The following is a 139,032-nucleotide window of genomic DNA, read 5'->3' on the forward strand; positions in this document are numbered from 1 at the left end:
AATCTTCATCTACTATCATATTTCTCACGTAGCAATCCCCTTATGCCGGCCGTGACATGAACGGAATCTCAAACCTTATCATTATACACCTACTCTATCCATTGTACCTCCTCATAGATCAAGATAGGTGTTCCACCAAGGCATGCACCACCAACTTGTGGTGCAATTGCATGTGATAGACTTTGGAAGCTCAAAATTTATATATTAATAGTTTGGCCTTTAGCAGCAATAATTATTTTTGTAAAAAGTTGCTCTTTTGATCAAATTTGTTTGTGAAAAATTCATACTGCCCTTCATTAATCAGAAAGGGGGCAAAAAACGCAGTAACGCCCTAATGAAACCCAACGACACTCTCATTTTCAATGTTAAACCACCACTTAGATAACAGCACCACAACTCCACAACTACAATCCAATGATTTTATAAACAACCAAAAACTCATTTCAAAGAACCCCAATTAACGAAAAATGACTTACATTTCAACCAAAATTATTACGGTTTTGAACCACCACAACAACAACAACAATCTGATGACGCCACAACGACACTTGAACTATACTTCCCTTTTATGATTTTGAACCAACACAAACATAACAATAATCCGATGATGCCTCAACGACACTCCAACAATGCCCCCTTTTTAGGATTTTAAACCAGCATAACCACAATAAGAATTTGATGACACCCCAACGATACTTCAACGATACACCCCCATTTTTAGATTTCAAACCACCATAACCACAATAATTCATTCGAACCCTTCTCCATTCCACAACACCACAACCAACTTTCAAATTGGAAAAGTTGAATAATTAAGCTAAAGCAAGATGAGAGAGAGAGAGAGAGAGAGAGAGAGAGAGAGAGAGAGAGAGAGAGAGAAGAAGAAGAAGAAGAAGAAGAATAAGAAGAAGAAGAAGAAGAAGGGACCTGAGGGGTGGAGCAATTAGAAGCTTAGGCCATCTCCAACCAATCCGGCCAGGGAGGCCGAAAATAGTCCGAAATGACACGAAAACCGTCTCTAACCGAAGGCTAGGCCAAATGGCTTGTGGGCCCCACCGGGTCATAATTGTAGCATCGAGCTAACCGGTTGGCCCAATCCAGCTAGCCAGCCAGCCCAGGACGGTTCAGAAATTTAAAGCCTAACGACTACTAGCTAACGTTATGCTGACGCCAACTAGTCGTTAAATTTGATTTTTTTTTTCTTACAAAATTTAAAAAATATTAAATATTAAAAATTTAATTTTTTCCTATAACTATCTAAGCCATTAAACAACATTAAATAACATTAAGTAACATTAACAATATTAAACAACATTAAAAAAACATTTAACAACATAAAACTTAAATGCCTACTCTATGCTTCTTTTGGGCCAAAGATGTGTAACAAGATCCTGTTATAGGTACTTGTTTGTGGCACGTGAATGTATCATCCTATTGTGCCTAGATATTACCAGTTCTTGGATCGAAAGGTAAATTAGGCCCATCATATATTTTTGTACGAGCCCTCCTTGACCTATTTGGATCATCTTGGTCGTCATCAGATACTCCATTAATATAGCCATCGCGCTCATCCTTCACAATCATGTTGTGTAATATGATGCATGATATCATGATGGAGTTCAATTTACTTCGACTTCACCCTATTGCCGGTTCCTTGATGATATTCCACCGTGTTTGTAGGATATCGAAAGCTCTCTTAACATCTTTCCGGTGTGTCTCTTGGTGTAAGGTAAACCATCCTTGGGCGTCATCCACAGGGTTTGGAATTGCTTGGACAAGTGTCGCCCACTTTGGGTAGATGCCATCTACCAAGTAATACCCCATATTGTATTGACGACCGTTGATGTAATAGTCAAGTTGAGGTGATTTACTCTCCGTTAGGTTATTGAAGAGGGGTGAACGCCCAACATTTTGGGATTTAGGGACTCCAAATAAAGCATGTCAGATCCATGTGTCAAATGAGGCAACTGCCTTTAACACAATAGTTGACTTTCTTGACCTTCTGCTAAAGCCTCCTTGCCATTCGATGGGACAGTTCTTCCACTGCCAATGCATGCAATCTAATGACCCTATCATGCTCGAAAAGCCACGGTATTTAGCTTTGCAAATGAGCCGATCCAAATCTTCTTGATTTGGTTCACAGAGGTACTCCTCTTTGTAAAGGTGAACAATTGTGTCATAGAATTCAACAAGAGTATCAAGGCATGTAGACTTAGACATAACATATGTATCATCCATCGCATCAGCTAAGGAGGCATAGGCTAGCATTCAGAGTGCAATAATAACCTTCCTTATTGACAAAAAATCTGCTAAGTTACTCACTTATCAACATGTGTCACTCGAAATCTCAGATGTAAAATTATTGAGATTCCATATCGACAAGAAATCTGCAAAGTTACTCACTTATCGACACGTGTCACTTGAAATCCTATCCAAAAAATTATTGAGGTAGTATAATTTAAGTAACCATATTAATTCAATTAAAATAATTAAATTATATTTAGCCTATGGCCCCTTGGCCCTTTGGCCCCCTTGGTTGGAGATGGTTTTTTGTCACAGGGCTATTTTGGCCTATGGCTCTTTGGCCCCTCGATTGGAGATGGTAAAAAATATGGTCTAGAACTATTCATTAAAATATTAAATTCTTGGAGGGCTATAGGGCTAAAACGAGCCCTTTGACCCTCATTCGGTTGGAGATGGCCTTAGTAGCTACTTCCATGATGTCTCAGATGTTTTTATTTACCTCTCCAAATTTGATTAGTCAAGGCGGAGCAACCAAGGGAATGGATATAAGAATGGATCTAAAAATTGATTTGAGAGTGACGTTGGGTGTCGTTAGAGTGTTGCTGCTTTTTTGGTAGTTTTTTTTATTAATGAAGGACATGTTGACCAACAAAACGATGAATAAAGGGCAATATGGACTTTTAACACGAAAATTTGATCAACAGAACAATTGTTTAAAAGCGGGATTAAAAGTGCAACCATTGTCCAAAAAGGAATTATTGCTGCTAAAAGCCCTTATAATTTTATGTGATGAGCATTGATCAAACCTTATCACTTCAGCTAGTTTCAATGGATCATTTTCCTATTGTTTGGCCGAAATGAAGTTATCAATCTCAGTGACTCTCAATATACCCTACAGTAGATCCTCAAATTTATAACAAAGAGTTCGACTTTTTTTTTTCCATAAAAGTGTTTCAACTAACCCGTAAAAAAAAGAGGGAAATTTAAAAAAATAACTAAATTTTGGATTTCATATAGAATTATAGTCATCACTTTAATTTTATGATAATTATAACCAAAACTTAATGTAAATATAGTAATGTACCTTTAATATCAGGATTTCTCATAACCACCAAAACACAACCTATAATACTACAGATATGAATATAGATGGAGAGAGTTTTCTGAATTCCCACATTACATTTGGCAAATTGGCGCCAATTTGAGAATTAGTGTCACATCTCAGCCCAGACCCCATCACATCCAGGACTCGACTTCACCGTAGCACGATAATGTTCGCTTTGGGCCCCGACCATGCACTTACGGTTTTGTTTCTGGAAACTCACGAGTAACTTTCCAGTGGGTCACCCATTCTGGGATTTCTCCAGCCCAAACTTGCTTAACGTCGGAGTTCCTACAGAACCCGAAGCCAGTGAGCTCCCAAAATAACTCGTGCTAGGTAGAGATAGGAATATACATATAAGGCTTACATGATCCACTCTCTTGGGCGATGTGGGATGTTACAATTAGTTTATATTAATTTTTGTTTTCATTATTGTATGTAACCTTTAAACTACTTTCAAATGTCTACAACCTGTAACTACACCCTTGAATGTCTGCAACCTTTAAACTAGAATAAAAGCACGAATTAAAAACAAAAACAAAAAATAAAAAACAAAACCTTCGAGATTAAATTGTTAAGCATCTTGGTACTTCTAATAAAATTCTGAAATTGATATGTGATTGAACAATGGAAGTGCAGCCAAAGGTAAAAATACGACTATTGTATCCTCTTGGAAAAATCCAGAAGGTTGCAAAAAGTAGTTCAAAAGTTACAGAGAATAATGAAAACAAAAAAGTGATGGAGATTAATTCATCATTTTGAGGTGGTTTAAAGGTTGTGTTTTGGTTATTGTGAGAAACCCTAATTAATATTAAGGGTATGTTAGTACATTTACATTAAGTTTTGGTTAAGTTTACCATAAACTTAAAATGATGGCTTTAATTCTATATAGGATCTAAAGTTTATTTATTTTTTCAAATTTCTCCAAAAAAAATCCAAATTAGATATAATTTTTGGTGACTTTAGATGTGGTTCCTATTTATCAATGTTCTTTAACTAAAACCTTGTGGATTTTCAGTTTTTAATTGAAGCCCTTGAAATTAATGTAATAATGCACTTTTCTATGTAGGTTGTTATAATTTTTTAAATTAAAATTTGATATTTGTATTTATTTATATTAATGAGATTTTAAATAAAATTCATGATTTGTGGGAATGAAAATATTAAAAAAATTATACTTAAATAAAACCCATGAGTTGGAATTACTTATATTAATGACATTTTACATACAAAAAATTGGTAATTTTTATACGGTACATTTTACATACAAAAAGTTAGTACATTTTATACAAAAATGATGATATGTTTTATATTAAAAAAATGGGTACATTTTATATAAAAGGTACATTTTACATAAAAAAACAATGGGTATTTTGGATTAAAAAAATAAATACGTCTTACATTTTACATAAATGGGTCTTACAAAAAACAAATCGGTACATTTTACATATAACAAAGTGGTACATTTTTAAAGACAAATGGGTACATTATTAATAAATTATGGGTACAAATAAAAGGTTAAAAAAATATGAGTACAAATAAAAGTTTGAAAAATATGGACACAACCAGAAATTAATATATGGGTACAAACTAAAACTGAAAATAAAATTGGTACAATTTAAAAAAAAAGGGGGTTGCAAATTAAAATGGGTACAAACTAAAAATAAAAATATATGATACACAATTTAGCCATAAATATAAATATATCAAATATAACATTTCTAACACTAAATGAATATATTTAAAAATAAAATTTAATTATCTTGACATGTAAACTATTAATTTTAATATTGAAATAATTAATGACGTTTATTAAAACCAAGGGACCTTGATAAAAAATTAAAAAGGTATAAGATTTCAATCAATGGAGTTGAAACAAAAGAGATGTGAACCTAATTTCTCCTATAATTTTTGCATAGTTGTTGCATCTTGAGCCTAGACCTCTATCTCGGAAGAAATCCTAGCCACTCATGCCTTCTCTCTCGCACAGACTTCATCTTGTCGCCAACCCTTTTTTTTTTGGTTTTTCTTGCTTTTTGATACGCTTCTCCTCCTTTCTAGTAGCTTAACTTTGTTTTCTCGGCCTTCTTTGTCTTATTTTCGACGTTGTATGCTGAAAAATCGAGCTAAGCGTACTGCGACTTTGCTCAAAGCGAGGGTGTTTTAGATGGCCCCGTAGCCTCATCCCCGTCCCATTTTTTGTTTTGTTTTTGGTTGTACGTGCAGGGGCATGTGATGGTGGCTTAGACCCGTTGGCTCTCTTCCAGTATGGTGATTTTAGTGCCAAAATTTGGTTGGGCGTTCTTCCTTATTGCGGGTTCATAATTTTTGTGCTGCGATCCTTCCGTTGAATTCAAAGTGGAGTTAGTTTTCTTAGTGCTGCTACCCTTGTGGCTGCTGGCGAGGTGGTAGCGGTGGCGGCTACAACTCCTTTATGTGTTTGTAGGATAAAGATTAGGGTTTTTCATTTTTATTTTTTATATTTATGCTGAATGGGCTTTTGGCTATCGCCAATTTTTATTGAACTTGCTAGTTGTAACTTGTATTGAGTCTTTAATTCGAAAAGGTCAAAAAAAAAAAAAAAAAAAAAAAAAAACCCTTGAAAAATGTTATCCCTTAATCTCAATTTTTTTTCCCGACAAACGATATTATCTTCACTAAGGGGGTGGGGAGTGAGCTAAGCCTCATAATAGACTAGCAATAATGCGGTTCAAATTCGCCTTTGATGAAAATCGAACCTAAAAATCTCTCACTTACAAGTGAAGAGGAATACAAGCACACCTTAGTACTGTTAATCTCAAAATTAATGTAACCTTCTCTTACGTACTGTCTCCCCCCCCCCCCCCCCACCCGCGCGCCCGCCCTGCCGCAAAAAAAAATACCCTACCCAAAAAAATACCAAAAAAAAGTTAAACCCTCGTCTCTAACTTAATGGAAGCAGAGGTCTTAGGTTTGAATCTTATGGATGACGAATTCGATATCAAATTAGGCTGCCCATTGTGTAGCTTAGCCGAACTCTCCCTCCCCTTAGTGTAAAAATATCGATGTACTAAAAAAAATAAAAAATAAAAATTAATGCAAGCAGAAGATCAAGATAAGAAAAGAAATGGATAATTTTGGTCACATTTTTTTTATGTTAGTCTGGTGTGTACATCCTTGCCCACCATTTTCTTTTTGTTCATGTATACGTTCAAACTTCAAACTCGACAGCCACCATATTAATTAGTTGATTAATTTACTTTTAACTTTTGGCATGGATGATGGAACTTGCCAACTAAATGGGATTTCATGACTGCATAGCATGATTAGTTTTAGTAAAGTAGTAGGGTTTTGTGGATTATAAAAATACGTGAAGTACAGAATATATTATACAATGATGGGGAATTTTCTTGAGCTTGAAAGGAATACATGTGAGGAAAGGGAAGGGAAGAAGAGCCGACGGCACACACCCACATTGCTTTATTAGGAGGCAATGTTTGTTTAGTGTATTAGCTTAATCTTACTTTTGCTCTGTTCTCTACACACACACATTCTCTCTTTATCCCTATCCTTTGATAAATTATTCAAATCTCATCTAACTAGCTTTGGTGTTTCAAGCTTCGTTATTCGTTTTGGTATTTTAGATCTCTATCTCGAGCTCACCACTTTGGCCAAAAGGAGCCACGAGTGCAATCATTGTGCAAATAAACATCCACTAATAACTCTCTCTCTCTCTCTCTCTCTCTCTCTCTCTCTCTCTCTACAGTTAAAACGCATGCAGCTAGACACAGGTTTTAACGACTTAAGTGAAGGCTCCACTCAAAATTCCATTCTTTGTAAATTAGATCTATATGACATGAATATATTGCAACAAGTTTCATGGATTCACACACGAATATTGGCAACCATAGTTTTATCCCCAGTTGTCCCTTTTTTTAAAGAAAAAAACAGAGAAGGTTCAATTAACATCAGATTTCAACAAATCATATTTCAAGTTTCACGTAATATATTATCTTTACAACATAATACCCAAGTCAGAATTGATTGATCGATGAGACATCTAATTGTAACCAAAAGAACTACTGAACATAGTACTCTAAGAAATATTAAAAGTTCACGATGAGAATTAAATGGCTGGGTAATAGTTTCTGATTGAAATGAATTTTCAAAGATTATACATGATGAGAATAGTTGGGTAAATAATTTTATTTGAGAGAACCTTCTGAGGTCCGTCTTGAATTTTAATTCAATGATCCAAAACTATTTTAGTTCTTCATTTAAATTATACTAGCAAAAAATGAGACAAATTCAAAACTACTAAAAATATGTACTTGCAATCAAAAAAGTAGAATAGCGTTGTACTTTAAAGAACACACCAAGAAGATAAGAACAAGGGGACATTAACGTATGTGGTAGGTTTTTTAAGTGCAAATAGAGAAGGATTAGGGGCAACGCTAACCGTTCCCATCCCCCCGGCGGCGGGAAGAAAAAGTAAAAGCCAAAACCCGCTAAAAAACAGTTCACGAAAATGATATCTAGTGCAACAAGAAAGATTTCGACCATTCATCTGACGAAGACGCCATAAGTAATTATTCCAATCAATCAACAAAACCAAGGCACAAGGCAGTGAGTGGAGATTCCCCTGCGGAGAGCCGAACGAGGGGGAGACCTCCACGTCCAGACTCGCGGATAGCGTTCAAAAGTGGAAACTGTTCCAATGCAAAAGGTGTTTTCAGTCATGAATCAAAGCCACCCGAACTGCCTCAATAACAACTAAATTTTTTGTAGGAACTGAACTCACAAGAACCTTTAATATTTACTTCAATAAAAGCTCTCCAAAACCAGCTCGTCCATTGTTACAAGAGCCATTAACATTAACTTTAATGTACCCTGTTTGCGAAAGCTGTCAGTAAACTGGAATTAAGAAGGTGCCGTAGCCAGAAGTGGAGAAATTTCTAGCAACAAATAAATAGGTAAGGAAGCCGAGATAGATCACTTGCCAGTTCACCTGATATCCAACATGGTCGTGTTCTAATATATAAGTTTGCGTGGTTTGAATACACACACAAAAATTATTGTGATATGCATGGCTAGCTGGTTTCGATGGTAGTTGAGGAGTAATTTACCTGCATGCATGCATACAAAATATAAGGTTAACCCTTACATATCATTTTGTTGGTAAGTATGCGTTTATGTTTTGTGATTTTTCCAGTTTGGAATTGGATTGAGGATGGCCAGACCATCTTGGCTTAATGACGAACTTATTTCCAGTATAAACTACGAAATCCTAATTGAATAAAAATATTCATCAATTTATATAAAAAATACAACAGCTTTGATAAAATTAAATGGTTTAATTGTTTATCAAAAAAAGTAAAGAAATTTGTTAACTATTATGTTCTTGGAAGTTTATATAGTTGTCGGAGAGCCGCATTAGTTGACTGTTGAAGGCCAAGCATGCAAAACAGCTAGGGCACGGCAATATTAATACTCTCTCGTACTACTCTACTGCTTAGTGCTTGATGATATTCCTGTTCACGCCCAATTCCACCTTCCAAACCCTCATCATCTTCCTCCAAGCACACAACTCCCAACCCCAGCCACCTGTGTGTTTTCACTCGACACTAAATTAGTAAGTTTAAAGATAAATGTGGCAATTATAGTTTTTTAAAACGAGCCCTTAGTGTACAGATAGTATTCATTCTAATGTCGGAATATGATACAAGTTCGAATCTCCTGTCTTTACAGTTTCAAATTTGAGAAAAGGTAATTTATTTCTTAAGCTATATTTGCTTCGTGTGGATTTTGGTAGAAAAAAATTGTATATTGATCATGTGAGTAAGATTTTACAATGGACAAGAATATATAGATGGAAAGTAAGAGAGATAATCAACTACAACAATCCTCTCCATACTTTAAGCAATACTTAACATCACTATGAGTGATTGAAAGAAAAACAGCTATTGGTAACCACAACCCTAACAACTAGGTAATAAGATAGCAACTACAACCATACGTAATCATCCAAATCTCCAGTTGGATCAAGGATATATATCAATTGATCCAAGCTTGAAAAGTAGATGTTGAAACTGAGGAAATGCTAAGGCCTTAGAAAAGATGTCAACGATCTGATCATGGCTACAAGAGTAAGTCATTTAAATCATCTTGGATTGAACTTGCTCACAAACATAATGACAGTCCACTTCAATGTGCTTTGTTCTTTCATGAAACATTGGAATGGAGGCAATGTGTATAACTACTTCATTGTCACAAAAAAGAGACATAGGTTGGCTGCTTGGAAACCTTTAGTTCGAGAAGAGAACCTTGGCCCTATACTCAACTTCTGCACTAGAACGAGCAATTACATTTTGCTTTCTGCTCTTCCAAGTCACTAAATTTCCTCCAACAAATGTGATTTCCTATCAAGAGCATTGTTTACCCAATCAACATCTATTATCCTATGATCTGTGTAATACCTTTGTTCTTCATAAGAATTCCTTGACCAATAAAAACCCTTGAGATACCGAAGAATTCTTTTGACAACATCTAAATGTGTCACAGTTGGAGCATGCATGGATTGACTCACTAAGTAGACTACATAAGTGATCTCATGTCTTGTGATAGTAGCTATATTTTTTAGTTGTTCTCATTCCACATCCAACTTCAATTTGCTGTCAAGAGAAGAACGTACTTTCTTTGATTTAAAAATAGCCCATTGTGAAAGGTAGTCATTTCAATGCCAAGAAAATATTTTAACACTCCTAAGTCTTTAGTTGCAAATTTTTGACGAAAAGAATGCTTAAGAGTGTTAATCTCATCAATGTTATCACATGTGACGATAATATAATGAACATAGATGAGAATTATTAACCTTCCAATTGATTCAATTCGAACAAAAAGAGATGAATCAACATAACTTTTCTTGAATCTAACAACTTCAAGTATTGAGCTCAAATTGGCATACCAGACATGAGAAGATTGCTTCAATTCATAAATGACTTGCGAAGTTTGCAAACCATATTAAAAACATGAGCTTGTGGTTAACTAGGAGGCAATTGTATGTAAACTTCATCTTCAAGGTCTCCATGCAAGAATGTATTTTTCACATCCATTTGTTATAATGGCCACTCATGATTAATTGCAACGAATAATAAAATCCTTGCATCATGAGCAAAAGTTTCTTTATAATCAACTCCAGTTTGAGTAAAATTACCTCAAACCTCCAATCTGGCATTGTGCCCTTCACTGGAAACATTAGAAAAAAATTCTTATAATTCACCTGCTGACTATGAACTTTTTTTCCTTAGGAAGTTAAACAACACTCCATGTTTTATTATTATTTAAATCTTGCAATTCTTCTTTCATCACTTGCCTCCACACAGCTTGAAGATTAGCCTTTTGAAAAATTCTTGGTTCATTCTCACTAGATATCTTACTGAGAAAAGCAACATGAACAAATAAGACCTTGTGATAATTGATGAAGTTGTGGACCAGATACCTTACAATATAAGTATCATAGTCATGTACTCTTGGTGGTGGATGACTATACCGAGAGGTATTTCTCCTAGGTGACATTGAAGTCAACAATATAAAATGAGATATTGGTGTTCATTGGAACCTCAAAAAATTCAACTTCATCTTCAATAATTGTCATTTTCAATAACTAACATATCGATACTAAAGGAGTACAATCAGTGCTTGTAGAGGGATTTAGCAAGGAAAAGAAATCAAGTAAATTCTCCCCCTGACTAGATCTCTTTGACGACTTGCTAAAATAGAGTTTTGTTTCATCAAACTTAATATATCTAGACACAAGATGTTTCTTAGTGCTAGGATGATAACATTTGTATTATTTTTTTAGTAGAAAAGTACCCCAAGAAAACAAATTTCACAACCCTTGGACCTAGCTTATCTTGATGAAGTGATTGTGTTGACTGACACATGTTACATCCAAACACTGTCAAGTGTGACAAACCAATTTTCGACCTTTCATAACTTCATAAGGTGATTTTAAGTCTAAAACCCCACTAGCCAACCTGTTCAACAAGCACCCTTGGGACCAAAATTTCTTGATTTTTGGTCCTAATGCTCTTGTTTTTCAAGTAAATCTTGATTTTTGCCTTCACCTAGCTACCATTTTTTGTTGAGGTGCACCGACACAACTTGTTTGATGCATAACGTCATGTGTGCTCAAGTATTGTGAGTTCTTAGTGCCGTTATCTAATAGTAGTATTTGAATTTGTGAGAAAAACTGATTTATAACAAGATTATGGAAGCCTTTGAAAGCATTCACAACTTTACTTTTAAATTTCAAAAGATAGTAAGTGATTATGGAGAAATAAAAAAAAAGTAACAAAATATTTATAACCATCAAAATATTCAAGGAAAGCTAGACTTCAAACATCAAAGTGCACAATTTCAAAAAGTTTAATAGCTCTAGACTTGGAGGAATTTGAAGGCAATCTAGAAAATTCTGAGATGTGACAAGTTTCATTGATAGGTGTTTCACATAAACTAGAAAACAAGGTGGACAAATCAAATTTTGAGGGATGGGCTAGATGTTGATCCCACAAATAATGGTCTTGAGCTAGGCTAGAGCTAGCTTGGAATCCCTTTGAAATTTTAAAATCCTTTGACATATAATACAATCCATTGAAGTATAGCCCTTCATCCATCGACTTCTTGGTAACTAGATCCTGAAAAATAACATTTTGAGGGGGGAGATTGCAAGGCAGTTTAGACAGTCGATAATTTTTACAACAGACAACAGTTGGAAAGGAAAGGATGGAATGTATAAATCTATGGACTAAACATTGTCTAAGATTGATTTTATCTTCCTTCAATCCATAACTACATAAGCTTTACCATTTGAAACATACACTTGAGAAGGTTTGGACAATTTCTCAAAATCATACAAATTTTTAGTTTGACATGTCATGTGAACAATGACACCTGAATCTATTATCCAAAAAGCATGTACAAGACAAACATTTAAAATAGTTCAGAAAACATTTAAGGTACTTGAATTTCTTCATGAGATAAACCATCAGCAAGAAATCCAGGAAAGTTACCAAGTAGTGCAATTGGACTCTCATTCTCAGCACCTAATATGCCATCACTTATGATGCCATCACTCTCACCACTCATTTTCCTATTGAAGATAATCTGCAAATTCATTAATAGTAGGGCAGCTGGATTTGTAGTGAAATTCAACAACCCTTTAGTAGAGGCAGTAGCTGCATTGTTTGCAGCAGCTATATAGTTTGATTTGTGATAAGGATTCTATGGATCTTTCTGAAAAATCTTGTGCTATTTCGAAAAATTTGGTTTCAATTTAGGATGTAAGATTTAGCAACGAACTCTAAAATGCCACAAATTGTTGCAATAAGTGCATTTCATTTTCTGATGTATGTTTTCTCTCTAGCCTACTTATGGTTGGACACATAAGCTCTTAGATTTAGACATACTTGCCTTTGTCTCCAGATTTATTGCCTTTGTAAGAACTTCTTCTCGTTGAATAGTGGCACAAACATTTGTAAAACAGGGAAGCTTTGTATTCATTATGATGTGATTGCGTAGATCTTCATATTCTAAACCTAGGCTTGCCAACAACTGAAAAAATCTTGTCTTCTTCAACTATTTTTTACAGCATGGGAACATCAATACGTGGGATATACAGCTAGCTCATCCCATATACTTTTCATGCTACCTAGATGTTGAACAAAATGCTTACCTTCTTGTTGTAGACCAACAATATCTTTCTTGAGTTGAAAGATACGAGCAACATTATTTTGGTTGCCATATATTGCTTTGATTGCATTTGATAGAGACAAGGAAGACTTAGAGAAGCTAAAGATTTTAGCAATATTCTACTCCATATAATTGAATAGCCATGACATAACCAGTAGATCCTTGCGCATTCAAACTTCATATATAGGAGAAGAGATTTCAGGAGCTTGTATGCTCCCATTGATATATCCAAGGTTGGATTTCCTCTAAAACCAAGTGTAACAACTCTTGGCCAAGGAAGATAATTGAGTTCATTCAACAATACAAAACAAAGCTATTAATTTGGATTTACATCAACCTTGGAAAAACTTGAAGAAAGAGAAGCAAGTGAGCTCTCAGCCTCCAAACCAAAAGGATTGTCTTCTGCCATTCTTGTATAGAATGTAAGATGACAAAGATGAAAAAATACAGAGACATGACAATTAAGGTTTCACTCTGATACCCGTGTGGATTTTGGTAAGATAAAGTTGTATGTTGATCTTGTGAGTAAGATTTACGGAGTACGGTTGTCTCCCCTTCTATTCTCATCCCCTTCCCTCCCCTCCTGTCACACTTTGTTTTTTGTCTCATTGTCTCTTTAAAAAAAATCAGCATAAGATATTGACATGGCTTGTTTGTAACCATTCAAGTAGGAAGGAAGGGAAAGGGAGAGAGATTAGGAGGGAAGACAATCCTCCTCCAAGATTTACAATGGGCAAGAATATATAGATGAAAGAAAGTACGAGAGAAAACAACGGCAACAACCCCTTCCATACTTTAAGTCATATCTAGCATCATTATGAGTGATTGAAAGGTAAAACAACTATTACAATCTTTAGGTAAGGTCGTAACCACAACCCTAACAACTAGGCAAGGTGGTAGCTACAACCATATGTAATCTTCCAATACTTCGGCATGCACCTTTGAATTGAGAATGAGTTTGCTGAAAATTTGATTTTGAGCATTGTGCAGGGGGATTGCAACTCCTGCGATAGTAGGTCTTTAGTTGCATACCTTCCGTCAAAGTTTGAATCTCCTTTCTCATTTCTTTTCATTTGATACTCTCCCAGAAAGAGAGAAAACCTTTTCTTATGAATTTACATAATATTGCTTGGAAGACCTCATATGGATTAAAATAATTATGAAACGAATACACAACAACCTTAAAACACGACATAAAATAATTGGCATGAAGTAATCTATTAGTATTGTATTGCGTCATATAAGTTATTCTTTCTCAATTATGACAAACTTAAAATGTCTTCGAGAAAATAATAAAAAACCTTGTAGTATGGTATCAATTAAAGTTAATTAGGATCAACATTCTTTTGTTTTTAAATTTTTTATGGATGAATTAAAAGCAAATGTTGGGGTCACCTTTAACTGAATTCGGCAGCTTCTGGCAAACTGTGTGCATGTCTATGTAGCCGCAGCACCCAAATCCAATCATGTCAAAAATTATAAGAGTTCTTCAAATTAATAATTAATTTTAATTAACAATATTCCAGGTCATCATTGTCAAGGTGGCCCCCATTCCAGCTTGGACTTTGCATGCACGCGCTATCCTTCCCTCCCCTTGTCCCTTATAAGACTGTGAAAAAAGGGTATGGACTCACTCACTCACTCTCTCTCCTCTCTCTCTCTCTCTCTCTTCTCATCTTTTTGCTTTGTTTTGTGCTCTGTGTTTTTTCTGTTTCTAGCAGCAGGCGTGGCCTCTGGTTTTCATTACTCTCTCTCTCTCTCTCTCTCTCTGTAAAATCCATCAAGAACCCATCAAAACTCATGCTTTGTTTCTTTCTTCTTTAATCCTTACACATACACAGACACAGAGACACAGTGATCATCACCATCATGAGAGAGCAAAAGCAGACCGAAGCTCGACTCTTTGTCTTCTAATTCTCCTCCCATTGATCATATCAATTCTCTCTCTCTCTCTCTCTCTCTCTCTCGACCCAGCAGACAGAACAGAGAGATCTCCATAATTGAACATCATTGAAAACCCAGTACAACTGTTTCCCAATTTCGTACTTTGAACCACTACAAAACCAGACAAAAATGGAGAGGTGGGATATCAAATCACTCCAAAAAAACCGAGGACCCAGCTCCAACCGACAGAGCAGAGACAACCCATCTTTCTCCTCCTCCCTCCTCGACTCCATTTACCGTTCCATCGACGAGACCACTGCCGGCGGCGAAGGAGTAGCTTCGAGGAGCGAACAACACCAACGCCTCATCTTCTACAAAGAAACCATGAAGAAAAAACAGAGCACCGCCGCCGCCGTCACTACCAGCGGCCGACATGGCCATGCACGCTCTAAAGAAGACCAGGAGCACGAAATCATGAGTCTCCGACGAGCCTGCTTGGTGGAGAAGTGGATGGAGAAGAAGGACGCTGAGAAGTCCGTACCTGTTCGACGAAATTCCATTGCGGATTTCGAGACGAAAAAGTCTAGATACAGTCACCAGAACGAGTTCCTGACGAATTCTAGTTCCAGTTCTTCAGATTCGAGTGGTGGGTTTTCTTCCTCGGAGTCGGACTCCATGTACGGAACAAAGTCGAGGTCCTCATCGTCATGCTACAGCATGCACAGGCCAAAGCCAATTCGAACCAGCATTTCGTCTGAAAAGGTTCTGTTTGATGATCACCAGAGAAATCACCATCACAATTCACAGAAGAAGAAGCACGAGAATGGCTTCATGAAGACGAAATCGAAAGCGCTGAAGATTTACGGCGATTTGAAGAAGGTGAAGCAGCCGATTTCGCCAGGTGGTCGACTGGCCAGTTTTCTCAACTCTCTGTTCAATGCAGGGCACGTGAAGAAGTCCAAAATTGATGATTTGGGTGCGGAGAGAAAATCGTCATCAAAGTCTGGACAAATGGGGTACTCAAACCCGAGTAGTACTTGTTCGTCAGCCTCTTCGTTTTCGAGGTCTTGCTTGCGAAAAGCGCCTCTTTCGAGAAGTGAGTTGAGTGGCATCAGTAGCAATATTGATGCCGCGAAGAGGTCAGTGAGGTTTTGTCCTGTGAGTGTGATTGTGGATGAGGATTGCCGCCCGTGCGGACAAAAGACTCTGCTTAAAGAGGAGTTGGATTTAATGGCCTGTGGCTAGAGCTGCCGCGGCCATTAAACCTCCAACAAATGAAGACGTTGGAGTTGAGCGTTGTGTGATGGATGTTGATGAGGATGATGATCATCGACGTCGAATTGAGGAAGTTGCCAGAGATTACTTGATGAAGAATTATCAGAAGAAGCACGACGAAGATGATGATGCAGAGAGCTATGCAAGTTCTGATCTCTTTGAGTTGGATACTGCTGGGGTTGAAGAAAGGTACCGTGAAGAACTGCCTGTGTATGAGACTACCTTTTTCGACAGAAATCGAGCCATTGCTAATGGTTTGATTTTGTAATTTCCATGGGGGGAATAGTTTGGAGGAAATTTTATTAGGTTTTTAAAGTATATGGTTTGGGGGTTTACATGAGAAAATAATATAAATCAATTTCTCTCTTTCTTGTGGTAATTCTTTTATTGATCTCTTGGCTTTTTTCGTTTTTCATTTTGTTTCATGTTTTCCGATGAACGGTAGAAAGTATATGATTAATAGTGTATGAGCGCAATCAAGAAATTTGGTTACAGCTTATAGTTTCAGTAACAGAACACCTTGTTAGTTCAACTTGAAATACTAATGAAGATTGAAAGATGTTGATCGTTCATACCATAAACTTTAAAATAAATAAAGAGATTTAGATGAGGTACTTAAAGGTGAGGGCAGATTTTCTACCCATTTAACATGTGGACCTCCCTTGTATACTTCAACGTAACACTATCTTTCATGCACTACATAGATATACGATATGATCTATGAAGGACTAATAGTCAAAAAGCTTGATCTTGTTAATCACCTTTTTATCATTTATTCTACATTTTATATAAATAAAACATGATTCTAATTTATTTAGCTATAATTTTGAATAAAGTTACCGATCGGAGAGTGGTTCTCATAGGCGGCGTGGATTTACCGGCAGTAAAAAATAGGTGAATGATGAGTTTAAGGGAAAGAAAAAAGAGAGATAAATGTATGGTCTCCAAAGCTGTGGACAAAGGATCTAAGTTTTCTTATCTGGCTGATCTCTATCCCTTGATGTCAAACTCGGTTGCCTTCGAACCTAAGCGATTTTCTTTATATCTGAAACGCTGCTCATAAACTTCACTGTCAAACCAACTTGAAATATATCAGCCTAAAGTCATATATTTTGTGTGGTATCTCTCGAAATTTGCTTTTTAGTTTTCGCAAAAAATATATGAAAACAAAGGCAAGAGTTCAAACCTACATGGCTTTTGTGATTTTGAAGACAATCATGTAGCATAATCAATTTATGCACGTACATATCAAATAATTACTAATATTATAACATATGAATTTATTGTGTTGCATACATGATCGTGTTCTAATACCACTAAGTAATTAATCATATTTACAAACTTTTAAGATGAATACCCTCACACAACATAGATTGAGGTTATAAAAACAGAAACTATCCTTCTTATACAAGAAGTAATTATATATAGCCATTAGGGTTAATGAGTTTGCCATGTACAAGATTTGGTATGTTCGTATTTTAGATTAACACATGATGTATTATTTTGGTTTTAGTGAATACAATGTATTGAAATTGAAAAGCGTTATTTTAGTTTCGACAGATGATGTTTTGTCCAATGGTGGGTCATATGATTGCTTCCAAAAAAAAAATTGGTGGGTCATATGATCACATCAAAATAATGACGCAGTACGATATATAACCAAGGTTTTTTCTCTTTGCTTTCAGCATTTTCAGAGCACGCTATAGAAGCTTAATTTGATTTTAGTTTAGTGAGGTGAGGAAAGGGAAAATGATGTTTTTATGTTAATTTGGTAAGAAGAAAAGATTGAAGAATTTGAGGTTTTATCATAAGATTAATTGTCAATTTGGGGAGCAATTCCATTACTTGTAAGTACATGTAAGGTCCTTCATTTCACTGATGTGGTACTAATACTCTCAACATGCCTCTTCACCTATGACAAATCTTCAAGCCTAGCATGTGAACAATACAAATTGGGTGATGTAGAGCACGTGTAGCCGTTAGGCTCACAAATGAGACAACTTGCTATAATACCATGAAGATTTTGAGGTTCCACCATAAAATTAATTGGCAATATGAGAAGTAGCCTAATTACTTATAAACACATGCAAGGTCTTTCCTTTTACTGATGTGTGATTAATAATCTCAACACAAGACACGCATATTGCTTGATTTTATTTCATTTTTGTGTTAGTTTTATATATACAGTAGTTGGCATATTGTCTCTCCATGATTGGCGCTTAGAAGCGCGGCAAGTGCTTCAGATCAAAATGCAAATTGTCCAAAGACACACAAGCTTTAACAGTTGTGTTTCGAACCAGTTACTTCATTTGAACACAAGGTGTGGTTTGAGGAAAAAGTTTGGAGAGGGAGGAAAAAGTTTGGAGAGGGACACATCTTTAGAGGTTGCCACAACTTTGTTTGAATTGAATATCCACACACATGGGAAATTTTTTGGGAGATGTGAGAATTTGGTTGCTGAGAGTTTTTGGGAAGGAATTAACAATTAAATTAACATATAGTTTTATTTTATGCATATATTCTAAGAGACTTGCGAGGACCACAAAATCATAACAGTGTGATATGCTAAATAAATTATCATGGCATCATTCTTAACTAAATTGTTTAAGTTTAAAACTAGCTTGGACTGTAGGAAAAGAAAAGGCTAATCTCTGGTCAAAAGCGGCATAGGATGAAATGGCTATAAATAGATTGGAAAATTGGCTAGGTGGGAATATAATTTTTTTCTTTTTTTTATAATTGATATTATAAATTGTGTTAGTGCTTGTTGATACAAGTGTATGGAATATAAATTTAAAATTATTGTATACTTGCTTATAATTCAATTGGTTAAGAATATCGAAATTTGTATTGTTTGCGATCTCAAATTTATCAATGATTACGTGAACAACAAACGCTTCTAATTAAGATAATTAATTTTGTAAATAGGGTAATATAATTTAAGCTAGTAATCTCTATATCACTAAAGATTAAGGAAATATATTCTGTCATGAAATATAACATTAATTTTAGTTTGTTTTTCTTTGTTTTTTAATGGAGCCGGATATGTGACACCACTTTTTGCACAATTTTGGACCCATGTTTTTGTAGGGCTCACTCTGTAATATATTTTAACGATCCGAATTGTCACATCCCGGCCCAGGGTGGATCACTTCCCGGGCCCGCTCCACCACCGTAGCACGATATTGTCCGCTTTGGACTCCGACCACGCCTTCACGGTTTTGTTTCTGGGAACTCACACGAGAGCTTCCCGATGGGTCACCCATCCTGGGAATGCTCTCGCGCGCTACTCGCTTAACTTCGGAGTTCCCATGGAACCCGAAGCCAGTGAGCTCCCAAAAGGCCTCGTGCTAGGTAGGGATGGGAATATAACATATAAGGATCACCCCTGGGCGATGTGGGATGTCACAATCCACCCCCCTTAGGGGCCCGACGTCCTCGTCGGCACACCACGGTCAGGGTTAGGCTCTGATACCAAACTAACACACCCCGAACGAGATCAGGGCGTGCTGGCCGCCACGTGGAAGTAACGTAGCCATGTGCACAGTGCGGAAGCTAATAGAGTCGTAAAGTAAAAGTACGAATAATTAAAAACTAGCATACATAAGTTAAAAGTAATAAGTGCTAGCGTAAGTGAGACACAAGTTCAGAGCAGAAAGCCTAAAGCAGTCCAAACTAAAATGACGCTACAACAGTACACCCGAAGGTGGCCCTACGCTGGTGATCGTCTGTCAGAAATGCCGGGAAAGCCCTCTGGGAAACCACCAAACTTGCTAGCTAGCTAGAACCTGGAGGGACGCAAAACAAAAGCGTGAGTGGGCAAAAACAAAGCTTTTGGAAAACCATTTAATAAACAAGTTCTAACCCCTCGCCGTAAAACCTGTATATTTTCCCAGAAATTGATTTAAATGTTTATTAGTTATATGCCATGCATTATATTATCGTCGTTATGCATTATTAGTTGCATTATTGGGCGTATATATTTATATACATATGCATATTTGGTGCTGTGGACGCACAGGTAAGTGCCAGGTAAATGTTATTCATGTTTACTTTTAAATGGTGATTTGAGATACTTAGAGAGCTCGTAACCTGCGCCCCCGGTGTTAGTGCTCCCGCCCAGAGTAGGGCACAGTCCTTCACGTGTTGTTCACCTCCCGCACCACACGCTCAGCTTGGATCCAAGTTAGGTGCACAGTCCTGTCGTACAGACCACTTTAGGTGGTTCCGACTCGTAGGTGACCCGCGATTATTCGCACAGCCTTCACGTGATCGTAGCACTAGAACGTTTATATGTATTACACCCAGGCCTGTCGTACAGACCACTTTAGGTGGTTCTGACTTGTGGGCAGGTTTAGTTATTGTGATGGAGATTTGAGCTCTAGATGCAGCCGTACAGGTCACATTAGGTGACTCCGGCTGCCAGATTATATATTATTGACATGATTTATACCTGAGCACTTGCATTTCATTCTGAGGTTCCGACATGGCATATTCTTGAGCATGATTGACATATCTATATATACGTACATATGTTTACTTTCTGGGAAGTATACAGGTTTTACGGCGAGGGGTTAGAACTTGTTTATTAAATGGTTTTCCAAAAGCTTTGTTTTTGCCCACTCACGCTTTTGTTTTGCACCCCTCCAGGTTCTAGCTAGCTAGCAAGTTTGGTGGTTTCCCAGAGGGCTTTCCCGGCATTTCTGACAGACGATCACCAGCGTAGGGCCACCTTCGGGTGTACTGTTGTAGCGTCATTTTAGTTTGGACTGCTTTAGGCTTTCTGCTCTGAACTTGTGTCTCACTTACGCTAGCACTTATTACTTTTAACTTATGTATGCTAGTTTTTAATTATTCGTACTTTTACTTTACGACTCTATTAGCTTCCGCACTGTGCACATGGCTACGTCACTTCCACGTGGTGGCCAGCACGCCCTGATCTCGTTCGAGGTGTGTCAGAATTGTCTATATTTTAGGTCTTCCCTCAAATATCATGTCTATCAAAAATCACCAAGAAACCATATGATTGTTGAATTAAGTGATTAGAGTTTTTTTGTAGAACCGTATTCGTCCATTTCACTACAAATGAATGTCTTAGTAGTTTTGGGTTTGTCTCATTTTTTACAAGGATGATCTATGAATGATACCTTAAAAGATAGACGCTACAAAAACGTGTCCAAAAAACTGTGTAAAAAAAATTAGTACCACGAATTTACCCCTTTTTTTAATATATACGATATTTATTTACACTAAAAAGATATAGTTTATTTCTCTTATTTGGAATATGGAGATCAAGATGACAGTTGATTTTTGGGCTGCATGTATCTGTGGGAATAAGTGCTTTATTTTGTATGCAATAAAATACCATTTGGTAATTTTGCATCTATTGTTGGTGAAGTGGGAGAAGTTGCTTTCAGAAGTGGGAAAGGTAGTCCATTGAAAATAAATGAATGGGAAGCTAGGAAATGTGAAAGGAAAAGATAGATAGCATCCCCTAAGAATGATAGTGGGCTATGAGACCACCTACGCAATCCATGCGTTGACCAGTTTGTTGGATATTAAGCTATTAACCCTAATCATGTTTGTAAATCGCATAGCCCCCTTAATTAGTGGTATATAAGCAATGTATAAGGAATATTTAAGGGTTAGTAGAAATTCTTCTTCAAAAAATTTCATGGTCAATTCACAATATCAAAACTGGTCATATTATAAATCTCTATATGAAAATTATCACTGTAGAAAATTAACTAAAACTAAGATCGTTTGGTTAATCAATTGTAGCAAATAGAATCAGCATTACAAACTACAATTGAGATTGGGGAGAGTATAACTTGAAATAAAGAAAGATCTAACTGCTTGGACCACATCAGCACTAATATAAAATCATATGTGATGCTAATTATAGCAAATAGATAGATTGTTCATTTAGTCAATCAACTGTAGTATTTCAAACCATCTATCTATTTACTACAGTTGATTGATTCACATGGCAATATTTAATATGTTGATTTATAATATGATCGCTTTCGACCATCAACCCGAAATTCTATGAATCAATTATAAAGAGATTTGGGTGGGAATATTCCTACTCATCAATGCTTTAGTAGCTAAGTATTGTACCATATATAAACCATGGTTTTGGCTGGCTGCAATTTTTTTTAAGCATACATCGTCAATAAGCAAGCCATAATATGCTTTACAGATTGCTAGGTTTGAAAAAAGTTATAATATGTGGAGGCAAATTTCCGTCAAGGATAGATTGACACTATTAGGCAATTGACGAACACTCAATAAAAGGGGGAGGGTGTCCACCAAAAGGCCTCGATGCCTATGTCATAAATAGTATAAGAGAAACTAAACAAAGAGAATTCTAAGTAGTAAGTGGCGATTATCTTTTCCCAATTTATTTTGATTATTTATAAGAGAGACTCCTCGTAGGCATCCTGGAAGTAGGGTTGCAGATCATTCTAGGCGGACCTCTATGTTCTGCTAGCGATATACAAACTACACTAGACTAGTGGGGCATTCTCTGATGGTAGGCTCGATCATTGGCAGATGAGTTTGCAGGAGCAGAAGGACACCCAGGGGAGGTTTAGAAGAGTTGACGCCTGCCTTCTTGGGTCGGGAAGGCACGGTGGAAGGAATGGGAATATGAATATCATGGGCCCGAAGGACAGCTTAATATGTATATGAGCCCGAAGACCTATAGGGCAGTCAAATGCTTAGCTCATTATTGTCTGGTATGTGGTATGCTCACGATATTAAGAATAAATCCGTCATATTGAGTTAATAGTCCACATGTCGTTCTTTTATTAATTGTGATTAAATTAGGTATGTACATAATAATTTTCAACAGAGAAAAAAAAAGTTGGAAAAGAGAGTATATGCTGCTTAAGAAAAGAAAGAATGAGTAAATAATAAAAGGAAATTAGCCAATGGAAAATTACTGATGGGATATATGTAGTGTACTACAATCTAATATCATATAATATGAAATATCCTATAATATGATGAGTGATGTGATTATTCTTGCGAGTTCTTACTGTGTCATTCTTGCACGCTCATAAATCTACCACAAAAATTACTTAAAGCTATATAGTTAAGCATATTGAACATCCCACTGTCTTTATTGTCATTCAAAACCTTTTATAATGTTGAAAATCGTTCACAGCACACGGAAACCTTTTATAACGTTGAAAATCGTTCACAGCACACGGAAACCTTTTATAACGTTGAAAATCGTTCACAGTACACGGAATTAATTCTTACCATCATTTTTACGGATTGAAAAGAAGCAATTAATTATTAGTTGAACTATTTACATGATCGGGAGTTCAGATCTTGATTTGTTGATATTTGCTGAGTTAGGGTTAATAGTGTGTATATATATACACTTAACGTTGCTCTGGACGTAAGCAAGACATCAACAGATGCATGCAAGATAAGAAAAAGACTTACCCAAACTATAATCTAAGAACTCAGGTCTAGCTAAGAGAATCGATCTCATTGATTAATGGTCACCTGCAACCACCCAATTAATGGGTCTCAATCGATTAATCCATTAGTTGAATCTTAACTGTCGTTTTAGCAGCGTCCATAAGGCAACATATACCGACCTTCTAATAAAAACGACGAGTTGTTGCCATCATTATTCATGCAAGCACTAGGGTTACGCATTTGTGGGCAAGCTTTTGCATGGACATGTCACTTACCAACCATGCACAAGTCACTGGCACAATTAATTCAAATGAATCAATAAGCAAAATTTTGATCGATCGATTTATGTGGCTCTTACCAGTTTGGTTAGGATCCAAGCATATACGACAAATGACTTGATCTCTAAGCTTTGCCATATCCACATACAACGGTGCATGATGGGGTCACTGAAATTAGACAACTCTATGATCTAGGCAACACTGTGTCCCCAAGTGATAATAAGGCTGTATTATTTTTCCAACGGTTCTCAATAATTTGGGATATGTACTCTTCGATTGGTGTGTTGTGATTGCTGGAGGTCTGTATTTATGTTCTTTTCTGCATGCATGAATTTTTTAAACAGTGTTAGTTGGTTTCTGTCGATTGCATTTCTTAGCCGTTGATTGATTGGTTAATGCACAATGTTGTGAGGAAAGAAAAAGGCTTACGAACTTGTAAAGTGGGAAGGTTGTACCCAAGCTGAGAACAGAAAGATCTACAGGCAGAAGTGCTTGCAAAACGAAAGCACTTTGTCTTTGCTGCATATAATATTTTTATGGGTCATTTATATTGATGGTTTAATTAGGATAAGAAGCAAGCAATTTGGTTTCTATATTTTAAAAATTGTAAAAAGTAGAAAAAACAATCTCTAAAGTTACCAATTATTTTTAGGTACTAACAACAGTGAGAAAAGAGAGAATCGAACTCTATTGAAGATCTTGAGTGCATGAGTGAATGTTCTTTAATCAATGTGCTACAATCCTCTTGCTAAAGTTACAAATTGTTAGCACTATTTGTCCCCCTACTCATCAGAATGTCATGTTAATTGCTATATTTTATATGAGGGTTTGGTGGACCTATGTTTTGCTTACGAAAATAAGCTAACTAAGTGTTATGTCAAAAACACAAAAGTAAACTTGATTGTAACTAATCTTTAACTTGATTCTTACACTTCTAACCCAAAAAGAGAATTGATTAAATCAAATCAAATCAAATCCCCTTTTATTAGAAAGAAAAAATGTTTTTATTTAACCCTTCTATTTTGCTCATCTTTGCCTTAATACACTCATAAATTCAAACTTGAAAATTCTTTTTTTGAGTGGTGCTTGTCACATGCCGTTCTTAATTTTTAGTTGTCGAATCAAATAAACTGAAGAAGATCAATGAATAAAAATTAAAAATAAATATATACAAATAAAATTAATGCGTGAACAGCACCGCCCCTTCTTTTGGAAGGAAAGAAAACATTAGAGAACGACTGTTTTTTATCTTACAAGTTACGACAAAACAAAAACAAAAAAAAATATCAAAGAAGGGAATAAGGGCCCGGTAGGGTAAGATAGGAGCCACCAAAAGCACCGGAATCCAAGCGTGCTACAGAATAATTGGATTTCGGATTTGGAAATTGGAAGGCTGGCCAACGCAAACAAGTCCAGTGACTTTATGAAATGGCGTTTTCACCGCACGTGGTGGACTGGGCCAGCATGTTCCAGTCCTGTCGCGCATTCACACGTGTGCAATCTCCTCGTTTATCGCAGATCCCGACGAGATACGCTGCCATTTACCTTTGCCCCCCTATTGCATGCCAATCAAATCACCACCACTCATGACACGACACGTGTACTGATTCGTCATGCATCTGCCTTTGTTGGCTTTGATGAAGAAAAGTACAAAAAAGACCTTGGAAATTGTACGTGGGACGTTCTTTGAGATGGGTAGTTTTGGGATGAGGGAATTTGGAGGGAGAGGGAAAAAGGGAGGAGGAGGAGACAAGGCAGCTTTAGTAAAAGAAAAGAAGGTGGTGGTTTTAATGGTGTTTGTGTGTGGCAGTGATAAAGTGAAAGTGAAGAGAATTTTGGTGATCCCAAGAGGATTGCTTACAGTGATATGGAAACATACGTTGCAGCCTTCTTTTTTTCCCTTTATTTTGAGAAGGGAAAGAGATTTGATTTAAATTTTTATTTTTTATTTTTAAGTTTTGTTTATGAGCGCTTAAATAATCGTACATATCAATATATGAATTGATTATGAAGTTCATATTAATTAACGGGTGTTAATGACTTAAACACGGCCATTATATTAGATTTGTGTCTATTATAACATATCAATGAGAGTTTGCAATGTGTATCTATCATAAAAAACCCCTTTAATTCTTCAAGTTCCCTTGAACTCAACATGTGATGGATAACACGAGAAAGAGTTTTCTACACTTGTTGCATGAAAGATGTGTCTCATATTTCTGGTCATGTGCTGCTCGCACGTGAAACACTCGTTCTAAGCAATGACTGCATGAAAATTCATCTTTTATAATGTAATTGAAAAGAATGAATGAAAGTTCTACTGCAACCATAATTTTTTTTTTATACTCTAACGTAGTGATTCTTTTTAGGGCCGGTCTTTTTAAATCCTTGTGCTCTTAAGTCTTGCCTAGCGCTTTGAAGAATAGTATACGACCAAATCCTGCAGTAAAGAACTCTCTCAATCCATCTCTTCCTCCTATTTCAGAACAGAAAAATCCACATATTTTCATGCAAAGAAACATGCACTAACTGCAGTGGTCATGCCAGTCCTATAAAATCAGGTAACCATGACAAAAAATGTAGTGAAAACAATGTGGCTTTGCCGAATTACTAACCACATACAGCAAACAATTGAATTGACAACGATTGCCAAGGACACGTACTACTTATAACTTGTGCTATAATTTTCAGCAAAGGGTGGTGGTGTGGAAATTGAATCTGATAAAGAAAAGATGGTGAGTTCATATATATTATGGTGAAAGCAACAAGCCTTGAGAGAGAGAGAGAGAGAGAGAGAGGGCTCCAAGACCACCAGCTCCAAGTGAGGGATGTTGACATGAGAGAGATGAGAAACCCTAACCCTAGTGCCAGTGGGGAATATGAAGTTTATTGGGATTTCCTCCAAAGTGAAATTATATCATGTGTGGTGGCTAGTGAAGCAAAAGACAGCAGTGCAATTCCCACTATACACATCTTTTTAGCATTGTGCTAAATTTGGCCTTACAGTCTCAGTCTATCATAATTTCTTGGTCTGCCTTCAAGAATCATGTGTAGATACACACAGAAATGTCATCATCAATTCACACATTACTCTATAAAGCTGTATATATAGGCACTTTAAATTTTCCAAGTAACAAAAATAAGATTAATTTCGTGCCCATCAACCTTTTTTCTTGATGTGAATTAATTCAGTTCTTAATCGCAACATATTATGTCAATTACCTGTGATGTGTATTGGCAAACTTGAAAGAAAAAAAAAAATTGTTTGGTTACTTAACCTGCAAACCAGACATAATACAATTAAAACGACGTCTTACAAATAAGAAGTCACGAATCGAAAATTCATGGTCAATAATTCTTGGTGCACTTCAATGATGAAAATGACTCCTCACCTGCAAACCATGAGTGTATTGGTTAACCAACACTGTAGATCTTATATTTTTATTTTGGTACATAAATTAACAGTCCAATATTGCAGTCTAAACTATAGTTGACAGCACCATTTCTTGGTGTGCCTGCAAATTCACTTTCTAATTTGGAATGTGTCTTATCAATTCTCACCATGCATGTACAGAGCAGTGCCAACTCTAAACCATTTAACCTATTTTTACTGTTATTTGAATTCTTAATCATAATAGTTTGAATAATTGCAGAATATCAATGTCTTGCAGTAAGGAACTTGCGTACAATTTTCTATCTTAATTAAGAATTTTTCTTGATACTGAAATTCATAGTAAATAAACGATATTGGACCCAGTTCAAGCAACACTATCATCTACAGAAATATGACATATTTAGATTCGTACAGTGAGATTAGCAGTCTGAGAAGTTGCAGTCTAACTCAAATCACACATAGTGCTGCCAGTGTCCCTTTACCACGGTGGTGGAAAAGTGTTGAGCCTTGCATGACAGTGTGGGTTTGAACTCCATCGGTGGCTAATCTAATATCTAATTTAACAAAACCTATTGTTTAACAAAAAAAATCACACATAGTGTTCTGCAAAGTCATTCAAATAGTACAACCTACAAATAAAGCCATTGCGTGTTAGCGCATCTCTTGCTCTTAGCGCTTTACTAATAACATAGAAAAGGTTTTTCTTGCTTCTGGTGTTGACTGCACCAAATATTGAAACGACGGCTGATCATTTTGCAAAATGAAAGCAATTGATGTGTTCAAATATCAACAAGGAAGTCATTGATTTTGATTGAAACTAGAACGATGTCTAGCTGAACATATAAATGTAGTTATGTTTGTGTACCTAACTGATGGAATTTACCCGCCCCAAAATTACACTATAATTAACAGTAGTAGTAGTAGTAGTAGTAGTAGACGACGAATAGTACGTAGTGGTCTCAAAATCAAGTCCCTGTTGCATGTGTGGGATTTAGGCATCTGTCTTTGTTGCTATCGGACTATAACTATCCAGATTGCCATACCAAATTCACTGTAGTTAGTCTGACAGCAATCAGAATGAAAATGAAGTGGAATTATTATTCATTCAAAGACTTGACCTGACCACCCTCACTTTCCAAATGCTTATTGTCTATTGCTTCTTCCATGCATGCATTATGCTGCGGCTACAGTATCATGTGAAGTACAATCCCGACTTAATAAAAAAGGGAGCGGTTCTCCTTGCATAGAGGTGGCAAATTTATTCATTGGGTTGTTAATGGGTACCCATTAAGATCCACTTAATTTGATATCACCATACACCAGTGACGGAGCTACACAGAGACGAGGGTAGGGCTAGGCCCATCCTGGAATTGCTTTATATGTACATATTTGTGAGCTTTTCTCACCATAAAGATTGTGCGGCCTATTGGTTGTTAAGTTTGACAACATCAGAGGGGTGATGGGTTCGAAACTTGCAGCAGCCAACGACATCTCTGCGTCTTTTATAATCCAACCTCCCGTTTATTTTTATAAACCTAACCTTATAACTAGGCTTCATAAACCCAACCTTAGCTCTTTTTTTATATTTTTTATAAACCTAACCTTATAACTAAGCTTCTGTTTAACCATATAAAATTCAATTCACTCTTTTAGTCGGTTCATATAAAACGAGATCTATACAATTTAGAAGAAGATCAAATCATGTTGAAAGGAAATCTCATAGAAATAGCTTTGATTCTTGACCTTAAATTTTCGTTCAAGCCTTTGTCCCTCTTAACCAAAACTTGTAAAGAAGTTATGTTCTTATGATATATTCTACTCAACACCAAATTTTTCATACAAATTTAAGCTCCATCACATTTGTTTGATTAAAAGTTTCCATGCCAATAAAAAAAAAAAAAGCTTTAGTTTTTCTCCAACTAATTATGTTGATATAAGGCCCTTCCTAGGACCAATTACTAGCTCCGCCACTGCCTTATACAATCATTACTACTAATCTCACTTCCACATTATGATGATATCAAATTAAACGAGCCTTAGCAAGTACCCATTAACAACTCAACATGTTGATTTGCCACATCTATCCTTGCACATCTTGTTTACTTTTAGCCTATGAATTGAATCAATATTCTTAATTGAAAGAAATTGATAAAAATGTGCACAAGGAAAACAATGAGTGCATATATCATTGCTCAAATAACAATGGGCTATTAGTTAGTTCTCTTTACACATAATTTGTGATGGGCCTGTCATCTTGGGCCTATGCCCTATTAATTGGGCTAACGTATTCTTTATAGTAATTAATTATGACGGGGCCATGTACTTTCTTAACAAACGGAGGTTCGAACTTAAAATCACTACATAATTGCAATATTATATGCTACCACAAAAATATTTCATTTCGGTTGGTTATGCAATTAAACTAAGTAACTTCAGGCCCTCAATTATTTAGAATCAACGAACTCTAGATTCCAACTCAATCAAATAATTTATCATCTCCGATGTGAAATTTCATTCATATAAAAATGAACAAAATAATTTTCTCATCCGTGGTGAGAAAAATTCTCAAGATTGTTTTGAGTCTACCAAAATCGACATATTCATATACTCATTTAGCTATAGACGCAATGAACTATAAACTGTCACTTGAATATCTTTATTGATGGGAATTAAGTATCAATAGGCTGAGATCCGTTTCTTATCATACAATGAGAGTTAAAAGAACTACATAATGATCACTTGTATTAAAACGCATCACTGTAACAACCCATGACACACCCCGATCCGGAATATCCATTAGGACCTCAAATCGAGGTGTGCTGGCCGACACCAGGAAGGTGACGAAGCCATAAAGTGTGATAATGTATAAAATGTGAATACATTAAAATCTTAAAATGTCTAAGTATACAAGTGCGCGGTGAGCGGGTCTGAACCCATTTCATGCGTGATATAGAGTATAGGTACAGTACAGTAAGGTAAGATAATGATTATACCATCAAAAGAAGCCACCTATACTGGGAAGTGCCACAAATCCTCGTCGATACAAAATCTTTGTTGCTAGTACCTGGAGGGATGCATAAATATAAAATGTGAGTGAGTGATCGAAACAAGGATTTTCAAAATCATTTCCCATTAACAAAGGTAATAACCCCTCGTTGTAAGACCTGTATAGTTTCCAACAAATCATACTACGTAAGAGTATGAAATCAAAAGTATACTAATAGTAAACCCGGATATATACCACTATCCAGCATCTCAGCAGCAATACAAATAATCACGTGCTTAAAAAACCATACTAGCATGCAAGTCATACAGGTCACGATAGGTGACTCCGACTTATGTGTTAGTATTGGTTGATGTGATATGTGTACAGTTGTACAGGTCACCTAGACCCATTTGACCGTGCACTCGTGTACTTAGGCATTTTAAGATTTTAATGTATTCACATTTTATACATTATCACACTTTACGGCTTCGTCACCTTCCTGGTGTCGGCTAGCACGCCTCGATTTGTGGTCCTAATGGATATTCCGGGTCGTGGTGTGTCAACCCGTCTCTAACTTTACGATTTTATTAATTTTAAATGAGTGAATTGATGAAAATACCCCTAGAAGCGAGGATGTTGACTTTTGTTGACCAGCGTATTGTGAGACATATGAAACATTTTTTTAGTGTATCCTCGTAGTGCTTGCCACTACGAACGTGTGGGCGCAAATGAAATCAAATTCGGAGTTACGACGAAAATTTTACGAAACTACGAACGTGAAGGGCGATTTGATAATTTCACGCTTACAGGAGATTTTCTTTCTGTTTTGTCTTTTATAGGATTGGACTGTCAGTTGAGTGGGTCCCACAACCCACTTTTTTTCCTCACTCCCGTGTTCCCTTCCAAATGCTCTCGGCCTCTCATTGGTTGCCACCTCACTTCTCTCCCTGCTCCCTCACCTCTCTCTCTTCCTCTCATTATCATCTTCTTCTCTAAAGAATAGAGGCCAAGAACCAACCACACCACCACCATACCGTTGCCACTCCGGCGAGGCGGCCACTGTCACAACCATGCTCAAAAACACTCTCATTTCCTTTCTCTTCTCTGTTTTCTCCCTCATCTTTCTCGCTTTAACACTCTTTCCCTCTCCGGAAACCACACACCACCACCACCAAATTACTCTGGCGAGCTAGACCATCAAATCACCACTGTGCCTTGTCATTCCCTATCTCTGGTAGGTGGGCTAAGGTTGCAGGCCCAATCCGAACCAAACCCAGGCCAAAGAGGTCGGGTTATCCTTGTTCGCGGCTAGCCCAACAGGCTGCAACCATGGTTCGGACGTCAAAACAACGTCGTCCTGGTGGCATGCTCGATGCAGCTGGGTTGCAAGCCAACGCGCAAGTCAATGGTAGTGCCACGATGGTGGTGCGACGGCCGTGCCGCACAGTGTTCCACAAATTTATTTTTTTTCGACTTTTCTAGGGTTTGAAAAAACCTAAATTGCTTCTAATTTATTTGTATGCTTTGACTCACAAATTCCACATAGCAAAATAATTGCGTTATGAAACATATAGAATATATATATATATATATATATATTAGAAGGAAAATATAAACATCATGTTCATGCATCATCGAGAATGTTTTCATGCTTCGTGAATGTTTCTAATATCTTCCTTTATTTTAAGTATACCTTATTGGCAGAAAACAAATAAAAGCCTTTGAATTTTGTAGAAGAAAACCTCCTCCTACAATCCTTCAATTCCTTAGCTTCTGGCAAGAGCGTGCTGATAACGTGTGAGGTGTGTGTTGTATCACCCTATTGTGCCTTTATCTATAGTAGTAGGATATGTTAAATCCTTACCCTTTTAGGATTACAACTCTAATAAGATATTAACTACTAAAGGGAATATTCAAAGATATCCCTAGATACACTAGGATTTACACAATCACATTCCTATTCTAAATTTGACTGTAACACTAACTATATATTAAATAATGACTCAGAAGTGAACAACCACATAATAAATAATAGGGAACTTTAACGAAAAGTTTTTGGTACTGTTCACTTTAACGAAAAACCACATTTTTACATTAAAAAGTCAATCCTGGTACTATTCACTTTACTCTTTATTTTGTCTTTATCGTTAAAACTCAAATTTTTCAAACCATTTTTATTAGTTTTCCTTAAATAATATTTACAACATTATTCTCATATTTTGTGGCTTCTCAGCCAAACTTATTTAGAAAAAGAATCTCCAAACTGCAGCAAGGATATATATGAATGTTAGAAACGCTAGTGCATTTAGTAATTTTCATTTTATTTTTAATACTGTTGATATTACTACCTGCAATTTATATATTAGGAAGAATGGGAGAGTTTGAACTTGTACGCAATGAGTTGGAAATGAAGACTCTTGATATCACGACAATTCATCAGTTGTCTGCATGTATAATTAGCCCCCTATAGTTTAAGACTAATTAATTACAATAACTTAGGTTGATATTTCACCATATGTTATTACAAACAATATTAATATTCTAGGGTTTGAACCATAACATAGTAGGTTAAAGAGAAATTGTCTATGTACAGGGCAATGCCCCACTTTTGCATTTTTGTTCTTGTTTTTTTTTTTTTTTTTTGGAGAACTAGGTAGAGAGAGCAAAGAAAGCAGTGAAAGGAGATGCAACGAAAGAGATGCTTCAACCAAGTGAAAACGTCACCCCCTACACTGCCAACTAACAACTAATGAGGACAAGGAAAACCATCATTGTTCAAAACAAAAACCAGCGAAGATGGGGGCCTATCAACCCGAACTACATCACACGTCTCCGCACAATCAACCGACGTTAGAACATCCACTGTCATATTGGCTGATCTTGAAACCCAAGATTTTGTCTACATCAGTCCAGAGCGGAGCCAGCTAGTGGCTGCCCTGGGCTCTCGCACACCCTAAGTTTTAAAAGATGAAAAAAAATTTGTGTTAAAATAAGCACGTTATGGAAAAATTGAGTCTAATATTGCACAAAACAGAAACTTATCCTACCCTTAACACCTAAATTTTACTACATACTAGAAGTAAGATAAATTAGCTCACCCCTATTTAAATTCTGAACTCTGTCCTTTGCGTACATTGTAATATGCATTGTTTTTGTACTGAACACCTATTGTCACCAACTTTTCTTGTCTTCTGTATTTCCTCTTGCTAATTAAATAGGAAGTCATAGTCGGAGTAGTTGCGTTATCAAAATGCCTGTTATTCTCTTTCAATTGTTTATCCTCTTGCAAGTTTAACGTTTATTTCAAAAAACCAAAGCTTGTACAAGAACTGTAAACTAAATAAGATAATTAAAGTTCTAATCAGTTTATGGTTGTCATCTAATACACGAAGAAAATATTAGAAGTCCTTAACAAGCAAGCACATAAAATGATCAAGAACGAGCCAGAACCCCACTGATCATGACATTATCCCTCGATTAGAAGTCCTTTTACTTGCGGTGTAAGTTTATAATACTAATAACTAACTGCCAGCAGTGGCATTCCTATAACACATACAACTCATCTGAGGAGCCTTGGCCTCTCTGTGGCCTCCAGTGGCACTTAGGAAACATTCAACCGAACAACTCTCGCAGGGGCTTTTGTCTTGCCACCAACAAGATTTATAAAAGAGAGAAATTAGACAAAGAAGACAACAGAGGACATTATATGATCTTACACGATTGGGATAGATAACATTGAGGTTCTGATATTATCTACTTCTGTGGGCGTGACTTCCATGGAATTCTCTTGATCCTCGTGAGGTGTAAATGACAGCTGGTTATTGCCAGAACGCAGTCGGTCAATCAGAGTACGGCAGATAGGGCAGCCGGAATGAGAATCAAGCCACATGTCAATACAAGGTGCGTGGAAGATGTGCTTGCATTTTGGTAGCCGCCTCACAGTTTCCTCATCTTCCAAACCTCTCAAGCACACTACACATTCGATGGTAGTACTAGTTTTACGATATAAAGCTTCTTCATCATCTTCGTTTTGATCAGGATCACCATCATCACTCTCTTTCTTATAACTGAATGTGATTAAATCCGGCTTCAACCTCTTATCAACCGTGCATTCGATCTTCTGGACACGCTCGTTGCTAGTCGGAGGAGACAATGGTATTCGCATACGATATACATACCATCCGATTACGACTGAAATGACGAGCACACCAAATACCACGATGCCTGATACGACTAACATGGGTTTAGGTTTAGGTTAGGTTTAGTTTATTGTTGATACTGGAATATTACAAGTTTTTGGGAATCTTAATTAGGGGGCCCTGCTTTAAAGATTCACAAAGAATATAAGTAATCCAAAAGTGTGCAAGGATGTTGAATTATTAAATAATATGATCCGATAAGAACAAAGACATATAGTAATGATAGGAAGAACTTAATTGGTCTATATGTTGTCTATGCCGGCTTAGTATCAAGGGTGGTGTGAATGTGACAGATTGAGGTTTACTATGATGCTTCTCCACCTACTGTTTTGTAGGTTAACTCTTGGCAAGAAATTTTTTTTTTTTTTTTTTAAAAAGAAAAAGAAATCTTCTTTTTGGTGAACAAATATTTAAATTAAAAGAGAATCTTCAATTTGTTTAAATAAAAAAGAGAATCTTCAAACCTCCTCTTTGTTTTCTTCTATTTTCCCTAAAATGAGAGAAAAACAGTATGGACGAGAATGTGAGCAGTGGCAGAGCCAGAAATTCATGTTAGGAGGGGCACGCTTTAAACTAAAATGAACATAATATATGCAGAAACTATCTCGTTCTTTTGGTCACCTTGGTATCAAATTTAAAAGTGAGTGACCATGCATTTATTCTTCATTATAAATGGTCAACTATATCAAAAATTGAAAATAAAACATTAGTAAAAGCACATCCATTTATTCTTCATTCTTGATATCAAATTCAAAGGTGACTGACCACGCATTCATTTTCTTATAGTGACCAAGAGAACATTTTTCTAAAAACATGAAGGTATGAGAGCATTTGAAGGGTTTTTTGTGCGAATTTGGAAAAATGAAATATTTTTCTCTTCTTGATTTCATAGACAATCTAATATAGGGAAATGAGAAATTAACCAAAATAAAAGTCTGCAAGCAAAGGGAAAAATTGTATATAGGCAAGGAATAGAGAATATGATCAACTAATATTAGTATAGTTTCTATTTGTTGGATTGAAGTTAATTGGACTAACCACTACAATTACAAATTCAAGTTGATAGTGGTATTATAAAATTAATTAATGATAGTAGAGGTTATTCTTCATTATAAAATTAATTAAGTTAGAGAAAATTGGTTGCACAAAGTTTCAATGGGGGTGACAATAAACAAGTCAAATATATGGAAAGGCGTTCCCTTTTGCTTCCTAATTTAATCAAGACCTAAAAAACTCCGATTTGTTATGGCATCTCTCTGGAACACCAGTAATCCCGCCATGGCTGATGCCTCAGATCCATTTCAACTCCCCAGTATTCCAAAGGTAGTCTTGTTTTCAGCACAAGTTATTGTATCAATTATTCCCAATAAATATTTGAACACTGAAGTTTCCAATCTTCATGTTCCACTTTTCGAAATGTGGTTAAATGTTGCACTTATTTTGTGTTCTTGATCAATTCTCGAGTCCCAAAAAATTAGTAGAATTCTTGCGAATATCTGAACTTAATCAAGTTGGTTAAAATATTGTGCTCTCCCCTCTGCACCTAACTACCTGAGTTCGAGTTCCCGTTCTCATAGTTTAGATGAGTTTAATGTAGAATATCGATTATATAAAAAGAGAACTGCATACTTTTCACAAAAATTGTTCTTTTGGCGATTATACATAGGTATTACAAAGGTGTGATATAACTGAGAACGGTTTTTGTTATGGAACAGTTTAAGGTTGCTCTATGTCAGTTGTCGGTTACTTCTGACAAGAATCAGAATCTTGATCGTGCCGGCGTTTTGATTAAAACTGCCGCCGAGCAAGGCGCAAAGCTACTTGTTTTACCAGTAAGTTAACTACCAAGTAACTGCTCATGTGGTTGCAGCCAAGTTGTTTGTATAAATGTCTGTGAGAAGTCCTCAGGACATAATACATGTTGGTTTGAATTGCATTTTTGTGAAAGGAAATGTGGAACTGCCCTTATTCAAGTGAGTGACTTTGCAAAATTTGCTGAGGATTTTACGAATGAGGATGCCTCGCCGACATTGTCCATGCTATCGGAGGCTGCTTATTGCCATGGGATCACAATCGTAGGAGGGTCGGTGCCTGAACGGGATCATGGCCGGTTGTATAATACTTGCTGCATAATTGGACCAGATGGAAAGCTCAAGGCTAAGTATAGGAAAGTAAGAACATGTTAATTCGATAACATTGGACACGGAATTAGGAGCGTAAAATTGGATAGAACTCTTGAAAAGAAGGTGCTGGTGTTGCTTCATTTGCAGATACATTTATTCGACATTGACGTTCCAGGAGAGATATCATTTAAGGAATCTGACTTCTTTTCGGCAGGAGATCAAACTACCATAGTGGACACAGGTATGCATCCGAAATTGTCCTAAACTTTCCTCGAGGAAATGTGTGATGTCAATTTTTTTATTTCAAGATTTTATCCGGATTGTCTATGAGTTAAGCCACTGTTGAGCAATTGTAGCACATTTGCAGAAGTTGGTCGTATCGGAGTGGGAATCTGTCACGATTTACGGTTTCCTGAACTTGCTGCATTGTACAGGAAAAAAGGTACAGGATTTTGTAAATGCTTGCTTAGTTTTGAATATCTCATCTGTATATTTCGAATAACAATATTGATCGTTACTGTATAAACGCAAGGCGTTCATATCATATGCTATCCTGGGGCATTCAACATGAGCACTGGTGAATTGTTCTGGGAGCTCGTACAGAGAGCAAGGTAAGAGTATATACCTTATTACCTACTTGCTCACCATTTTCCTCCTAAACTTCCTATGTTCTAACGATACTTCCCTCTTTTCAGGGCAGTTGATAACCAGGTACGTATAAAGACTGACTTGTCCTGTTGCTTTTGACTTTGTATCTGTACATTTTTCTACTGTTCTACAGCCTAAAACCAATTCTAACATGACCTTTCCCCTCCCCCTGCCCTCTTTGGCTTCGGAATCACGGTGTTAGTTATTCGTAGCTACTTGTTCACCTTCTCGAGACTCCACTGGTCCTTACACAATATGGGGACACTCCATGCTAGTTGAACCGGTACTATATATTGTATAACGCAAATGATTGATGAGCATGAATGAACAAAAACACAAACGATTGTTTTCTTCATTTGTGTGTTTTGTGCTGTAATTGGCAGTCGGGCGAGATAATTGCAACCGCAGGGCATGAGGAAACTATTGTAATCGCTGAGATCGATTACTCTAAAATTCAGCTCCAAAGGTAGGTAGAGTTTTTGCAGTTAAATCTGCGGTATGTTATGTTCATTTTTTCTGATAGATATGTATGTTGACGTTGTGTGTAAATGATGCAGAAAGAGCCTCCAACTTGATGAACAAAAGTGGGAAGACATCTACAAGTGGATCGATACGCATGAACTAAGTCCTTGAAGCCTTGAAGGATGTAAACACTTAATAACATGTGGTTATGTTTTGTGTAGTAAGTCATTGGAAGATATTACACAGGACCACCGTTTTGTAACACATTCTCAGTTGGACCTTCTCATTTTACCTTCTTAGTTCTCTTTCTCATCCTGCAATGTTACATGATGATTGAAACCGTATACTATCTAGTTCACCATTTAAAGATCAACTATGCAGTAATCAACTAAACTAGAAGTCATTTAACTGTTCGATTAACATTGTTTCAGCACTTAATGAATAATATAGTTCGTATATTTGTTGGACATTTCTTAAATAAATAAAATGATGTCAGAATTGATTATTTTTTGCAGCATTCTAAAAACGGATAGGTGCAAATTATAACGGAGAAATTATAAAATGAGAAAAAGAACCGAACATGTAGGATAATGACAGAGGCACCAATTTGTATACCACCGTTTTCATGTCAACCGATGAAAAATGGTTTGCGTTGGATTAAATACATAAGCAAAGGGGTTCGGCAGATGACAATCGAATGCCACCAACAATGTTCAATCAGCAGCATGACTTCGAAATTCATTCCCTCTCGAAATTCATTCCTCTATGTTAGCAATACCGTAAAGCAGCTAAAACAAAGCCACACTCTCTTACTCAAAGCCCCAACTGAACCCAACCGCCGTTACCATCTCTTGGCTCAGTTGCTCCAGCGGCTCCTGCAACTTCCTGGTGACAACCTCCGGTATGCCCACAACCTGTTCGACGAAATACCCAACTGCAGAATTCCGTTCCTCTGGACCTCCCTCATCCACTCCAATGTGCTTCACGATCGCCTTCGTCAGTCCATCGCTTTATATGCTCAAATGCACCGGGTTGACGTATCGCCATCTGGGTTCACCTTCTCTTCCGTTCTCAATGCATGTGGTCGTGTCCAGGCGGCTTTCGAAGGCAAACAAGTCCACGCGAGGCTTCTGCAGTGTGGTTTCTTGGGAAACGGGGTAGTGCAAACTGCGCTTCTTCATATGTATGCAAAATGTGGCATTGTAAGTGACGCGAGGGATGTTTTTGATTCGATGGAAGATAAGGATTTGGTTGCTTGGACGGCCATGATTTGTGGGTATTCGAAGATGGGGCTGATGAGCGAAGCGCGGTGGTTGTTTGATAACATGGGGCAGCGCAATGCTGTTTCTTGGGCTACCATGGTTGCTGGGTACGCTAACAATGGTGATATGGAAAGGGCAAAGGAATTGTACGAACGAATGGTGGATAAAAATTCAGTGGCGTGGGTGGCTATGATAGCGGGATATGGGAAGCGTGGTAATGTTGTGGAGGCCGAGATGGTTTTTGACGAGATACAGATGCCGGATGCGTCGTGTTGGGCAGCAATGGTGGCTTGTTATGCTAAGAATGGTTATGCAGCAGAAGCCATTGGGATGTATAAGAAAATGAGGGAAGCAAAAGTGAGAGTCAGTGAGGTGGCAATGGTGGGAGCTATTTCGGCTTGTACACAACTTAGGGATGTTGAAATCGCAGCCACATTGGCAAAGCATGTGGAGGAAGGGTTTTGTGGTAAGTTCAAATTTAATCAATTCTTTAAATCGTTTGGTGTCAAGGATTTGATTGGATTGGCTAACTCATTAGATTCAATGTATGTTGAAAGAAGAAATAGGGTATCAACTTCCAAATTTTGTCTAGGGTGAGGAAGAAATGGGTGTCAACGTATTCGTTTTATTCTCTGAAAAAATGGTAGGATGGGGAAGTGAATAAGTTTCCTTCATAGCTAAGACATGTTCAACCTTCAACTTAGACGAAATTGAGAAGTCTACGTTCAACATACATTGAATCTAGTGAGTTGTCCAATTCAATCTAAACACCGACCAGGCCTACGATTTGCTATCTTTTGTATTGCTTACATTCTGTAGTGCTGATGTGCCCTTGTTTACCAAACACTTTCAGAGAAGACAATCTTTGTATCCAATGCATTGATCCATATGCATTCCAAATGCGGAAACATAGAGCAGGCATGGAGAGAGTTCAACAGCATGAGCATGAGAGATGTCATATCTTATAGTGCGTTGGTCACTGCCCTTGCTGACCATGGAAAGGCCGAGGATGCGTTGGATCTTTTCTCGAAGATGCAAAAGGAAAGAGTTAGACCGAACGAGGTTACATTCGTCGGTCTCCTCAACGCATGTAGCCATGCCGGACTGGTTGAGAAGGGGTGCCGGTATTTTGAGCTCATGACTCAGGTTTTCGGCATTGAGCCACTAAAGGAGCACTATGCTTGCATGGTTGATCTTCTTGGAAGGGCTGGGATGCTTGAAAAGGCATACAATCTTATAATCGACAATGTCGGTGTCGCCGATGCAAAGATTTGGGGTTCCTTGTTAGGAGCTTGCAAGGTTCATGGCAATGCTGAGTTGAGCGAGATTGCAGCCAGGCAACTCTTCGAAATAGAACCGCACGACGCAGGAAATTACGTGCTTTTGGCAAGTACTTATGCAGAAACAAATAAATGGGATGATGCTGAGAGAGTGAGAACGATGATGAATCAAAGAGGAATGGTAAAATCTCCTGGATGTAGCTGGAGAGGTTCTACCATCTAACCGGGTTATACCCTATCTCTCTCATTACGTGAATAATAGATTGTAAACTTTCTCATCGAAAAAAATATTGTTCTCTTTCTACAAATGTGTGTGCATCCGATTTAGGTAGATAGGCTCGGAATCTATGCTCGGCACGCGAGCAAGATAAAGCCAAAGAGCGTTTTCGAAGTGTATTAAACACCATCTCCAAAACAGAGATCATGGTGCAGTACATGTTCAACATTCCATGAAGTAATTGATCAAAACTTACAACACAAGGACCAAAAAATCTACCTATTCCCGTAAGCACGACATTCTAGCACCAATTCTTCACTTCAGAATTAAGCAAATGATTTGCTTATGTCGTGCTCCATAGGCATCTCAAATACATGTCATCCGCGGATCATTCTTCTGTGGCGGTTCATGTAAGAAACTCGGGTCTGCATGGTATGCCTATCAATGATACTACTGCTTCAGGGGAGCCTTCTTCACTCTGTCAGATATACGAGCAGGGTCTGTTGAATGTGACTTGAACCGACCCCTCCCTTCCCCTTCCTTGTCCTGGAGAATCCAAATGCCAAATATTAGATTGTTTTCGAAAGAATATTTCTTTCCGCATCCGGTTGCAAAGAGAACAGAAAATAGTAAGACCCAACAAGCATCTGGAATCAGAATAATCATGGGACCCAAAAATTACGCAGAGAAATCAATGCGATATTGTATGTATCTATAAGAAAATTTTACTTGCAATGAACAACAGAAAGACCGGTTTACCTTTTTCTTCACAATTTGGACCACATCTTCATCATTCAAAACATTACCGAGGCCACAATGCTGTGGGTAGTGCCTTGCACTTGTACCCCACACTAACACGTATTTGACTTCCTTCACCAAACTCCTGTGTATGTGATTACAAAAGTCTCCAACAGTGCAGCCCCCTCTATCCTACACATACATGCAAAGAGGAATAAGAGAAAACAAATAAAGCCAGAAAGCTCATATGATGGAGAGCTAATTGATCCTATAAAGATACATAGATAAAAAATATTTGCAACTTACAGAAGAAAGAACTACTGGATCACCGAAATCAGGTTGCTGGCCCTGCGGCTTTGTATAAACTCTAACAAGTCCCATCTCTTCCCACATTTTTGCAAGTAGTCTGTCAAAGTTCAGCTGTTGAGCAAGATAAAAACACAGTTAGTCTTTCTGAACCGTTTCATATGCGATACTATTCATTTCTATTTATTAAGGGGCCGTTTGAAAACCATTTCATTTTTAGTTTTTGGATTTCAGCTTTATTTTTTATTTTTTATTTTTTTATCTGAAAACTTACCAAACAAGATTTCGGTTTTCTGAACTGAAAACGGAATGGTTATCAAATGGCCTCTAAATAAATTGTAAGTAATTTTTACACGTGTTGAAAATTAGGGTCCAGCAAAAACACAATTCTAATGGAAAGAACCACAGTAGGCAATGTCTTCTGCGCTCTGACCAAAAGTTTTTCAATTTTGCAACTGCAGAGATTGCTCAAGGTTTCTTTCTGGTAACACAGATGTACTCCGTATCTCATTTGAATAAAAACAAGAAGTGTAGAACTTGCCTTGAGATTGCAACTAATGACGACAGAATTCGGCTGACGGGCTAATTTGTCCACATCATCAATACCAATAACGTCTATCTTGTTGTACACATATACACACTTCATGTATTTCCGGTTTCCCTCAATCACATCAATAAGATCATCCACTGTCGCATCCTCGCGAAACAGCAACTGCATTAAATTTATTATACATGAGTATTCTTTTCCATGGGATGAGCACAGAAAAGAAAGTATCACCCAAATGAAAGATTGTACAGTGACTTAAAGAAAATCATGTACCATTAGCTGTGTATGCCCAATAAAAGAATCACCATTAGCTTTGATAAAGGACAATCTTGACTAATCCTAAGTACCTCAGCATTGTGAATTTTGTATTCGTGTAGAATTTGATAACAAAGCTTCTCATCCACATGAGTCAAAGTGCAAGTGCTGTTGAAAGAAATTCCTCCAGTCTTTTTCTTTTTGAAGTATATCTGCGCCCATGGAACAAAATGCAAAATCCAGCTTAAGTCCACAGTTAACAAAGCAAACATAACAAACAATATATGGAAACAGCTAAAAACCCGACAGAAACTAAGACCAAGTTCAGTCTGTTTTCAAAAATGCTAATAAATATTAAGAAGATAAAACTTACTTGAGGTGGCTTCTTGTTTAAACGTAAGCCCACAGCTTCCAGCTCCTTTGTCAATATTTGCCGATGGCCTTCACTCTGAAACATCAAAACGCAAGTGTTAGACTAAATAACTGACAGAAACCAAGCAAAAACAGGTAATCAACATAAGGCATCAACAGGACAGGGTCAAGAGGTCGAGCAGGTTGCTAAGAATGAAAACAATGAAAGGTCAGTAAGCAGACGAGTAGTAAACTTATTTATCAGCTATTGATATACCAATAGTAACAACAGCATGTTACTACAGAATAAATACTTACTTTTGAGGCATCAAGGACCATCAACACAATATCTGAAGACTTGGCAACAGCAATAACCTGCAAGAGAGAGTCTTATCAAATTCTATCCATTTCCACGATACTTGGAAATCGGAGCAGAAGAGAAGATATTGAATTGCCAAGGGCCAAATACAAGTCATCACCTTTCTATCATGAGGCGTTTATTTAAAAATCTTGTTCTAAAATTCTCATTATATTATTGTACGATAAACGAATAATGACATGTTATCACAAGAGGAGAAGAATCTTAAAGAGAATATTCACCTGCCTCCCACGACCTTTGCCTTCTGAAGCACCTTCAATAATTCCAGGAAGATCGAGCAGCTGAATTTTTGTATCATTGTAATGTATAATCCCAGGAATGCAGGTAAGAGTTGTGAACTCATAAGATGCAGCTTCAGAGTGTGTGCCCGTCAACATAGTCAAAAGTGTCGACTTCCCCACACTACAAACAATAGGCAAAACTCATGAGGACTGGCCATGTCTTGTTACTTTTAAAGCCAAAACATTTCATTTTGTTTTCTTTAAACGATACACAATGCATGTTAAGGTTATATAAATATCGCAAACCTTGGAAACCCAATAAGCGCAACACGTCCGTGACCAAACTTTGTAACTTCGAAACCATCTCCACCTCCGCTAGACCCCTGAATTTCAGTTTTGAATCATTAAAAATGGAAACTCTAAACCGCAACCACATGAACAAAAGTATTGTACAAAGCATTACCAAGAAGCTCATGGCCATCAAAGTTCCTAACGTTAATACAGAAAAATTCTACATTCATATCATATTAAACTCGTGTGTGTGTGTGTGTGTGTGTGGAAAAGTTGCATACTTTTGGAGGCTCCAAAAGCTGAGTCCTGAGCTTGGCAATCTTTGCCTTGAGCTGGCCAAGATGATACTCTGCATTTTTTCAGCATTCCAATTAAATAAACAAAAAATTAAGATATAACCCAATTCATAAAAGACCATATTATATTTAAATACCCAATAAATATAGGGAAATTAAGTAAAAAGGGAAATGCCTGTGGCTTTATTTTTCTGAGTCCGAGCCATTTCGGCCTCAATTTCCTTGATCCTTTCGATGATCCCCATTGCTACTGGATTGTTTCAGCTCCTACAACTACAAAAACAACAGCAGGAACAGTTGAGATATACAAAACTACTAATTGGGTAATTGAAAAGAAATCGAAAGGTCTGTTTGGTTGCCGAGAAATCGTCGATTCAACAGCGATGTCTCGGACACCAAACAGAGTGGATTACAGTGAGAGAGAACATGTTGAATTGCTGTCAGGGAGGTTGAATTCTTGAAGGAAGAAAAGGTAGTTTACGAATTGGAGGGAGTGGAAGAGCTGCAGTGGAGGACTCACCGTGACTCAGTTGGCGACGACGATGTCTCCGGAGCTGAAAGGACCAGAGAGAGAGAGAGAGAGAGAGAGAGAGAGAGGAGTGAGAGAGTTAGGGCTGAGGAAGAGAGAGAGTATGGGCTTTTAAATGTAAGGATCGTGGGTTGGGCAATGTGCGTCTTGGGCCTCTTTCTTGGGTACCATCTCAACAAACTTCCGGTCCTTTTTTGTTTTTCCTCCTCATCCAACTTCGTATCTATCATATAATCCTAATGTGTTTTTACAACAAAAGTTTTGTGCCATTTGGATTACTCATAAATTTCGTTCCTTATGTTTCAAATCCTCAACGTGATCTTACACTTTCATCCATATCGTCCAGTTTCATCAAAATTTTGAACAATTAGCAGAAATGATCACTTTTTGACATTTAGTCACAGAAATGATCATAATAAAGATGACATATTAATTATATATCGACGACGCAATAATGACATAAAGACCACACAAAGATGATATAATGAAACCTGTTCATTTCTGCAACTAAATATCAAACAGTGACCATACATACCTATAGCAAGTATGCGAGACCCACAACATATCAACAGCGCTCAAGCTCTAATAATTAGTAGTTACTAACTTCAAACAAAATCCTCTCTGGATCCTTTTGGCGAGGATCCGGAGGATCCATGAATCGTGTTCGTTCATCAGTATATCGTACAATCAATTTTTGTCAGATACTGTTTATGTTTAATTTTAAATAAAAATATTTAAAATAATTTATGATCACACGATGTACGATGAATGAACACGATTCATAGATCCTAGAATCCTCACAAAGAGGATCCTGAGAGGATCCGAATTCTAGTAACTTAATATGGCTAGTCTCTTTGGCTCACTCCACAAATTTAATTCCATGAGTGGAATAGTTCATTGTTTAGGTCCTAATTCAATATTTTCTTCACCCAACTCCCAAATCAGATAGCTTTAGCCCTTTTTCGGTTCAAAAGGTAGTGTTAGCCTTTGGTTATTTGCCTATATAGTTTTATTATTTATTCACGACCTGTTTATCAACCAAGATAATTATCGTCCATAACAAAGAAATAAAGGGTAATTAGTCACTTTAAACATGACATGTTTGACATTCGGCTGATCAACCGGTAAGTGTACGCCGGTCGACTTGCCGTGCAAAATTTGATCAATTTTTAACATCAGGCATAAACCCTATCATAATAAATTAATAACTGAGTAAGAAATTGTGTTAGGAACTTAGGAGTCAGAGAATGTATCATAAACATGTTTAAGCCTACATCTCAGCAATCCCTCTGCAGCACATCAGCCATGTAACAAGTGCATGCCAGCAGAGGAAAGTGGTTACAGTCCAGCAGTATCCTTATATACAATGTTACAAGAAGCCTGGTCGCATTTGATGCACGCTTCGACTGCTAACAGTGGCCAGCTTGCTCGGCCCTAGATTTGGCGGTACCTGCACCTGCATCTCAGCAAGCTGTCTTACTTTTAACAAAATTGATGCCGGGATAGGTACTGAAGCATGTTTCCGGGAGTTTATCTGCACAATTCCCCACGGACAAACCAAGTTATGTCCGTACTCAAATGAACATCCGGAGAGAAAATCAATGGCGTATAGTGTACTATATACATAGGCATATTTGCTTCCTAGTACAGACGCCAAACATCAGCTTGCAAGTTACGATGAAGTAAACCACCATAGGGCAGCAGATTTTGCAGTAGATAATAAAAATTCAAATATGCCAGTTCAAGTTGTAAAATGCTATGGAGAAGTGATCAAAGTTCGAAAATTTTATTTACAGAATATTGGAATCTCTGGAAGATAATATTTGGATGCAATGTTAGTATTTAAAGGCTGAGGAAAGAGTTCAAAGAAAGCTTGCATTTGAAAGAGATGGGAAGTTCCACACTTCCCGTCTAACCAACTCATAAAAGAGAGGTAGGGGAATGTACTCACTCCATCATCAGGAGGTGTTTGCGCAACGCTAGCTTTCAGCAGGTTTCTCCACTTGTCCTGCAAAATGACACACGTTTTCTCAGTGAAAAGTATTCACCATTTTTTTAGTATAACAAGATGCCAAATGAACTTGGTATCTTGAATACAAATTGTACAGAAAAAACAGACCTTGAGATCAACAGAAGTGCGATATGAATACGATGCAAAGGAAAGCCTTTTGATCTCAGACCACCTCCCAGTGCCACACTTAGAGACACCCTCAACTAATTTTATAACCTCAACAAGAGTCCAAGCTCGATGGTGTTTCCTCCTCATTCCACCTTTCGCTGTGGGAATCTGGGCTGTACCATCATCTGAATTGTCCTCGGATGAATCTGTCTGTTTAATGCCCAAGTTCTTTCGCGGTTCGATTGTGCCCATTACTGAGCGACGCTTGTCTTTCTCTGGTTCAGCAGTACACTACATAGACAACCAATTAACATAACAAAAAAATTAGCATGCAAACCAATTGAAGGGTAATTCAGTATAGCACTCAAACAAAAGACAAACCATGATATTAAAAAAAAAATGTCATTACCCCCGTTAGTCCTCAATAATACAAAATACCAGTCCAAAACTAATAACCGGCTACAGTAATGTTATCGACACATTATCAAATTCAAAAACACATGCCCATTACTCAATGTGAAGTAAGAATAAGGAATCCAGTTAAGCAAACTTGATCTTACCCGTGGTTTCATCCGTTCAGAAGCAGATCTGACTTTCAAGACTTTGTCTACATGCTCACTCTCTGATACAGAACTACGCACGCTAAAGGCCTCTTTTACAAGTTTAGCTGTCACACCCATTCCACTCATATCAAACTTCTACAAATAAAAAATCGAACGCATTCAGGTATTGTGTTGTACAGATGACTTATAGTGCTATATCATAATAGTAATTCCCATGCTTAAGAAGAAAAACAAAAGAAATGATAAAGCAACTCGTATTGCATATTATAAAAGGGTTTTACCTACCATAAGGGCCATAATATTTTTCCTTGGACGGCTTCTACGAACTCGAGAAACATAAGGAACCTGAACCCCAGATCCGCCAAGAGAATCCAACCTGGTGACAAACGTTCTCTCATTTGGAGGGACATTTGTCACACTTCCAAGAGGGTCCAACCTGATGGCAATAGCTCTCTCATTTAAAGGGACATTTCCAAGAGGCCTACAAGATTTTGGAGATGTTTGTCGTTGTCCCGCACTTTTAACTGGACTAGTCACTTTTGGGCTACAATCTTTTGATTCAACTTCAGAAAGCTCTTCAATATATCTCTTAGTGGGCTTTCGAATTCGTTTGGCAGCTCTCTGATCTGTGTGAAGGTCCTCACTTCCACAATCCAGTTCTGCACTAATGTTTACGAATCTCTTGCCTGAAACAGTGACATGATTTTCCATTTTGCTACTGTGGCTAGTTGGTGAAGTTTCATACCCAAGATTCTTTGCTTCACCATCTGACCCCTCAGTGAGCATACCATCAGCATTCTGAATGCTATCATCTTTACCCTTGTTCACCAATTTGTGCATACCATCTGCATTCTGAATGCTATCATCTTTACCCTTGTTCACCAATTTGTTATCTACGATAGTGAAAGTTGTTGTTGAAACATCACAAGAGTTAGTCAACGCCATTGTGATCCTCCTCTTAAGCCACAACTTGTCCTTAACTGTAGTTTCTCTCCCAAAAGTTGCCCGAAATAATTCATGAAGTTCTCTAATTGATAGGTTGTCCAAGCATATCTCCCCCTTTAGTGTATTAACATCAGGCTTTGGACCAGTGCAGATGACAGATGCTGATGACCCACTTTCTATTGGTCCATCCAGCGGTTGTTTTGAGCACTCCCCAATTCTCCCAGATTCATTAATATGGCTTCCATCTGGACTTAGTGATGAAGAAGGAACAATATCCTGCAAAGGAATTTCAGATTGCAGCCTGTCATCAGTAGCAGGTAATTTATCATGCTGATCAGAACACTGGATGTCTACATTCATAAAAGCAGAAGAATGATCAGGAGATCCACATGCTAAGCGGAGCCTCTCTTTCTGTTTGACCTTTTGCAACATCTCCTCGATGTACTACAAAGAGATTTTAGAGGCCGCAAAGGATCCAAGACGATTAATAACTAGATATGCTAAAATTGTACACATACTTGTAGAGATGCAAGGAAAAGAAGAACTGAAAGAAACTATCTATAAGTTTATGAAATGACCAATCAAGCCAGTTGATAAAGAAATATGCCACTAACACATAATACAGACAATAAATTTCAAGATCAAGAAATTCCTTTCTACAAGATTGAAATGCATAGCAGCTAGGAAATATAACTGATGTACAAGGGGTATCTGTAAACATATCCAAGCACTTGAATCAATTTATTAAAGAGACATAAAGATAAAGTTATCCAAAAGAAATATGCTATTCAGAACAGTCATAGCAGGCCATAAGTTTATGCAAGATAGTATTCGTCCATCTGATTCTACAACAGGAGGAAATTTTATCCAGAGAAAGCAAGTCAATACCTCAAGCCGTGCACTTAATTTCACATCAGCTCTGTGTTCTCTGAATGTGAGACACCTGGAAATGTATTGCTCTGTGAGCGATGAAAACCATTACAGAACCAACACCATAAGATATAAAAATAGAATGTCTTCAAATAATTTAATAAACCAAGTTCTACACCTAGTTTCTCACAAAGTCATTTTTCATTGAAACAACACTTCACTAAGTCAGGGAAACAATAGGTATGCAAAACATATCTTGAATATAACTGAAAGTAACCAAAAAGTAGTCACTTTGGTGTTGAATATAAATGAACTCCAAAGCCATTGAGGAGAAAAAGTAAGTTGGAATAAGATTTGTCAAACTAATTTTGAGAATTGAGATTTGAGATGCGCATGTAACTTGAATGATTCAATACAAAAATATGAATGGATACAAATCAGATTCCAATAGTCATTATATACAGAAGCTATAGCTTAAGGTTCCAAATTGCATGCCCTTAAAGTTACAACGTAAAATGATCCATAATGATACAGATGGAAATGAAATAATTAGTCACAACAATAAATCAAATAGACCTTCTGAGCTTTCTTTCTGAGGTTTCCCAGAGGAAGACTCTTCATTGGAAATGCACCGACCATTTCCAGCCTCTGTAATAACAGGTAATTCAACCGTCTCATCAACAAGAAAATCCTCAACTTCCATTACATCATCATCTGTTGCTGGCACTAATCTCCCATCACCTTCAACCTGGAATCAAATAAGACGTTATGAATCTAAAGAAAACAAAATAAATGGCAATGAAATTTTCGAACATGAAGTAACAAGTCCATAGTTGTAACTGCAGTGCAATTTTAAGTTTCCCCCTTAAAGCATTATGGAAAACCTGTCGCCAAACCAAAAGCTGGCCTCTCATTTAATCCAAGTATAAACCTTGAATTTAGAATTGGTGACAAACTAAATCCCCAAAATCAAAGCTTTAGAGAAAGAACATATCAAATTGTAATGCTCAAGCTTCAATTCGTATCTACTATTATTTTCTAAAATCTGATTCGCCCAGAAGGCAGGCAGCAGCCTGGCTGCTTCTAATTGTACTCATTAATTGATGGCTTGACTGCTTCTAATTGTAATTTATGAATAAAATAACTGTTAAAAATCTCTTGATCGATATACAGTCCTTTATAGGCTCTAAAGCAGTATCATGAACGCCCATTACCCAAGCCTATCAAGTTATCATGTTTCTGTACAAATTTGAAAGTTAAACCAATCATAAGGAATGTTCAAACACTTATACCCGGAAAAGAGAACAGAAAGAAGCGGCTTACACTCCAATTTTATGTGCACAAAACTACTAGCACCAACAGAATAGTTGAACTTTTAATGCAAATGAAACATACCCGAACGAGCTTGTATACAACAGGATCGGCAATCTGCTTTGGCGAAGACAAAGAAGAGCTACTTTTCTCAACCCCACTCTCCTCACACATCCCTTCATCATTCCCCTCAACACCGACCACTGTTTCCATGGAAAATCCACCACATGCAACTCAAATACACAAACTGATACCTCAAAACCAAATAAACAAAAACAAAAAACAAAGTAAATGAACAAAGTTAACTTCTAAAATTTTCAAAGGTAATAAAAATAAGATCTTATCCACTAAAATATAAATGCATCCAGAATTCAAAACAAATAAACAAAATTCTCCGATTCAAATACTCAAACCTGCAATTCAAAATTCAAAATTTTCGAAAACCGAAAAGAAAACAGCACAAACGAAATTAACACTACATCAAACTGCATTTCCTCCAAAGACTGCAAATTTCCAATCCCAATTACATAAAACTACATTTCTAGTGAGAGAAAAGCACCATTTCGGGCAAAATTGCTAAGTAATTCAAATGATATCACACTAAAAGCTGAAAATTTACATGCAGAAGTACCAAAACACTAGAAAGTGTTCAAAATTTTCACATTCGGAGCAAACTTGAATAGCAGAGGAAGCGAAATTAAGTAGGACGGGGCTCACCATAGGACTGTGAGAATGAGGAGCGAGTTGACTCAGTCCTTGCGAGTGTAAAATTGCAAGGATAGCGACCGATTCGAAGCGCGCCGGGCACTGAGTTGGGAAGAAGACGAGTCGTTTTCTGCGAGAAAGCTTGTGCGGGAAGCTTTGAGGAAAGGGAAAACAATCGGATTGTTCTTCTGCTGCACTGCGCCCGTCTGTGTGCGCTTCTGCTTTTTTGGCTCGCTTTTTTAGTACGCTGTGAGCATAATGTCGTACGGTAGCGGACTCCAAACACTACTTCCAATGCAGTTCACAATTGGACTTGGCGTCCGGGTCTCTTTAAATTTTTTGTTTTTTTTTTATTTATTTTTCTTTTTGAGTATAATTTTTTTTTTTTTGGCTTAAATGTTAAAATGATCTCGATGTTCTTCTGATTGCGTCGCTAGTCAATTAATGATCATATAGGGAAGTGTTATTATCACTCTAAAAATTCTATTCTACACTTCTCACAAGTGTATTTTTCTTTCCAAATATAGAAAATTTGGAGTGTAAAATGAAATTTTTGGAATGCTAATAACAATTTCTTCCAATTTATTTATAACAAAATCTATTTGATTTACAAATTTGTAAATGATAAAAGTAAAAATTAGATGAAAAATTACTCTACCCCAACTCTCGAACATTCTCCCTAACTTTCTCAACTCTCCCATTTTGCTTCCTCTCCCATTTTGCATCCCCCCTTCCCTCTATCACAACCTTAAATAATTTTCAGATTGAAAGTTTTATCTTTTATACGTGTTATTTCTCATTAATTTGCATATTTATGTAAATTTAAATTTAAATAAAGAGAGTGTAATATATGATTCTTTCAATTGCGATTAGTTTCTCGATTGATTACATAGTCCAAAATGAGGTGGCTGGTACATAGTTGAAAATGAGGTGGTCGGTATTATTTTTCTTGGGACTACGATGATGGAACTCGTACAATAACAAGTGAGGTCGAGGTGGACCTAAAGATGCATTCATTGAGTTGCGTGTGTGACTAGGGTTTGGGTTTGGGCCAAGGACAATACTGATGGCTTGGTGGGTTTGCTTAAAAAAAAAATCACTTTGAAATTATATTTCTTTCTATTTTAATTAAAACATATTTTTCTATAATCGGTTATATTATTTTGATGAATTTTTAATAGAGATTGAATGGAATGTCTTTAATTGGCTAACGGAAATAAACACGAAGATTAAATTTGTCCAATTGAAAATACAAGACTAAATTAGCCAAATGACTATAACACATGTGGACCATTTGAGGCTTTTTTTTTTTTTTTTTTTTTTGGTTATTGGGTTCAAATTACATGGTCATCAGTGGTGATTCTGACAAAACTATCACAACACGACAACAAAAATTAAACGACAACAAAATTAGTTGGTTAATACCTACTATTGATAAGAACACAAGTGTAAATGCAATATTGAATGGTTTAGACTAATTGTTACTTGGTTAGAATATGAGTATGACTCAATTGGTAAGGCCATCTCCAACCGACCCAGTCAAAGGGTTATAGGCTAAAAATAGTTCAAAATGACGCGAAAACAGTCTCTAACCGTGGGTTAGGCCAAAGGGCTTATGGGCTCCATTGGGCCAAAAATATGAAATCAGGCCAACCGACTGGCTCATTCCAGCTAGCCAGCCCAGGGCGACCCAAAAATATGAATTGCAACAGCTACCTAGCATCAGCATGACGCCAGGTTAATGTTGCATTTAATTTTTTTTTTTTTTTTGGGGGACGAGTTTAAAAAAAAAAAAAAATTCTTATGTTTTCCACTATAAATACCTAAGTTATTACTACACCATTTTTCACATAATTTTCACCATCTCCAACCGAAGGATGGCCAAATGGCTCCCTTTAGCTGTAGAGCCTTGCAAGAAATTAATATTTTAATGAACAATGTCAACCATATTTTATACCATCTCCAATCGAGGAGGTCAAAGGGCCATAGGCCAAACATAGCCCTTTGACAAAAAAACCATCTCCAATCGAGAGGGCCAAAGAGTCATATGCCAAACATAATTTATTATTTAATTGAATTAATATGGTTACTTAAATTAAACTACCATGTTAAAATAAGGTTTTCGGACATATTTTGAATGTCACTTGTCGCAAATAAATAAACCTCTGGATTTCTTATCTTTATATAATTTTAATAAGTTTTATTTTGTTTAATGTCATTTAAGTTTCATGTCGTTCAAGTTTGACTAACTCCCCCAAGTAGTACTAGGGTGGAGATTGTGTTGTTTAATTTAAAGAGTACAACGTAAATATTAAAAACTACAACTTCAATCTAAGATTTTTGTTGATAGAATGGTGTAGGAATGGCTTAGGTATTTATAGGAAAACAAATTTGAATTTTTTTGTTTGAAAAAAAATTGGTCCCAAAAATAAAAATAAAAATCAAATGCAACGGTAACCTTGGCATCATGCTAACGCTAGGTAGCTGTTTTCAAATATTTGGGTCGACCGGGGCTGGTTGGATGGCTGGAATAGGCCAGCCAGTTGACCTAATTTCAGATTTTGGCCTAGTAGGGCCCACAAGCCCTTTGGCCTAGTCTTCGATTGGAGACCGTTTTCGTGTTATTTCAAGCTATTTTTAGCCCTATGACCATTTGGCCGGTTCGGTTGGAGATGACCTTAGTATCATGATGATAGGGTAGTTGAAAGATAGGTCATGTGGTAAAAAATTAGGATTTTAAGCCCATCTAATGAAGTATGTTAGGAATTGCCCAAAACCGTCAACTCTTAGTTAATTATTATCATATGAGCCACACATATTAGGCTAAACCGAAACTTTCCGTTAATTGTTAGCACGTGAGACTTAAAATGTGAGGCTAACGTTATCTTTTTAGTTACACATGTGAGCCCCATGTGTTAACAATTAATGGAGAGTTGACGAAATTTTCAATTCTGGGCCTAAATCCTAACATCTTTCACCACATGAGCTTAAATTCTAATTTTTTTTACCACATAAACTATTTTCCAACTACCCTACCACTACATGAACTATTAACCCAATTAAGCCCAAGCAATATTCCTATTCAAAACTATAGTAAGAGGACACTTAGTACTAATCTACTGGTATTCCTCTTTACTTGTAAATGAAATATCTTAGATATGATTCTCGTCAAAAAACAAATTTGAACCATATTATTGTTAGCCTATTGTGAAACTTAACCCACCCGAATCTTCCTCTTAAAAGGAGGATCTTAAGTTCACGACTCCCAACCCCTATTAATCAAAAAGAAAAAGAATTCTCTTTGAATTGTAACCATAAGAGTAAATATGCATCAAAGTCAATCCAAAAAAGGGACAAGAGAGAGAGAAATAAGCGTTAAAGAACACAAAGAGACGCAGCCCAATACTATTTCCCATACGAAGTTAAGATTCCAACAGCACAAATCGGGAGGACATAAACGCGGGTAACATATAGAGCTTGAGTTGCTTTTTCTATTTGCTGGCTAAGAAAATTACAATTCTAAACACATAATCTCATTTGATTTCTCATATTCCAGTCGGGTGCTAACAGGCATCCAACTAGAAATGAGATTATGCGGAATATGAGAAATTAGTATATTGACAAAAACAAAAAACAAAAAAAAAGAACTGAGCATGCGTAAAAACAACTCTAAGCAGCGACAAGGCCAGCTGGTATTTCAGACTTTCAGTTGCCACAACTGGGGGCCTGATCTGATGTAGTCCTCTTTGGGCTTGGTGGATGGTGACCAGATCAGGTAGGGGTGTTTTGGGGCCTTGCTTACCCTTGGGATTCCAATCGAGCGTGATTTTGACCTTAATCCCAAGAACACCTTGAAAAATGGATATACGAAAAATAAGTAAAGATAACGAAAGCACATAAAAGCCAGAATGATGGAGGAGCTAACCTGTCTAAGAAGCACATGCGGCACAGCAGCATCGATATATTCCTTAACAGGCTGGCCAGAGGATATCATGTATTCATCCTTGAACTTCATAAACTTGGCACGCTGAGCCCTGAGTTTGCCACTAACCATGACCCACATGTTGTATGGAAGAAAAATTCCTTCTACTATGTTGGTGCATCCTAATAAGGTCAAGTGGAAAGAAACAGCTTTCGTTCACACCTCGCATCCCTCTGCAGCACTTTCCATGACAAATCTACGAACGCCCTTGTAAACACGAAAAATTCCTGAAATAAGAAACAAGAATACATGTACAAAATATATTTTTGTATTAATGATTTTGGGGTTACAATCTCTTTGTAATTTGATCCTCTGATTCTATCTTCGTAGGGTGTAGGTTTGTGGATGAGTTGTTGATCTAAATGGCCGTCGGGGCTTGATCTAAGGATGAACAGTTGATGAATGGATCTTTAAGAGGCGTTGGGCTTGATCTTGAAGAATGGGTGTATGAGTTTGTTAAGGTTGTTGATCCAAAGGGCCGTTGGGGCTTGATCTTAGGATGAACGGATGATAAATGATGAACACTTTCTTCAAGGGGCCGTCGGGGCTTGATCTTGAGTTAGTTGGAGTTCTTCAAGAGCCATTGGGGCTTGATCTTGAAGGAGGATTTGACGAAGAACAAAAAGTGTTTTCTTGATCCTTCAGGATTTGCTTGAGAGCTTTAGAGTTTCAAGGCTTCAAGGTTTTGGTGTAATGTAAATTTCTCTTCCTTTCTTCTTTTTCAAAATGAATGTCTTGGCTTCCTATTTATAGAATTCCAAAACTTGATTTTTGGATTTAAATAATCAGATGAAATAAATCATTTCTGTCAGGTATTGACACGTGTCCTATTTGATGACTTTTCCAATTTATTTCGATTTTTCGTTGAGTCACACGCTACATGTAAAATTTATGTGACACGTGAGAGTTGAAATTTTAATTATTGGTCAACATTCATTTCACCGAAATTTTGATGTCTACAAATGCCCCACTTCAAGGCGCGTTGTAGACATGTGCTTGTCACGTGTAGAAGATGCGTTTTGAAGTCTCTTAATGTAGATGTCAACCCAAGGGCCGTCAAAGCTTGATCTTGAATTGGGCTGGAAATTTCTTCAAGGATCATCGAGGCTTGATCTTGAGTTCGACTGGAAGATTTTCTGGTTTCCTCCAATCGTTGATTTTCCACAGGCTTAATCTTGAACTAGGCTGGAGAATTCTTTTGGTCTCCTTCGAATGTCTGAACTTACTCCTTTTATCTAGAGTTGAATTTGATTCAAGGGTGGTGAACACTTGATTTTGAATCGAACTTGTGATTTCTTCAAGGGCCATCGAGGATTGATCTTGAATTGAAATAAGACCATGAGTGGTTTCAGGATTCAAACACATGGCAGACAAGCACTGAGGTGGAGGTGATAACTTGTTTCTTTGTTCAATCTTTACAATTCATATTTGATGAGGGTTAGAGGATGACTCAGCATATGCAGTTGTTGCGTTTGCTGACGATCCACAAGATTGATGTTTCATTGTCACTCGTCTTAGCTGTTCTCCAAGCAAATGTGGTCCCTTCTCTAGAAGTGTATCAACCGTTGAAGATGACTACTCGAGAGCAATGGTAGGTAAGCAACCAGGGAATAGATTCCAGGTAGTCGGTTCCAGATCGAAAGACTGACTCCAAGTGCCGGCTGATTGCTCTCTTTCACTTTGTTATACGAGTAAGAACAAGGACAAAGGAAAGGACATGGAGAAAGCATGATATGAGATACATTTGCTTTTGAAGAAGCAGCGAATGAATCAGCACATATATTTGTTGTGCTTGTCTTCACATGCTTCGATGTATCATTTTCACTTGCCTTACTTGCTCCCTTTGCAGAAGTGGTATTTCCTTATGCAGGTTTGGCATCTGCTCTTGTAGTATTTGTCCTCTGATACAAGAGTGGAATGCAAACCTTGCATTTGAATGGACCATCACTTCTTGGTGGCAGCGCAAGTTTGAGTGGAGGTTCCGACATATTGCTTTCTCTGTTCTTGTCTTGGCAGGTGAGAACAAGAGCAAAGGAAAAGACAGGGAAAAAGCATGATATGAGATACCTTTGCTTTTGCCCTTGATGATATGAGATACTTTTGCTTTTGAAGAAGCAGCGAATGAATCAGCACATATATTTGTTGTGCTTGTCTCCACATGCTTCGATCTACCGTTTCCTCCTACCTCATCTGTACTCCAGACATCTGGTATCTTCTTTGGGGAAGAAGAAAATTGAGTATTTCGAGAGGCTTTGCTGGGAGGGCGCCCTCAGAGGTGAGGAAAAGTTGGGCATTTTTTTGCAGGTCTGCCTTGCCATAAAAAATGAAGGTCGACATATATAAGGATTTCCCAATAGCAAGTGGTGGTACTGTTCCTTTACCATTGTCGACAACTGTTGGGTAATTGAAACAGTAAGATTCACGCGTTCTCAACTTTGTCAGAAATCTTTGGCAAAGTTGCTTGTAATGTCTGCAAAGTTGAGGTTACATGTGAAAGATACTGACAAGTTTTGATCCAGCAAATCCGATTTTTTTTTTTTTGAAATTCAAAGAGTGATGACTCTTCGATCATTAAATAAGCGGCCCAGCTTTTGAGGTTCGGAGGATGTTACCTCTTTGATTTCTGAACAAACGCTTCTTCGATTTTTGAGCAAGCGTCTCTTCGATTTCTGAACAAACGCTTCTTCGATTTCTGAGCAAGCGTCTCTTCAATTTCTGAACAAACGCCTCTTTGATTTCTGAGCAAGCGCCTCTTCGATTTCTGAATGAACAACCCTGTTCCTCCTTTTTTTATAGAGGCAAAAATTGTGTGGTAGTTGGGATAATAACCTCCACGCGTTTTCAACTTTGTCAGAGATCTTTGACAAAGTTGCACGTGTTATCTAAAAAGCCGAGATTGTGTCTGAAGAGCGTTGCCGAACTTTACGCAGGAAAATCCGGCTTTTAAGATTTGAAGAGTGGTGTCTCTTCAATTTTTTGAATCGGTGGTCGTGTCGCCTTTCCTTTTTATAGAGGTATCGATTACCTCCAACATGCACACTTTGAAGATTGCTCATTCGTGAAAATCATCTCCGATGTATTTTGTTTTAACGACCCTTTGAGATTTTACTTCATCCAACCATTCTCTTTTAACACCTTTGAAAATGGCTAACCCATCTAACATTTGCTTAGATTTGAGTCTCAGCAGTGATACGGGCGCGTCGCGTCAAGGTAATGTATGGTGCCCATCTTTCTTATCTTCTAGTGGCCCTCTTACAGGTGAAGACTCCGTGATGAAGGATGCAACAACAGCTACAATAGTAGCTAGGAACCTCCTCACTCCTAGAGATAGTAGGCTGCTTTCAGGACGGTCCGATGAGTTGGCCGTTCAAGAATCCCTAGCTCTCAGTGTTCAGTGTGCGAGCTCCGTGTCCAACATGGGCCAACGCCTACTTACTCAATCCCGTCAGTTGAATCATTGATGGCGGAGGTAGAAAATCTTAAACAAGAGATCCAACAGCTTGAGCGCGAGAATAGAGGTTTGCACGTGCTTGCAAATAATTATTTGACGAGCATGAAGAGGAAGCTTGATGAGCTGCAAGAATCTAAAGGTCGAATTCAAAGTGACCGTCACAGACTTGCGGCTTTCTTTCAGAGGCACCTTTTTCCTGCGTCATCTAGCGTTCCACCAAGTATTGAGGCCTCGAATAATCTATCTTCGATGCCTCCCGCTCCTGGAGTTTTGCCAAGTAGTGGGGCTTCACGTGAACAACCTTTGTGAAAGCTCCATCTTTTTTTTTTTTTTTTTTTTGTACGCACTTGTAATTTCTCAGAGATTAATGGACATGCTTTATTTTATTCAGTGTATTGTGCTAAATACAGATAAAACATATACATCATCAAGATGTGTGTTTTTTTTTTTTTCACTTGATACCGTCCATCATCATTCCTTTTTATTTTATTTATTTTTTTTATTCTTTACCTTCATCATTGGTTCCCAACATCATCATTGCTTCCCAACATCATCATTCCCTTTTATTTTTTTTAACATCATCATTGCTACCTCTCCACCATCATTTCCTTTTATTTTTTTTATTATTTTTTTTTTCTTTTCTTTGCTTTCGGTCGCGCTGATTCACCAAGATTCCACCATTTTTTTTTCTTTTCTTTGATGATATGAAATACTTTTGCTTTTGAAGAAGCAGCGAATGAATCAGCACATATATTTGTTGTGCTTGTCTCCACATGCTTCAATATGCCAGTTTCCTCCTGCCTCATCTGTACTCCAGACATCTGGTATCTTCTTTGGGGAAGAAGAAAATTGAGTATTTCGAGAGGCTTTGCTAGGAGTGTGCCCTTAGAGGTGAGGAAGAGTTGGGCATTTTTTTGCAGGTCTGTCCTTGCCATAAAAGATGAGAGTCGACATATATAGGAATTTCCCAATAGCAAGTGGTGGTACTGAAGCCTGGGGTGTGGAGCCATATGACTTAGAAGATGCTGATGCAAGTTGCAAGAGTCTTGTGAACAAAGGCATTGTGCGTGCTGCTGATATAAAGTTTCCCTTGCCATACCGACCAAAATCGTTTTCTCTTGTAATTGCATCGGATGCATTAGATTACTTGTCTCCGAAGTACCTCAACAGAACTCTTCCAGAGTTGGCGAGGGTATCTGCTGATGGTGTTGTTATATTTACGGGTTATCCAAGTCAGCATAAAGCTAAAGTTGCAAAGCCATCCAAATTTGGCCATCCAGCGAAATTGCGAAGCTTGTCATGGTGGATAAGGTACCTTGTTCAAACAAGCTTAGAAGAGAACGAAGTAGCCTCAAAGAAGTTTGAACAGGCTTCACTAAAGAGATCTTACCTCCTACTACTCCAAACTCCTCTACATTTCCTCCCTGCACCATGTGGGGAATATATATATATATATATATATATATATATATATATAAATTATTATTAAAAGAAAAAAAAAAGGGACACGCCAGTCTGGAAAGAAGAAGAAATGGTGGAATCTTGGTGGATCAGCGCCATCGAAAGCAAAGAAAAAAAAATAATAAAATAAAATAAAAGAGAATGATGGTGGAGAGGTAGCAATGATGATGTTGAAAAAATAATAATAAAATAAAATAAAACAGAATGATAATGTTGAGAAGCAATGATGATGTTGGGAAGCAATGATTAAGGTAAAGAATAAAAAAAATAATAAAATAAAATAAAAGGGAATGATGATGGACGACATCAAGTGGAAAAAAAAAAAACACATCTTAATGATGTATATGTTTTATCTGTATTTAGCACAATACATTGAATAAAATAAAGGATGTCCATTAATCTTCAAGAAATTACAAGTACGTACAAAAAAAAAAAAAAAAAAAAGATGGAGCTTTCACAAAGGTTGTTCACGTGAAGCCCCACTACTTGGCAAAACTCCAGGAGCGGGAGGCATCGAAGATAGATCATTCGAGGCCTCAATACTTGGTGGAACGCTAGATAACGCAGGAAAAAGGTGCCTCTGGAAGAAAGTCGCAAGTCTGTGACGATCACTTTGAATTCGACCTTCAAATTCTTGCAGCTCATCAAGCTTCCTCTTCATACTCGTCGAATAATTATTTGCAAGCACGTGCAAACCTCTATTCTCGCGCTTAAGCTGTTGGATCTCTTGTTTAAGATTTTCCACCTCCGCCATCAATGATTCAACTTGACGGGATCGAGCAAGTAGGCGTTGGCCCATATTGGACACGGAGTCCGCACATGAACACTGAGAGCTAGAGACTCTTGAACGGCCAACTCATCGAACCGTCCTAAAAGCAGCCTACTATCTCTAGGAGTAAGGAGGTTCCTAGCTACTATTGTGGTTACAATCTCTTTGTAATTTGATCCTCTGATTCTATCTTCGTAGGGTGTAGGTTTGTGGATGAATTGTTGATCCAAAGGGCCGTCGGGGCTTGATCTAAGGATGAACAGTTAATGAATGGATCTTCAAGGGATGTTGGGCTTGATCTTGAAGAATGAGTGTACGAGTTTGTTGAGGTTGTTGATCCAAAGGCCGTTGGGGCTTGATCTTAGGATGAACGGATGATGAATGATGAACACTTTCTTCAAGGGGTCGTCAGGGCTTGATCTTGAGTTGGTGGGAGTTCTTCAAGGGCCGTTGAGGCTTGATCTTGAAGGAGGATTTGACGAAGAACGAAAAGTGCTTTCTTAATCCTTCGGGATTTGCTTGAGAGCTTTAGAGTTTCAAGGCTTCAAGGTTTTGGTGTAATGTAAATTTCTCTTCCTTTCTTCTTTTTCAAAATGTATGTGTAGACATCGAAAACTTTCGTGTTCACAGTATGCCTTGGCTTCCTATTCATAGAATTCCAAAACTTAATTTTTGAATTTAAATAATCAGATGAAATAAATCATTTCTGCCAGGTATTGACATGTGTCCTATTTGATGACTTTTCCAATTTATTTCGATTTTTCATTGAGTCACACGCTACATGTAAAATTTATGTGACACGTGAGAGTTGAAATTTTAATTATTGGTCAACATTCATTTCACCGAAATTTTGATGTCTACAGCCCTAACAAAAAAGAAGGTAGAGGGATGATCAATAGAAGTCAACAAACCCATATACCTCGGTAATAACTAAATCATAATGGTTGTGCAAAAACAGATACGTACAAGCCCAATTATGGCATAAACCAAGCAACACGGAACAAGGAAACAATGTATTGGTCAATCCCAACAATGTAGGTGAATGTCATAGGGACTATGGTTCTGAATACTAATTGATTAACTCAGGATTGAAATTAAGGAACTTTAACGAAAAGCTCCCGGTACTGTTCATTTTAACGAAAAACCACATTTTTACACTAAAAAGTCAATCCTGATACAATTCACTTTACCCTTTATTTTGTCCTTTTTTTTAAAACTCAAAGTTTCCAAGCCCTTTTCATTAGTTTTCCCAAACTTAAATTCGTAATGCATGTTTAATTAATTGATTCCCTCAAGCACGCTGACAATTAATGACTATATTAGGATTGGTTTTTAACCCAAAATAAAAAGTATATTAGGATTATATAATACAGGAATGCTATGAAATGTAGGAGTTCCCGAACTCCAAGAACTATTAACAGTTCAAACAGATTAACAAAACTCCAAACATATAATGTAAGCATTCTTGAGGATCCTCTTAACCCATTATTGTATTGTAGGTAGGGAAAATGTAAAAGAATGCTAATAAATTTGACAAGATATTGGGCATGCAATTGACAATTGTATTTTCCTTTTGCAAGACTAACCTATATCCCAAAATAAATAGATGTTAACAGCTTAACGGGTTCTCTCACAACAGTGGGCTTGGATTTTGCAAAAAGTGATAAGTCAACTTAAATAGGTGGATCATGGATACTGAACTCAGATATTTAAACTTACAATTAGCATGTAAAACATTGGCCACTACAGCTTAAGGTTCGAAGCAGCCAAGTAACATTTCATGCTGATGTTCAAGGACTAGTATATTAGCTTTGGAAAACACAGGAATGTTATGAAATGTAGGAGTTCCCGAACTCCAAGAACTATTAACAGTTCAAACAGACTAACAAAACTCCAAACTGCAATTTAAGCATCCAAAGGGTCCTCTTGACCCATTATTATGAGTAAAGGGAGATAAAATCTGAATGCTATAGCTATTAATGATACCATCTAGAAACAGTAGACATGTGAAATTGTTTTCTATAGAAAGAAATCATCTCTGTTGCGTGGATGTACAAACTGTACTTAATTAATTGCAGATGTACATACATAATTATTTGTACTAAAAATTCGCGAGTAAAACATAGTTGCAGTCTACGGAGTAAAACTTTTGTTATTATAGATTAATGCTAATAGATTCCCATGAATATATACAAGTGTGCAATTTCAGGAAGCAATTCGATAGTTCATAGAGATAATGCATAAGATATAATGATATGTTGGATACTAAGAAATTTGACACTTATCATCCCAACAGGAGTAACATTTATGTAATGTCAATCATGTTTGAAACTCAATTAGTCGTAAATGTTTGTACTTCATTTATTTTCCTCAATCACAGTGATGTTCAATGACTGGCAGTTTAGGTTTGGATGACACATAAATGTTATGAAATGTAGGAGTTCCCGAACTCCAAGAACTATTAACAGTTCAAACAGACTAACAAAACTCCAACCTGTAATGTAAGCATTCTTAAGGATCCTCTGAACCCATTATTGTGAGTAAAGGAGATATATTATTGAATGCTAAAGCTAATAAAATTGAAATGTACAAGTGTGTGTATGTGTGTGCGCGCATGCGTGCAAGTTTGAATTTGTGTATGTGCATTTGGGGGTGATACAATAAATGTAGAAAGAAATCGTATAAAATATAATGAGATGATGGAGGTCACATCCCCAACAATAAAAATCTCAAATGGAGCGGTTCCTATGTGACAATAATTAGTGAAATGCTTTTTCTTAATTTCATTCCCTTAGTCAAACTGAGGTTCACTAACGGTATGAAATGTAGGAGTTCCCGAACTCCAAGAACTATTAACAGTTCAAACAGACTAACAAAACTCCAACCTGTAATATAAGCATTATTAAGGATCCTCTTAACCCATTATTGTGAGTAAAGAGAGATATATTATTGAATGCTAACACTAATAAAACTGATATGTATGAGTGTGTGAGTGTGTGAGTGTGTGTGTGTGTGCGCGCACGCACGCGTGCATGTGCTTGTGTGTGCACGCCCATGTGTGCAAGTTTGAGTTTGTGTATGTGCATGTGATACAATAAATATAGATTAAAAAGAAACCACATAAGATATAATGAGATGATGGAGGTCACATCCCCAACAATAAAAATCTCAACAGGAGCAGCACCTATGCGACAATAATTAGTGAAACGGTTTTTCTTAATTTCATTCCCTTAGTCAAATTGAGGTTCACTGACTATTATATTAGATGCAGAAACAAAGGAATTTTATGAAATGTAGGAGTTCCCGAACTCCAAGAACTATTAACAGTTCAAACAGACTAACAAAACTCCAACCTGCAATGTAAGCATTCTTTAGGATCCTCTGAACCCATTATTGTGGGTAAAAGGAGATAAAAACAGAACGCTATTAAGCTGACATCTGTTAGAAAGAGTATTGGAAACCACTTCCTTTTACCCAGACTAACGTTTATAAAGCATCTCAAAACCAATAGTCATACAGCATTGTAACAATAGGTAAAGAGATCAAGTCAGTTTTCAGCATACCTCCGGACAGCAAACCCTCCTAGAAGCTTGTAACCCAAAGACTCTGCCTTAGCAACGGCAAAGAGCCCTCGGTTGTTGACTTTCTCTGCTTAAAGATCAACACTGTTCTCAAAAACTTAAAACGCTTCTGAACAACAGATGTCAGTTCTGTACTTCTTCCCTTCTCACCTAAACCCATCAACAAAAAAGTCTAATCAGGAAACACAAACTTATCAACTCATGTTATAAGCTAAATCGGAAACCTTTTTTCCCCAAAAACTCTCCATAAGTAGAAGAATGCCTTATCTATACCGAACCTATTGCACTGTAATCTTCCTTTTAAGAAGAAACAGATTCTATTGCAATATCTATAGTAAAGAATTCAATTCCGAAACAACTGAGTTATCGTGAAATCTTCACTGCACTGCACTTAATAAGGTCCACATATTTCTTTCTTAAATAATCTCATCCGACGAAATTATTAACACTGAATCTTCACATTTTCTTATGAATTGCGCATAAGATCAATAATTGAACTTCGGGGTCATTTCCGAAGCCTTATCCTCAAGTAGATAAGCATATCAGTAACCAAATCAATTCGACTTATAAACTTAATAATCTCAACATTGAAAAAATGGACACACTTTTTACCCAAAAAATAAATAAAAATGCAAACACTAGTATCAGCCTTGATCTTCCATTTTCTCAAGGACCTAGCCAACAAAATATTAAAAAGATCAAAGTTACTAACTTTCAGCTAATTGCGTAGTGTAAATCTACATAAAATCTCAAATTCAACCAAAAATTAAAAAAATAAATAAATCAATGTCATACCGAGAACGTTTTGAGTCCAAGTGGCTCTGACGATGATCTCGGTCCACACCGGCGTAACCGTAACTTCAACGCCGGAGTAGCCACCCTACGCCAGCTCTCTGGTCAGCACCTCGTTCGGCTCCGCGAACAACACTCCGTCGGCCACAAACTGCGATACGCAAATGAAATTAGATAACAAATCGTATTCTTTCAAACGGGTGGAAATCGTCGGAAAATTTACACTAGGGCGTGTATGGGCGTCGAAACCGTATTCTTTCAAAGGTGAGACCTTTCGCTTTTTGCTCGTAGCCGCCATGGTTGGTCGCCGCAACTTTTTGGGACGTTCAGTGACTTAAAAGAAAAAAAGAGAAAAGCCAAAAAAAAAAAAAAAAAAAACTGCTTAGCAGCTTTTGGTAGTTGCTTTATTTGGATTGGGAAACCCTAGAAAGTTGAAGGATTATATAGGAGGGTAAGGGGTGATCTGACCGTTGATACTATGAACGTTCGAGATTAAACCTTCAAGTGCATCTCCCGAAGACTCGGCATATCCGCAGGGTGGACAAGGTCCGGTTCAGTCCGATTCACTCCTCAAATCGAAATTGGAGCCATAATAAAGTTACGGTTTAGTCTAATTTGATTCACGTGAACATGACCACAAAAAAAAAAAAAAAAAAAAATCAATTGAATTGTTCCGGTCCGGTTTGAATTAAGGGTGGACATTTGATTTGGTGAATCAAACTGGATCAAATAGAGAAAAATAAAAATCATCGGTTTTGCTTTGAATCAATTTGGTTCTTGGTTTTTTTTTTTTTTTTTGGTTAAAAAGGAAATTTTATTACACAACTAACATAAACTTGTACCATAGGCCCAACATACACCTATAAACAAACAAAAAAGGCCTAAAACAAAAGTAAAGCAGAAAAAGAACTCAACAACAGTAAGACCCAGAAAAACAGCACAGCTTCTGCCAGAAGCTTCCACTACAATCTCCACCAACAAAAACAATTTCCAGTTCATCGCTCAATTCCCTATTCACCGTTGAGTATTGCCTCCGCAGACGCCACTTCCAACCCCTGATTTGCTACTTGAGCACAACCATAAACAATGGATAGTCGACAACAAAGCGAAAGAAGCTGACTACCGGTATGAAGCTTGTGCAAACCCATGAGCGACACTGCCAGAATCGGCAAACAATAAGGAGTAAGTGATGGTGTTGGAAACACTCGAGCTGGTGTAAACACCGAAACTCTACACACGATCTCACCAAAAAATAATAAAAAAATTAAATTACTCCACATATTATTAATTGGTTCATAATGAAAATCTAAAATTTTGGCCAACAAAAAAAGTTGTATGTTAATGAAAGCATTTATTTTAGAAATTAGGGTAAATTCATTATAAATTCAATTTTATGAGTTAATATCAGTAATAGTCCACTTCTTCAAAATAGGTCTTATGACTGTTATCTTTTTGTTAAGTTTTGATAAAAATGAAAATTTTAAAGAATTGTAGTATCCTAAATCATAAAAATTAAATTCCTTGAACCTTGTTGCATTTAGTCTTTTTAGTTATTTAATAAACCTGTATCATAGATTTCTTTATGATATGACATAGGTATGTTATAATTGGACTCAATTTAAAAACCAGTTTGGATTTTTGGACGCGGATATAACCGTCCCTGGAAATTAACTTGGCTTCTTAATGGTTGAGGAGGAGTTTTCCTCAATTAACTTCGTGGCTGATTTACGGAATTTTGAGTTTATGATCGAAACCGTTAATATTATAAATCACTATATAAAAATCATTTATGAAAAAAAATTAATAAAAGATGAGACCATTAGTCATCAAACTATATAAAAAAAAAACAAATAGACGAATTCAGTAAAAGCATTGTTAACTGTTTATCTATTATTGACTAAATGTCCTTAATTTTAATTGATTTTTTGTAAATATATCTAAACTGATTTATAACATAACCGGTTTCGATTATAAACACAAAGTTTTATGAATCAAACATTGTAGAATGTATTCAATTAGAAATCTAATACAGTTTAATGTAATTATTGACTCCCATGAATTTCATAAATTTTAATTGATTCACCTAGAATCCAGTGACATGTAAAAAAATTTGATATGAAATTTGTTATGAAGTTCAATGCATTTTTATGGAGTCTAATAGAGTCATTAAGATTTTTTTTTTCCTAGAGTAAAATATTTATCAAACTCATTGGAATGCAATATGTTAGCATAGAGAAATGCTAATGGGTTATCTCAAAGTGGAGCACTCTATGGATTATCTGTCATCTAACAGTTTAACGTTAATTTATGTGTCAACATTATAAAATATTGTGTCAAAGACATGAAGAAAGAGAAATTTATAAAGAGTCCTACTTTTGAGAGAGCATCCTTAGCATCTCTTGTTAGCATAAGTAGCCACACACAAGCAAGAGTACTTTCAATTCTTGCACATATTATCTTGTTTGCTAAATTTTTGCCCCTCAAATTCTTATTTTTTTTTTTTTCGAGCTCTAACTATCCAAACAAAGCAAAAAAATAGAAAGGAAAAAAAACACAATATACCTTGAGACTTTAATCTTCTAGCACCGATGACGGTGATGAAGGTTATTCATCTTCAACAAGAAACTCATCGAAACGACATTCTTTAAGAAAAAAGTTGTGTAATCCTGCACAAGGTAACACTACTTCTGCTTGTATCTTGTATGAAATTGAAAGCGCATACCTAAAAATTGTGAACCGCAATTTACATGTACCAAATATTCTCTCTACCACATTTCTCATGAAAATATGACGAAGATTGAACAAAAAGTGAATTTTCGTTTCTATTAACTGCGCTAAACGAACCATTAGCATCACCCCATCCTCGCTTGGCAGCATCAACCATTAATTCTAACAAAGTATTGCTTTCTATGGACCACTGGTTATAATGTTTGCCCCTTCTTAGTTGTAAATCTCCCCTTCCGAAAGTAGAGGAAGCTAACACCGACATCAATTTTTTTTAGCAAACAAACACATTATTCGAAAAGTGTTATGAATCATTGTTAACATATAACAAATTAGATGACAAATCATTTAAAACAAACATGTATTCCGAGACATGCATTGACATTAATTTTGAAGGGTGTTGGATGGTAGAACTTGCAATTTTCAGTAGTTCTTCCAATTTGAATGCATCTTCAAATAAATCAATACACATAATTCATGATGAAGTAAAAAAAAAACACACACACACACACAACACCACCAATAAACACAATAATTAGAACCCTAATGTAAAGATTAACAATAGGCGACATAGCAAATTGTGTGTGTGTATTACCTGGAGAAGAGGCTTTTGGAAGAAGAAGTTGTTCGTATTTTGTAGTCTACTTTAAAGATGACGAGTCACATTGAAATATAGAAGGGGTTACCTAATTTGCGAGAGAGCCTTTGATATTTTATACCTCATCCTTGAATGCATCAAAATCAGCAAAGTTATAAATCCTACAAATTTTCTGACTTTTGAAAACTTTTAGATTTGGAAAGTCACTCTAAAAATCTAGATTGAATACTACCAAACTTTGACTGAGTTTTTATAAATTTAAATTTAATAAAATCTATATTTGACCGATTCGTTTATAATCTTAACCGAATGCCCATTAATTTTTGAACTCATGTAAAACCTCACATAATCCTAATTGAATAACACCCCTAAGTAAATTGAGGAGGAACTCTCTTAAGAAGCCGAGCTCCTCTCTTTTATCTTATCCTCCTCCATAGCCAAGCTCCTCTCTTTTATCTTATCCTCCTCCATAAGCCATAAACATTAGCGGCAACTCCAAAAAAACGGTTGGATGACATAACAAACCTACGGGCAACCAAACCGATGGCGGATGCGCTTCCTTCTTCGTCAACTCTCTCTTTACTGACTCTACCCAGCTTGCCTCCTCAAAACCCAACTAGACCACTGCAGCATTCTTGTTACATCTCTACCGCCCGAAAGCGTGATCTTGTTCGATGCAAGGCCAAGAAGAAAATAAGCTTGGCAGACCAAATTCTTGATTACATCGAGGGTAATCTTTGTTTTCAAGTCTATCGACCTTGTTTGATATAGTGTTGCATTTAGAGATTTCTTGGTATGCTTCGGCGTGTTATGTATACCGAGATGTTTAGCCTCTACATCCTTGATCAATGATGCAATGACCAAGAGCTGACGGACAAAAATTCCGGTGTATATAGTAGAGTTTTCGTGCTTTTTATTGGAACCGATTTATTGTTAGTTGGTTGGATTGTGTGCATTATGTTCAAGTGATCAGTCTGTTTTATGTTACTTGTTTGAAGGTGGTCCCAAGTTAAGGAAATGGTATGGGGCACCTGAGCTTCTACCAAAAGATGGATCCGCAGATGAAGAAGATGAGGATGAATTCACAGGTGGATAATTCATGGATGTTTCTAATCGACGGACCTTAAAACCATACATGTCAAAATTTAATCTAGGAATAGTCATGCTTCAAAGTGTGATTTTTTTTTAAAGGATTTTGATGTATTTTTTATGCAGAAGGAGAAGAACTCAGGGATGCTGTATTGGTAACTGATGGAGATAGTGAGATGGGACAGGTGCATTTTACGGCATTGTTCATTTTTGTGATCAATCCTCTATGTTCCAATTGAAAATTTGATAAATGTTAACAAGAAAACTAATACTTGGAAAACGAGCAATTAGATCGAGTAGCGGTAGTTAATCCCACACCCATTCATTCTCTCCGTATTCCTAGCTTTTCCGATTGATGACTTCCTGCATTCCGAGTAAGTAAATATGTCATTAGTGATACCGTTGTTTGCAAATATATCTGAGAAACAGATGCCAATGCTGCAGAATAACTACAATCGAATGATACTTGTTTCTTAACATTTAAGAGGCAAGAAGTACCTGAAGACCAATATCTATCCTTGCTATTTGATCAAGTTGTTTCTTGCTACTTCTCTTGATTGGCTGGATTTTGAGCCTTGTGCTGTCTAGCCTGTGTAGATGGTAATATTGTCATTGATCGTCAAAAGAGCTAGAATAAAAGCGCTGGTGAAGGATAAGCGGGCAGCACTTGAAGCTTTTGGGACTTATGTTGAGGTGGGTAGGAAGGGAATTAATTACTGCAAAATTGCCTTGTCCCTTGTTGTTTTTTTGTCTTTCTTTTGGCACTTCAAATGTTGACTGCATGGTTGTGCTTTTGTATGTACAGTCAATGGCCGGAGATTCAAGGGACAAGCCGTTCCTAAAGAGAGTTCTACGAGGAGTTTCCACAGTAATATGCCCAATTGTATGCATATCTAGACCTCGCACCTTTGCTGATCTTGCGAAATTTTAGTATACAAACCGTTCTGAAACTGTTCTAACTTTACAAAACCAAACTTGTACTGAAATCAAATCTGTTCAGCATCATTTCATATATATATATATAATTTGTATGGTGCAACAGACTAGGAGACTAAAATGTGAAATGAACTCATACGGTGCAGGCTGATCTACCAGACCGAGATTGGTGTCTTTGTTCTTAAGCTATATTTAGTTTCTTGATTGCCTCATTGCTGTTGACATTATACATTTTTTGCAACTCAAACGTTGAAAATGTCTTTTAAATTTGTTCTCTTTTGTCAGGAAGGTTTCTTATCTACTGTTGGGAGCTTGAAAGGGGTAAAACATATAATCCTCTTATCTCAGGTACCTCTCTCTCTCTCTCTACACATGTATATCGACACACACATACACACACACAGATATATGTGCGTTTGCATGGTTGTTACTGTGACTTAATAATGAGGTTGCAGTTGTCTGTTTACAAAGGTGCCAATGGCATTCAAGCTCTCATGAAAAGCAATGCAAGAAAATTGGCTGAGCAAGATGAATCAATAATGGTGGCCTCTGGAATCCCTTACACCGTGATCAGAGCTGGCTCGTTACAAAATTCTCCCGGTGGAACTCAAGGTTTTAGCTTTGAACAGGTATAATGTGAAATATAACTAAAAACGATACATATACAAATATGATTGTGCGTAAGCATAAAAGATGTGATATTGCAGTGGAACGAGTTCTGTTCTACTGAATTCTAAAAACTCTCATTCGATGTTGATGATGATATATAGGGAAGTGCAGCAAAAGGAACTCTTAGCAAGGAGGATGCTGCCTTTATTTGTGCAGAAGCAGTTGGTGCAGTCCCTCAGAGAGGATTCATATTTGAGGTAAATAAACACACACACAAAATAATTGAACAAAATTTTTATTTCGATCTCTAAATCCCACATATGCTACTCCACAATACGCAAATGTTTTATTTTGATCGAGTGATAGTCTAATCTAGCTTAATCTAATCAAAACTACGAGTAGAACACAGCAAAAGGGGTCTGATCCGGCTTAATTATTATTATTTTTCTTGTTTTTTATTCAAATTCCACGGTAGTTTTTTTACCTTAATTGCTGAGTGAAGTGATGAGAGAGTTAATCACTCTTGATGGCACTGTGTGATATTATAGGTGGTGAATGGAGACGAAAAGGTTTCAGATTGGAAAGAGTTTTTGGACGCAATGCTGAAGAAGTCAGAAGAGCAACCTCAGTAGTCAGTCTGTCTATTTTTCAGTACGTTTTTCTCCTGCATATACAGGCTGCACCATGGAAACTGCATCTACCTTTACAAAAATTATGTGGTGCTAGAAACTGTTATATCTTAGTTTTTATATTTTTTACATAAAATTTTAACAGCTATAAAGTTCGAAATATTGAATGCTATAGAAAATCTTCATGCACTCAGGCCATTTCTAATTGGGCCGGTCGTAAGCCAAATGATAGCCCTTTTTGACACGAAATTCATCTCTAATGAAGGTTTGGGCTAAAAACTCTTGAGACTCACGGGATCAAAATCCAACCGTATGGCCAGCGGGCTAGCCATCTTAGCCAGCCAGTCCCTTCAGTTGGGCTCAGCTGGATTTTTATTTTTTAAGATTAAATTTTAAAAAAAATGTAATTTTATTCCTATAAATACCTAAGACATTTCAACATCATTTCTCACATCCTTTTCATCATTTCATACCATCTTATCTCATCTTATTTCAAATTTTCACATTACTCTCCACCTCAAACACCCTTTTCATACACACCTCTCTCTTACCTCTTCTAATAATCTTTCTTTTAATTTTTCAATAATTTTCAAATGGCTACATCTTCAAGTGGCACTCAAATTTGGTGAGTATTTTTGCTCACCACCATTTAGTGTGGTGTATCCTCACCACTCTATTTATAACCGTTAGATGAGTTTCAATTTCGAGATTCGTGTAGTGGATATGAACAAATCTCAAAATTCAAACTCATCTAATAGTGATAAATAGGATGGTGAGCATACACCATACTAAATGGTGGTGAGCTAAAATGCACTCTTTGTTCGGAGGCTTATTCATTTAGTGACAAGTGGTACTCAAAATATGTTTGAATCTTATTTTAATATGGTAGTTTAATTCAATTAACCAATAAAATTAAAGAACAAACTTAAAATAATAAATACGGTATGACACTTTTCATTAAAAAATAATTTCTTGCAAGGCTATAATTTGGATAACCCCTTCGGTTCGGTTGGAGTTGTCCTTAGGTCATCTCCAATGGAGATGGCTAAAGGTCCAAAATCCAAAAAATTACTTGATTTGTCCAAAAACTTACTTCTAACCAATGGCCGGGCTATAATTCTATGGAGCTTATTAGACCATTATTTGGCCAAAAGGGCATCAGGCTGGCCAAATGTAGCCTTCCTCTTAGCCTTTTTTTGGGGCCAACTTCGTATTTGCAATAATTGATTCAAATTCAAATGCTAGATTTGAAAACATCCAATGGTAGTTTAATTAAATTAACTAATAAATTTAGAGTATAAACTCAAGCTAATAAATTATTGAAAGGGTTATGTTTAGCCCATTCGGTTGGAGACAATATATAAGTATGGCTTAACACTGTTCATTTTAAATAATTATTTGCGGGACTATAATTTTGGGCGGGGATATATTTAGCCATTTCGGTTGAAGATGGCCTTATGAACACACGCACAGACTTTGTTTGCATATGCATAATGTGGGGTCCATGTGTGACGAGGGTAGAATGTTGTCAAGAAAAATTATGGGGACAATCTGCCCCGACTTCCAAGAATTTTATGCATGTTAGGCTTAAAGCATCCCCAATGTGGCTTTATCCTTCATGAGACTACTACATTTCCAACCTGAGTGAGAAGTTTCATCATTAATAAGCTGGAAAATGGGACCAGATACACTACTTGGGCTAACAACTTCTTTCTTAGACCATCTCCAACCCATTGGATAAAGCTTAAAATATAAGCTTTAAAACTCTCCTAAACCATCTCCAAGCATTGGGCTAAATAAGCCTTGAGGAAAAAATATATCTCTGGACTAGATTCCTCCCAAGATTTAAGTCTGGCTTAAATCATTCTAGACCCACCAAACTGTCATATTTCAACTTTTTTTTTTTTTTTACTCATAATCTAACGGCTATGATCAAATGAGATCAAATCTAATGGTAAAAAAAAAAAAAAAAAATTGACTGCCCAAAATTAAATCTAAAGTCTAAAATAATTTAAGAAAATTATTTAAATCAAATATAACTTAAAACTTTATAAATACCTATGTATTTGTATGATTTTTAATTACTTATTGAAATTTAAATATTTTTATATTATGTTCATAAAAATAAATTAGGATAATCTACATAAAATTAGGCTACATCTAGCCCCAAAAAATAATGGGTCTCACCAAAAAAGTAGCAACCCATGTAAGCTAAATTCTATCACTCTCTCCCCACTTGCAAATACATTATACTCTCTTTTTATTCTTTTTTCTTACACATTTTCTTGCAATTTGGCTAATTTATAATTGTTTTAAATTCCATAAGAATTAAAATTTCAAATTGATTTAACATTCACCAGACGTTGGTGGGTTAAAAGGTTCACCGGACATTCAAGTGATCAAATCTAACTTTTTCATAATTTGAACCTTTTTAGGTTAAAAGGTTCATAATTTTTTTTTTAAGATAACACGTCCAAAAATCAACATAAGAAAAGTTAATACAAAAAAATAAATCATCACATAATCAATTACTATATAAATAAATATATATAGCCCCATATAGAGTCCGGAAGAAATAGTCCCTCATTGAGAGAGGGATTCTTTTATAAAGCCTCAAAAATTTATCGGATCTCTAAAATGGACTACATATACCACTTTTCCAGCTTCATATAAAGCCTCTCATTAGAGATGCTCTTACGAGCTAACTTTTAACCATTGATGCATTATGACACTGATGAATAACTTTCAATCGTTGATTCAATGTAGAAACAAAACAACGAGGGAAAGTCATACACTACGTGACTGTCCGAGCACCGCTTTGATGGCTAGTTTACCTGAAAATTGAAATTAGGAATAGGAAGGTCGGCAATACAGGTAACAGAGAATGGGTATGAAATCATCCCCTAAGATTCCCAAAAATTTAGTATCGGTTGGATAACAATTTTGTTTTTTTTTGTTTTTTATATTCACTTTCTGTGTTCGTGATGGATGGAAAATACATAGAGGAGACAAGTGATATATAAGACTAGATGAAGACCGGCGAGAGAGATATATAAGACAAGTGATATATAGAGGAGACAAGCGGTGGAATGCAAGAAAATGCACACAATGAAAACTAAAACAAAAATAAATTGTTTGGTATCCTACTTGAGTTCAACTTTTTTAACTCAAAAATACATTTTGAGTTTTAGGATTTGAATTCTTGTTTGGTATGACTCTTTTTAAAAATTGAATTCAAAACTAATTTGAAAACATAGACTATTTCTTAAAAACATTAAAAAGTTTTTAGAGTTTTTCTCTCCCAACCCTCTATTTCTTCTCTCCCCACTTCACACCCTGTCTTCTCTTTCTGCTTAGCCTTTGTCTTCTCTCTCTCTCCCGTCATCCTCTCTTTCTTCTCACTCATCACCTTCTCATCGTAATTTTTTGCTCTCTCCCAGTCTCCCTCATCTCCTCGCCCTCTTCCTGTCTTTCTCTCTTCTCACCAACTATTTCCTCTCTTTTCTCTTTCCTAATTCGCTCTCTCCTCCAATTTTTGCTCAAGAAAGTTTGAATTCAAACTAAAAAAATTATTTTTTAAAATTCAGATTTTTAAAATTTTAAGATTTAAAAGAAAACTGTTTTTAAGTGACATTATTTGAAAAATTATTTTTAGGAACGATCAATGTTTTTTGGTAGAATACCAAACGGACTCTTATTTTTTAAGATGTTTTCATTCTTTCTTCCTCATTTATTTCCAACTCCCATCACCATTCTTTATCTTCCCTTGACTCATATACTTTCCTCATATATCAAGCACAAAAAAGTAAAAATAAAAACTAAAAACGAAAAGACCATCAAACGAACACTTAATTTTTACTATACTCTTTGAGTTCAAATTTCAAATAGGTAAGAATTAAAAAAAAAAATTCCAAAACACTTCAATTTGGAGGGTACAACTTTTTACTTGACGATGTTATTGGAGAACGAGATTACAAACTTAGAAGATATTATTGCTGTCTCAAGCACATGCTTAGTACTAATTGAACCACATGGGGTCTTTGTGCTGTTGCAGTTTGATTGGATTGCAATGAGGAACTCAAAAGTTTTAAGTTATTTGGGGACCTTTAAAACTTTTCCCTTAAGTTATATGGACCCCACACGCATCTTCCTCAACAATGCCATTCATGTCAAAAGACACATCATAACTACAAACTCTTTCGGAAAAATCAGATATTTGCATTACTTCCGTTTAATGCTTACACCAATGCCAAAAGTTGTTCAGAAACTATGCCAAAAAGGCAAAAACTTCATTAAAATGCAATGGATAATGTTCGCGATACCACAAACTATATGATGTGTCATAATAGAAAATAAGCACAATAATCAACACTTCAATAATAATTTTATTATCAATATCCATGTCATGTGGTTTAGAAATTTTGGTATAGAAATTTGCGTTTAGCAACGTCCCTAGCATTACCCTTATGCAATTATCCACACAGGCCTTCCACATGAGAGAGACTTTCAATAATGAAGACGCTAAGTTAGCGATGTCCAATATCATCCTTGTCACCATGTGCTGTAGATGTCTTGCATGGCACCGCGTGATTGATTTGGAACAACGACACCTTGACGTCCTCATTATTCGTAAGATTTTCTCCCTTCGAGAGAGAAGAGAGAGAGATTTGGAGAAGTATTTTCGGCAGACCCCATTCTCCCAATGCGCATTCTTATTTATTTCTAGCATTTAGAAAGCATAAATCCAACAAGAGGCCAAGGATACCAAAAAAACAGAGGTGTGTAGAAGAATAAAAACGGGTGTGCGGGAATCATTTCCCAATATTTAAAAGGAACAAATACAAAGTAAAAACCTTAAAAAGAATAAGGGAATCAATTAGAAAGAGATAATCTAAGCAAAAAGTAGCCAATCAAAGTTCAAGCCAGTTCCATTCCACCACTAAAAAAGAATGAACAATTGGGCCCTACATTTCTACTGTTTGATCATCATTCTGTCCCTTGAAGTGCTTTCGTATGAAACTAATCAACAAAAGTAAAATTCCAGGACTGCTTTCTCCTATTTGTCCCAAAAGCATACTCACTATGTAAACAAGTTCAAGGAATTTTAAACATGAAACTTCTCTAAACATGCTAAGTTTGCTAACAGTATATACCAAACCTCCATTGTTATCCTTAACTAGGGAGGGGACACCACAAGATATCTTTTGGACAAACATGGGAAAAGAATAAAGCTGGTAATCGAAAGTTCCCCACAACAAACAGATAATATATCCGAAAATGATTACGAAAACCATCAAGAAACGATAAAAACCAAATCAAATGTCGTCTAGGCTTGATAGTCTAGAATAAAAAGATATGATCAATGAACAGAAAATTTCAAACTGTTAGCATTTTAGTGAACAAGCTTGGTTAGATTTGTTAATATCACAACAAGAATGCACATGAGTCAATAAAATAATGCATCCAACGCTCTCTTTTCCTTCTAAATTCATACTTATTCTTCTGCTTCCTCCTAATTTGGATCAAAAAGCAATGCATTCAACGGACTTTCCAGCCAAAAGCTAAAAGATTTTTATATGATACAGATATAGCGGATCCAGTGTCAGAAATTGAAGAATACTGGGCTCTTTTCTTATACCGATATTTCATGAAAAGTTTGTGTTGCAAAAGACTCAAATAGATATCATTGAAACACATGAGCAACACAATCTCATCAAGTTATTCTGCTATCACAAACTTATTCTTATTCAGTAATGAAGAGTGCATGATCTATAATTATAACACAACCAAATTCTGAACAATTACCCGGATCTAATTCTCTTCTCGCTCGATTTCCCATCAGATTTCAAAGTCCCACCTGATTCAGCTTCTGAGGAAGCTTCCATTGACATGGAAAAAGAGCCGGAGAGATCAGCATATAGATCTACCACCCTTCTAATGTTGTTGTTAAGCTCTCTAATTAAGCCAACATTCCGGCTGAGGTTATCAGGGATCTTCGACTCGTGGTTTTGGTTAATCTCGTTAATTAGCAACCGGTTCTGATCCAAAATGTCTTGCACCTGCACAAAGCTCTTCTGGAATGTCTGCACAACTTTGGTATCTAGTTGTGTTCCATTTCCTATACCTGTAAACATACCACCTTCCATTTCAATTTGGCTTCAACCAAAAACAATCCTTGCCCTGCATCAGAAACAGTATTTATGATCAAAATTAACAAAACAAGAAACAAATTTTACAGAATGTTAAATTAATTCATCGCATCTGCAAACAATTTCCACATGAACGAAATGAAAAATCGACTGATTAGCACGAAATTTGTAGGGTAAGGAAGAAAACAAAGTTTCAAGCCCAATTAACAACTCAACTACCTTTTAGTTTTACCAAAATTGAGTTGAAATTTTCTGTTCTTTTCTATTCTTCCTTTATCTTCTTGGGAACCAAACACAAGGATAAGGATATGTCTGCACATCCACAGGGAGGGAATTCACATAGTAGGAAAAGAAAAATCAGACATGGGACTTTTATGACCTAAAAGCATATACCTTTTAACTAGTAAAGAAACCCTTTTTCCTTCTGTGTTTTCTGAACTAACCAAATCAAAGTATTGGTTTCTAATTTCTAATTGGAAAAGAATCTCAACCACCAAAGACCCCAGAAACCCAGTCAATGCCAAAGAAGAGTATTTCACAAGATAAACAACAAATATTTAAATTAAATTAAAAAAACAAAATTAGTCAATGAAAGCTGATGCAAAACTTTCCTTGCAGAAAACAACAAATATTTAAATTAAATTAAAAAAACAAAATTAGACAATGAAAACAGATGCAAAACTTTCCTTGCAGAAAACAACTTTGTATTGATTCTAAGTCTTTGCAGAAAAACAAAAAACAATCAGTAATTCCCACACTCTAAAATAGCAATATATACATATATATATATGTATATATCCAAGTTGGTGAGAAACTGAAAAAAATTGAGCTTCCAAAAGTTAGAAATATGAAGGATTTTCCAGAATTAAAGCATAACCCAGAAATCTAAACAACCCAGAAACATCTTGAAGGTACAAAAGCAAATGAAAGTGTAATGAGACAGAGGTAAATTTCCCAAGAAAACAAGAGAGGAAAGAAATTTTCTCGAGAAAGTGATGAAAAAGGAATCGAATTTTACTTATTTACGAAAGTGGTGGTGTGCCGGCAGGCCCAGAAATCATGAGGAGGAGAAGCATGAACCAGCAGGAGATGAGGATCTTCTTCTGTACGCGAGATTTGATTGACAGCCTGAGAGAGCTGCCCTATCTCTCTCCTCCCTCTCTCTCCACTCTCTCTCTCTCTCTCTTCTGTGTGTGTGAGTGTGACACCCTTTTCTCTGTGTGTGCAGGAGAAGGACAATAGTACAAGGGCGCATCAAATCCAAGAAAAAAAATGAAAGGGTGAAGGTTGGTAGTCATAATTCCTTAGAAAAAGAAACCCCTTGAAAATAACTCGCTATTTTAGCACTAATGATAAACTAATCATCTTTTTCCCAGGCTAATCAAACAAATTAGGGATCTATAAGGTGTAGTCAAATTAAGATTTTAAGGGATTTTAAAAGTGCTAGATTTGATAGGATTTAATAAGATAAGACTCCTACAAAATTCATATGGATTTTAAAGAAGATGAATGGATTTAGTTTGTTGATTTTGGTGGATTGTGGTGGATTTTCATATAATTTTTTTATTGAAAAAAAAAAAAAAATCTTTCCACTTGCCCTACTATACTCGATAGCCACTTTATCCCCTCTCTTTTCGGGTCTCCTTTCACACAACCACGCCTTCATCTCTTTCTCAATTGATAGTTCAACATAACTTTGGTGAGCTCTTAAGCACTACACCACCAACAACCATCACCACCAACTGCCCTTTTACCATAGACGTACGATGTGGTACTTCAGTAATGTTTGTAGTAACACGTACATTAAAAAATCAGAATGATGAGAGGTATCCTAGATCGATCATGTCCTTCAATGATCATATATACATGCCTAATTACTTAACGGCTAGTTGTGATCGTGCTCGAGGAATGAAGACATAGTATCATCTCCTTGTTGGCATCATGTTAACAAATTAAAGGGTGAATGTTATGGAGAATGCTCCTGGTACAATTCCATCTAAGCGGACTGGGTAGTGCATATGGTTTATCAGCAGTAGTGGAGGATCAAGAGAACAGTACGAAGAAGCTCAATGGATATGGTGTTGAGTAATTATTCTGAATAGTTAGGTGTAGTTTCATTATTATCTTTGCTAGTTCCTACCATTAGATTTTCGTGCTTCCTGTTTTAAACATCCTCCATGCGTTGAGGCTTTTTCTTAGGTACAGTTTCTGAACCACTCAAAACACAATGTAGGGCATCCATGGATGCGAGAAGATGGTGATGCAGCTGATAAACCTCTTGATATTGCCGTTCTATGTAGAATGAAATAGTTTAGGGCAATGAACAAACTTAAGAAAGTAGCATTGAAGGTAAGAGCATCTTTTATCAACATCGTTAGCATCCTTCTTTGTGCACTGGAATGAGGCTGGTGGAAATGAATCCTGGGATTGGGGATGCTGCTGGTCCAGCCCATGTCATGAGACTAGAAATTTGTCATCAGTATCCTCATGCATGCTTGTTTCATGACCAAACATTTAATAAAGTTGTGCTTTATTTCTTTCTTGCAGGTAATTGCAGAAAATCTTTCTGAAGAAGAAATCATAGGCTCGAAAGAAATGTTCAAATCCATGGACACAGATAACAGTGGAACAATTACATATGAAGAGTTAAAAGCTGGCCTTCCAAAACTTGGTACCAAGCTCTCTGGGTCAGAAGTGAGACAGTTGATGAAAGCGGTAATATCTTCGGTCTTCTTACTGTTACTACAACATGAGCTTCATGATTCCAACGTGAGCTTCATGCCTGGGTCATAATAAGAGATTCCACCAAAGTATATGGTGGTTACCTGCGTGTGGTTGGGATTGGTAGAGATTTGAGGACTGCCCAGATGGAAAAAGATTTGAAATCCTAAGAGCAATTCCACCCCTAAAGACTTTGCGCCAGCACTCAGCCCATTTATCCACTCAGTGAACAGTAATAGACCCTAATGAATAGTGATAGTCCAAAGCATCTAAACTCCTAAAAAAATGTGTTGGCATCCAGTCTAAAAATACGCTGGCACAAACGATCTCCACCCCTACAAAATACGCTGGCACCCAGTCCATTTAAAATACTAATAATTTTTTTATAAAATAATAAATTAAAAAAATAGTTGTAATTTCGGATAGAATTTTTAACCAATCTCGTCACGTCACGTGTCATTATTCGAATGTACTATTTTGTGAATAGATTTCCACTAAGATTTTCAACCAATCCCAGCAAGCCACGTGTCACTTCTTGTTTACAATAATTTAGGCAAGATTTCGATAAGATTTTCAACCAATCTTGTTACGCCACGTGTCATTATCCAAACGTACTATTTTGTGGATAGATTTCTGATAAGATTTTCAACCAATCCCGACACGTCACGTGTCACTTCCTATTACAATAATTTAGCCAAGATTTCGATAAGATTTTCAACCAATCACATAGTGCCACGTGACATTGTCCAAAACCTCATTCTTTCTTTTTTTGTCCATATAAACCCTACATCCCTACATCCATCCTCACACTAAACTCAATCTTTTTTTTTTAGCTCAGAATCCTTCTTTATCATATTCAAATCTTGAGTTTTTACAATGTCTTCTTCAAGGAAAGTGTATAAACAGTTGCAAGAACATCAAAAAAGGTTGTTGGCACAATAGGAAGAATTGGTCAATCTTGACGAAGGTGGAGGTGGAGATGAGGCCTTAGCAATGGAGGAGGATGAGGATGATCACCATAGAAGGCGGAGGGCCTCACATTCCCGCCGTATCATAGAAGTTGTGGGTCAGATAGCCAAACCCAGACGTGCGGCAAACATCGATAGAAGAAGGGAAAGACGAGGTAAATATCTCTTGGAAGATAATTAAAATAAGGCTTGTGGTTGAAGAATAAAGTGTATTGTTTTTTAAGTAATCTTATTTAGTGTGTTTTTTTTTCTTTTAAGTTTATATGGTGAGGTTATGTAATTTTATTTGGTGTTTTTTTTTTTAAGTTTATTTGGTGAGTTTATGTAATCTTATTTGATGTGTTTAAATAAAGTACAAAAAATAAATAAGAAATTAAATAAAGTTCTAAAAACAAATAAGAAATTACATAAAAATTACATAAGAAATTAAATAAAGTTTTAAAAATAAATAAGAAATTACATAAGAAATTAAATAAAGTTCTAAAAATAATAAGAAATTACATAACAAATTAAATAAAGTACTACAAATAAATACGAAATTATACAAAGTATGTGGATTTAGGATACGTGGTGCTAGGATCTTCGTTGCTAGGATTTCTGTAGCTAGAACCCCCTCGACTTGTTTCGGCATCTCTTGCACGCCTCCTTTGCACGATATCTCTTTTTTCCGATGTCCAAAAATATTTTGAATTTGGAGACAGTCCTACTAGAGACTTGTTCACAGTGTCACGATTTGCTTGAGCCATCATTTCTTCTCTAAGCATCTTATTCTCTCGATGAAGTGCTTCTCTAATCATCTTGTTCTCTCGATTAACTATTTCTTTGTCTCTCAGCCGCCACATCACGAGCCTCAGTAGCTACTATTATTGTTGCCATAGCAGTAGTTTTTTCCTCATCTCTAGCCTTTTCTCACGCCATGTTCAGTTCACCTTAGCGAGCAAGTTCCTCCATATATTTAGTGTAGTCATTTTTGGAAAAACTACCTTTTCTCTTTGTTGCCTTTTTACCTTAAGGCCTGAGGGACTAACGAATCGGTTAGGTCTCTAGCACTTCTTCAGGTGTCCCTTCCGTGTCTTCAAATGTGTTGGCTTCTTGTTCGGCCGTGTCTGCTTTTGGCGAACTGTGTAGACCCATACCGTGCATGACAACTTCTGGATCGGTTGCCACAATTTTGTATCTAAGGCAATCTTTGACAACTTGCCAACATTCCCATTTGTTGAATGATTTGTTATGGCTCTTTGCATTATAGAATGCTTGTGCTTTAGTGTCTATAAAAATGTGGGACAAGATAGTATTAAAAAATACGGGTGTAACACAAATAAATAAATTAAAATATTGATGCACGCGGAATGCATATAAATTACATAAAAATTACATAAAAATTACATAAAAATTGCATAAGAAATTACATAAAAATTACATAAGAAATTAAATAAATTAAAATATTGATGTGGGTGGAATGCATATAAATAAATAAAAATATTGTTACCTGATCTGCTAAACATGTCTCACTACGCAGATTACCAGAAACATGAGAGATGATATTTTTCCAACAAGTAAAGGATGCGTTGAGTTTTTTCCAACGACTTTGAAGACCTTGACTAGATCTGGCATTTTTTTTCCATGTACATCGCAAAACGCTTTCGTAATTTTACTCCACATTTCTCACTCATCCATCTCATTACCCGTAATCGGGTCATGAGTAGTGTGAACCCAACATTCACACAACGTAACATCTTTAATGAGCTTCCACAAAGTCATTTTTTTCTCTCAAAGTGTACAAAATATTCAAATATAGAAAGTGTAGAAAATATTGAAATGTGGTGTAAGGTGGAAGATGAGGGTTAGGTATTTATAAAAAAAAAAAATTAATTTTTAAAATTTTTTCTGTATTTAAAAAAAAAATCATAATTTTTTATTAATTTTTAATAAATTTTAATGTTGTTAATGAATCTGGACGGTTGGATTTGAAAAATATTCAAATCCAACAGCCAACAAGCTGCCATGTGGCCAACGGTCAAAATTCTGACCATTAGGCCTTTTTTTTGTTTTATTTTTATTTTTGGTGAAAAAACGTGGACCGTTGATTTGTGATCGAACGGTCCATTTTAAAAGTCAAATTTAATTTTTTTTTTACTGTTGGAAATCCAACGATCTACAAAAACTAGTCGTTGGAAATCCAACGACACTGAGGAGGGCCACGTAGCTCTAATCTGGGTGAACACAAGCGGGCTGACAAGCGGGCCCCGCCACTTGAACCCTTGTCTCTTACTCACGCCCAGTTGCGAGTGTGCTGCATGCAACAGCCAAATAAGGCGGCCTCTAGGTTTGTCTGAAATGGGCTGGTCTGTTGCCTGGCTTGGGCTGGTTGTCAGGCTATTTTGCAGGCTAGAGTAGTTTGACAGGGTGCTGGGCTATTCCACTTCCGGTGGAACTGCCCTAAGAGGTGAGGTTGGATTCTTTTTAGTCTTAGTTATATATATTTCTTGTTCTCGAATCCCACAAAATCCACAACTTATTGAAATCCTCCAAAATCTTAATTTTTTTAATACACTTAGATTTGGATGGATTTTAAAATCCTTTAAAATCTTTTAATTGACTACATCTAGATTTGAATGGATTCTAAAATCCTTTAATTGACTACACTAGGATTTTAAAGTCTTTTAAAATCCTCTCAAATCCTAATTTAACTACACCCTTAAATTCTCTTCCCCCTATTTCTGTTGCCCACCCATCCCCTCCTAATTTTTATGTTCAAAACATCCACCTCTTGATTCAACGTTCAAGATTTTGTCACGTTAACAACAACAAAAATCATTATACTTAGACAAAAAGGAGGGAGAGAAAATCTGGCTCCGTTAGGAACTTAGGATGGTGTCCAACACTAGAATTAAAAAAATTCAATTTGTTATCCATCCGATAATTGATATCATACTAAGAAAGATGTTTTCAATCGATGCACAAGTGTTAGATCTTTCTTTTTTGGTGAACAAGTATTAGATATTTGCAAGCCTAAAAGTGATAGAACTTTTTAATTGGTGCACAATGCTTACTATATATTCTTTTGAAGAAGCGATAGGGAATATGCTTACTATCTTTTTAGAAAACTCTCTCTTATTGACATGTAATTTGTCTGTAGAATAAAATCTGGTAAATGAATGTTCGATAAATTAATAATCTTAGTTTCCAATTTCTAATTATACATTAAGGGTGTTACATTTTACAACACAATTAATGCTCGAACCTCCTAACTCCATCTTTTGGAGCATTTGGTAGATTCATTTGAACAATGAAGATTCGTTGGTCTTTTGTGTCCAAGTGCACATCTTCGTATACATGTTTACTTTATTAATCTCTTTATGAGACAATGTTGAGATTGTGACGTCTTTTGTACACGTGAGAACTTATGTGACAAATAATTATGTTATCTTAAGACCAGCGCTAGCCTTGAGGGGGTGCAATAGGTGCCACCGCACAGGGCTTCAAATCGGAAGGTCCTCCAATTTTTCAAATTTGCATGCATTTACGTATATATAGTAGTATGTGTAGAATATTACAAACTTGAGTTTTAGCACAAGTGGTATTATTGGTTCTTTATAGGATGACAACGGTTTGGTTTGAGGTTCCATAACCGCAAATTAACCATCGGGGATTATCCATAATTATATCCACCGGGTAACGGATTTTCAATCGGTTATTGGTTATATCCATATTTGTCAAAAAACAAAAAAAATATATATTTATTCAATTGACGCATTATAAATTTTAGTAGGTACTAATTCCGTCATTAAATAGTAACATTCAATTACAAAAAACTAACAATATATTTGAAGTTGTTCATGATAACATGCACCAATTTCTTGACAGTGAGACTCTTGAAGAAAGATGAATCTGATAAACTTGTAATATTTGATAATTGATATATAAAACGAGGGAATTGTTATTGGCACTCCAAAAATCTCATTCTACACTCCAAATTTTCTATATTAGGAAAGAAAAATACACTTGTGAGGAGTGTAGAATAAGATATTTGAAGTATCAATAACACTTCCCTAAAATGATTCAATGAATTAATTTGGTTGAGTAGAACAATAAGAGTATTGAATTGATGAGGTTGTTGGTATGCCCCATGCAAGATGTTTGGTGCATAATAAAGATAGTATAGGGTTTGATGCATGCATAATTAATTAGTATAGGGAGGATTCGGTAAATTGAATAAAATTATATTATATATCAAATATATATATATATATATATATATTCGGGTCGGATTTAGGGGCGGGTACGGATTAGGAACCCCTATAACCATATCCAAGACCATAACTGAATAAAGTTCACGGTTTTTCCCTATATCCATACCATACCCGAATTTTCATATCCAAATCCAATCCATTCGGACGGTGATCCACGGTTATCGGGTTTAACGGTTAGAATTGCCGTCCCTAGTTCTTTGCCTAGGAAATGGATTTGAAACTCGTCCCCATCATCTTTTCAGTTTATTTTTATTAAATGCATAAGTTTCCACAAAATAATATAAAAATTCCACACAATAACATGAAAATTCGAACCCTAACCCTCTAAATAGTTAAGGAAAAACAATACGCCACATTTCCACTTGTTGATTTGTTAAATTTGTATGTGCTATTAGAATTTATAGAAGCTTAATTGAAAACTAAAATTATTTTTTTGAACAAAAAAAATAAAAAAATAAAATTTTTAATATTTTTTAGGGTCTCCAATTCACTTTTTCACATGATTCTTGAAATCTCAGGGCGGCCTTGCTTTAAGATCATTATATATACAATCGCAGTTCTATGGGGCTCCATTCGCCTGCTCTTTGTGTAGAGGGTAGTCCCAATCTTAATGCGTTTTAATTGTGCCGATGACCCAACTTCCCTAATTAAATAATTTATGATTAGTGGCTTCTTTACTTTTGCCTTAATTTTTGCTCCCACACCTAATCTCATCTTGTCCCATTTCTCATTTGATTTGATATTCAAAATAGTCAACTTCAATCGCTTAGTATTACGATTTAGTAATATTCTTCTTTATTTGTAAATAAGACGTTTTAGGTTCGATTCTTGCCAAAAAGTAGATTTGAACCACATTATTATGGCTCGTCTATTGTGAGGCTTAACCCATATTCTTACCCTCTTAATGTAAATAATATCGTTTGTTAAAAAAAAAAAAATAGTCAACTTCACTGTGTTTCACATCACTAGTTTAATTTCTTTTTATTTTGTGGTACATAGCATCTCCTATGATATAAAAATTAAACTAGACAAAATTGTACTATGAAGGCTGGCATGACATATTGCTTACTCATTTCAATTTATCAAGAAAATAATTATAACTCTAATGAATTAGCAAACCAAATAAGCAAAATTATATTTTATTATTGTTTTTCATTATATTGCTTACATATTCACCTACACTTAGTGACCGGAGCAATGGTACGAAAGTTACAATCTTAACACTTTACATTATTTCAAAATCTCACTGATTTTGTGCATTAACTTAAAAATGTTTTATCTTTTAGTTTTTTCATATTCCGCCACATAAAATATTTCACTATAAAAAGAGATAGAGCCCCTATTGCTACTCATGGTATTGTAAGCAACATTGTCTACTTTGAGAGAGCATGAAAAATTTACAAATTCAATTAGCTATACCACCAAAGCTAGTTTTGCCGAGTTGACTTGTCAAAATAGGTTTGCTTACTGCGTTACCTACATCATTATAGATGATGTACATGAATCAACTTGGTTCGAGGTTCGAGAGCAACACCTTTTATTTAGAAGTTATGAAAATTAAAGATATAAATTAAGAAATTGAATTTCAATTATTTATAAATACATATCAATAGATAGAACCGTTAATAAATAAAAAAGATGTTGTATATGAATTACTTAAATATGTTTCGATAAAAGAATGAGAGTTTTAATGAAAAACTTACGGTACTGTTCACTTTAACGAAAAATCATATTTTTACATTAAAATATCAAACCTGATACTATTTATTTTACTCTTTATTTTGTTCTTATAGTTAAAATTCAAATTTTTAAAATTTTTTTCATTAATTTTTCTTAAAAATACACGATAACTTTCATATTGTACAGTTAAAAAGGTTAATCAGGAAGAAAAGTTTACCCCCACTAGAAATCAAAAACTCTAGGGGTAAACCTGTAATTCAAAACTCGAATTACCACATTCCTTCGTCGTCTTCGTCCTTGGTTCCAGAACTCCATCAGTTCTCCAAAAACTAATCGGAAAACAAACAGCAAACAGAAACCAAAAAAAAAAAAAAAAAAAAAAAAAAAAGATCCTACACATGCTTTCTCCATGGACACGATTCTGAACTCCGCCATATCAGAAATCTGTTCGGAGCTCCGGAATGGCGTCTCTCTCCAAACCCTCTGGCCGAGGCTCGAGCCCTCTCTTTCCTCCTCCAACCTCGACCTCTCTCCTCGCCTCAAGCAATCCCTATGGGACGGCCTCCGCGCCGTCCCAACCCTCAAGCTCCTCGCCCGAAACGCACCGTTTGACCCTGCAGACCCTTCCATCCAGTCCGTCCAAGACGCCGAGAAGCTCAACCTGAAAGTCTTGGCTGACGAGGGTCTCATGAACAACTTCATGGGCCTCTACCATGCCCGCTCCGCCAATGCCGACTTGCGCCCTCCTCAACAGAAAGCTCTTGAGCGTGTCGCCGTGGCTAGGTTCGTTTCTTTTCCTTTAGAATTGGAGTTTGCATGAATTCAAAGTCTTTTTTGTTGGGATTTTGTATATCAGCATGTCAGATATGTATTTGTAAAATTGGGAATGTAATTGTGTATGTATGCTAATTTCGGCTGTATTGATCGATTATGTGTATGCATTGGCAGTTTTGATTGTGTATATGTGGATGTATGTGCAGAATTGGTAGTTTGTCTGTATAGGTTTACTGAACCATGAATGGGGTAGGTTTAAAGTTTGTATCTTTAATATAAGTACCGGTTCGTTGCAATGTGGGACAGGAACTGTTAATAGTGCAGCTATAAAATTTTATATTGACATGAGTGGAATATATTGTTAGACTGAGTGGAAGGTCCAATGATGGTTGAAAGGCCGAAGGAGTGGCACAAGTTCATATTTTGTGATTTTGGTGGTTTTTATCTCCCCCCTCTTGTAGAGAAACGTTGAGTGATTGCGAATAAACTTTGGGGGTTCCCAAGGGTATAAATCTTTTTCTGGAGTGCTGCTGTTTTGTTCTTGGTAAAGGAGATTGAATTACATTTTGGGAAGACGTTTGGCTGGATGAAAGATTTTTTCAAGTCTCATTCCCTAGGTTGTTCAAGTTATCCAGGTTTCGCCACTCAGTACTACAGTTTGGTGGTATTCCTCTTCACTTGTAAGTGAGAAGGTCTTAGATTCGAATCTCGTGGATGACGAATTCAATACCAAATTAGGTTGCCATTGTGTGGCGTAGCCGAACTGCCCCCTCCCGTTAGTAGTAAAATATATCGTTGTACTAAAAAAAAAACTTATCCAGGTTTCATAATAAGAGTATTTCTAGGGTGGCTAGTTTTGCTAACATTCTTTGCTTTGGGACCTTGAGTTTTGAAGGAATTTGCGTGATGTGGAATTAGACGAGTTGTCATCTTTCCTGACAAAGTTTGTGGGCATCGGTTACTACAGAATTTAGAGATTTGTCTTTTCAGAAATTTGGCATAACTGGATTGCAGCTATTAATTAGTTTTGTGTTGTTTTTATAGTTTATAAGTGTTAGGATGATGGTGCTATTTATCTTGTTTTGTTTGTGCCCTTGCAGATTTCTTGTCTGCTCTTGTAGTTTTATTGTTTCTTTGCAATAAAAATTTGTTTCTTCTTCTTCTTAACAAAAAAAAAAAAAAAAAAAAAAAACTTTGGGGGTGATGATGAGAGGAAATTTTTTGGTTTGTTTAGTTGAGTAATGGCTCACTAAAAAATTGGGTTATCACAGAACAAATGGAATTACACAAAGTCAGGTTGCTAAGGAACTTGGAATTGAAGGGAGAAACTTTCATTATGTAGTGAAGAACCTTGAATGCCAAGGGCTAATTGTGAAGCAACCTGCATTAGTAAGGACAAAAGAAGCTGGTGATGAAGGGGAGTCAAGAAACATCCCGATTGTGAGTACCAACATGTTATATTTGTATCGACATGGAAAACATTTAGGCTCTCAACAGATGATTGAGATCACCAAGGAAGAACAGGCTAAGGAGAATTTTGGAAATGGAAAAGGAAGTCCTGCACATGGAGGCGGTTTATCTGGAAAATGTGTTAAAGAGGATGTGCTTGTGAAGGACTATCTACCAGAAATGCAGGCAATCTGTGATAAGCTTGAAGAAGCCAATGGCAAGGTAACATAACTCAGGTTTCTAGAAGTTTTGATGTTCAAGTTCATTTTTGTTTTTGTTTTCTTCACTTCCTAAATTTATTTTGTGTTATATTGTTTTTAAAGGTTCTTGTGGTTTCGGATATTAAGAAAGATCTTGGTTACACTGGAACGCCTGGAGGACATAAAGCTTGGAGAACAGTACAAATTTTATTACTAGTGATTTTCTCTTATATCTTGAATTGGCAACCTTGTAATATACTGATTGCTTTTCATTGCATTTTACCTGCATATTGTGCTTCTAGGTCTGTCGCAGGTTGAAAGCTGCTGGTATGGTCGAGGTGTTTGAAGCTAAAGTGAATGACAAGGTTTTTAATGCTTATTGTTGTTTTGTTTTTGTTTTAATGTGCAAATATTGCTTCTCGTCTATTTTTTTTTTCAATATTGCCATTTCTTTTGATTCTTTCTGCTTTCCGCTTTCCTCATTCACCATGGTCTTCTTCCTTTTTTTCTCCTGTTTTAAATTACTTTGGAAATAAGTCCATGGTCTTTTTGTTTCCAGTTAACGTATCTAGATATAAGGTCATAGTCCTTTCTTTTTTTCAATTTGAATTTTTATCCTTGCTTTAGAATGAGACGGTTGTGTTCACTGTTGTTTTTGTTTGCTGTATTTTTATATGTTCAACATAAATGCTAATAGGGTAATCATGTTGCATATTAGAAAATTAAATTTGTGATACATTATGATCATAATTGTTATGACAGTGCTGTTCTTAACTTTTATCAGTTAGTAATCATAATAATAATCAATAGGTTCAATTGGTTCAAGGCAAGGACCTTTCATGTTGGTTCATTGGTCATGACTTGATATCGCTTTCTGACTTTGGACAGGTTGAGTGCTGTCTGCGTTTTCCAGAAAATTATACTCCCACAAGTTTTGAGCCAAAAACTCTTCGACATGTGGATGATCATTGTGATGAAGACCAGCAAATGAAGTTAAGAAAAAGAAAGAAGTGTGAAATCACTGATCAGCTTGTAGAACTTCCAATTGAGCAACAAATTTACGATTTAATACATGCCACAAGCACAGAGGGCTTGACTAGGGTTGAGGTGTGTGCATTATATATATATATATATTCTATTATTTTAAAAAGGTGTGTGCGGTAAGTCTTGAGCAGCTATTATTTCGTTAAAGCATTGTGGTTTGATACTATGGTCATTGTTGAAATCCTATAATTCTTTTAGCATTCGAAATCCAGTGTATTTTTTTTTAATAAGAGAGGTGTGAGGTACTCGTTTCAAAGCTCCAGTTTGGATTGACTGGAAAGATATAATCAATATGCAGAGTTAGAAAGGGAAATGGACATTCTAAAAAGTTATTATCTGAGTTCAGAGACCAGATATTATGTCATTATTTTTATTGGGAATTGTTATTAGCACTCCAAAAATCTCATTTGGCACTCCAAACCTTCTATAATTAGAAAGAAAAATACACTTATGAGGAGTGTAGAATGAGATTTTTGAAGTGCTAATAACAGTTCCCTTTTTATTTGTTTCCATATTATGTCCATGGTTTACTATCTGCTGGAATTGTTGGGTGCTAGCATTGTTGGTGGGACTGGGAAACCTTTCATGGTTTAATCATATAACCATACCTTAATCAAATACTCATGCATTTATGAGTTTATTACCACTGTTTAATACTAGTTAGCTCTGATATGAATTTCCGTCCAGAAAGAGGTATGGATGGTGGACTTCTTGTGGATTAACAATATCATGTAAGGATAGTCTTTATTCTCATAAATCTTTCGGAGGTGCTTTTTTGAGCTTGATTTTATTTTGGTCAATGGCTTCATTGAGCTTGCTATGCATGATGTATTCCTGCAAATTCATAATACTACCCCTTTCAGTTTTCAATTCTTTGGATTTTTATATTTTCTACAAACAGGTTGTTGAGAGGCTTGGAATTAGCAACAAAAAGAATTACAACCGGCTTGCTACTATGTGGTCTAGGTTTGGGTTGAGTGTTCAGCCAGAAATGCAAAAAAAAGCCATGGCGTACAGGTTGCGCACATCTGAAGAACACACTTCTGGATCGGCTAATGCTTTTCATAATAAATCAGAAAATGCCAATGAAAATAAAACTGCTGACCTATGTGTTGGCAGCCCAAATGCTCTTGACAGGTCAGGTCGAAATCAAACTCATTCAGCCTATGATTGTTCAACTTTGAAAGGTGATACTGCTAGTCCTGGAAATGTGGAACATAGAGACATTAATACCGAGCCTTCTAATGGATATCCTCGGTTTAGTGAGTCTAACCAGATCCTTCTTTCTCCTGAAAATCCCCAACTAAAATTTCTTGAGCCAAGAGATACGACTAATAGTTTACTGAGCACAGCAATGGAAATAAGTGGCACCTCAGCAGAAACACTACCAGTTGTGTTAAAGCCACTTGGTTCTGGATCAGATCCGAGGTATCCATGTCTGTCTTTGAGTGAGGATAGCACTCGAAGAGAAAAAAGGATACTTCAGCGGCTACAGGTTCTTTTTATCATCCATTACCTCAATGGATTTCTGTTGGTTCTCTTTTTTATCTATTTGCTGTATATTGACAGCTAAATCTAATATTTTTGTTCTTTTTTCTAGGATGAGAAGTTTATTATAAGAGCTGAGCTGCATAGGTGGCTTGTGAGTCTGGAGAAGGACAAGTGTACGACAACAGACAGGAAAACTATAGACCGAATTTTAAAGAAACTTCAGGAACTAGGGCACTGTAAATGCGTACATATTAATGTACCTGTTGTCACAAATTGTGGTCGTACCCGTACCACTCTAGTGATTCTGCACCCATCTATTCAGAGTTTAACTCCCGAACTAGTTTCGGAAATTCATGATGCATGGAGGTCTTTTGAGATTCAAAGCCGTGGCCAATGTTCATCTCGATGGAAGAGCAGTGGATCAGTTCCTGTACTGAAAGATGTTCAGAGGACTCAGAACCATGCCAGTACAGATATCCGAGCTATGAAATCAGAAGCCATGCGTTCTAATGGATTTATTCTGGCAAAGATGATTCGTGCAAAGATGCTACATAGTTTCCTGTGGGACTACGTATGTAGTTCAGGATCTAATGGTGCTTTTTCATCTGCGATAGATGTCATTGAGCTGAGAAATCCTCACAGCAGTAGCAAATTGTTTTCACTGGAGGCAGCAATCAAGGCTATTCCAGTTGAATTGTATTTACAAGTTGTGGGCGCCACTAAAAAAATTGATGATATGCTTGAGAAGTGTAAGAGGGGTTTGTGTCTCTCTGACCTTTCAGCTGAGGAGTATAAGTCTCTAATGGACACCCATGCAACTGGAAGGCTCTCATTGGTCATTGAAATTTTACGGCGATTGAAGGTATGATTGTTTGGTTCCATTCAAATTGGTTCTTTATATATGTGTAATCTGCTATCCAAAATGTCTGCCACATTAAGCCCAGATGAACCAGCCCTGAATGTGTGAAATTTTAAGGGTCATGCAGCGGCAGTGACTGATTGGTGGTTTAGCTTAATTTGTTGGGGTTTGTGTCCCTAAAAATTCATGAAAGCATCTCACTAACGTCTTGAATCGTGAAGCACAGAAAACAAGATGTTATTTATATTTTATGGAATGGTGCATTATCTGATTTGGACCCCAGTATGCTGAAAATACTACCAGAAGTTTTGACACTTATAATTGTCTGGTTAAAAAAGGTTACTCAGCAAACAGTTTCAACAAGATTACCCAGTCAGAGCGAACAATGATCAGATTGTTTAATTTTGGACATGTATATTGTTTATCATCTCTAGTTTGATGTCTAGTTGAAATCTGAATTTGACTCAACTACATGAAAAAATGGCATCTTTACATACAGATTTCAGAGAAAAAAGGTATTTGATTCTTAGGTGACCAAAGAATTGTAGAAAATTAGACAGACTTTAATCCTCGTCATCCATAAAACCTTGTTCTTTGATTCCCACTCTTCTGCTCATTGTAGTTTGGAGAGAGAGAGAGATTCATTAGGGGAACTTTACTATTGATGCAGCATGATAGCATTAGGGCCAAGATTAATAGCAAAATTAATTTAAACAATGAAAACTCAAAAGAAACTACAAAAACCCACAACACACCAAGAAATTAAAGTAGCAAACTAGCAGGAAACAAGCAGATTTTGATACCCACAGTATGTTCCTAAGAAAATTTCAGAAACCAAGTAGTTTCTATTCTATGCCCGTGTCGATTCATCTAGCTTAGGGTTGGTTCAACTCCAATGCAAGTAGTAATTCCTATAGGGCGTTGTGTAGATAGGCTGGTAAAAGTTGAGAAGGGTAAAGAAAAAGGGAATAGGAGCTATTTAGAAGAAGAGGAGAAACTGGATTCGGTCAGGGGCTTCACACCCAAGTTTGGCTTCACACCATATTCCCTTCGCAGAAAGGTTGATTAGAATATTTTCTGAAAGCTGATATTTATGATAAACTTCATTACTTTGCCTAAAGGCACTTACATATATTTGTAGTCCTGATATGAATATAGCTCTTAATGACAAGAGATTTTTCAACTCCTAGAAAAGCTCTAGATGCATTACACTAATTAATATCTAGAAAGCTCTCTCATAAAATGGCTTGGAGAGTAACTTCAAGGCTTATTGAAAATGAAATTAAAACAACTCTAAATTTTGGAATGTGGAGAATCTGAAAATACACTTGCTAGAAGACTCCAAAAAGCTGTAGGAAATTTTAGTCCAGCCACAACGAAGGGGTTGAGCTCTTTGGCCTCTTTCTCCATCTCTTTCGGTGATAAACCTTAAATGATTTAGCACTGATGTCCTCATCAACTGATGTCCACTCCTGTTATTTTATTGATATTTGCAATAAAAATTTGTTTTTTTTTCCCCCACATTGTAGATTTTCATTAGCATGTCTAATATGTGATAACTAATTCTGTAGTTGATTCGACTTGTTGGTGATGAACGTTCAAAAGATGAAATCCTAGTTCCTTATGCCACTTCTACTCATGCATTGGAGCTTAAGCCTTATATAGAAGAACCACTTTCAAAAGATTCAATATCTTTGAGTTTTGGATCTCCTGATCTTCGCCCACGAATCAGACATGATTTTGTCCTCTCAAATAGAGAAGCTGTTGATGAGTATTGGCAAACTTTAGAGTATTGTTATGCTGCTGCTGACCCAAGGGCTGCTTTGCATGCATTTCCTGGATCTGCTGTAAGTGAGGTATGTACTTGAATAACTTTTATTCTTTTTGTTTGTATTTTATTTTTCGTTTGTTTGTTTGGGTTATTTTGAGTTTTTTGATCACATACTTTGGTAGTATGCTGTTCACTTTAACAGTTTTTCCTAGGTTTTTTCTTCTACACTTTTGAATTTTATATCCTACTGGATAATTTACTGGAACTCTAGTATCTCTTCCACGCACCCCAGGTGCTTGACTTCGGCCTTTTAACTTTTTACGAAATATATTTCAGTTCAGATGCGACAAGCTTTTTGTTTGCTAAAATTCTACATGAATACCTTATACCAAATCCACATGAATTTGTATTTTCTAGGATTGTCTTGAAATTGAATTTCAAATACTGCTGAAGGCAGAACTGGTAGATCAGCTTAGCTGCAAAATTATCTAATTTTCTTTCCACAGGTCTCCCTGTACAAGTCGTGGACCAAAATCCGAGTTATGACAGCTGCTCAGCGTGATGAACTCTTAAAGCGTGTAGACAAGGATGATGCAAGTGAAAAGCTTTCATTTAAAGAGTGTGGGAAGATTGCAAAGGATCTCAATTTGACCTTGGAGCAGGTTATATTCTGCTATAATTTTCTTTTGAGTCTTTATCTTATTCATTTGGTAAGGTATTAATAATAATTTGTGAAATGTCGATATTTCACCGTCTCAACATGGACATGGGCAAGTCACTTTATTCCATTTCTGTCAACGGAATAACAAGTGTTGGGGACGTATTGGTAATAAATCAACATCAGCAAGAAACAAGAAAAAAGAAGCTCTATTTTTTTATTTGTCATTTCAGGAACTATGGCAATGTTCTAGTGATAGATATATTTTACTGATAGATTGAGGGGTTCGTTTTATCCAGAGCCATGGAATAAAGACATCTGTATTCAAACTTTCTGTGATATTATACTCTTTTACCATTGTTCTTCAAGTTTTGTGATGTTTTGGTGTGGTCATCTTGACTGCCTGTTCTTGTACCTTGTTCTTTTCTTGTTCTTTATAATCGTCTCTTTATAAAATAATAAAATGCAAGTATATACTATATAGATAGATGCTTGTCTGAGCCTTGTTTAGAAGTTCTAATTTTTATGATATCTTTCGCTATTATCTTGCATTATCACAAACTCGTCATTTTATCCCCTCATTTTCTGGGTATATAATGTCGTGGCCAATATTTAATAAACTATAGATTTTTCATTTCATTTAATTGAGAGCTACAACCTTTTCTGACTTATCAATAATGCATGTTTTTTCCTGTAATGTCACTTGCAGGTGCTTCGTGTGTATCATGATAAGCGCCAAAAGCGTCTTCAGGGATTGCAAAATAGAAGTGATGAAATTCAGTCAAAAAAAAGAAGACGTGTTTCACGAAAAAGGAAGAGATCTTCTGAACAAGAGCCAGTAAAGTCCATTGAAATTGATGAGGTAACTGCACAGTTGGAAGAGCAGGGGCATGCTGCATTAACTCATACTGTGAACCAATCCATGGAAGAAACTGATCTTTTGGTCACTTCAGATAATAAGAATGACACACATTTGCAACCATTGGTTGATCGTCTAGAAACTGAGCAGGAACCTGAAAAAGATTTTAAAAAGTTAAAGTCAGCACGTGCTTCAACACGTCAACGAAGGTTTTCATGGACAGATGAGGCTGACAGGTAAGGGAAGATACAGATGATGAATCTCAGCTACTTTCCCCTTTATAACTTTTTCTTTTTTTCTGTGACATGTATGCTGTATACTCCATGGAGTTGGTGATTTTCTTTTGGTCTTGATAGATTATTAAATAACTTTTGACTTACATCCGAACAGCTTAAGGTTTTAGGTATAGTGGTAAATGAACAAAATTTGTCATGGTATCAGAGCAGAGGATCCTGGTATGAGTCCCTACACTTTTAACCTCCCAAATCCACATGCTGGTATCTACTTGCCTAGGAAGGCCCACATGTGAGTGGACTTTCAGAAATATAAAGTTTGTTTTTTGTCATTTCGTAACAACTTAAGCATTGGGAATAGTGGTAAATCAACAAAATTTTTAAGGTTTATCGTACTATGAAAAAGAAAAGGATGCAAAATCTTTTGTTCTTTGCATATGAGTATTTTTTTGTTACCTATTTAAATTTCACTTATATTGATATCATTTTTGCAGGCACTTGGTTATCCAATATGTAAGACACCGTGCATCTCTTGGGGCAAAATTTCACCGAGTAGATTGGGCTTCACTTACTGACCTTCCAGCACCTCCTAGTACCTGCCAAAAACGAATGGCATTACTCAAAAGTAACAGAAGATTTAGAATAGCTTTAATGAGGCTCTGCAACATGATCAGTGAACGATATGCAAAATTCCTGGAAAAGACCCAGAACAGGTCTCCGAGAAATGATGATTGCAGGCTGCTTTTGCGAGTTTCAGCAGGGGAAGATCATAACGGCAATGTTCCTAACAACAGTAATCATAATCAAGTGACAGGTGTTCAGGAAGAACCATGGGATGATTTTGATGACAATAACATTAAGAAAGCCCTTGAGGAGGTACTTCACTACAAGAGGATATCTAAATTGGATGCCTCAAAACGAATTGGATCTACCTGCGAGGACTGGTCAGATCGTAATACAAATTCAGAAGAATATGTAATTATCCAATCCCTGCACCTTAGATTTATTAACACTAATTGCCTTGCAAAGATGTGTGTGTGGGTGGGTGCGGATACGGTTTTGCATTGTTCGTACATTTATTCCCTCCCTCCCTCCCTCTCTCCCCTCCCCCTCCCCATCCATGCGTGTGTGTGGGTGGGTGCGTATACGGTTTTGCATTGTTTGTACATTTATAATTGTTTGTGTTCTATATTACTGAGTAGTGAATACCATTACCTTCAGGATCCCCAGGAATCTGACTTTATTGCATCAGCTACTCTATACGAGGATGCTCAGAACCATAGTGGAAGAGGATTGAAAATTTCTTCACGGAGATCGAGCTGTCAACATCTTAATGAAAAGTTTTTTAAGCTTTTGCATGGCGTTAATGTTAGTACACAAGTCTCGAAATCACTGGCTGTTTCTAATGCTGTAGAGCTCTTTAAGCTTGTCTTCTTGAGTACCTCAACAGCACCAGAAGTGCCAAATCTGCTCGCAGAAATTATACGGCGTTACTCAGAGTGTGATCTGTTTGCGGCTTTCAACTATCTTAGAGAGAGAAAAATCATGGTAGATCCTAAAGTTTTGTTAATTTGCAAGCTCATCTTATTCTTGTAGCACTAGGGAAAGAACTTGAAAGTGTACAAAAATCCATTTTTATTTACCACAATAGTTTCATTTCTGTCGTTTCCTATCGAATTTTCTTTATGTTCCCATATATCTCCTGTTTTTCTAATTTATGTGCTGTATACATTTCATTTGGCAGGTAGGGGGCAATGACAGTCAACATTTTTCTCTTTCACAGCAGTTCTTGCATAATATTTCTATGTCACCCTTTCCTACTAATTCTGGGAAGAGAGCTAATAAATTCGCGCATTGGCTCTGTGAAAGAGATAAAGATCTTATGGAAGGGGGGATTGATCTCCCTTCAGATTTACAGTGCGGGGACATATTCCATTTGTTTGCTCTAGTTTCTTCTGGTGAACTGTCAATTTCCCCGTGCTTGCCAGATGAAGGCATGGGAGAGGCTGAAGATTTGAGAACCTCGAAACGTAAAATTGATAGCAATGATTTTTTAGATGGTGATAAGACTAAAAAGCTAAAATCATTTGTGGCGGGTGAAGGTGAAATTATTTCTCGTCGAGAAAAAGGTTTCCCTGGTATCAAGGTATCTGTATATCGTGCAGCATTTTCTACAGCCCATGCTGTAGATTTGTTCAAAGACGATACTCCTGTTGGAAAAGATTTTGGTGGAAGTTATCAACTAGTCAGTACTTCTGGTCTGAGTGCTTTGTCTCCGCCTGACCATATGAAGGAAATCCTTGATTCATGCAGTACTGTCTCTGTATTAGATAGCGAGTCACCTTGGGAAGGTATGGTGCGGTATGCTGAACATTTGCTGCCATCAAGTTCTGCTCAAGATCAATCAAGTCCCATCGGTCCCGAGGTCTTTAGGTCTGTTTACAGTGCTATTCAAAGGGCCGGAGACCAAGGACTGAGCATAGGAGATGTTTCCCGAATAGAAAATATCCCAGGTATGATGCTATAACTTTCTATGTTATGCTTCTGTTCCAGGAAGGTGGTATTTCTGCATTAGTTTTACCTGTATTTATTATTTCTTGATTTCCTTTTAGGAGAAAGGATGACAGAGTTCATCATTGACGTGCTTCAAACATTTGAACGAGTCTTAAAGGTTAGTTTCCTAAGTATTTAGCAATCTGAGAATAATTTCTCATTGGTGAAGTTTGTTGGTTTTTCTCTGTTCCAGAAATCTTAAGCTGTTTGGATGTGAGCCAAAAATTATTATATATTCTTACAATCCCCCTCACAGCGGGCCTTCCACAACTACAGCCCAAAATGTGGAATTCAACTAAATATTGGGAGGTTGACATTGTAGATATCCGAACTTAAATCTTCTGCTCTGACCTTGACAAAGTTGGTTGATTTGCCACTTGTTCCTAAAAGTTAGATTGTTAGGACGTGGGACAACAACTATTTGATATTCTAGTTTTTATTTATGTGTTGTCCTCAGTGGGAATAACCCTAAAGTTGTGTGCCAAATTACAGTGCAATTGGTAATTCTTTGATTTAGGATTTGATTAACAGTGGAGAGATGATTTTCTTTTTGTTATGGCATCAACACAGAGGCTTTGATTGGACGTTTTAGGTGGAGGTGAACAGGTGGTTTCTAATTTCCAAGACATTAAAAGAACTTATTCAAATTGACTTAACAGATTCCTTGGCGTTAGAAGTTAGAGGAATAGCATTATATTACTTAAATTTTGGACCTCAAGAAGTTAAAGCATGTGATTTCATACTTCAACCAAGTCTCATAAGTTAAACACTTCATGACATCTGTATCTAAAAAGATAGCTGCTTTATATACAGGTCAATGCTTACGACTCTGTCCGTTTCGTGGATTCATTGTATCGTGACAAGTATTTTATGACTTCAGTACCCGGTATTTGTCAAAATTTTGAACCAACTTCATCGAGAAAGCCACTAGGAGGCATTGACGGCGATTTGATCCTTCATCCAAAAAACTGTGATATTGGTGGTGCTCATTCAAAGGGGGATATAATTATGAATGCTGATGATGTTCATAAAGTGACGTTTCTTAATTTCCCTGAAAATGTTTTTGAGCTCTCAGATGAAAAACGAACTAGCTGTGTCCCGAAAGGCTGTATGGAAGGCATGGAAGTTTCGCCTAGAGGGGATGATGTGGACGAATCTTCTAGATCCTCTTCTGGTAAACTATGCGTGCCAATATTGCCATGGATAAATGGTGACGGGACCATTAACAAGATTATTTACAAGGGACTCCGTAGACGTGTTCTTGGAGTTGTGATGCAAAATCCAGGGATGATAGAGGTACTTGCATTCTTTTGGGTTTATGTAATTCTATTCATGTCTAGCAAAACACTGCTTTTGCTATCTTATGTTGCCTTTGCTTCCCGTAAATCAAATGTTACATGAGGTGGAAGATTAAACTTAAAGTAACCAGCAATGTCCATATATATTATCAATCTCATGATTATATTCCTGAAACTTTTGTAATTGAAAATTGGTTTGACTTTCATACTCTTGAGTGAAGGCTTTTGCTATCTCATGTTGCCTTTGCTTCCCGTAAATCAAATGTTACATGAGGAGGAAGATTAAACTTAAAGTAACTAGCAATGTCCATATATATTATCAATCTCATGATTATATTCCTGAAACTTTTGTAATTGAAAATTGCTTTGACCTTCATACTCTTCAGTCTTCAGTCTTCACTCTTCACCAACTATCACCAAACACTGGATACAGCGGCAAGGTTCCCTTGGCTGCCTTTATTGTTCCATATATTTTCACTGTCAAGATAAAAGCATGATTGGTTATTGAATTGTTGTTGACGATACGATCCTCGTGATTATCTAAACATACTGTTGGTCTCCTTAATGTTGTACCTATGACTCCGAATTTTATTGGTCAGCTAAGTCAGCCAACAAAAGATGCTAATTAGGGTTATTCGTTGCTATACCAAATGATATTTCTTTTCCATTGGAGTTTGCGAATATGGTATGCATATAATCAGTATGTTGGAACATCAATGGAATTCTGTTGACTAGGACCTGTTGGTGGGGCTGTAGGTAGCATTCGGGTCGAATTGGTCATATCAAGCTTGAACAAATAGCTTTGAAGGCTTTACAAAATAATGTGTATATTCTCACTTCTTTCATCTTTGTTCTGTGTTAGGATGAAATTATTCGCCGCATGGATGTGCTGAATCCCCAGGTCTTGCAACCCACAGTTTGTTTTATGGATTGGTTTCTCTACCCACATGCTATGTCACCCTTTTTTTTTGTGGGTAGAAATTTCCTGCCTCGTTGATTCAGGTTTAATTCAAACTTCTTTCTTACAGAGCTGCAGAAGGTTATTGGAGTTGTTGATTTTGGATAAACACATTTATGTGAAGAAGATGCATCATGCTACGCCCAACACGATCCCATCCGTACTAAGAACCCTCTTTGGAAGCAGCGTCACTGAACCAAAGCTAGTATGCCATGAGCATTTCTTTGCAAATCCTATGAGCACGTCCTTGTTATAGACGTTTTAGCTTCTTCTGCAAGGTGTTTTGTGGATTAAAGTTTCTTGTACATGATGTGCGTTGTTAATAGGATTCAACTACTGAAACTAATTTCTGCAGACTGGTTTGGAAATTTCTGTATAGCTTAGCAATGTGTGCGAGGTTCTTAGAAATCGGTCCAAATTTGGTGCTTCTGTTTACCTCCATTTGTTTACAAGCAACTAAGGTGGGGGCATTATCCTCTAGGGTGACCAAACTGCTAGCGGGCGGGCGATTGCTGGGTTAGTACTTGGAAGGGATGCTGGGTATGGAGTATGATGCATGACAGTGATGCCCAGGTACTTGGCAGAGGAAAGGAATCTTGTGCAGCCATGAAACACAAACACTTGCAGAAAATGTGGACTACTCGGTTTGGATATAACAGGGAACCCTAACAGTGATAACTTTTTAATATATTGCCTTATATGTTAGGGATGCTGTTATTTGGTTGGAGGAAGGCCTTTCTTGTTGGCTGAGGATGATCGCAGCTGTTGGGTTGAACCACTATTAAGGTACAAAGCTTCTTGTATTTATTTTTCTTTGTTTCTGTTTGTACAGTGGCAAAACATCGGATCCAGACAATAGAACCGCAAATTTCTGTTCGGAAAAGTAGTTGAATTTAGGCAACTGTGTGGAAAATGAAATTGTTCTCGTCTGAAGTAGCGCTTCTGCATCTCATGGCAATGCTCTTGTTAGCGGTATTTCTTTTGTCACGCTTCTGTTACCGGAACATTTTGTTTCCAGTTCTGTTACCCTTTTCTTAACCGGTTTTAGAGAACAAAGCTTGTACTTGTGCAGTAGCAATTGGAGGAAAAATGATTTTACGCTTAAGAAGATGGGTTATGAGTTTAGTTTCACCTTCCTTTGTTTCCAATAGTTGCATAGGAGTTTGAAACTATGACAACCAGAACCAAAATTTGTACGCCTTTCTTCTCTCAGCTTACAAAGACTTGTTCTTCATGTTTACAAGTAGGGGAACCATCTTTTGTGGTTTTTATTTTTTTGATTTTTTATTTGTTATGTCAAATGATAGATTTATTAGATTGGCCATCTACGGAGTTAACTTTCTCCTTTTTTGTTTAAAGTAAGGGTGCAACATGGAATTCTTGGGATATAGGTTATCTCGCGTTGGTCTTTGAGGGTCTATTTAAACAATAAAACTTTAATTATAAAATTTTCTACCGCCTAAACAATCATTTCGTATTAAGGTATATGCCTACATATTTTGTGTGCGTTAACATTTTTTATTTTGTTTTTAAAATGGGAAGGAGAGACGGAGAGATAGAATGTGGGAAGAGAGGTTTTTGTTTTTAATTTTTTTAATATTAGGTATATGCTAAAATCACATGTAGTTGAGATTGCAATAAAAAAAAGAATATTTTGGTTTGTGAAATTATATTATTGCTCATCATTTTTTTTTTTGGGTGATAGAAGATTAAATAGTTTTTTCACCATCTTTTGGTTAACAAATAGGGTTATATTAATAGGTAGCTTATATTCTTAAGGGGGTGTCAATAAAGCGGCCATTTTCCTTATGTTTTTTCTTTAAGAATTGTTATTGACACTTCAAAAATTTAATCGAGCAGTCTAAAGTTTCTAAACTTAGAAAGAAAATTACACTTAGGAGGAATGTACCATAAGATTTTGCAGTGCCAATAATAGCACAATTTTCTTTAATCTTTTTTTTTTTTTAAGCTTGGTTTCAAGTTCGTTTACCTCTTTTCGGCCTTGAAAAGACCAACGCACCCTCAGAAAACGTTATTTTTTATTAGATGGAAAGTTGGTCAGCATTTGGGAATCATATAATAGTAAATATTTTTCAGAACATAGAGTGTGAATCAAACTCATGTTTGAATTGAAATTGAGATATTGATGCAAGTTCTTCCCTTCTGAATCAGACAGATTCATATTTGAAAGAGGTTGACAATAAGTTATTTAAAAATTGACTATTTGCCCCTCTGTTAGAAGTGTTCTAGAAATGTCTACGATCGAGTAAATAGCTCTACGAATGAATGGATCGGATCGAATTGGAAAATGTAAAGATTTGTACAAGTTATCCCTTTCGTCACCATTTTGTGGAAAATCTTTAGGTATGAATATGTTAGACACCTGTAACTCGATTGGTGAAATAGTATCTCTCTCCAAAAAAGCTTTTTTTTTTTAATTTTTTTTTATACCACCGCACAAAGAAAATATTTTGTTGTGAATGAACAAGATCTTGAAGAATTGTCCATACATAAAATCATAAGTATTGATATGAGCCTTTTCCACATAAATCATGGGTTTGGATAATCAAGATGGCGTCTTTATTAAAAAAATATTTTAAAGTGACAAATTAAAACTGGTGTATAAGTTCATACGATATTTAAAAAAAAAATTCAAATGAATATCTCTTACTTTTTGTAAAAGTATAAAATCTAAAAATGCAAATTCCTATTGGATTAGATGACGCAAAAGAATATTATGTGGCAAGACGAACTAATATTTTTTTTTTTTTTTTTGGTCAAACAATAGAAAATTTGATTAAATACGAATGTAAACGTTTACCTTAGAAGCCAAAATGTTAAATAACCACTATGGGTCAAAAAAGTCCCACCCATAAAGGCCATCCATTTTTGAAACAAAAAAAGCCATTAGATACGCTATCCTATTACAATTACGGAAAGCAAACATAAATTCTACCAACATCATTGGTTGTTTTAATCGCCGAATATCGTACAAGATACCTGCTTCAAGCATAGCCTCTGGTTGCAAAGCACCAATAATCATCCCCACAAAGCACTTAGAATCTGACTCCAACTGTGTATCGAAAAAACCTTTCTCCACACATGCAAGAAGAGCCTCCCTTATTGCTTCCACTTCCGCCATTAAACTGGAATTGCAAGGAAAGTTCCCAAGCCCACCCGCCCCCTGAAAAATACCTGCAGAATCCTTTACTACCACCCATCCAAAGCTCCCTCTCTCCTTGCTCCATGCTCCATCGCAATTAACCTTATGGATACGGAAAGGTGGCCGTTCCCAAGATGTGGGAAAAGATGTCGAAATACGCGTGGGGCGCCTCACTACATCCACCAGCATTGACTGCCATCTTTTCATCTCCTCAAACTCCCCCCAGTGTTGTTGTAACATCATTATTGCATCCATGGGGATGGACAGTCTTCTTTTCAAACACCATAGTGTTCCTACACTTCCGTAGCCTCCATAAACCAAACACTAACCACCGTCTGAGATCCCCACGTTCCTTCTCCCGGTCGTAGCGTTTTAATACATGGGGGATCAAAAAATCATTTAAACCTAAATGACGTAAAACAGTACATGTCATGCACATGCACATGCACATGCAAATTTTACCTTTGTAATCAAATTATTTACACTTCAAAATAATCATCATGCATCTTTTTATTTTTTTTATTTTTTTATTTTGTTTTATAAAGAAGATTATTGAACACTATGAATAAAAGGATAAAAAAAAAATAATATAAGAAGTATATAAAAGTGCATGATTTCAGTGTCATTAACATCTCTAATGATCTATTGAATTGAGGGTCCTATTGAATTATACATGAATGCATGTGATCTAATATTCTAGTGGATACAGTGTTGGGTTTCCACTCATGTGTCCTAGGTTTGAAATTCCATTCTTTCCGAAATTATTGTAATAGTCTCGAACCCTACAATTTCTCTTAATTATAATAAATTTTAAAAAAATTATACATGGTTGCATAATAGTATGAGTTCCACATTATGTAAAAGAGAAAAAGAGTTTGGTTTTCTCTTTAGCCGCGTCTCTGAAAATTCTACTATACAACAATGTACGTCGTACAAGAAACTTTTAACCTTGAATGAAACGAGTTCATCATCGTCTCATTTACAGTGAATAGAAGACAAGACGTGCAATGCATGACATATGTTGATGCACAAAATCAGTAAGACTTTGAAACAACGTAAAATGTCAAGTTTGTGACCTTCGCTCGGTTGCTCCGGTCACCTGGTTAGGATGGGATAGAGATAGGGAAGCAAACACAAGATGTACGTGGTTCACCCTAAGTTTGGCTATGTCCATGAAGTAGAGGAGTGTGGAAGGCTTTGTTGAGTTTGTACATGCCTTGTCCAAGTTGTAAGGCTTGAAATTTTTTGACTTGAAAATTTTCAACTGCTTATGAATGCTAAGAATCCACATGTGCAGGTTGTACTATTCTTCCCTAGTTGGTGAAAAGAAGATAAGTTCTTTCATCACTCGGTTGGTGAGAAGAGTAATGAGTTGTCGAGGCAAAAATGTTTATTAAAGTACTAGCTATATCTTCTACCACCTGGTTGGTGATCCTTCATCACCTAGTTTGTAAGAAGAGTGACAAGTTGCTGAATCTCAACATTGTTTATTAGAGTACTGGTTGTGCTCTTCATCACTTAGTTGGTGATACGAAGGTGAGTTCCTTCATAACTTGGTTGATAAAAAAAGTGGCAAATTGTCGAAACTCAAAATTGTTTATTAGAGTATTGGTTGTGCTCTTCATCACCTGGTTGGTGATATGAAAGTGAGTTCCTTCATCACCTGGTTGGTAAGAAAAGTGGCAAGTTGCTGAAACTCAAAATTGTTTCTTAGAGTATTGGTTGTACTCTTCATCACTTGGTTAGTGATACAAAGATGAATGTCTTCATCACATGGTTGGTGGAAAGAATGGTGAGTTGCTAAGGTACATTGTAGCATGTGCTGAAAGGAAAAAATGTATGTTGACACATTTTCATAGCTCAGTTAGCTTATGTATGAATGTTTTGAAGTGTATGAAGTTTATGTTGATCGACATGAGTGAGATGACATGAATGATGTGCATGGCATACATGTTGTTTATAAATGTTTTGCTATGCATGAAAGAATCCATTGTTTTGATATGTGAACCGTGTTGGTTATACCACTTAGTTTCACTTACTTGGTGTTGAAGTACATATGTTGAAGCTCTAAGTTAGAGTATAGAGGTAGGTCAGAGTTAGACCAAGTGTTACGGTGTTAGGAATGTAAAAGACTTAGACGAAGTTATCTGAATTGCATCTTCATTAAATATTTTGCCGAATGACTTGTGTTACAAAGGATGCCAAACGGTTAAAGGTCAAAACATTTGTAATGCGTATGCCTTTCTATAATAACCTTTTCTTCAGTACCCAATCCTTCACTTTGAAAAAGCGATGCTTGACCCTATGGTCGTAGCATTTGAAGGTACGTTCACCCCTGATTGTCTTGATACGAACCTTTATTCCTCTTGTTGTAATAAGCTTGCTGAGAGTAAAAATTCTTCCTTTTGCCAAGTGGCGAATAAGCTTGGCCACTTGGTAGGTTGCTAAGTGGGGCAGGAAGGGATGCAATGAGTGTCTGGATGGCCAAAACCTTCTCACTTGGTAGAACTTGACATTCGCTCCTTACTTGTTGATAGGGTTTACCATATAAGGAGTCCATTGAAATGTCTTTGCCTTGGCAAAGACATGATTGTAAGCTTGCATCATCACCTCAAAGTAAGTCTTCCAAGTGTTAGCATTGATCATGTACTTGAAGAAGCATTCACACATGCCTACCATGAAGGCCCTGAATGCTATTTTGTAATCTGCCTCGACGTGACAGGAGTATTCGTGGTTGAACCGACCGGTATATTCACATAATAACTCGTCTGATTTTTGACGAATGATGTATTACTCATCAACAGAGTGTAAGCGATCAACTTGGAAGATGTGTTGATCCACAAATAGTCTCCTTAGCTCGGTGAAGGAATGTACCGTATCATGTTGAAGACGACTATACCAATTAAGAGCTCCACCAGAGAGAGTGGAGGAAAAAATGAGACATCGTTCCTCATCATTGTGTCTCTAGTATGCCATGGTGTATTCAAAGATGTGGATATGTTCAAATGGATATTTCCTCCTAGTAAACGATTGCAAGCCAAGCTTCTGTTTCGTTTCTTTTTGTAGATAGGTGCAGAAAATCCTCCTTATCAAAGGGTTTGACATTGGCTGATTTTAGTCAGGTATTCTGCCTTGACACTCGGCCTTCAGCTTGTTTACTTCCTCAAAGAGTTGCTTGATAATGGGAACCTGAATGAAGTCAGGCACCATTGAAGCTTTCTTTTGTAAGTTTCCATCATTTCTTGAAAGTAGGGAAGATCAGTCTAGGACATGTGGCTTTTCTTTGGACTTAACATACTGGTTGTCAGAATGTGATTGTTGAAAGTCCCTTATCATACGCCTTTTTGTTGCCTTAAGGCTTGCCATTCATTTCTGGATTGGGGGTTGGCCTGTGTTGCGGTAAGGGAACAAGTTATTCGATGATGCTTTGGTCATTGATTCTTGAGCCTATGTGGATATGTTTTTGTCGGAATTACCTCAAGAAGTCTCGACAGTGATGGTAAACAACTCTTAACCCTTCAATTCCTTTTGCAAAAAGATGTCTTCTTCCGCTTCTTTTGCTTTGATTTGAAACAGAAGGGTTGAGAGAAGTCTCGTGTTGATTAATATCTTGGTGATAAGGTTGTTCCTCATTAAGAGCGCCCATGTTGAAGACATGTGAACCTTTGCGTTGTAGGGTGGCCATGTGGTGATTTATAGTCACGAGGGTGAAGGGCTCATGAGTCTGAGTTTGTCTAGCTTCATGGAGCATCTCGAAGAACTTCTTATATTGTTCTTTGAGGATCTCATTCTTGATCGTTATTTTGTTGTTTTAAGCTTCAAGCTCTTCAACTTTAGCTTGAAGAGCAAACTTCTTTCTTTCCTTCTTTCGTTGCCTCACATTAGGCACTTGTGGGAGGGGTTGTTGTTCTGCATGCTGTGGCTTCCTTTGTTCTCCATATTGGAGAGGGATGCCTGATAAAAAAAGAGTGCACAAACAAGGGAAACCTGCTTGACAAAGCTGGTGAGAGTAGGAATAAATGTTGCTCCCATAGACGGCGCTTAATGTTGATGCACAAAATCAGCGAGACTTTGGAACAACGTAAAGTGTCAAGTTTTGACCTTCGCTCGGTTGTTTTGGTCACCTAGTTGGGATAATATGTAAAGGGATAGAGATAGGGAAGCAAACACAAGATGTATGTGGTTCACCTTAAGTTTGGCTATGTCCACGAAGTAGAGGAGTTCTCATTAATAGTGAAGGGTTTACACAAGTACATAGGTTCAAGCATAATCATCATTAGTAGATTCTAATGACTAGTTCAAGTACAATAAAGACATTCCCCATTAATTGTAGGAGAATGGTCTTACTTTATAGTTGAGGAGAGTCTTCAGCTTTCTTCTGCGGTCGATGTAGGACTCTAGGAGCTTTATTCTGACTTTGACATGTGTCGTATTGTGATTGACCTCCTGGGTGGAGGGAAACTCTTGTGCTTCAGCATGAGTGTCTTAGCATGAACCCTTTAGTGGGTCCTTGAAGGTATGAAGTTGACCGGTGCTTGGTAGTTTCGGAATTGGTCAAGTATGGTACAAACAACAAACAACTAGATGTGGCAAATTAATCCACTGGGTTGTAAGTGGTGCCCTTTAAGACACGTTTAATTTGATATTACAATAATATAGAGATAAGATTGAGAGTAGTGATGATGGTGTAAAGTAAAATCAAACTAAATGTGTCTTAATGGGTATCCATGTACTCTCTTACAATTAGAGATGATAAACGGTCCAGATTTTCCATCTACCGTGATTTGTTTTCCCCGGAAGGCAGAGGATTTATTGACCCACCAATTGGTGTCCCTCTGCTGATGTGTACGCACCAGATTCGATCTCTCCTCCTCTTCCCTCTCTCTCTGTGTCCTTCTTCAAGACCCCTCCCTCGCTTCGCTCTTCTGAAACTTCAAGTTCCCGAATTTCAGAAACCAAAAAATCCGCCATGAATTAACGTCTTGGTCGTCACGAAGATCAAAACCCAGAAACCCAATTCCTCAGAAAAGCAAACGAATTCGGAACATGGCGGAAAACGGCCCATCGTCGTCCCCAAACCCCCTCCAACCCAGCATTGACCCAGCAGCAGCAGCATCAGCCTCAAACATTATGATCACACAAAACCCAGCAAACCCTTCTGCAAATCAAGCAATCCCATCCCCTTCAACTGTCTCCCAATCTCCTCAACTCGCATCCCCACCTCTCCCTCCCATGCCCAACATCTCTCTTCCTCAAACCCAGCACATTTCACCCACCGTTGGATTGGATTACGCGCAGAAATCTACCCAGCAGCAGCAGCAGCAGCTACAGCTGCAACAGCAATCTCAGTCATTGGTGCAACAATCCCAGAACGTGAATGTGAGTTCCATGTCGAATTACCAGCTCCAGCAGAGTATGCAGAGGTCGCCGTCGATGTCCCGAATGAACCAGCTTCAGCAGCTGAGTCAGAACCCGCAGCAGCAGCAGCATTTTGGTATGATGAGGCAGCAAGGGGGCTTGTATGGGCAGGTGAATTTTGGTGGCTCTGGTGGTATTCAACAGCAGAATCAGCAGCAGCAACAGCAAAACCCGGCACAGCAGACGCAGCAAATTGGCGGTGGGAATTTGTCGCGATCAGGCTTGATTGGGCAGAGTGGCCACCTGCCCATGTTGTCAGGCACTGCTGCTGTTGCAGCTGCGCAATTCAATCTGCAGCCGCAGTTGTTGGGCTCGGTATGAGTTTTATTACCCTCATGAAATTTTCTGTTATCTTTTGATTATGGCAGGTGAAATGTGGCGTAATTAATGTGCATTTGCGTAGTACTTGGTATGGGAAGTGGAATATAAATAAGTTGTGTTTAGTAGCAACGGAAGTTTCTTGGTAGTGTTTTTTGCAAATGTTATATCGTCATAGTCGGTTGCTTCAATGTGGGCAAAATTATTCGATATAGTTATGCTACACTTCCTAAGACCAAGTTAATCATATACTACATAGTAAAGTACATCGTCATTAGTATTACAAATCAAATGCAAACAATGTTAATTGTAATATGGTACACCTGTTTCCCTTTGAATTCCGAATTGAATATTAGTGCATCAGTGAAAGCTGTTGGATTGTTGCATAATATATTAAACACTGTTAAGTTAGCACACCAGTGCACTTAATGCTTTCTTGAAAATGGAAATGTTTCTTGTTTAACAAAATTAGTAAACTTTCTGCAGCCGAGACAAAAAGGCGGTCTGGTCCAAGGTTCCCAATTTCATCAAGGTAATTCTCCCGGGCAATCTTTACAAGGAACCCAAGCAATGGGGATGATGGGATCCATCAATTTGAGCTCTCAACTAAGAGCTAATGGGGCCATTCCTTCTTTTGCTCAACAGAGAATGAATCAGGGGCAGGGCCAACTTAGGCAACAATTGGCCCAACAAAATTCACTCACCTCTGCACAGGTATAATTGCATACTTTCCTCTTGCCTGATCTGTTAACTTAGGCGTCTTCTAATTTATCCTACCAACTGCTTTGTTTGTTTTGTTTTGAGTTTCTTTGTGTATGCAAATTGTTATACAATGTCGGGTGTGTGAAGTACTCATTCTTGCTGATCATGCTATGGTGTATAATGAGTTTTTCTACAGCTTGAGTTTCTCATATTCTATTAAACTTATGTGTTGGTTTTGGACCCTGCAATGAGGGCTCGTACAGCAAGGCTGACTTTCTTTTGGCTCTATATTTGTAGTCTGACCTGTTCGAAGTAATAATTGAAGGTCATTTATTCTTAGGTTTGGGAGGGAAATTCAAAGTTTCAAACTGTGGAATTCCACTTTCTGGTTCTAAGAAAGTTTTGATTTTAAGAGTGGCACGGCCATTATTCAGACCTTCCTGTTTTCTTAGTGAAGTTTCCTCCGTTCAAAGACAGAATCCACTGGCCAAACAATGTTAATTGTATTATGATTTAAACTTGTTCTACCTTTTGCTTGGTTTGATTGAGATTTCAAACCTTAATTAAGATCTGCACGTAACAAATGAATCAGGATACCTAACTATGATGTCATTCATGCTTTTCGTACCCAACTTAAAACAAATCACTAAAACTTCTGCTTGATCTTTGCATCTGGGATATCGCTTTTGAGTAAGTTGCGCGGTGGTTTTGCGCTAGCTGCTTTCATTCTGAGGACATTTTATTGACTCCTGAAATCTTATAAAGTAGTTATATTGAATCATGTGGAACAGGGGAAACAATTATGTCAACTATTCATTTTGGTACTTGGAGACCAATGAGAATGAAACACTTTATTCAAGCTACATGAATTTTAGTTGCAAAGAAGCCTTTCAAAGCATCAATTGTTCTGCTGGTATCCTACAGTGTCCTCAATTCCTCTGCCCAGAAAATATGTTTTTCTTTTTCGTTTTCTATTTTGGTGGTGGATGTCATTTGTTTGTAGCATCTAACATTAGGCTTATCAGTTGTAATAGTATGCAATATCATTTTCCAATTTTTATTGAATGGAATCGATCATTCTTTTCTAAACATACCGGTACACTTATTACTGTAATGACCCACTTCCCCTTGATGGGTATTTTTGTAGAATAGTAGGCATATTAATGTTGGTACAGTGTTGGCATTTTGCTCAGCAGGAATGATAGAGATGTTACACTTTAACAATCTTTGGCAATGCTGTTACTCTATAGCATGCCTTTGATGGATATATCAATTTATGGTTGGGACATTTTGATCTGACTTTACAAAGTACAGGTTCAGAGCTTGCCAAGAACGTCTTCACTTGCATTTATGAACCCTCAGCTATCTGCGGTGTCTCAGAACGGACAGCCAGCAATGATGCAGAATTCTTTCTCACAACAGTGGTTGAAGCAAATGCCAGCAATTCCCGCCCCTGGCTCACCTTCGTTCCGTATTCAACATAGGCAGCAGGTTCTCCTTCAGCAGCAACTGGCTTCTAATCAGTTGCAAAAGTCCATGCCCTTGACCCAACAGTTAAACCAGCTTGTACAGCAGCAGCAGCAACAAATGGGACATCCACAGCTGCAGCAGCAGCAGCAGCATCAACAGCAACTTCAGCAGCAGCAAATACAGCACCCACTGCAGCAACAATCGCAGCAGCAACAACAGCAGCAGAACTCGCCAAGGATGGCTGTACCTGCAGGCCAGAAATCTCTTAGTTTAACAGGATCACAGCCTGATGCTACTGCATCTGGTACAACTACACCTGGAGGGAGTTCAAGCCAAGGAACAGAAGCAACTAACCAACTTCTGGGGAAGAGAAAGATACAAGATGTAGTCTCTCAGGTATTCCTTATTTAAACTGCTATTTCTTTTTTTTTGGTTTGTGTGTTGGGAGGGGGGTTGTGTGTGCTCTAGAAATAAATTTGTCATTGTGAGAACTTTTTTCTCCTGCCCAGGTTGATTCTCAAGGAAGGCTGGATCCAGAAGTTGAAGATCTTCTCTTGGAGATTGCTGATGACTTCATTGATTCTGTGAGGCTTGACATGCTAACTTTTGTACCATATGTGTATATACTGACGTTCAATTGCAGATGTAACTTAAGGACTTTGCATATCTGTAGAACAACTTTAGATGACTGATAAACATATCAATTGGTCACATTTAATTTAACAGTTGATATACAAGTCCTCTTGTTGGATTGGGTCCATATAAATAGACACACGTGGACATGCCTCAAAATAGGCTCAAATTAATTTTGTACTGCTGATAGATACTTCACATTCTGCATGTCAAGCTTTCTCTGGCATGTCTGACCAAATAAAATGAAGCTTTATATGGCACAAATGGACATTAAGTGTTTATCCTATGCCTATTTGCAGGTGACAACATATGCATGCAATTTGGCAAAGCATAGAAAATCTTCAACTTTAGAGTCCAAGGATGTGTTGCTACACCTAGGTTTGTTCTGTACCACAACTCATCTCCATATTTCTTGTGATTATTGGGAAATTTCTATGCCATTAAGTTGCATAATAAATGTACTGGTCTCCTAATTTGATACTTAAGAGAAAAATCTTATTTGAGTTGACATGGGATGCAAACAAGAGGTTTCTGAATACACATACTAAATAATCAGTGAATTTAACTTATCTGTCTCATCATTAACAAATCTGTGTTCATTCTCTCTACTGGTTCCTGTATAGCACAGACCAATGTACTTAACTACTTATCAACAAAAATAATGAATTAAGGTTTCTGGTTGCCCCTGTGCTGCACTTCTTTGCGCTCGTATTTCATTGTTATTTTTTTCTTGATTAATAACTTCTCAGGTTGTGTTTTCCAAGTTGGTATCAAATTTTTTTTTTATTATTAGAAAGGGAAAAAAAAAAAAAAATAAGGCTCATTTATGGATGAATATATTTTTTTGTGTGTTTATGAGTTTTGGAGTTCATTGAGGTCATTGTTTGGCTCATGCGATGAATATGAGATTTGTGGAGATATGTATAATAATAGCATGGAAGCTATAGTAGCAGTCTAAGTTTATATTATATTAATATAAAATCCATTATCACAAAAACCTTGACTCACTTGGTCCTCTATATGAATCATAGTTTGTGCAAGTGTAGCATTGGGAATTTAATGCTTGAACTAATTTTGCAGAGAAAAATTGGCATTTGACAATTCCCGGTTTTTCAAGTGAGGAGAGGAAGTACCAAAACAAATCTGTAAGTATCTTCAACGTCTTAGGATGAACATTACGGTGCATCTAACATCTTTTAGTATATCTATTTTGGAGGACAAATTTGAAGTTGGATAAGTACTTCTTTTGAGTTGAATATGTTTTGTATGTTTGGTTGAATTCATAATCAACTGTTGAAGACACAAAAGTAGAATGCATGGTGGTCCCTTTTTAGTGCAATTCTTTAGTATTACTATAATTTCTTACCAATTTTTCAATCCAAGAGATTTATTGGAATACCTTGCTTTTAAAACATACAGTTGTCGAGTGATCTCCATAAGAAGCGTTTGGATGTGGTAAGTTTGAATTTTCTGTGTATATGTTCTTACTTTTAATATTCATTTTCTTAACGAACAACTGAAAGTTGGTCTACATCCAACCATTTGGTTAGATTCGGGCGCTGATGGAATCGTCAAACCTGGACACCAATCCCAATACGCCCAAAGAGATGATCAGAGGGTTTGGCAATCCAGTTAGCGGAAACCACTTAATAAAACCAGTCTCTTGGTGCAGAACAGTTGGTTTCACAATCAACTGGTTCTCAAATGATGCAGCAAATGACTCGGTTTTAATAGAGATCAGCTATCAGCAGTTGTTGTTTCTCCGTGCTGATGTCGTTACATATGTGGGTGAGCATCCTCATTCGCTAGTTTTCGTTTCTCCCTTTCATCCGTCTAGGCTTGTCGAAACTACATTAGAAATATGGAAACTGACATTCTTTACCCTGAATTTAGTATACTTAAAGAGTCATCCAAGCATACCAAACTTTTCGTGTGTTGACCATTTTGTCTTAGATGATACATAGTTGTTTATTTCGTTGACATTGCTTGTAAATCTGGGTTCTATTTGTTTATCATGCTTAATCCAAAATCACTGCTGTTTTTGCACGACAGGTTTGGTTAGCGAAATCAGGAGCGTATCCGGATTGATAGAAGCACAGATCTTTAATTACTTGCTAAGAAATGATAAGGAGGTGGGTTTAAAAATCACTGCAGACTGCTGTTGACCTTCTGTTACACCATTTTCCTTTGAATTTGTTGATGATTTGGTGGTTTGACGAAATTGTTAATTTATAGGCACATAAATCGTAAGGCCAACTCTCAGCAGACTAGAGTTGGTTGGGGCGTTGTAATCTAATTTATTATCTCTAGTTTTTGTTTTTGTTTTCTTTTATAATTTTTTGCTTGGATTTTGTTTGTATGGTAATGATTTAAAATGAAGAATTAGTTCGCTTTGTGTACTTAATTTATTTGATTTTTTTGGGGTGAGGTTGTATACAAATTTGCTTACAGCCAAATGTATGCATTGTAAAGGATAATACGTAGGCTCTGAACTTTTAAGGAGTCATTATTCCTTCCATCGTGATGTGACACTATTTCAGTATTTAAACGTCGTAATTCGATTTGTTTATTGTATTTATCAATCATCTTCAAAGTAATTTGTTTGATTTGAAAATCGTGTTTAGTCATCTATATGAATTAAATAAATTGACCCTATCATGAATGCTATTTGTACGACAATTGTTGATTATTTTGGCACATGGGTGGCTAAGTGGTCTTTAAATCAAATGAATTGTTCAATATTATCAAGTAGTTATATAGAGAATATAAACTTTTTTAATTATATTTTTTGTACGACAAAATAAGATCACATGGTCATTTAAAGCGGAATGATGCTTTTACGATCAATAGCCAAAGTGCAAACAAAAAAAAAACAACAAAAAAAACAAAGAAAACAAAAATACAAAAAGTAAAAATTGTCATCCCGGTGGCCCATCTGTTATCATTCTGGAGAAAATGTAGCAGATGGATATATTTGAACTTTTGAGATGTAACCCAACAGCAAAACAGAAAAACATCGAAATTAAATCGAATTTGAAATGTGCCATTCAGTCTAGTGATATTTTTTTTCATTTATAAGTAAGAGGTTTTAGGTTCGATTTTCGTCAAACGCGAGTTTGACTTACATTATTATTAATCCATTGTGAGATTAAGCCCACCCATTCCTCCTTAATGTAGATATTATTGTTTGTTAAAAAAAAACTAATCGAATTTGAAAGGTAGGTGTAAGAAAAGACATTAAACATATTTCATGTTTAAAGCTAACAGTCAAACTCCAGTTAAATGGAGCGTTACACATGTGATGTAGTACAAGTTATACAACTAAATAATTACCTATTTTAGTAAATTTCCTTAAAATACAAAATAGTCCCCACTAGAAAATCAAGTTGAATATATTCTATATGCCCTCAATGTTTTTTATTATGTTGGTAACTTACATGCCATTTACTTCACGTTGAAGAAGATTCCTCCTTGACATTTAACCATCCAACCAATTTAGTATATTTTTACTTTTACGTTTTTCTTGGAGACTTGACTTCCAGTATGTCCATTCAAAACATTGTACATGGACACTAATGAGTCATTTCTCTTTATATGATAACGTGATATCATTTCATTTTATGAACGTCATAACCTAAACAGTTCATTTTTTTTAATCATTATTAAAAAAAAAAAATTTCGATTTAGTGACTATTTAGTCATTCGTATGAACAAAACAAATTGACGGTTAAGTATGAGGATATTATTTGCTACCATAATCGTTGATTCGTTCAACACAAATAGATGACTAAATGGTCTCCAAATTAAGTGATTTTTTTACATAAAAATGATCTTTACACGATGATAAAGAGAATAAATAGTTTGGACTATGATGTTTGTACAATAAAATAATATCGCGTGATCATGTAAAAAAATGACTCCTTACATTAAAAGAGCCAAATATTATGTTAACATATTTCTTGTAGCATTCTTTCTTTTGTAAATCTATAAAAATATATATTATTCTTCATGTTTAAGTGTGGAACAAAACTTATATGAAATGAGTACACACTTTCTCTCTCTCTCTCTATATCACCACCATAGACATGCATGACAATCAAGCCCGGTCTCCTTGGTGTGATGGCCTTATTCAATTTTTTTAGGCAATGCATTAAAAGGTGGCTTTTTTTTTTTTTTTTTTGAACAAACGATATTATCTACACTAAGAGAGAGATGATGGGTTTAACCTTAAGGTGGTTCAAATTCGTCTTTAGTAGGTGGTAATTTTATTCAGCCTAAAAATAATGGGAGATTAGGCTAGTCTAGGGTTTGGGGTTTATCACCTTGGTGGTTGGTCTTAATTAAGTATTTTGGGAAAGGAAGTAGAAGGTGTTTCTTGCCTAAAATGGGGAGGTTAGGTTGGCAATAGAGAAGGATAATAAGAACATATATAGTTAATATCATAGAGATTGCGACCATGAATTAGATATCGTTTAACTTGTACAAGTAGCCTTGTATATATGTATACATGACTATTAAATAGTAGATTAACTTTAATGATCACCTAATGCTGCACGAAAATGTGTTAATCCGTTATTTTCACGCATGTCAATTGTCAAACTAGACTTGGTATTTGGTCTTAAAACCAAACACTAAAACCAAGCATGTCCAAGATTCCGTCTAATATAAGTTTTATATTCCCAAAGATGTAACTGAGTCCAACCATTCTCTTTTTCAACAAAAGGGGGTGTGTGGTAGCAAATGTCTTTGAACTTTACCTCATGTTTAGTTTTTGTCTTTGAACTCTCATGTTAGTTTCTCCCGTCCTCTAACTTAATTATGCATTGCAAAGAGGTCCTTCCGTCAAATTTGTCCTCTTTTCCGATTATAAGCAACAAGTTATGTGAATAGGTCACGAGGTATTTTTGAATGAAATTCCTATTTTATCCCTCAACTTAACTATTAAGTTGACAGAGTTAACGAAGAATAGACTACTATTGTAACAAATGATATAATTCGAGGACAAGAGTAACTATAATCAATATGTATCTATTAGTAAACTACTAGTAGAGTTTAGAAACGAAAACTGTAATCAATATGTATCTGATACCTTTGCTACAATTTAGCCTATAACAAAAATAAACAAAAAGTATGATACTGTGACCTATACGTATAACACACGTTACATGAAAGAAGGAGTTCTTATTATGAGGAAAAATTATGGCATAATTTTAAATTATTGAAGTAAAATAAATTGAATTAAATATTTATGAAGTATTGATCACACATTTGATAGTAAAAGATCGGTTCAATTAGGTTCGAATGGTTTCCCTTTCGTAAAATATTAACCATATATTCTCTGTTATGTATTAAAATGAACTTCATGCCACAATATTAGCAAAAGCCTTTGAGTTAACTAAGCACATAAAATCATTCACAAAGGTTGCATGTATGCGTCATTTGCCGCACCAAATATTACAGAAGTGTTCTTCATAGCTTTTCAAATTTAAATGCGTGATGTAATTGTAACCAACAGAAAAATCTAACAAATGACTGTTCAGCTGACCGACAATAGATAGTAAACTCCAAACAATATTTCTGGTCCTTTTCCTGAAATAAAGACATGTATCCTTATAAAAAGACCAGCCACTGTATCTATTACCTGTGTATAACACAGACGGCTAATGTATATATTCATTCACACCCAATACACCTATAAGCTTTTCTGCAGATGTCATTACCAAACCAAACGTGCTAAAACTGAGGTCTCAACAATTATTATCAATTGTTGTTTTTCTTGACACACGCATTTGAGAAGCAGGTGGCTTGGATCCACGGTCGATCTTATATTTTTAGATTCATGCATGGAAATGAAGTCCTGCAGTTTGACTTGTAATCCCATTGCAAGCATTTCCGACGTTGATTTTGGTGAAGTTGATGGTGATCTTAGTAAATTTACACTCTTTTTCGTCCTTCTACACTCCTCAATTTGTTTCGGCTCCCGTTAATTATACATTAATTGACTCAGCCTAAAAAAAAAATAAAATGAAGAAGTGCATGAGGATAAAAATGAAGCGTGGAATTACTTCACCAGCTATAATATACATATTTGCATGTAGATATTTTTGTAAAAAACTTATGCTTTTGTATCTTTCTCAAATGATGTGAAAAATATACACGTTGTCAAACAAATCAAATGTATACATGCAAGTATATACTTTTGAATATTATATATGTAGAATTATTAGAGAGACGGGCTGAAGGCTGCCTTCCAACAACACCGATATTGTCTACAACTTGTTAATTATCACCTCTACAATCTGTCAGATGTAGAGTTTTATCACAAAAGTCATCGGTGTTAGTTAAAATGAAGTTAAGATATTTAAACTATTACTTACCTTTTTACAACGATCGATGTGGGATTCAACAATATATGTATTTTTAACATATTTATTTTAAAATGTCACTTGATTACATACTTTAAATCATTATTAAAAATTTTATTTAGTGGCTGAACTTTTTACCATAGTCTTTTAACTTGAGAATATATATATATATAACACTTTATATTTTCAATATTCCCAGTTGATACTTATATATATATATATATATATATATATATATATAGTTAGCACTTTACCAACTAACTTTCAATCTGATATAAATATATATATAACACTTTATATTTTCAATATTCCCAGTTGATACTTATATATATATATATATATATATATATATATATATATATAGTTAGCACTTTACCAACTAACTTTCAATCTGATAGTATTTATATTTTCAATATTCCCAGTTGATACTTATTTCCTTTTCACTATAATTTAGTGTTACTCTTCTGCCCATGGTCATCTATCGAGCACGAGCACCAATAGAGATAACAAATTCGAATTTCCTACCCCGTTGATAAAAGCAAAAAAAAATATCCTAAATAACTATAAAGACAAAGGAGGTCGATCGACTACCCCCACGTTGGTCACCTCATCGCGGTCCTCTCTACCAAGCTCTGCCAAAGAACCCCAAAGTGCTAATTACAGAAATAGTTGAAAGTGGTTACCTCACTCCATTTATATGTTGTTGTCGTTTATCTGTGGCATGGGAGTACCTGCCAGCCGCCTCTAAAGATGACAAATAATTTGGGGTCGTTCACATTCATGTATCATTGTATATGGTAGGGAAATTGCAACTCCATCTCGAACACAAAGTCCACCTTAATAATTAGTGTGGTGGTAGGGTTTAACAGTTTAGGGTTACATCATACAGCTGTATATCTTTTCTATGGGATTCATAATTACCAAAGCAAGTGTTTCTCGTGTGTTTTGGATTTAGGAGAGCTGAAATTTTAAGGTCGAATTAAGGACCGATGAGTGGAGGAAGAATGAAGGAAATTAGATGTACACATTGACGGTCGAGGTCATTGGATGCCCTATCATTATTGGTCGGTTGACAAAGCGAAAGAAAACTTAAAATGCATATACACCTCATTGAAAAATGCTATGCGTGTTATAAACTTCTTATTTAAGTGTGATTGTGTAAATCTTAGATTTGATTTGATTTTAATTATTCTTCCCTATTAGGACTTGTATTCCTTGGAGGAGAAAGATTTCTTCCCTCCTTTATTACTATAAATAAAGGCACTGTGTAGGGGGAATAACACATCATCTATACAACCCTACAAACAAAGATCTCTCTCTCTCTCTCTCTCTCTATATATATATATATATATTTTTTTTTTTTCTTTGTGCCGCCGGCTCCCTCTCCTTGTCAGTTAAATATAGGTCACAATACGTTATCAGAACGCTCATACCCCTGCACTTAGGAATCTGACATGGAAGTTTTTTGCATCAAACCAGTTCATCAATATCATCATGCAATCAAGTTTTTTCAAAACAACGGTTTTTATCTCGATATTTTTGCACCCTGATAGCCTGAACATTCATCATAATGCATGACCTAACTTTACGTTTTTTTGAATTTTAGATTCTACATAAACTATGTATGCATTATATCCATAATTGTTGAATTATGTGAATTTGATATTGCCATGAATTGCATCAATTATATGTCCATGCATTAAATTATTTAATTGAATATGTATTGAATTAATTTGAAAATTGAAAAGAAAATTTAGGGTTTGTTGAATTCAAAACCCAAGCTCATTCGAGCCTTCTTAAGCCGCGATGCATCGGAGCAAAACCCTTAATGCTATATATGAGAAGAAGACGATGTTTTGGCATCAAGCCCACGAACGCAGCCGCCCGGCTATAGTCGGCCACGGTCGCACTGCCGTCTTTCTGAGACATCACGACCTGCAATTGTATTTTTTTTGGGACCCAACCATCGTAAAAGACAATTGATTTCTCAAAAAATCCGATAACCATCAGTGAATTTTTTGAAGGATTCTTCGAGTCCTTACAGTTTCTTAGACCCCCCCCCCCCCCCGGATGTCAAAACTTAGGTTTCCGTCCAAAACTAGGGTTCCAATTTAACCCCCATGCATCGCCGTGCCGTGTCCGACCGAGGGAAGTCACTTGAAGCAACGCCGAAGATTTTTCCGATTCGAATCCCGCACCCAATGCCGCTAGGGTGTTCTGGGTTTCTTAACCCGAGCCCTAGTGGGCTTTGGACCCTCGAGCCTTCATCGCACAACACCCTTTTGGGCTTGTTGGTTGCTTTTGCTGTGACAAGCTATACCTAAACAGCAGATTGGGATGATCTGGACACATGGCTCGCAAATGACACCAACCCAAGTGGGCTTTAGTGTCCCTGAATGCTTTGCAACGCACCAGATCCTAGCCCAGGCGCTGGTGTATTTGTATCCGCGTTGCACCAGATCCAAGCCCCTGCGCTAGTGTATTCGTGTACGCATCACACCAGATCAGAGCCTTTCACGGGTACAACCTATTCATTTTGTGATGCTGGGCATGCCCAACCTAGCCCTAATTTTTGGGCTTTGCTCAACCTACCCGTGGGTTTTTGGTCCTTGTTTTTGGGCCCCGAGCTTAATTGTTTATTTTTTAGACAATATGGGTATTATAAATTTTCACCCACACTTTAATTTTGGCCCGAAATCCAAATAATTAATTCAATTATAGTTTTCTAGACCTGAAGATCTATTTGCATATTTATTGTTGCATATTTTTGTATATATATTTGTGTTTGTCTGCATAAACATATGAACCTGAAGTTCATAATTATTTCTAAACCTGAAGTTTCTAGAAACAGACCTTGTTTGAAAACCTGAAGTTTTCCTTGAAAACATCACCCATGAAAGCCCGAAGTTTTTTTCATGTAAATTTAAACTAATACATGTCTATTAGAACCTAAATGTTCTACTCCTATGTGAATGGATTGATTTTTTTCTCCATTACACTAACCACATTCTTGTCCATTTATTTTGTGATAGGGACATGTCGAATTTGAACAAACTCGGCTTCACCACTTTGGAAGTCTCTAGAAGAAACTGCCTCAAGTGGGTTCAAGATGTGAAGCTCCACCTCACTGTAAAGAATTTGTGTCCCACCATTGAAGATAAGACGGACAACCTGGTTGGCGAAGCTGAGAAAGCCATTGCCATGATTTTCATTTAAAGACACATTCATGATGCACTACAAACTGAGTACCTTGCTGAGGAAGATCCACGAGCACTTTGGTTTGCTTTGGCTGATCACTTTGGTCACCAAAATGACATCTTCTTGCCTGATGCAAGACATGACTGGCAGCATCTGCGCTTCGAGACCTTAAGTCTATGAATGAATATAATTATGAAGTTTGTTGAATTCGATCACTTCTCAAGTTCTGTAACGAGAACTTGACTGAAGATGATCTCTTGGAAAAGACCTATTCGACATTCTCTGCCGCTAATATTGTTATGCAGCTACAATATAGGGCTCGGAAGTTCACCAAGTTTTCAAATTTGATCTTTGTTTTACTTCTCATTGAAAAGCATAATCAGTTGTTGATGAAAAATCATCAAGCTCGACCTATTGTGGCGACTGCTGTGCCTAAAACACATTATAGCACAAACCAACGCCTAAAACGCCAACATAGGCGTGGTAGGGGCGGCCAGAAGCACCCTGTTAAGGTTAACAGAGCCAAGGCCTACCTAAGGGAGGAAACCGAGCCCAGAAGCACCCTAACCTTGCTCCCAAGGCCCCAAACTTGAAGAATAAGGGCAAAGCACCAGAAAACCATAGACGCGGACATGTGCTACCACTGTGGTTCAAAGGACCAATGGTCTCGTGTTCGTCGTGCTTTCCAGAAAGCTATAGCTAAATATCATTCTGGTCATAAGAAGTTTGAATCAAACTTTATGCAAGTGGATGAACTGGAGAGTACCAAGATGGATGTTTCTGACTTTTAGGAGGATACCACCTATATGGAAGATTAGAATCTCAGACATAAACCACTTTTTTTAGTTGAATTTGGAACAATAGGGCCGAATTCCACATAGTGGTTGAACCCCCCTTGTTTTTTTTGGTTTAATCTTGCACAATTTTCCTTTATGTTTGGATTATTTGTTGGTGATTTGTTTTTTGAATATTAAGTTTTTTAATTACCATCCTTAAATGGATATTTGTTTTAAGGATATTTGTTTTAAGAACTTTTATGCATGTGACCGATTCAAAATTAAATTTTATTTCTAGGTATGACTAGTGGGAAAGTTAGTTGTCTGGCAGATAGTGCAACCACGCACACTATTTTGTGTGAACGCATCTATTTCACTAACTTCATACTTAAGAATGCACTTCTGACAACCCTCTCAGACCCATCCAACCTAATCGAAGGATACGGTAAGGCTTGTATAATGTTGTCCAATGGTACAATCTTGACCATTAATGAGGAACTTTATTCTACGCATTCCGGAAGAACGTTGCTGTGTTTCAAGGACATTAAAGATAATAATTACCACACTGAAACCTATGTAGAAAATGGAGTTGAATTTATGTGCATCACTTCTTACGAATATGGCCAAAAGCGTATTCTAGAGAAGATGGAGCGTATCTTGAGTGGTCTATATACTATAACCATATGCCCTATAGAAAGCCACTATGTGGCTAGCTTTACCTCAGGGATCACACATGAAATACACTTTGGCATAATCGTTTGGGACACCCTGGATGAACAACGATGTGCCATATCCTCAAATCATCACACGAACATCCACTAACCCGAAGTTTAGGTTCGATTCAAGGAATTGCATATCAAACCTGTTCTATGGGAAGAATTATTATTAAGCCTTCTTATGACAAGATTTGCTCGAATCCTCCTATTTTTCTACAAAGGATTTAGGGGGACATATGTGGACCAATTCACCCTCCCTGTAGACCATTTAGATATTTTATGGTTTGGGTTGACGCTTCCACATGTTGGTCACACTTATGCTTGTTGTCCATAAGAAACGCTGCATTCTCCAAACTGTTGGCTTAGGTTATTAAGCTCAGGGCTTACTACCCTGATTATCCGATTAAATCTATTCGACTAGATCATGCTGGAGAATTCACATCTAAAACTTTTGATGAGTATTACATGGCAGATAGGAGTTGCAAAGAGGTGGGTTCTGATTTGGGCAACCAAATTCCTAGGGATACAAATATTTTGAAGCATCTCTTGATACATACTAAACTCATTGCATAGTTGTCTTGTTTGCCTTATGAAATCGGCTTCAGTAGAAGATGCAACCATTGTATTCCATTTCTCCAAAAATCGCAATCTTCCTTAAACTTATATAATTTTTTGAACTTAGCTAACACATTCTTATTGATGTGCCATCTACATAATAAATACTTACATGTACCAAAGATAAGTTCTATGGCCCTCATCAAAGCCATTTCTCTATCTGTCACAATAACATTAAGCATAACAATACCATCCATGAGTCTTCGCAATATACTCAAGGCACAAATGTAAGTATCTCTCGTTTCGCAGAAAGATAAAACAAAACCAATAGAAAATGTCATATCCGTTGACGTAACTCCAACAATTTCTAACAATGGCATACGATACCTATTGGTCTTGTACGTACAATTCATAATCAAAATATGTGGAAATGCATGTAACAATTCCAGACAAGTTGGGTGGTCCAAAACAAGTCCGAAATAGTATTAGTCTTTAGGCAACTCCTATGTCATTCAATGTACCTATTCTCAAATAGCTTACTCATCAATTGTTGCATTTGGAACCTCCCACCTTTCTCCAAAAGCCTTAAACGTTGACGTGTATTATAAATTTTCCTCAGTGTAGATATATTTCGTTTGTCTCTTCGTTTTATTGTAGTCAAAATCTCCTTTGGTTGCACCAAACTTTTAGACAAATCAACCAATAACGAAGTCTCTTTAGACAATAATTTACCAGCAAATGAATGACCTTCCAAATGGCCTGTTGGTGTGTGATTATGCACTCTAATAACTACCGTCAATATCCAATCATCATCAGTTGCTAGCTTTTTATCTTTAATTAAAATGGGCATCCACATTTTATTTGTTCCAGAATTCCTTCTATCCTCATCCTTTATGTCTTTTTTGTGAATTTGACTTACATATTGTCTATTCCTTTCACAACCCAATGTAAGTCTAGGGCTCTTGTTATCTTTTCCACCTTGATCCGATCGTAACGTCACAATAACAAAATCATTGACCTTCCTAACTTCTCGAGCCCATTGTATTAATCTTCTCTACTCTTGAATAACTACGTACCAAAATTGCACATTATGAATAAACATACAAGAGTATAAGTAAATCAATTGTGTAGTCAAGCAAATATTACCTTAGTTGTGGTAAATTCACTAGGACAGTCCACCATATGTCTATATGCTGAATTATTACTAGATTCATTTACCTGCTGCAAAAGAATTCTACCATATGTAAATAAATGGGCATTACATCAACTTGAAAATAGTGCTAATTAAGAAGGGGATTTGTGTGTAGGTTTTAGAGACAACACATCAAGTTGGACGATTATCAGTGTTAGTTGCGACAAACATGCCTTACTTGAATTATTACCCTAACCTAATGAAAACGAATTCCAGGAATTCTCATAGGAAAACGTGAAACAAATTGCACCCTAACCTAATGCAAATTCAAATAAAAATTCATAGAGCTATGCTTCAATTGTACGATGTCAACAAATCAAGTTGACCCACATAAAATTATCTTTTACCTCTTCGACGAAAACATTATCATCTATTTCTTCCATAGAAACATCATCTTCTAAGTTCATTCTTTTTGCTTTCTCTGAATGAAAGGAGATGGGAAAGATGAGTTAGGGTGTAAGGGAGACAAATCGTCTAAACATAGTGTGAGAGTTATCACACCCAAACTTTTCTTTTTTATTTTTTATATAAAAAAAAAGTAATGCAAAATGGGGTAATTAAGGTCCTTATTAGTCATTTTACAAATGGACAAATTTGTAATTAAAAAATTCATAAAAAGGTGAGTGAGAAGATAAGACATTGGGGTGGGAATATCAACTCTCTAAATCTTTAATGTTTGTTGATTTTCACAGATGAGAATAGCCAAGAACAAAGAAAATCTATGCCTTGTTGATTCCTAAGGAATACTCAATATGGTAGTAAATTTCCACCATTTTCAGTATTTACGAAATTGTACCTACAAAACAAAATAACACATTTGATCAAGACCAAAGCAACATGCGTGCCAATGAGGTGGGGGTAGGGGAGGTTGGTTGTTTAATGGATCTTCGATGCCTAAGTCAGTTTCTCTGAAAATAGAGAGTTCATGGCTTAAGTACTGATGCGAGAATTACTTGACACTCAAATTAAACCCTCGTTTGACAATTGTAGTAGAATGGATAAGTGAGGGATCGTTCTAGACCGGGGATTAGGAGGGCTTGCTAAAACCTTCTAAATTGACTTAAAAACATAAAAACACAATATAAAACACTATTTAATGCTCGAAGAAAGCAAAACTAAAAATAAGAAAGATTAAGACTAAGACTTCAACGAAATAGGGGGGAATTGGATTTGGACGAATTTAAACTAAAACGTAAAAACAATATAAAACGTTAAACTAGACTCAAAGAATGTGAAACTAAACGTTAAAACACTAAGACAAACCAAAAGAATCAAAATGCTTTAAAAACACAAACTAAATTGATTTCTAACTATATTGCACATTAAAGCAAAAGGGGGATTGAGGTTTGATGAAAATTGAAATAACGAAACAAGAATGTAATTGATGAAATAAGATGGTTGGTGAATTAGCTAGAAGTTCTTTCTCCACACATGATATTTATGCATATGAATCAATTTCCAGTTATTCCTTCATTGAATTATGAACGACAATGCCCCAAATTAACCGTGACATCACTAGTTAACCCTCAGATTTTCCTTATATTATTGGATTGGATGGCATCATTCGACAACCCAAAACATTCTCAAAAGTTCCCTACATGTCATCATAATAGAGATACAATCGAAGATCATTAAGAATAATGAAAACCATAAGCATTGACAAAGCACTTGCAACTATGACATCATGTTACTCATGCTAAGAATTAAACTTAACGCGATCGTGACAAGCGACCTTCACTACTTTCAAGTATAAGTTAGTAACGATTATGTGAAACCTTCTTAAACTTTAGCCACATATTCATGCATGATAATTAAGTGTCGACCCTTAATCAACAAACACAAATAAGTTAATCATCAAATAGTTAAGCCAATTGCATTCACGAATCAAGAGTTCATAACCGGAATTCATCAATTCATATTACATAAATAATCATGGTATTGAAATCACCCCTAGCCAAAAAGGGTTTAGTTCCTCATAACTTTGAAATCAAAGAAACACCTAAACATTCCAACAACTCAAACTTGAATTGTATGAACGTTTAGGCACTCTTCTCTTCCATTCCTCATATTACAAAACAAAGAGAATTGAATTTAAACATTGAAATCAAAGAAATGCGTAAACATTCCAACAACTCAAACGTGAATTGTATGAACGTTTAGGCCCTCTTATCTTCCTCTTTATTGTGGCACAAGGACTAAGGGATTTTGTTGGTGTGTTGAATGGATTGGGGGATTATGGAAATGGAAGAAATGGAGGAGAAATGGAAGGGAAATGGAGAGAAACTCAAGGCTAGGGAGAAGATGGAAGTGTTTGTGGTGTGTTGTGTATGAAATGAGATGATGAATGAATGAATGAATGCAAGGGTATTTATAGGAGTAGTGGAGGGAACATATAGGGAGAGAATGGATGGGAGAGCATGTGAATGATAGCTAGGAGAATGATTAAAGGGGTGTGAATGGTTGGAAATGCATGTGGGTGAATTGGTGGTGCAATGATGAAAGAATAAGTGCATGTGTGTGTTTTGTGTTGGAATGAATGTGGATGCATGATGAAAAGTTAATAAATAATGCATGTAGGGTTAGGAAATAAAATCATAACTTAAAGGGGGGATGATTAAAGGATGTGGCTAGGTTGGAAAGGTGTGGAAGATGGATGGAATTAGGGGGAATGCATGGCAATGATGGGGAGTTCTTTGGTGATGAATGCAATGATGAAGAGTGAATAAATAATGCATGTAGGGTTAGCTAGGTTGGCTTTGTTTGGGTGCATGTGAGTTAAAGGGGGAGAATGTGGTGAAATGATGAAGTAGGAAGGTGGAAATGCATGTGAATGCATGTGAGTGCATGTGTGTGTGAATGGGTGTTTCTTGATGGTTTTGGGGTTGTGATGCATGTGAATGCATGTGGCTAAGGCTTGTTGATTGGGCTAGAGGTTTTGCATGGCTCAAAGGATTGTTTGATTGGGCTAGGCCCTTTGTTTTATGTCCAAAGTGCATACAAGGCTTTCAAATTCGTCCAACACTTTGGCTCCAAAAATATGCTATCCATTCCAAGCCCAATTTTGCTCCAAAATGCTCCAAAATGCATCTTTTTGCTTCCTTAGCCATATGAACCTAAAAACACACGAAAATGGCTTAAACTACTAAAACAACTATGAATTAACAACATAGATGCACGAAAACAAGCTAAGTAAGTCGCCTAAATATGCTCCTATCAAATTCCCCCACACTTAGTTTTTGCTAGTCCTCGAGCAAAACAAAATAATAACAAACAAACAAAACGACACTAAACAAGTAAAACACAACCTAAACCTTCCAACAACCGTCTTAGGGATTTCCAATGCACATGACATGTTAAAAATCATCATTCCCACAGATTTTAGTCATCTTCACACTTAAGTACATTCTTAATCATAGTCACCACATACTATTTCACAATTAAGCATTTAAAACCATGTTTTGAATGTAGTAACATGCCTTAGAGAATTTGCTCAATTCCTTACAAGATATGCACTCGATTTTCACTCAGATTTTCTAACTACACACCCTAATCTAGTCATATGTGAGAAGATTGATGTAAACATGAAAACGAACACTCACATATATGTATCACAAAGAACGCAATTTCTGGAGTTAATAAGCATGTTTAGATATGATCTCATGAATGGAATGCTACTACTTAGACGCGAGAACCAGTGACACCATATGCTCATACCAAATTCAAACTCCACAATTGAAATGCACAACACTCAAGATAGAAGTCAAGGGTTGTAACGGGGCTTGGGATATTGGCTCATAAGGAAAGGTAGGGATAAACAAAAGTTCTTTAAACAATAGCAAGCAAAGTAATGAAATTAAGGCTTAGAATTCACTTGGCATGCAGAAATCAACTTTTAGACATAAGGGGGAGATTCAACAACTCTTAGGGCCTAATTTATTGTTTTGGGCCCTTACTTCAACCAACAATACTTTTCAACTCTTTTTTTTTTTTTTTTTTTTCTTTCTTTTTGGCCGTGCCTATGGCACATCAACTCACATAAACACTCTTTCCCCCACACTTATTTTCTGCAATACCTTAATCAAAAGGAATTCATTGCTTACTATGCTTCAAGAACAAGGGTAAGGACGGTCATATTCTAGGTTAGGTGAGGATAAAGTGGGTTAACAAAGAACATGGGCTAACATGGCTCAACGGGGGTAAAACTTACAACATATACGAAATATGGGAAGTGAGGCTATTTGGCTATGGTGGCAACTACACAACTTCATCTTGATATATGTTATGCAAATCAATAACATGCTTTGAATGAAATGGGCATGAGTTCTAGCATTTGGAACTACATGATGAAACGCCTTCTAAGTAGTAACCAAGCAAAGAATAATGAGATCATGCAACAACTTTGGAAAACAAGAAATCACAGATTATACTCTCCAAAGAACGTTATAGGCTCAAGTCTCTCAGGGTTGTAGCGTTTGTTTGAGTTCCTTCCTTCAAGCATGTTACATAACTAATTTTTTTCTTTTATGATTGCATGTGAAGTCATACATTATAACCATAACCAAGCATATACCAAGAGTAAATCAAACTTTTCTCCATGTTTATAACTCTTTTTAACAGTCATGCAATTAGAAACCAAATCCTTATCATTGTGTTGGAAGGTGACCTACAACACAAAAATGACTCAAAACACTCTTTTTAGGCTTTTCAAAACATGTTTTTCAAATTTTTATGTGATTTTCGAATTTTTAAGTCAAAACACACTAAACACACTTAAAAACAGCAAGAAACAACATTTGAAGTTATGGTGGATAAAACCCTACGAATTTGCATCAAAACACTTTAGAAACTCCCCCACACTTAAATCAAACATTGTCCTCAATGTTAAAAACCACACTAAACACAAGCAAACATATAAACAGCAATTAAACATACTAAACATGGCAGAATGTATCTAACAAAGAGAAGAGTTTAGAGATGCAAATCTGGTTATGGAGTGTTCGTTCCATCTTCTCCTTGGTGATTGCAGTGAGGCTTGGATCTTTGTGATTCCACAGGCTTACTCTTGAACTGCGATGCTCCCATCGTTGATTTTCCTTTGTGCTACTCTTGAACTGGGCAGCAGGCTTCCTTTGGTCTCCCCCGAAGGTCTGAGCTTCCTCCTCTTATCTGTTTCTTTATTCAATCTCTCCAATTCGTATTGAAGAGGGTTAGAGGATAGCTCAGCAAAGCTAGGTAAGCAACCAGGGAATAGAGTCCAGATAGACTCCAAGTGCCGGCTGATTGCTTCTTTCACTTTGCCATGCAAGTAATATCAAGGACAAAGGAAAAGACAGGGAAAGAGCATGATATGAGATACCTTTGCTTTTGCCCTTGATGATATGAGATACCTTTGCTTTTGAAGAAGCGGTGAATGAATCAGCACATGTATTTGTGGTGCTGTTTCCTCCTGGGTCATCTGTACTCCAGGCATCTGGTATCATCTTTGGGGAAGAAGAAAGACTTGAGTATTTCGAAAGGCTTTGCTGGGAGTGCGCCCTTAGAGGTGAGAAAGAGTTGGGCATTTTCTTCAGTTCTGTCTTGCCAAAAAAAAATGAAGGTCGACATATATAGGGAATTCAATAGCAAGTGGTGATACTGTTCTTTTACCGTTGTCGACAAACATTTTAATCCCGCAAATCCGGCTTTTTGGAATAGTGACGACTCTTCGATCTTTGAAGACGCCTCTTCGATAAAGCTGCACGCGTTTTCTGAAAAGCAGATAAAGCGTCGCCGAACTTTGCGCTTGTCGGCTAAAGACGTGTAGTTGCGATGATGGCCTCCACGTGTTGAACGCGTTTTCTGAAAAGCCGAGGCTTTTTGAATCGGTGGACGCGTTGCCTTGGCTTTTTATAGAGCTATCGATCACCGCCAACTTACACACTCTGAAGATTTTCCATTCTTGAAACTCGTCTCCGGCCCTTTGAAAATCTACTCCGTCCACCCCTTCTCTTTTAACTTCGTGAACAATGGCTAGCTCATCCAACCCATCGAACCTTTGCTTAGATTTGAGTCTAAGCAGTGATCCGGTCGCGTCTCGTCAGGGTAAGGTATGGTGCCCGTCTTTCTTATCTTCCCATGGCCCTCTTACAGATGAGGACTCTGTGATGACGGATCCCACAACGGCTACGATAGTGGCTCGGAACCTCCTCACTCCCAAAGACAGTCAGCTGCTTTCAGGACGGTCCGATGAGTTGGCCGTTCAAGAATCCCTGGCTCTGAGTGTTCAGTGTGCTGGTTCTGTGTCCAACATGGGCCAACGCCTTCTTGCTCGCTCCCGACAGGTTGAATCCTTGATGGCGGAGGTGGAGAGTCTTAAGCAGGAGATCAAACAGCTTAAGTACGAGAACCGAAGTTTGCACGTGCTTGCCAACAATTATTCAACAGGCATGAAGAGGAAGCTTGATGAGCTTGATGACCGTCAACGGTTTGCAGCTTTCTTCCAGAGGCACCTCTTTCCTGGGTCATCCAGCGTTCCACCAAGGTTTGGGGCCTTGAATGATCTATCTTCGGTGCCTCCCGCTCCTATGCCTCTTGCTCCGATGCCTCTTGCTCCGATGCCTCCTGCTCCGATGCCTCCTGCTCCGATGCCTCTTGCTCCGAGAGTGTTGCCACGTAGTGGGGCCTCACGTACACAACCTTTGTAAAGGCTCCATCTTTCTGCCATGTTTAGATACAATTGTAATTTATCGAAAAAATCAATGAACAAGCAAAAGTTTTATTTACTGTCTTGGGTTGCCTCCCAAGTAGCGCTTGCTTTAACGTCGTACAGCTGGAAGAGGAAGCTTGATGAGCTTGATGACCGTCAACGGTTTGCAGCTTTCTTCCAGAGGCACCTCTTTCCTGGGTCATCCAGCGTTCCACCAAGGTTTGGGGCCTTGAATGATCTATCTTCGGTGCCTCCCGCTCCTATGCCTCTTGCTCCGATGCCTCTTGCTCCGATGCCTCCTGCTCCGATGCCTCCTGCTCCGATGCCTCTTGCTCCGAGAGTGTTGCCACGTAGTGGGGCCTCACGTACACAACCTTTGTAAAGGCTCCATCTTTCTGCCATGTTTAGATACAATTGTAATTTATCGAAAAAATCAATGAACAAGCAAAAGTTTTATTTACTGTCTTGGGTTGCCTCCCAAGTAGCGCTTGCTTTAACGTCGTACAGCCGGACGATGCTCCCTTGAAGGTTTATGGAACCCCACGGCATGGAGGGGTGCAACTACAATCTGTCTGACGAACCACTTCATGCTTTGGGTCCTTAAATGGAGTGGGATAATGATCCTTTCTTATTGTCGTGTTTTGCTTTTCTACATCAACATGAATTCTCCCACGACGTTGAATTCGATTAGGTACTTGCACCACACGAGGTAACAACCTATTAGTTGAAATGGGAATCGAATTTGGAATAGGTGGCTTACCTTTGTACGGCAAAGAAGTGGTAGCACAATGGACGGATGCACAAGGGTTGTTCATGGCCAATTGTGGTGCTTTCAAGGTTGGAGCCGTGCATTCCTTGTGCTCTACTCCAAGTTCCTTCTCGGTGGTAGTTCGAGAAACATCCTTCTTGATCTTTGTTGAATACTCCGTCCCTATGTGTTCAATTACATTAATGGCACAACAAGAACGAACATCATTAGTATCATCAATCGATTCAGGAATCTTAAAGTTAATCATATCACCACCAAAGGTCATAGTGACTGCTCCCTTGGCCACATCAATCTTGGTTTGAGCTGTTTTCATGAAAGGTCGTCCAAGTAAGAGTGGTGATGATGGAGAGTGTGCCGAATCTTCCATGTCTAGGACGTAGAAATCAGCCGGAAAAATTAAATGGTTCACCTGCACAAGCACATCTTCCAAAACTCCTTTTGGATACGCGTTAGAACGATCGGCCAATTGTATAATTACACCATCTTGTTTTAATTCACCCAAATTCATAGATGCATAAATAGAATAAGGCATGACATTTATGGATGCACCTAAATCAAGCATGGCATGTTCAAAACGATTATGTCCAATCACACAAGGAATCGTGAAACTACCGGGGTCTTTGCACTTGGTAGGCAGTTTACGTTGCAAAATAGCGGACACATTCTCGCTTACCTTCACTACCTCTTTGTTTGCCCTTCTTCTCTTTATATTGCATAGGTCCTTGAGGAATTTAGCATACTTTGGAACCTGTTTGATTGCATCGAGAAGCGGTATGTTCACTTGCACCTTCCGGAACGTTTCAAGAATGTCCTTCTCGCTTTCTTCCTTTTTTTCTTGCATGAACCTGCGAGGAAAAGGTACATTGGGCAGATTAGGACGTGAAGTACATGAATTTGAACTTAAATTACCTGATTTGGCCGAGTTAGGGTGATTGGGGGCCTGCGGCATTGGGTTTTTCACTCTTTCCGTGGGTGAGCTAGACACTTCCTCAGGTTGTGTCGTCTCTTCATCTACTTTCTGGGCAGATTTGGGATTGTTTGGCTCGGTCCTAACTTCTTTTCCACCCCTTATGGTGATGGCCTTGGCGGATTCGAATCCTCCCTTTGGATTGACTGTGGTTGAGCTAGGAAGCTTTCCTTGCTCTCTAATCTGTCCAAGGAACTCAGAAATCTGCCCTATTTGTTTCTTCATATCCATCATCTCCTTCTCATTATTTTCTATCCGGTTGTTTTGATTTTGCAATCCCTGCGAAATAGAGGTTAGTAATTGCATAGCTTGATCACTTTCCAAGGACGTACCTGAATGAGATGATGCCGAAGGTTGTTGGGGTGCATACGGCTTGGAATAAAAACCAGGGGGGTTTGGCCTAAATCCTCCTTGTTGGGCAGCTTGTTGTGGCTCCCTCCATTTGAAGTTTGGATGGTCCCTCCATCCAGTATTGTAAGTGTTCGAGTATGGGTTGTTTTGATTTTGTCCTTGGAAACCAATTGCATTGGCAGATTCCCACCCACCATTCTCGATTAGTTGAGGGCACTTGTCGGATGGATGCCCTTGAATTGAGCACTCGCCACAAACTTGGTGTTCTTGTGCTTTTGGACCAATCACAACCTGAGAAACAAGAGAAGTAAGATTAGCAAGTTGTGATTGAATTTCAGAAATAGCACTCACCTCATTTACACTTTGTTGCCGTGGGGCTTCCCTTTGGCCCACTCCTTCATATTGTTGAGCGTTGAGCGCTCGGTTGGCTATGAGAATCTTTGCATCCCTTGGTGTTTTGTCCACCAATGCTCCTCCCGCTGATGCATCAAGCATTTGACGTTCGATAGGAAGGAGGCCCTCATAGAAATATTGAAGGAGAAGTTCCTCCTTCATTTGATGTTGAGGACATGAAGCTACAAGGCCCTTGAAGCGCTCATAATAAGCCGGGAATGTCTCACCATGATTCTGTAGAATACCACTAATTTTCTTCCGTAGGAGAACCATTCTCGAAGTAGGGAAGAATTTCTCCAAGAAAGCACGCTTCATACTCTCCCACGAAGTCACAGTTCCCGGGGCTAGTTCGTAGAGCCAATCTTTGGCCTTGTCCATAAGTGAAAATGGAAAGGCCTTCATCATCATTATACTCCCATCCACAGTGACGGGGGTCATGCTTGAACAAACCACCTCGAACTCCTTCAAGTGTTTGTTGGGGTCTTCCATAGACAAGCCATGGAACTTCGGAATATGGTGTAACAAACTGGATTTGAGTTCAAACACCTCAGTCTTCCCCTCTGCAGCCGTGGGGTATTGGATACAAAGAGGCAATGCATTATCCAAACCCGAGGCCGAAAGCTCCTTGATGGTTCTATTATCTGCTGCCATGGTTTGTTCTTCTTCAAAAATCTGATCCGTTGGCTTTTCTTCTACACCTACTTCGTCTTCTTCAAGCCCAGGTTGTGGTGGCTCTTGTTGACTCCTCGTTCTCCTCAAAGTGCGTTCAAAATCACCGTCAAAGTCGGAGATGTTCTCTATAATAGGCCGAGAGCTACGAGTCATACACAGTACCTGAAAAACAAGAAAACAAACAAACTAAGAATCTGAAATAAGAATGCACGAAAAAAACAACAACAAAAAAAATAAAAATAAAGACAAGGGACTAGCAAAGTTGCTAATCCCCGGCAACGGCGCCAAAATTTGATGCGAGAATTACTTGACACTCAAATTAAACCCTCGTTTGACAATTGTAGTAGAATGGATAAGTGAGGGATCGTTCTAGACCGGGGATTAGGAGGGCTTGCTAAAACCTTCTAAATTGACTTAAAAACATAAAAACACAATATAAAACACTATTTAATGCTCGAAGAAAGCAAAACTAAAAATAAGAAAGATTAAGACTAAGACTTCAACGAAATAGGGGGGAATTGGATTTGGACGAATTTAAACTAAAACGTAAAAACAATATAAAACGTTAAACTAGACTCAAAGAATGTGAAACTAAACGTTAAAACACTAAGACAAACCAAAAGAATCAAAATGCTTTAAAAACACAAACTAAATTGATTTCTAACTATATTGCACATTAAAGCAAAAGGGGGATTGAGGTTTGATGAAAATTGAAATAACGAAACAAGAATGTAATTGATGAAATAAGATGGTTGGTGAATTAGCTAGAAGTTCTTTCTCCACACATGATATTTATGCATATGAATCAATTTCCAGTTATTCCTTCATTGAATTATGAACGACAATGCCCCAAATTAACCGTGACATCACTAGTTAACCCTCAGATTTTCCTTATATTATTGGATTGGATGGCATCATTCGACAACCCAAAACATTCTCAAAAGTTCCCTACATGTCATCATAATAGAGATACAATCGAAGATCATTAAGAATAATGAAAACCATAAGCATTGACAAAGCACTTGCAACTATGACATCATGTTACTCATGCTAAGAATTAAACTTAACGCGATCGTGACAAGCGACCTTCACTACTTTCAAGTATAAGTTAGTAACGATTATGTGAAACCTTCTTAAACTTTAGCCACATATTCATGCATGATAATTAAGTGTCGACCCTTAATCAACAAACACAAATAAGTTAATCATCAAATAGTTAAGCCAATTGCATTCACGAATCAAGAGTTCATAACCGGAATTCATCAATTCATATTACATAAATAATCATGGTATTGAAATCACCCCTAGCCAAAAAGGGTTTAGTTCCTCATAACTTTGAAATCAAAGAAACACCTAAACATTCCAACAACTCAAACTTGAATTGTATGAACGTTTAGGCACTCTTCTCTTCCATTCCTCATATTACAAAACAAAGAGAATTGAATTTAAACATTGAAATCAAAGAAATGCGTAAACATTCCAACAACTCAAACGTGAATTGTATGAACGTTTAGGCCCTCTTATCTTCCTCTTTATTGTGGCACAAGGACTAAGGGATTTTGTTGGTGTGTTGAATGGATTGGGGGATTATGGAAATGGAAGAAATGGAGGAGAAATGGAAGGGAAATGGAGAGAAACTCAAGGCTAGGGAGAAGATGGAAGTGTTTGTGGTGTGTTGTGTATGAAATGAGATGATGAATGAATGAATGAATGCAAGGGTATTTATAGGAGTAGTGGAGGGAACATATAGGGAGAGAATGGATGGGAGAGCATGTGAATGATAGCTAGGAGAATGATTAAAGGGGTGTGAATGGTTGGAAATGCATGTGGGTGAATTGGTGGTGCAATGATGAAAGAATAAGTGCATGTGTGTGTTTTGTGTTGGAATGAATGTGGATGCATGATGAAAAGTTAATAAATAATGCATGTAGGGTTAGGAAATAAAATCATAACTTAAAGGGGGGATGATTAAAGGATGTGGCTAGGTTGGAAAGGTGTGGAAGATGGATGGAATTAGGGGGAATGCATGGCAATGATGGGGAGTTCTTTGGTGATGAATGCAATGATGAAGAGTGAATAAATAATGCATGTAGGGTTAGCTAGGTTGGCTTTGTTTGGGTGCATGTGAGTTAAAGGGGGAGAATGTGGTGAAATGATGAAGTAGGAAGGTGGAAATGCATGTGAATGCATGTGAGTGCATGTGTGTGTGAATGGGTGTTTCTTGATGGTTTTGGGGTTGTGATGCATGTGAATGCATGTGGCTAAGGCTTGTTGATTGGGCTAGAGGTTTTGCATGGCTCAAAGGATTGTTTGATTGGGCTAGGCCCTTTGTTTTATGTCCAAAGTGCATACAAGGCTTTCAAATTCGTCCAACACTTTGGCTCCAAAAATATGCTATCCATTCCAAGCCCAATTTTGCTCCAAAATGCTCCAAAATGCATCTTTTTGCTTCCTTAGCCATATGAACCTAAAAACACACGAAAATGGCTTAAACTACTAAAACAACTATGAATTAACAACATAGATGCACGAAAACAAGCTAAGTAAGTCGCCTAAATATGCTCCTATCAAGTACGTAGCAAAAACTTACTAGAAGTTGGTGGAGAAGGAGTATCTATAGGGAGGTGGCCGCCTATAGGTGTATGGTTTTGCCTTATACATAGCGGCATCTGATTGGCTAAGTGAGTCATCCGTAGGATGGATGAGGAAATAATAATCCAAAGATACTAGTTGTTAAAAAATATCTTGGGATTAGCTTGGAAGTATCCTTGATTGGATATGATTAGGATTCCTTACTTGTTTGAATTGATCTTCAATCAGGAAAGTATTAAAGATAGAATTTAGTAATTAATCCTATCTTTATTACCTTTGACTTTTCCTCCTTGCCACGAGCATGGCAGCTTAGTGATGTCAAAGATAGCTGCTCTAGCCTGCAGAGATGTTGGACTGCGTGTTAGAATCTTTGTGGACCCTTTCCATTTAATGAGGGCATTTTTGTCTCTTTTTTAGAAGAAAAAAAAAGTCCATGTGTCGTCTCTAGGATTTTTGGAATTATTTTTGGCACTACACCAAAGTGAATAGAATGGAAGAGAATAAACTCTTTCTTTTACTTTAACATTGAAAAACTTCCCTGACAAAAGATCAAATCTTCTGCACCTATTTTGTGTGTAGCCTCTATCATTAATTGATATGTGTTAAGTTTAT

At 36.8% G+C, this 139,032-nt stretch overlaps 9 protein-coding genes and 1 pseudogene across 16 annotated transcripts; 6 read left to right on the plus strand and 4 right to left on the minus strand.

The window, feature by feature from the left end:
* The first annotated feature begins 14,697 nt into the window (after window positions 1-14,697).
* LOC103961532 lies at window positions 14,698-16,600 on the plus strand (annotated as a pseudogene).
* A 17,441-nt stretch (window positions 16,601-34,041) lies between these two features.
* LOC103961569 (RING-H2 finger protein ATL2-like) lies at window positions 34,042-34,569 on the minus strand. Its single transcript, XM_009374140.2, has one exon. The coding sequence runs from the start codon at window positions 34,567-34,569 to the stop codon at window positions 34,042-34,044; it is 528 nt and encodes a 175-aa protein (XP_009372415.2).
* Window positions 34,570-35,658: 1,089 nt separating this feature from the next.
* LOC103961531 (omega-amidase, chloroplastic) lies at window positions 35,659-38,105 on the plus strand. Its single transcript, XM_009374094.3, is given in 11 exon segments — window positions 35,659-35,851; window positions 36,244-36,360; window positions 36,477-36,506; window positions 36,508-36,699; window positions 36,799-36,892; window positions 37,019-37,093; window positions 37,184-37,262; window positions 37,347-37,362; window positions 37,502-37,582; window positions 37,683-37,765; window positions 37,857-38,105. Coding segments are annotated over 11 exon segments (921 nt in total). The 5' UTR covers window positions 35,659-35,773; the 3' UTR covers window positions 37,933-38,105.
* A 200-nt stretch (window positions 38,106-38,305) lies between these two features.
* On the plus strand, window positions 38,306-40,677 carry LOC103961528 (putative pentatricopeptide repeat-containing protein At5g37570). The gene is made up of 2 exons (XM_009374089.3): window positions 38,306-39,489; window positions 39,877-40,677. Exons 1-2 carry the CDS (start codon window positions 38,352-38,354, stop codon window positions 40,524-40,526), a joined length of 1,788 nt encoding a protein of 595 aa, XP_009372364.2. The 5' UTR covers window positions 38,306-38,351; the 3' UTR covers window positions 40,527-40,677.
* Window positions 40,678-40,842: 165 nt separating this feature from the next.
* Window positions 40,843-44,580, minus strand: LOC103961530 (developmentally-regulated G-protein 2). Its single transcript, XM_009374091.3, has 12 exons — window positions 44,425-44,580; window positions 44,080-44,177; window positions 43,890-43,957; window positions 43,624-43,700; window positions 43,318-43,498; window positions 43,036-43,092; window positions 42,740-42,814; window positions 42,459-42,578; window positions 42,106-42,276; window positions 41,565-41,678; window positions 41,280-41,450; window positions 40,843-41,066 (listed from the first exon to the last, which is right to left on the minus strand). The coding sequence occupies exons 2-12, from the start codon at window positions 44,147-44,149 to the stop codon at window positions 40,971-40,973; spliced, it is 1,200 nt and encodes a 399-aa protein (XP_009372366.1). The 5' UTR covers window positions 44,150-44,177; window positions 44,425-44,580; the 3' UTR covers window positions 40,843-40,970.
* Window positions 44,581-45,608: 1,028 nt separating this feature from the next.
* Window positions 45,609-65,392, minus strand: LOC103961527. Of its 7 annotated transcripts, XM_048587272.1 has the most exons (12): window positions 65,206-65,392; window positions 64,986-65,133; window positions 64,173-64,340; window positions 50,959-51,164; window positions 50,326-50,488; window positions 49,507-49,678; window positions 48,949-49,019; window positions 47,401-48,504; window positions 47,113-47,250; window positions 46,553-46,843; window positions 46,311-46,441; window positions 45,834-45,967 (listed from the first exon to the last, which is right to left on the minus strand). In XM_048587272.1, exons 5-12 carry the CDS (start codon window positions 50,452-50,454, stop codon window positions 45,964-45,966), a joined length of 2,040 nt encoding a protein of 679 aa, XP_048443229.1. In that variant the 5' UTR covers window positions 50,455-50,488; window positions 50,959-51,164; window positions 64,173-64,340; window positions 64,986-65,133; window positions 65,206-65,392; the 3' UTR covers window positions 45,834-45,963. The 7 variants fall into 7 exon arrangements, with proteins under 7 accessions (XP_048443225.1, XP_048443231.1, XP_048443228.1 ...); XM_048587268.1 differs by lacking the exons at window positions 64,173-64,340; window positions 64,986-65,133; window positions 65,206-65,392 and adding an exon at window positions 54,872-55,262 and having other exon boundaries at window positions 45,609-45,967; window positions 46,385-46,441; window positions 50,959-54,796; XM_048587274.1 differs by lacking the exons at window positions 64,173-64,340; window positions 64,986-65,133; window positions 65,206-65,392 and having other exon boundaries at window positions 45,609-45,967; window positions 46,385-46,441; window positions 50,326-50,474; window positions 50,959-51,229.
* A 3,274-nt stretch (window positions 65,393-68,666) lies between these two features.
* On the plus strand, window positions 68,667-71,756 carry LOC103961521. The gene is made up of 9 exons (XM_009374075.3): window positions 68,667-69,034; window positions 69,303-69,392; window positions 69,520-69,578; window positions 69,991-70,086; window positions 70,199-70,276; window positions 70,615-70,677; window positions 70,785-70,958; window positions 71,100-71,195; window positions 71,487-71,756. The coding sequence occupies exons 1-9, from the start codon at window positions 68,848-68,850 to the stop codon at window positions 71,568-71,570; spliced, it is 927 nt and encodes a 308-aa protein (XP_009372350.2). The 5' UTR covers window positions 68,667-68,847; the 3' UTR covers window positions 71,571-71,756.
* Window positions 71,757-77,176: 5,420 nt separating this feature from the next.
* On the minus strand, window positions 77,177-78,917 carry LOC103961520 (protein ELF4-LIKE 4). Of its 2 annotated transcripts, XM_048587276.1 has the most exons (3): window positions 78,735-78,917; window positions 77,936-78,028; window positions 77,177-77,747 (listed from the first exon to the last, which is right to left on the minus strand). In XM_048587276.1, exon 3 carries the CDS (start codon window positions 77,711-77,713, stop codon window positions 77,369-77,371), a length of 345 nt encoding a protein of 114 aa, XP_048443233.1. In that variant the 5' UTR covers window positions 77,714-77,747; window positions 77,936-78,028; window positions 78,735-78,917; the 3' UTR covers window positions 77,177-77,368. The 2 variants fall into 2 exon arrangements, with proteins under 2 accessions (XP_048443233.1, XP_048443232.1); XM_048587275.1 differs by lacking the exon at window positions 77,936-78,028 and having other exon boundaries at window positions 78,735-78,915.
* An 8,627-nt stretch (window positions 78,918-87,544) lies between these two features.
* On the plus strand, window positions 87,545-102,432 carry LOC103961518. The gene is made up of 17 exons (XM_009374070.3): window positions 87,545-88,121; window positions 89,384-89,783; window positions 89,885-89,959; window positions 90,064-90,126; window positions 90,650-90,868; window positions 91,707-92,300; window positions 92,406-93,158; window positions 94,727-95,011; window positions 95,433-95,588; window positions 96,294-96,679; window positions 97,171-97,651; window positions 97,898-98,224; window positions 98,421-99,189; window positions 99,289-99,347; window positions 100,043-100,525; window positions 101,390-101,428; window positions 101,556-102,432. Exons 1-17 carry the CDS (start codon window positions 87,748-87,750, stop codon window positions 101,739-101,741), a joined length of 5,649 nt encoding a protein of 1,882 aa, XP_009372345.2. The 5' UTR covers window positions 87,545-87,747; the 3' UTR covers window positions 101,742-102,432.
* A 7,205-nt stretch (window positions 102,433-109,637) lies between these two features.
* Window positions 109,638-114,969, plus strand: LOC103961517 (transcription initiation factor TFIID subunit 12b). The gene is given in 9 exon segments (XM_009374069.3): window positions 109,638-110,381; window positions 110,871-111,098; window positions 112,401-112,952; window positions 113,066-113,140; window positions 113,489-113,567; window positions 114,270-114,334; window positions 114,609-114,644; window positions 114,740-114,847; window positions 114,849-114,969. Coding segments are annotated over 9 exon segments (1,902 nt in total). The 5' UTR covers window positions 109,638-109,694; the 3' UTR covers window positions 114,921-114,969.
* The last annotated feature ends 24,063 nt before the right edge of the window (window positions 114,970-139,032 follow it).

The sequence above is a fragment of a genome, unplaced genomic scaffold (assembly GCF_019419815.1).
Source record: "Pyrus x bretschneideri cultivar Hongxiangsu unplaced genomic scaffold, Pyrus_bretschneideri_v1 Contig26, whole genome shotgun sequence".
NCBI lineage: Eukaryota > Viridiplantae > Streptophyta > Magnoliopsida > Rosales > Rosaceae > Pyrus > Pyrus x bretschneideri.

Bases quoted from the DNA above. Each gene is read 5' to 3' on its own strand.
- LOC103961530 (XM_009374091.3), bottom strand. From the start codon at position 44,149: ATGGGGATCATCGAAAGGATCAAGGAAATTGAGGCCGAAATGGCTCGG. The intron at 43,499-43,623 runs GTTTGCGATATT...TATTGTTTGTAG, and splicing joins GCGCTTATTGGGTTTCCAAG to TGTGGGGAAGTCGACACTTT. The intron at 42,277-42,458 runs GTACTTAGGATT...AATTTAATGCAG, and splicing joins ACAAAATTCACAATGCTGAG to TTGCTGTTTCGCGAGGATGC.
- LOC103961528 (XM_009374089.3), top strand. From the start codon at position 38,352: ATGACAGAGGCACCAATTTGTATACCACCGTTTTCATGTCAACCGATG. The intron at 39,490-39,876 runs GTAAGTTCAAAT...AAACACTTTCAG, and splicing joins TGTGGAGGAAGGGTTTTGTG to AGAAGACAATCTTTGTATCC.
- LOC103961518 (XM_009374070.3), top strand. From the start codon at position 87,748: ATGGACACGATTCTGAACTCCGCCATATCAGAAATCTGTTCGGAGCTC. The intron at 88,122-89,383 runs GTTCGTTTCTTT...GGGTTATCACAG, and splicing joins GAGCGTGTCGCCGTGGCTAG to AACAAATGGAATTACACAAA. The intron at 95,589-96,293 runs GTTATATTCTGC...TGTCACTTGCAG, and splicing joins TCAATTTGACCTTGGAGCAG to GTGCTTCGTGTGTATCATGA.
- LOC103961520 (XM_048587276.1), bottom strand. From the start codon at position 77,713: ATGGAAGGTGGTATGTTTACAGGTATAGGAAATGGAACACAACTAGAT.
- LOC103961527 (XM_048587268.1), bottom strand. From the start codon at position 50,454: ATGGAAACAGTGGTCGGTGTTGAGGGGAATGATGAAGGGATGTGTGAG. The intron at 46,844-47,112 runs GTAAGATCAAGT...TTGTCTATGTAG, and splicing joins CTGAACGGATGAAACCACGG to TGTACTGCTGAACCAGAGAA. The intron at 45,968-46,384 runs GTGAGTACATTC...GGAATTGTGCAG, and splicing joins AAACACCTCCTGATGATGGA to ATAAACTCCCGGAAACATGC.
- LOC103961569 (XM_009374140.2), bottom strand. From the start codon at position 34,569: ATGTTAGTCGTATCAGGCATCGTGGTATTTGGTGTGCTCGTCATTTCA.
- LOC103961521 (XM_009374075.3), top strand. From the start codon at position 68,848: ATGGCGGATGCGCTTCCTTCTTCGTCAACTCTCTCTTTACTGACTCTA. The intron at 69,035-69,302 runs GTAATCTTTGTT...ACTTGTTTGAAG, and splicing joins AATTCTTGATTACATCGAGG to GTGGTCCCAAGTTAAGGAAA. The intron at 69,393-69,519 runs GTGGATAATTCA...TTTTTTATGCAG, and splicing joins AGATGAGGATGAATTCACAG to AAGGAGAAGAACTCAGGGAT.